General features: G+C 37.8%; 3 protein-coding genes across 3 annotated transcripts in view; 1 reads left to right on the forward strand and 2 right to left on the reverse strand.

Annotated features, from left to right (window-relative positions):
• Nucleotides 1-6,663: 6,663 nt before the first annotated feature.
• LOC128648088 (store-operated calcium entry-associated regulatory factor) lies at nt 6,664-32,945 on the reverse strand. The gene is made up of 6 exons (XM_053700755.1): nt 32,724-32,945; nt 25,110-25,288; nt 23,797-24,208; nt 21,219-21,378; nt 18,459-18,580; nt 6,664-6,868 (listed from the first exon to the last, which is right to left on the reverse strand). The coding sequence occupies exons 1-6, from the start codon at nt 32,809-32,811 to the stop codon at nt 6,843-6,845; spliced, it is 987 nt and encodes a 328-aa protein (XP_053556730.1). The 5' UTR covers nt 32,812-32,945; the 3' UTR covers nt 6,664-6,842.
• Nucleotides 32,946-33,185: 240 nt separating this feature from the next.
• Nucleotides 33,186-90,578, forward strand: LOC128649811 (leptin receptor overlapping transcript-like 1). Its single transcript, XM_053703287.1, has 4 exons — nt 33,186-33,369; nt 60,267-60,342; nt 80,761-80,947; nt 82,315-90,578. The coding sequence occupies exons 1-4, from the start codon at nt 33,354-33,356 to the stop codon at nt 82,429-82,431; spliced, it is 396 nt and encodes a 131-aa protein (XP_053559262.1). The 5' UTR covers nt 33,186-33,353; the 3' UTR covers nt 82,432-90,578.
• Nucleotides 90,579-99,840: 9,262 nt separating this feature from the next.
• Nucleotides 99,841-144,179, reverse strand: part of LOC128648089 (neuronal acetylcholine receptor subunit beta-3-like) — a 68,117-nt gene continuing 23,778 nt past the window's right edge. Inside the window, exons 3-6 of the mRNA XM_053700756.1 lie at nt 136,488-136,532; nt 123,816-123,925; nt 112,387-113,269; nt 99,841-100,594 (exon numbers count right to left, since the gene is read on the reverse strand). Of these exons, the coding sequence (XP_053556731.1) occupies nt 100,457-100,594; nt 112,387-113,269; nt 123,816-123,925; nt 136,488-136,532 (1,176 nt within the window). The 3' untranslated portion in view covers nt 99,841-100,456. The remainder of the gene's footprint in view (nt 100,595-112,386; nt 113,270-123,815; nt 123,926-136,487; nt 136,533-144,179) is intronic.

Below are 144,179 nucleotides of genomic sequence, written 5' to 3' on the forward strand. Positions count from 1 at the left end.
TCTACCGCTAACAGACAGGTGTCCGAGAGGGGCTATGGTGGGGTACCCTGTCTGTTTTGCCAAAAATGGGATATTACAGCTAACATCCTTTGGATATTTCTAACAGAAGTACGAGATTTTATGAAGACCATTTGATCTTCTCCGATAATTTGTCCCATTAATGTGGCTTAGCGGTCTGCTAGAATCTTGGTATACAGTTTGTAGTCGCTATTCAATAGTGAGATGGGCCTATAGGAGGAGGGTAGGGTCAGATCTCGGTCAGGTTTGGGGATAACACATATGTGGGCCACAGTAAAGGAATTGCTGGGAGTAGCAGATCCTCTCAGGTAGTCAGTGAATAAGTTGGCCAACATTGGGGAAATTTCTGGTTTAAGGGATTTATAGTACTCGATAGATATCTTGTCTGGCCCTGCCGCCTTGCCTGACTTAGAGAATTAAATCGCTCTAGATACTTCCAGTAGTAGAATTGGGGTATTCAAAAAATGACGGTGGTCATCATTTAACTTGGGGACTGTTTCCCCAGAAGCGTTGTTGATCTCTAGCTGTCGGCTGGCTTTTATAAAGGGATTCGGACAGGATAGTTGCAGTGTCAAACTGTAGACCGGAGGGGGATTGGATCGCGGTGATTATAGATTTTGGTGTGATTTTTTTACCTACCCTGGCTAAAAGCTTTCCTGTTTTAGTGCTGTGTCTATAGAAATGGCCTTGCCTATGCGCGTGGAAGAGAGCATCATGCTGTTGCAGAAAGGAATCCCTCTCTTGTTTTATGTTGTAGTAGTTCTGTCTATTAGTCCTGGATGGGGATTGCAAATAGGTGTTGTAGGCATCCGTTAACTTATTAAAAAATTGAGATGAGTTATGAAGTAGTGTCTTATTGTATTGAGCTGCGTAAGAAGTGACCTGGTCCCTCATAACCGCCTTGGAGGCATGCCAAAATAGATCCATATTTTCTCTATGCTGTGCATTATTAGTTATATAGTCAGTCCATTGGGATTGGAGGTATTTCTGAAAATCGGTGTTATGTGATAGGTATGTAGGGTATCTCCAACTTTTTTTTCGGGTGGTCTTGGGGAGTGGGTAGGAGCAGTAACCAAATGGGGGCGTTATCTGATATAGTCACAGCAGTAATCCCAATTTTCTGGATTTCAACAGTCAAATGGGGGGAGACTAGAAAATAATCTAACCGAGACAGGGTGTGATGTGCTTTGGATAAGCAGGTATAGTCATGAACCAGTGGGTAGCGGGTACGCAATATGTGTGTGCCATTGTGTTTGGGGGTCAAAGAGGCTTGTGAAATAGTATAGTGTGTATTAAAAGGATGGGGGGGTTATAAGTTGTTGTCATGGTCCGATGTAAATAAGTGTCTGTTTCTCAGTCTGTGAGAAGTCAAGAGGTTCTATTTAGGTGGGTATGTTGAGGAGGTAGCTAAACGTACAGTTGAGGTCAACACCAGGGGTTCTTAGGAGAATTTGCGGAGGAGTGGCCACAGGCAAAATGATTGCTCTCTGAAAATATTAAGAGAAGTAATGTAAAATAACAGACAAAAAATAAAAAAATATACAAACAAGCAAATAACAAATAGCAATATATCTAAAGATATAGCGTTACGTGTAACAGCAAGCTGCCAGCATGGCATGACAGCGCTGCCATGGGAGGTCACAAGCAAGATAGCCATCTTAAGGGTATATGTTATAGTCATCCGTCTTTTTTCTTTTGCTTAGTGTCCAGGTAAGATTGTAGTGCCTGAGGGGAGAGAAAGAATTTGGGCCCGTGGACTGTATGGAGCCTAAGCTTCGCTGGATAAAGAAGTGAGACCTGTCTGCCTTGGGTGTACAGTTGGCTGCATAGTGGGGCAAAGTCCTTTCTCCTCTTCGCCACCTCTCCTGAGAAGTCCTGAAATATAAGTAGCTTATTGCCTTCATATGATAAGTCCTTTTTCAGTCTATAAGCGCGGAGAAGCGCTAGTTTTTCTTGATAGTAAAGTAGTTTGAAGATGACTTGTTGCGGTTTAGGGTTTAAGGGCCTGTTAGTGTTTTCCAGTTCCATCCTATGGGCTCGTTCGAGATCCAAAGGTAAGGTGTCCTTGTTCATGTCTAGCAATCCATAGATTTTTGCGCCGTGATCTGTTTTCTAGATCGTCTATCTTCTCCTGCATCTGAATATTTTGTCTCACCAGGCGAGAGACTGTGATGGCTGATTCAGTTTGGCGGTCCTCTACATCAGAGATTATCTGCTCCCATGGCGCAGTTTCTTATCTGTTTGTTTTGACCGTGCAGAAGAGAGTTTCTTAAAGTATTTGTCCACCTTCATATGACAGTGGGTGAATTGGAGCATCTCTAGCAGCTGTGTATCAGACGGGAAAAAAAAATCTTCACTGGAGAAGAGTTTAGGTCACATATGAAGTAGAAAAAGAGCTTTATGTCACTAGGTGTCACTGCGGCCCAGGTTTCACGGAATGTATGAAAAAGTTGATAAATTCAATAGCACACATGCTTATTCTCGTAAATAAAAGTTGGAAATAACTCTGTGTGGTAATCCTTATTGTAGAACTTATAGCTTGGCTGGGAAGCAGTGTATGTTAGATATATTAGAGGTTTCCAGCCTTAAGTATGTATATGAGCTAACAAAGCCCCAGGCTGTGATGAATAGCTGTACTGCTGCTTATTTCCTCAGCAGACTGCCAGACGTCCAGAGTACTTTACCCCTGTGTCGATGTGGTGCTCAGGCCGGTCTAATAATCCATGCTGGGCTGGTGGTCCGGCTTGCTGTTACTGTCACCGGGATGTGCTCTGAGCGCCAGCAAAGACTTGCTGCTGTTCGGTAGCTCCGCTCAACAGAAGTCATTGAGAGCTTTTCTTTTTTTTTTTTATTTCTTTTGTAACTTTTAAACTGTGTAAAAAAAATGGAAACTATTTTTTTTTTGCTTTCTATCATGTGAGCTAATTTAAAGTGCAAGGTACAGCAGTCAAAAAGCCAGCAAAGTCACAGATTTGTGAAAGTGCACTGCTTCTCCCATAGGATGCAACAACACAAGCGTACCGAAATGGTAGCAACCAATACTGTATAAAGATGCAGTGGTTTACTAAATGGCTTCTGTAATAGGTTAAAAAAGAAAACAGCTATATTAAAAAAAAAAAAAAAAAAAAAAGCTGGTAAGGAGCCCCACTGGTGTCACAGTTAAAAAAATAATTTTAACGTTCCCACCATGTTATACACCGTGAGCATGGTGTATTATATTATTTTTAGAATTTAACCATTTTGTGTGCATTCAACAATCATTATGGTGTGCGCACAAAATAATCACTCTTCATGATAATTATATTGTGGGCACTAAATAATTAAACCGTGAGCACAATATAACTGATTATGGTCGCAGTTTCGGTTTACATAGGCACCATGTGACCGCTAGCCAATTACTTATGTTAAGTACCCGCCCCATCCAGAGGTCACATGGTACCTAATTGACAAGACACAGAGGCAGGTAAGTAATCTGTCATGTAGGCGGGTAATTTTTCTTGGTGCCAGACCCACTTCCACCAGTTGGCAAAGTTTACTGTGTATTATACCAGAAAGCTGCAGACATATTTAAACAGTTAGATTGTGCATACAGAAGAACTATTTTGTGTGCATGATGTAACTGCATTTTCCGGACCTATATTTTTTTTGTGTGCATGCCTTAATAATTGTTGCGTGCGCACAAAATAGTTAAATCGTATGAACAATTTAAAACACAGTGCTAACAAAGTACTACATTGTGTACACAGTGTAAAAAATCATGAGAACGTTTGCAAACTTTTTTTTTTTTTTTTTAAAGACACTCACATTTTTTTTTTTCACTTTGGCACCGGCCTGGTTTGTTGGAAGGGTAGAGTAGCAACCAATCTTCCTTAGTTGTACCCAGCAGTTTGATTCCCTTTTAACAAAGGACCTCTTATCTGGCCTTGTTTATAGTGCAGGTCTTGCCGATATCGGCAAGGCCACGTTATATTTACATGCCTCTGGAAGTGAACCATGCAGTAGTAGCGCAGCTATGCTGCCGTCGGCAAAGCTGAGCTAGTAAACTCCTTAACGACCGTGCGAAGTACAGGGTACATTGGTTGTTAAAGTTTTAAAGGGGAGAACATTTTATAGTACAACATACCATTCATATAAGTTATTATAAAAACCACAATAAAATAACACTTTTTTTCCCCAAACCTTTATTAACCAAGTAAACAAACATTGTAAAATACAGTAGCTCTGCACACTTCAAACCCTTAAAAACTCTTGTAGTTGCAATCTACAGATTTACATCTTCTAAACAGTGTGGCTACCAAATCATTTTAATAATATACTAATAATATTTTATATTATTGCGCTAAGTTGTCAGTATCTAAATACATTACAATTCTGTTCTCCATTTTCTCTAACAAAATCAACACTACAATTTGTACCAAAGCATTTTGGTATTGCAAGAATAAACCTCTATTGTTACAGAAACACACATTTTAGAAATGTGATCACATTTACAGAGGAAATGAACAAGAGTCGTGCAATTTATACCTCCAAACTATTTACAAGTAAATATAGGGTATTGTTTTGGCATGACATTAAGGGGCACCAAACCTATAACATAAAAAGTCCCTGCTTGCATAATATAAACCACTGGTTTTCAAACCTGTCCTCAGAACTCCCTAACAGGCAGGATTTTGAGAATATCTGAACTAGAGCACAGGTGAAATAATCAGCTAATTAGTAAACATGGTTATTTTACCTGCTCTCACTAGTATAGTTTATGCAGCGGAACAGTCAACACCTTGCAATTATAAGACATTTAGGTTGTGTTGATATACTATGTTTGTACGAAGGGCATTGTTTTGTAGTCCTTATCTGTTAAAGCCAATTGTGGACAGATGGGTATCAGAGTTAGCCCCAATAAATCTGCAGGGTGCATTTTAAGTTCAGAGGAATAGAAACTCAACAACTATATTGCAACATTGTTTTTTGCTGTGCAGTGTTTACCCCATGGTCAAATTTCTGGCTGCACTGCCTAGCAGATTCTGCTTACTGCTCGGCTAGTAATCAACAAAGTAACCTGTAGAGATCTGCTCCCACAACACTACAGAAAGGACACTCACTGGGATAAATGAGGGGGTAATCATGGAGGGTTTATACATGGCTGCTGACGTCTATTGTGCACTCACATTTTCTGGGGGGGGGGGGGACACTGCAATGCATAGACTAAACCTTTTATATTAAAATCTCTTCTTAAAGTTGCTTCCCAAGGCTAGCATTAAAACATTTCATTTTTTTTAATAAAACATTTCATTTTTTTTTTAACAGGTTCTCTTTTTTTACAGTTTGTCTGACTTATGGTTTGAACCCATTTTATGGAATTAAAATTGCACTCCTGGGACACTCATTAGCAGAGGCTCAATACATAGGAAAATAAATTAAATTTGTTAAAAAATAAAATACACATTTTCATTGTTTACCCTTGAATATAACTTTAAATAATCTGTAATTAAATAATGCGTTACTGCGAGTATAACTATTTTACGTAATGTCATAAGTTATCATTGAATTAGAGAAACACAAGCAAATGAGCTACATAGCTAAAGTCCTATAAGCGGCAAAATTATAAATTACAATAGAAAATATCATTCACAAACTGATTTTATGCACATTTTTTTTTCATTTCTGTGAATAGGAGTCCAGTTAAATGTTAAAAGGTTTGTGGGAATGTAAAAACGTTCATACAACTAAATGCATACTCTGTTGCACATTAAATATTTACAAAGTAAAAGTCATATATCAAACAATTTTATTTTCTCCTTTTATATAGCAGCTAAGCACTCACAAGGTTCGCGCTCAGGAAACTCGTCCACCCAGCATCACGGAGAACAGGCAGCATCTGCTGCCCGCATTTAACATTGCACAAGCAATTGTGCAGCCGCTGCCCGCTGCTTTCACAGCATGTCAATCATTCTGATCGGATCCAAATGATTTAACTCTGCTTCTCTTGACGTGGCAGAGAAGCTAAATCTTAAAACTGCAGCTACTTAAAGGGGCAGTAAACTTACATACTAATGTTATATAATTCTGCACATAGTGCAGAAATATATAACATTAGTTTACCGCCACATTTATACTTTCAATTATTTCAGACAAAATTTTATGTAAAACCCTCCTTTTACCAGAACGCCGCTCTTTGCTCTACTGAGTGGGTCTGGTTTTTCCACAGTGCATCCGGCAACACTGTCTAATCACTGTGACTAGACAGTGTTGCCGGATGCGCTGTGGAAAAACCAGACCCGCTCAGTAGAGCAAAGAGAGGCGTTCTGGTAAAAGGAGAGTTTTACATATAATTTCTCTGAAATAAATGAAAGTATAAATGTGCCGGTAAACTAATATAACATTAGTATGTAAGTTTACTGCCTCTTTAACTAGGGTTTCAGGTCCCCTCTTGCAAGCCTGAAACGCTAAGGCCCAAAAGCTGCTTCTGCAGGTTAATAAATGGGGCCAAATTATTTAAAATAAATCAAGGTTTCTATATTTTTTTTATATATATCTCTGATATAAATGTACACACATACCCACACACAAATATTTCCAGGCTATTATAATAGTGCAGCAAACAATTATAACCACAAAACCTAAAAGAGAAAAAAAACGATTTCAGTATCTCAGTAAACACACTCTGTATTACTTATGTATGTTAATTAATCTGAATAAAAGAAAACGGATGCGAAGGGCCTGTGATTCATTGTAGCCCTTATTCAAATTTTCATGCTAATCTGGAATAGAAAGAGGTTTCTGTTCTTGTGGTTCCATTGTCCAGTTTCATTCCCACTTTAGATATTCTATCTTCTTTTTGTACCTCCAAAGCCTGGGGAAGCAAAGCATACATTATTAGACATTTCCTTACACTCTCCTGCATAAGTTGTGCACAGGTGAACTTAGTACACAGCTTCCTCATCAGCGCATGAATAGTTAAAGTGATGGTAAATCCGATTGGTTAACAAACGCTAGGATTTGCCATCACTAAAAATAAAGTTGGGTTTAAGTGATCAATTATTTAATAAAAAAAAGGGTGCTAAGCGCTCTTCTACCAATGAGGTGACGTTTGAAACCTCTAAACCAATAGCTGTGTGTGTCATCTGACAGTGTTCTGTATGCTAGCACGGCTATTGGTTTAGAGGTGCAAACGTCACCTCATTGGTAGAAGAGCGTTGTGCCGTGGGGTGAGTTTAGCATCCTTTTTCTAATAACTGATCACTTTGTTAAACGCTTGGATTTACCATTACTTTAAAAGGGACACTAAAACCAAAATTAAAAACTTTAAAAAGATTCATAAACCATGCAACTAAAAAAAAAAAAAAAAAAAAAAAGTTTTAATTTACTTCCATTATCAAAATGAGCACTATGTGCATTGTTATAAAGCAACCTGTATAGGGAACATTAACATACAACAGCTTCAGCCACTATGTGGTAAAACTGTATGGTAAACTATACATTGCTATATAGCTAGAAGCAGATTTTAAAAAGGGACAGTAATAGCCAAATTAAATGTAAATGGATTGGCTAGAGTATGACAACTTTCCAATTTACTTCCGATATAAATTTTGCTCAGTTCTCTTGGTATTCTTTGTAAAAGAGTAATTATAGGTGAGCTCAGGAGAGTGCACGTGTCTTAAAAGGGACATGAAACTCAGAGTTTTTCTCTCATGATTCAGATAGAGAATACTATTTTAAAAAAAATCTCCAATTTACTTCTATTATCAAATTTGCTTCATTCTCATGTTATTCTTTTTTGGAGATATCTAGGTAGGTAGCATGCACATGTCTGGAGCACTACAAAGCGGGAAATAGTGCTGCCATCTAGTGCTCTTGCTAATGTATAACATTGTTGCAAAACTGCTGTGCACATGTGCACGCTCTTGAGCTTACCTTCCTGTTTTTCAACGAAAGTTAAGAAAACGAAGAAAAGTAGATAATAGAAGTAAATTGGAAAGTTGTTTAAAATGTATATGTTTTATCTGAATCATGATTTTATGTCCCTTTAAGCCACCTAGCAGCAGTGTTTGCAACGTTGTTTAAAGCAATGTTATATAGTTGCAAACACTGCTGCCAAAGACTGGTAACAACACGTGCACGCTCCTGAGCTTCTATCAGCCTACCTTGCTTTACTCCCAACAAAGGATATCAAGAGAAAACAAAACAAAATTTGACCATATAAGTAAATTGGAGAGTTGTTTAAAATCACACGCTCTATCTGAATCAGGAAAGTTTCATTTTGACTTTACTGTCCCTTTAATAAAGAAGGGTGAATACAATATAAAGAGTGCTGTGGGTATTCCCTGCTGTCACACAGCACTACCTGCTGCTGCATCTCTCTACAGGTTGCTTGTGCAACATTGCTACACACACTCTTGCAAACACATAGTGCTCAATACTCATGCATGTTCCAGTGCCTACCTCAGTATGCCCTAATGGAAAGGAGCCAGCTTTCAACCAAAGGGACACATTAACCACACTAATAGTCATAATGCATATTTATACTTTATAGGATTTCTAAATGTTGTAAATATAGATGATCAGTGATAACCAATGAAGATCAACCAAACACCCCTAACATGTAGGAAAGGTAAGCAGTGGTTTAATAAAATATCAGTTACCTTTGTGGTTTTATTTCTTCCCTCCCCTCTCTGGACGGAGTCCAATGTATCATTTTTTTTTAATTGTAGCTCTTTTATTTGTGATTCTGACTAGCGTTTCATTTGTTAAAGGGATAGTCTACCCAGAATTGTTATTGTTTAAAACGATAGATAATCCCTTTATTACCCATTCCCCAGCTTTGCACAACCAACATTGTTATAGTAATATACTTTATAACCTTTAAAGGGGCAGTAAACCTAAACAATAATGTTATATAATTCTGCACATAGTGCAGAACTATATAACATTAATTTAGTGCCAACTTTATACTTCAAAGTATTTGAAAGATGTTTAACGCCAAAGTAGAAATTTGTAGAATGCCGCTCCTGGCTCTACTGAGCTACATTGGTAGCGGGAGCGAGCTACATTGAGTTTAATGGCGCGATCGGGCTGTCTGTGACTAGACAACGTGCCACGATGCGCTTCTGAAAAGACCAGACCTGCTCAGTAGAGCCAGGAGCGGCAGTCTACAAATTTCTACTTTGATAATAAAAATCTTTCAAATACTTTGAAGTATAAAGTTGGCACTAAATTAATGTTATATAATTCTGCACTATGTGCAGAATTCTATAACATTATTGTTTAGGTTTACTGCCCCTTTAAACCTCTAAATTTCTGCCTGTTTCAAAGGCTCTATTGACAGCTTCTTATCAAATGCTTTTTTATTTTTTTCACAACAGGGGAGTGCTAGTTAATGTGGGCCATATAGATAACATTGCGCTCACGCCTGTGGCAGACACTGCACTAATAGGATAAAATGCAAGTCAATAGATAATAAATAAAAATTCATGTGATCAGGGGTCTGTCAGAAGAGACTTAGATATAGTAATCACAGAGGTAAAAAGTGTATTAATATAACTGTGTTGGTTATGCAAAACTGGGGAATAGGTAATAAAGGCATTATCTATATTTTTAAATAAAAAATTTTTTGGAGTAGACTGTCCCTTTAATGATTTGCAAACTATCGGCTAGATTACGAGTTTTGCGTTATGAGTAAAAAAGCAGCGTTAAGCCTCATAACGCTGCTTTTTTACTACTGCTGCTATTACGAGTCTTGTAGGTGCAGATGTCCCGCTCACTACTGCAAATTAACTTACGCAAACTACCTATTAACCCCTAAACTGAGGCCCTCCCGCATCGCAAGCACTAAAATAAAATTATTGACCCCTAATCTGCCGCTCCCGACATCGCCGCCACCATAATAAACATATTAACCCCTAAACCGCCACACTCCTGCCTCGCAAACAACTTAAATATTATTAACCCCTAATCTGCCGCCCCTAACATTGTGCCACCTACCTACATTTATTAACCCCTAATCTGCCGCCCCCAACGTCGCCGTCACTATACTAGATGTATTAACCCCTAAACCTAAGTCTAACCCTAACACCCACTAAATTAAATATAATTAAAATAAATCTAACTAAAAATTCCTATCATTAACTAAATAATTCCTATTTAAAACTAAATACTTACCTGTAAAATAAACCCTAAGCTAGCTACAATAAAACTAATAGTTACATTGTATCTTGCTAAGGTTTTATTTTTATTTCACAGGCAAGTTTGTATTTATTTTAACTAGGTAGAATAGTTACTAAATAGTTATTAACTATTTACTAACTACCTAGCCAAAATAAATACAAATTTACCTGTAAAATAAAACCTAACCTAAGTTACACTAACACCTAACCTTACAGTACAATTAAATAAATTACCTAAATTAAATACAATTAACTAAATTAAATACAATTACCTAAATTACAAAAACAAAACACTAAATTACACAAAATAAAAAACAAATTACAAGATATTTAAACTAACTACACCTAATCTAATAGCCCTATCAAAATAAAAAAATCCCCCGCAAAATAAAAAAAACCCTAGCCTAAACTACCAATAGCCCTTAAAAGGGCCTTTTGCGGGGCATTTTTCCAAAGAAATCAACTCTTTTACCTGAAAAAAAATACAAACAGCCTCCCAACAGTAATACCCACCACCCACACAACCAACCCCCCAAATAAAACTCTAACTAAAAAAACCTAAGCTCCCCATTGCCCTGAAAAGGGCATTTGGATAGGCATTGCCCTTAAAAGGGCATTTAGCTCTATTGCGGCCAAAACCCCTAATCTAAAAATAAAACCCACCCAATACACCCTTAAAAAATCCTAACACTAACCCCCTGAAGATCCACTTACAGTTTTGAAGACCGGACATCCATCCAATATTATTAACACATATTTATGCTGCAAAAAAATTTGCCTGTATGCTTTTAAATTTTTAAATAAAGTTGGAATCTTAGTCACACAATATGGCCATATTCTGCTAAGCCAGTCACCACTTACAAGGTGTCCCAAAATAGACTGGTCCTAACACTAATCAGTTTAGCTTTGCTGGGCTGAATCATTCAATTCTAATATTCAAATACAGATGTTCAAATACAGTGTTAGGACCAGTCTACTTTGGGACACCTTGGAAGTGGTGACTGGCTTAGCAGAATATGGCCATATCCTGTGACTAAGATCCCAAATTTATTTAAAAATGTAAAAGCATACAGGCAAAACATTTTGCAGCATAAATATATGTTAATAATATTGCGTGACAATGATCCCAATTTTATTTTAACAATTTTAAGAATATTTAGCAAGCAAAAATATTTTTGCAGCATATATAAATATGTTATAAATATGTGGACTTAAGTGTTTGTATGTGCGCCAATACTTATTGTGGTTTCGAAAGAATTAGTACCCTTTCAGTTTGTTTTTTTTAGGAAAAACACACAAATTTTCTCTGAACTAAGTAAAAATTGACAAAAGTTTTTGGTATCCCCCATTCTTTATTTCAAATGGAATAGAACAGAAACTTTTGATTTATGACTTCACATATTACTTTAAACAGTAAAACAAATGAGAATGACACAGAGAAAAATGTTGCTAGTCTTAACCTAATATTTTGTAGCACAGCCTTAAGAGATAACTGCAATCAAGTGCTTTCTGTAGCTCTAAATAAGAGTTTCAGCTCTTTCCAGACATGTTTAATGGGATTTAGATCTGGACTCAGAAGGTCACTTTTTTTTTAGTTTTTTTGTTTGTTCTTTATCCTGCTGGAGGACCCATGACCTGCGACTAAGACACAGTTTTCTGACACTAGACAGTACATTTAGATCCAGAATGCCTTGGTAGTCTTCTGATTTCATTGTGTCCTGCACAGATTCTACGCACCCAGTACCAGAGGCAGCTAAGCAACCCCAAGACATCACTGAGTCTCCACAATGTTTTACGGTAGAGATGGTGTTTTTTACAGAAGGAAAAACAAAGCTTTCAAAGAAAACATGTTGCGATTTTCCAAAAAATCTCGACTTTTGTATCTTCTGTCCAAAGGACATTCTCCCAGAAGGCTTGTGGCTTGTCAACATGCATTCTGGCAAACTCAAGTCAAGTTTTTTTTTTTTTGCGTTTCTCTACCGTGGAGCCCATTTTCACAGCGATGATTAAGCTAGAGCAGTGGTTTTCAAACCTGTCCTCAGGCCTCCCGAAGAGGCCAGATTTTCAGGATATCTGAACTGGAGCACAGGTGAAATAATCATCTGAATAGTAAACCTAGTTATTACCCTGCTTCTCACCCAAGGTAATCCTGAAAATCTGGCCTGTTAGGGAGGACCGAGGACAGGTTTGAAAAACCCCTGAGCTAGAGCATGCTATTTTAAAAATCTTTCCAATTTACTTTTTCTTAACAAAAACACCCTTTATGTGTTTTGCAAATAAGCAGACAGCAGTCATATAGAAACGTATTAAAAGGGACATGAAATTCCGCAAATTTCAGAAGGAGCATTCATTTTTAAACAACTTTCCAATTTACTTCTAATATCAAATATGCTTCATTTGCTTGGTATCCTTTGTTGATGGAGTAGTAATGCACTACTGGGAGCTACCTGAAAATATTGCGCAAGTCAATAACAAGAGACAGATATATGCAGCCACCAATAAACAGCTAGTTCGCTACCTAGATATGCTTTTCAACAAAGTATACCAAGAGAACAATGTCAAATTAGATTATAGAAGTAATATTGCATGCTCTATCCAAATCATGAACGTTTTCATGTAGCTCTCAAGATTTCTCAAGGTCCTGCTATAGAGGAAAAGCCCTGTTTGCTGCCAACATCAACACTGATTCCTCCAAGTTATCATGTGGTGTCTTTGCAACGTATCTGAGCACAGATAAACCCTTGCAGCTGCGTCACATTAAGTGGGAAGTATAAGAACCTTAATGTTATCAAAACACATCCACCAGTTAAAAAGAGCAGCGATAATGGCACAGACGTCAGTTGTAGGCGAGCTGAAGGGTGCAGTGACCTGTAATGACATGCAGTGTGCCGCAGCTTCTCTGACAATGCTCCATCAGCTGGAAATACCAATGGCCTATGTGCTTATCGCTTAAGAATGACAAAAATGTCAGAGTCACAAAATATATGAATGCACTTTTTAATCTGTATTATCGGGGGGTAAACAGCAGCACACAACTGGCCCTTTAACATAATCTGAGCATCTATAGTTCTAACATTACAAACCTAAAATTTACCGTTTTCATTTCCATTAGATCCACATAAAAGAGGTTGGTTTTTTTTAACGTATTACAGATTTTTTTATTCTTGAAAATAGACAATTTCTCTTTTTATTTCAGTCTTCCCAACCAATAAAAGTTGTGGCAGCTGTCTCTATCAGCTAATAAAGAATGAATACTGCATCATACATATATTTTCTGATTTTTTTATGGCAGAATAATATTTAATGCTCAATTTTTCTTTCATATTCAACATACCTTTAATAACATATTTGATATTAAAATAACAGAAAAAAATATATAAGTTCTTACAGAGCAAACAAGTTACATAAAATGTCATGCTAATAGCAAATACTTTACTCAGATAAAATCATTAAAATTCTGTCTTGTTTAAGTTTTCATTGAGGGACATTAAACTAATTTTATTTTTATTGTGCATATGAAAGATTATGAACAAATAGATCTTTTAGGCCTGTGCATTTGTAGATTTCGTATGCCTCTGCTCCTGACAGCTTTACCCAGCTCTCCCGTGACTTAGTTGGAGAGAGAGAGCGAAGAGAGAGCGAAGAGAGAGAGAGGAAGAGAGAGAGAGAGAGAGAGAGAGAGAGGAAGAGAGAGAGAGAGAGAGAGAGAGAGAGGAAGAGAGAGAGAGAGAGAGAGAGGAAGAGAGAGAGAGAGAGAGAGAGGAAGAGAGAGAGAGAGAGAGAGAGAGAGTGGAAGAGAGAGAGAGAGAGAGAGAGTGGAAGAGAGAGAGAGAGAGAGAGAGTGGAAGAGAGAGAGAGAGAGAGAGAGAGAGAGAGAGAGAGAGAGAGTGGAAGAGAGAGAGAGAGAGTGGAAGAGAGAGAGAGAGAGAGAGGAAGAGAGAGAGAGAGAGTGGAAAGAGAGAGAGAGAGAGGAAGAGAGAGAGAGAGAGAGGAAGAGAGAGAGAGTGGAAGAGAGAGAGAGTGGAAAGAGAGAGAGAGAGAGTGGAAAGAGAGAGAGAGAGTGGAAAGAGAGAGAGAGAGTGGAAAGAGAGAGAGAGAGTGGAAAGAGAGAGAGAGAGTGGAAAGAGAGAGAGAGAGTGGAAAGAGAGAGAGAGAGTGGAAAGAGAGAGAGAGTGGAAAGAGAGAGAGAGAGTGGAAAGAGAGAGAGAGAGTGGAAAGAGAGAGAGAGAGTGGAAAGAGAGAGAGAGAGTGGAAAGAGAGAGAGAGAGTGGAAAGAGAGAGAGAGAGTGGAAAGAGAGAGAGAGAGTGGAAAGAGAGAGAGAGAGTGGAAAGAGAGAGAGAGAGTGGAAAGAGTGAGAGAGAGTGGAAAGAGAGAGAGAGAGTGGAAAGAGAGAGAGAGAGTGGAAAGAGAGAGAGAGAGTGGAAAGAGAGAGAGAGAGTGGAAAGAGAGAGAGAGAGTGGAAAGAGAGAGAGAGAGTGGAAAGAGAGAGAGAGAGAGAGTGAGTGGAAAGAGAGAGAGAGTGAGAGTGAGTGGAAAGAGAGAGAGAGTGAGAGTGAGTGAAAAGAGAGAGAGAGTGTGTGAGAGTGAGAGTGAGAGTGAGAGTGAGAGTGAGAGTGAGAGTGAGAGTGAGAGTGAGAGTGAGAGTGAGAGAGAGAGAGAGAGAGAGAGAGAGAGAGAGAGAGAGAGAGAGAGAGAGAGAGAGAGAGAGAGAGAGAGAGAGAGAGAGAGAGAGAGAGAGAGAGAGAGAGAGAGAGAGAGAATGAATTGAGCTGGCATTCTATTGGCTGTTCCAATCAGCCAATAGAATGCAAGTTCAATCCTATTGGCTGGTTGCTTCAGCCAAAAGGATTTTTTCAACCTTAATTCCGATAGGCTGATAGAATTCTTCAGCCAATCGGAATCTAAGGGACGCCATTTAAAGGAACCTTCATTCAGCAAGAAGACGTTGATTGAAGAGGATGCTCTGCAACGGATGTCTTGAAGATGGAGCCGCTCCGCGTCGGAAGGATGAAGATAGAGGATGCCGTCTGGGTGAAGACTTCTGCCCTTCTGGAGGACCACTTCTGCCGGCTTCCTTGAGGACATCTTGCCGCTTGGATGAAGACTTCTCCCGGTAAGTGGATCTTCGGGGGTTAGTGTTAGGATTTTTTAAGGGTGTATTGGGTGGGTTTTATTTTTAGGTTAGGGCTTTGGGCCGCAATAGAGCTAAATGCCCTTTTAAGGGCAATGCCCATCCAAATGCCCTTTTCAGGGCAATGGGGAGCTTAGTTTTTTTTAGTTAGGGTTTTATTTGGGGGGTTGGTTGTGTGGGTGGTGGGTTTTACTGTTGGGGGGTTGTTTGTATTTTTTTTTTTTTTACAGGTAAAAGAGCTGATTTCTTTGGGGCAATGCCCTGCAAAAGGCCCTTTTAAGGGCTATTGGAAGTTTAGTTTAGGCTAGGTTTTTTTTTAATTTTGGGTGGGCTTTTTTATTTTGATAGGGCTATTAGATTTGGTGTAATTAATTTAAAGATCTTGTAATTTGTTTTTTATTTTCTGTAATTTAGTGTTTGTTTGTTTTTTGTAATTTAGCTAATTGTTTTGAATTTAGTTAAATGTTTTGAATTTAGTTAATTATATTTAATTTAGGGAATTTAGTTAATTGTAGGGTTAGGTTAGGTGTTAGTGTAACTTAGGTTAGGTTTTATTTTACAGGTCAATTTGTATTTATTTTAGCTAGGTAGTTATTAAATAGTTAATAACTATTTAGTAACTATTCTACCTAGTTAAAATAAACACAAACTTGCCTGTAAAATAAAAATAAAAATAAACCCTAAGCTAGCTACAATGTAACTATTAGTTATATTGAAGCTACTTTAGGGTTTATTTTATAGGTAAGTATTTAGTTTTAAATAGGAATAATTTAGGTAATAATTGTAGGTTTTATTTAGATTTATTTGAATTATATTTAAGTTAGGGGGTGTTAGGGTAAGATTTAGGAGTTAATAAATATAATATAGTGGCGGCGACGTTGGGGGCAGCAGATTAGGGGTTAATAAATGTAGGTAGGTAGCGGCGATGTTAGGGACGGCAGATGAGGGGTTAATAATATTTAACTAATGTTTGTGAGACGGGAGTGCGGCGGTTTAGGGGTTAATATGTTTATTCTAGTGGCGGCGATGTCGGGAGCAGCAGATTAGGGGTTAATAAATTTATTTTAGTGTTTGCGATGCGGGAGGGCCTCGGTTTAGGGGTTAATAGGTAGTTTATGAGTGTTAGTGTACTTTTTAGCACGTTAGTTAGGAGTTTTATGCTACGGCTTTGTAGCGCAAATCTCATAACTACTGACTTTAAAATGCGGTACGAATCTTGACGGGATAGGCTGTACCGCTCACTTTTTGTCCTCCCAGGACAAGCTCGTAATACCGGCGCTATGGAAGTCCCATTGAAAAAAAGACTACACGCAAATTGCGCAAGTTGATTTGTGGTAAGGCCAAAAAAGTGTGCGGTGACCCCTAAATCTGCAAGACCCGTAATACCAGCTGTAGTAAAAAAGCAGCGTTATAAAGCTTAACGCTGCTTTTTTACTCATAACGCAAGACTCGTAATCTAGCCGAATGTTACCAAACGGATAATAACACTACCTGCTCAATCAATTCACTTTTTTTAAGTGCATTTTTTTTTTTAAAGGACCGCTTAATACAGTAGAATTGCATAATCAATAAATGTATAATAGACAATGCAAAATCACTTCCTAATGCATCATGTGACAACCCATCAGCCAATCAAATATATATATCCTGTGAATCTTAGACACGGGCAGTAGGAGCTGGTGCTTCAAAAAGTGTACATATAAAAAGATTGCGCATATTTAGATAATGGATGTGAATTGAAAAGTTGGTTAAAATTGTGTGCTCTATCTGAATTGTGAGTGTTTAAAGGGAAAGTCTAGTCCAAAATAAACTTTCATGATTCAGATAGGGCATGTCATTTTAAACAATTTTATAAATTTACTTTTATCACCAGTTTTGCTTTGTTCTCTTGGTATTCTTAGTTGAAAACTAAACCTAGGAGGTTCATATGCTAATTTCTAAGCCCTTGAAGGCCGCCTCTTCTCTCAGGGCATTTGACAGTTTTTCACCACTAGAGGGTGTTAGTTCATGTGTGTCATATAGATAATGCTGCTCACACACGTGAAGTTCCAGGGAGCCATCACTGGTTGGCTAAAATGCAAGTCTGTCAAAAGAACTGAAATAAGGAGGCAGTTTGCAGAGGCTTAGATACAAAAGTATATTTATATAATTGTGTTGGTTATGCAAAACTGGGGAATGGATAATAAAGGGATTATCTATCTTTTAAAACATTACAAATTCTGGTGTAGAATGTCCCTTTATTTTTTACTTAAAGGGACACTAAACCCACATTTTTTCTTTCATGATTCAGATAGAGAATACAATTTTAAAACAACTTTCCAATTTACTTCAATTATCTAATTTGCTTAATTTTTCAGATATCCTTTGTTGAAGAAAGAGCAATGCACATATGAGAGCCAATCACATGAGGCATCTACGTGCAGCAACCAATCAGCAGCTACTGAGCCTATCTAGATATGCTTTTCAGCAAAGAATATCAAGAGAACGAAGCAAATTATATAATAGAAGTAAATTAGAAAGTTGTTTAAAACGGCATGCTCTTTCTAAATCATGAAAGAAAAAAATTGGGTTTAATTTCCCTTAAAAGTTTATTGAGCAGGTAGTATTAGTATCAATATTATTTATTTACAAAGCGTCAAGTACAACGGTGATGCAATACAATATAAAACACCGGAGAAACAGGAGGTGGGGACTGCAATGGTGAGAATAACCCAACAAACACACATGCCTTCTATTCTGATAATTCTCCTGCTCTAAACCTTAATAATTCATAAATACATAACTCTGGTTAATGCTCACATCAGCCATTAGCATCACTATACACTATAAAAAGGAATCAATCAACACCAGAGACAGTTCAACCTGAAATGTAATTGTCAAAAAAACGAAAAAGCCATTTTGTTTGTTGATAATCCTGCTCATTTTGTTTTTGGATTATGAAATCTGGAGATTAATGAGGGAGATCGGAAGATCTATATTTCTATTTTTTTTTGGGAGGTAAAAATTAATTGATGCAAACTCCTAAAATTTATAGAACGCTGAGAAATGTAGTGAATCGTCTCCATAGAAACTGAAAAGGTTTGTTTCACTCAAAAGATGAATCACAGCAAGTGAATATTTACCTATATTCACTAATGAATATCCTTACCTGAAGCTGTCCTCACTCCTGAGCTTGTCGGAGCACTGAATGGCTGCGAGTTTCCATGCATGGCGCCTGAATATGAAGGACTGCTCCAAGTGTTGTAAAAGGGTGACTGGTAAGGTTGGGCCCTATATGGAAGAAATGAAAAGGTGTCACATTAAGATGAAATTAACCCCTTCGGTACCGGGAATTTCAGAGAAAAACTTGCCAAAAAGTACTGGAGAATTTTTAGCATTTTTGCTATCACTCAATGTTTGTTTTTTAATTTACCTATCAAAACTAAATATTTGTTTATAGTAGACAACTCAAGATATTGATCTAGTCCCATTTTGGAATATTTCATACCACTCTTTTGCTGCCAACTGCAATAATATGAAGAAAAAAAAAAAACTTTTACAAACTTTGGGTTTCTTACTGAAATTATTTACACACAACTTGAGCAGTCATAAGACAAATTGTTGTTAACCCCTTCCTGCCGTGACTCATTTGTCTACATCCCATATAGGAAGAGGCTATGGTTTCAGGACAGATAAACGGTTAAGACATTCAATGCTGTCCTAACGGCGCTAAAGCTCTGCGCTGTTAAGACGGCATAGAATGTCCCAACGGCAGGAAGGGATTAAAGCTTCACTGGGATCTCCTTTGTTCAGAAATAGACATGCATGGCTTTGCCTTTACTTTTTGGTAATTAAAAGGTCACGAATTGCAGCTGCGCACCACACTTCTATTATTCCCGGCAGTAAAGTTGTTAATCAAGTAGCTTGTAAGGTTAATTTTAGCAGTAGTGTAGAGATTACCCTCCTACCTGCCACCTCCCACCCCCTGATACCTACCTGATCCCTTCCAAACAGCTCTCTGGGCACAACTACAGTATGCCAGTTACTGCGCACCATATTGTTTATCTTCCTGTGCCTGCAGCTCTTCAAAGCTGTCTTCTTATTTCAACTCTTCACAAGTGCCAGTATGAAAATGCTCCGCATTTTCATACTGGTTGCCGCCATCTTGGCACTCACACATTTTTGTACTGGGACAAAAATGGTGAACATTCACAGGTCACATATTAAAAGCTGTTCCGTGCACAATAGAGAGCAGAAGCTTTACATTTTGTTTTTTTAAAACACACAGTTTAAAAAAAACCCACTTACATAAAATAAAAAACCCTAAGAAATAATAAAGAGCAATGCAGTTGTTTCAAAGAAAATGTGTGCGCACAGTGCATAATACTATTTGTAAAAACAACGCCAATTATCTGTGAATGTGCATAGCGCATGATACCACTAGTCAAAAAGATAACAAGTGAATGCTCAAAACTTCCGTCACTGGTTGCGAGAATACTTAAAGGGACACTAAAGTCAAAATAAAAATTTTCATGATTGGGAAAGATCCTGCACTTTTAAGAAACTTTCCAATTTACTTCTATTACCAAATTTTGCACAGTTTTTTATATTCACACTTTCTGAGACACCAGCTCCTACAGAGCATTTGCACAAGTTCACAGGGTATATGTATACTAGTCTGTGATTGGCTGATGGCTGTCACATGATACAGGGGGCCGGCAAATGGGGTAAATAAATACATTTGTCAGAACAAAATTTTTTTTTACTGTTTATTTGAAATTCAGAGTAAGTAGTATTGCACTGTCTTTTTATTATGCATTTTTTAATTAAGCAATTCTACTGTATTTGGTGGTCTTTTCAGCTACCTGATGGCGGCATCCAGTATGAAGATATGGAGCTTCACTAACCGACACCAGTAAGGGGCTAAAATAACAGAATGATTTTGAAAAGAACTGGAGGCACAAGAGGAAAAATAGGATGGTGAGTTCTACCTATGCTATAGTCGTTATGCCCAGCAGTTTAATATCCCTTTAAAAAAAATGTTTTAAAATGTAACTGTCATTTTGTTTGCACAATTTACATCCCCCCCAATCAAGAACATTTCAGGCATACATCTCTTGAAAAGCCTGGTGAAATACACAATCCTGGCCCCCAATTAAGCAATCTTTAGTTAGGGGGGTTTCTCACACCCCCAGATCCTCTGTTCTGTAGCGTAGCAGCCCAATCCCTCCCTGTCCCTTTAAATTATATTTTCCATAGCATAGGGCTCTCCCACTCCATCTTTCCCTCCCGCCTCCCCTGCTGGGCCGCCCACCCACACCTCCCGCCGGCACCAGCAGAAGATTGTTACAGGCGGTGACACAGTGTCACCATCTGTAATGATCAGGCATCTGACCTCATATGGAGCCGGAGCACCGATCGCACTCCGGCTCCATATGAGGCAGATACCTGAAGCTTCAGGAGCTCCAGATATCGGCTGTAACTTAACAGCTGAGAGTGCTGGAGCTTCCTGAAGCGAGGACATATATATATACGTCCTGCAGTACGATAGGCAAAGTACTGCAGGACATATATATACGTCCATTTGGGTTAAGGGGTTAACCGTAAACGAGAACATGTGTAAACATTTAAAAATTCTCAACAATTGTGTTGTATAACGGACCAAGATGTGTTTATAAGCCTAAATATATAAATGGTTTAGATTTCTTACTGCAGTTGTAGAACAGAATAGCCCTACCTCGAAATAAACAGACAGAAATCGAGGGGGTGGGGAATTCTGGAAGACCCAGTCTAGACTTATGATAACATAAAAATGTGGACCCCTTTAAAATGTCCCTTTAATGATTTTTGCAGCCATGAAGTTATCAGTATCAGAGGTCTATAGCAGTTCTATGTGTACATTTAGCTTCATACACTAACAATTGCTTACCTTCGATTACCAAACAAATATCCCAACATTCCTCCTGTTCCCAAACCGGTCCAGAAACCAGGCCCTTGGCTTGCTTGACCACCAAACGCAGAATTGCCAGCAAATCCACTAAAGCCAGAATTACTGCCAAACCCAGAGTTTCCAAAACCTGCTGATGATCCTGAATGAAAATACATAGAAAAACAAATTATATATATATAAAAAATACAAAAAGAAAGAATATGAACTAAGAAAAAAAAAATCCACAAATAAATAGACAATATAGGCCAAAAAAGTCAAACACAAAAATAACCTTATCCTGATAGATTTTAGTGTTTTGTCAGCCATTTAGAAGATCTGCAGAAAGCTTTTTCGTTTCACTCCACTCTCTACTGCAAGACCTCCCACTTTCTGCCAAGAGTTTGCCTCTCCTTCTTGCACATCTCTCATCAATCATTTTCCTTTACATTCATCATTCTATCCATCATTTTGTTTTGCTTATTCTTTTCTCCCTCTTTCCCTGCTCTCTTTCTTTCCTTCCTCTTTGCCATTCTTTCTACAGTCATTCCCTCAATACTACGGTGATTGCAATTTTCTGTTACCAAGGACAACTAACATGATATAACTGCAATATTTTAACATCTGTATTTATCTTTTTACTTTGTGTGATACCATTTGATACTGATAAATAATTTTCCAGTAGCTAATCTTAACTCGTAAATACAGACTGTTAAAGGGCCATTAAAAAGTCATTTTCTTTTATATATGCATAGTATATAATCATCAATTACACAATAAATTGCAAACAATTTACATTCAAAAATAAAAATTTTAAAATAATTAAACTGTAATTTTATTAGCAAAAATTGCCCTGTTTTGCAGTCAAGAGACACACACCTTGAAAAGCCTACAGCAAGTCTCATCTTTGCTGTGGCTTTTTAAGGACAGATATAAACTTTTGCACTAATCAAGCTATCACTGTGTAGCGTGTAGCAGTATAAGTGTTATGATGTCTGCAGGATGCATTGCACCTTTTCTGGAGGCATAAAAAAAAAAAAATAATAACAAAAATGTTCAGGAGCAAACGGCCGGCAACGTACATGGTACCTTAAGTCCGTGTTTAACTGTCTAAATTACATAAAAACATGTGTGTGATTTAAAGGGATAGTCAACTCCAAAAAATGTATAGTTTTAAAAGATAGATAATCCCTTTATTACCCATTCCCAGTTTTGCATAACCATTGCCAACACGGTTATATTAATAAACTTTTCACGTCTGTGATTATCTTGTATCTAAGATTCTTTTGACAGCCCCCTGATCACATGGCTATTTATTTATTTATTATCTATTGACTTGCATTTTAGCCAATTAGTGCAGTGTCATCTACAACCCATGACAGTGAGCAAAGTGTTGTTATCTCTATGGCACACATGAGTGAGCAGTGTCTTGATGTGAAAAGCTAATAAAAAAAAAAAAGCATGTGATAAGAGGCCGTCTGTAGTGGCTTTAAAAAGGCAGAAATTTAGAGGTTTAAATGTTATAAATTATATTAATATAACAAAGTTGGTTGTGCAAAGCTGGGGAATGGGTGGTAAAGGAGTTATCTATCTTTTTAAACAATAACAATTTTGGTGTTGACTGTCCCTTTAAAGGGACATAAAACCCAAAAATGTTCTTTCATGATTGAGGTAGATTATACATTTTTAAACAACTTTCCAATTTACTTCAATTTTGCTTCACTCTCTTGGCATCTTTTATGGAAGAAGCAGCAATGCGCTCCTGGCAGCGATCTGAACATATTTGTAAGCCAAAGAAAATCGGCATACAAGTTCACCAATCAGCAGCTAGCTCCAAGCTACTTAGCCTATCTAGATATGCTTTTTAACAAAAGAAACCAAGGGAATGAACCAAATTAGATAATATAAGTAAATTGGAAAGTTTTTTTAAAATTGTATGCTCTATCTGAATCATCAAAGAAAAATTGTGTGTGTCATGTCCCTTTAAGGAAGGGTTTGTATGCAATAATGTAAATTCACAATTTGCAGCAACATTTAACAACTATTTAAATGTGTACTGTTTATAAAAAAAATTTTTTATTAAGGGTACTATGATTTAGATTTTTACATCGTACATTAAATATTTTAAAATGCTTAGGGTATGGAGTACTTTCCAGTATGAATGCATCTCGCCATCACATACAGAAATGTAATTTATGCCCTATAGTGAGATACGCGGCTTACAGTGTAAAATATGCCTTTAGATCATCTCATCGTGGACTTCATAGCACTGGCGGATTCTTTTAGTTCATTTAGCCTAAGAGCTTTAAATCATTGGGCCCTTTATGAGCCATTAGATTTGTGTGGGAATTTCTTTCACATATTTTAAAACTAAATAATTCTTCAGATACACACTCTTTTCCGTTGGCACCAAAATATTCTTAATAATGGCACTGTATGCTGATTAAAGCACTGTCTCTGATGTTATTTTCCTCTTCTACATTATTCTAGCTAAGTGATGAGTATGATTAAACTGATAACTTGCAACAGTCAATCTATTTTTTAACTTTATTACTAAATTCTATATAGCGACAATTTATACCTGTAAAGTCTGATTTGAAGCCAGGTGGGGGAGGGGCGTTAGGCGGGCTTTGAAAGCCCTGCCCATTGTCATCAGAGTGAGGCTGCTGTCCCATGCTTGGCCCATTTAGGAACAGCTTGTAAACTCCATATGCCAGCAACAAGATTACCACAAAGACAATAACACCGCTAGAATCAGAGGAGCTTTGGCTGTTCCAACCTTTGGACTGACTTTGGAAAAAGCCAGAACCAAAACCAGTGTTGCTGTTCCCATCCTGAGATCTCTTCCTTCCTTGATCCGTGAGCTCAAGGGTGTACTCCAGCCCACAAGAGCCACGGAGAATATAGGGGTCTTCAGGGTAATCAAATCCTTCACAGCTTACTTCCACTTTACCAAAACGGTACGAGTTTTCCATGTCCAATTTGCATTCCCACTGAACAAATAACAAAAAATAAGAGTTTTAAAAAAAATAATAATGCACATATTCATATAATAGGAGGAGTAAGGTACTCTCACTGTAGACCGTAAATAGATTACAAGTCACTGAGACAGATAAGCAAGGAAGCAGGCTAAGTGTCTTTAAAAACACCAAGGAAGCATATTAGTATTACTATTATCTTAATTTATAGTGTACCAACAGAATCTATACAGGGGGGCAATAAGTAGAAACAGGGCATAGAAAAGCAGACTGAGACAGAAGGATTAAAAGCTAACAATCTATGTTGTAGTTGCAGACAAAAGGCAGTTAGTTATGAACAATAGAGTATTTTCTTACAGTTATTAGCCAAAAAGAAATGTTAAATACTTACACAATTATATACACACACACACACATACATGCATACAGGGGTACAAAGGTGGAACAATATCACTATGGCTTATTAATCAGGGGTTAAAAACTACTTGCCGAGTGTGTTAAAGATAGGAAAAAGTCAAATTCCTAAGTCATCCGTGACTAGTGGACCACTCAAAATTTCAAGCGAAATAAACACACACCCCCACAGGGGTGGGAAGGATGCCACACACATAAATATGTATTTGAACGTGTCTTGACATGGCCAAGTAAGCTTATAAACTGTGGTCAAGATACGGCACAAAAACTTTTCAGGTAACTTTGATGGATAGTGTATACATAAAAAAAAAAAAATCCCCTCTATACATACACACACACCTATCTATATATTTTATTAATTAAGAGGCTTTTACCACTGAAACACAACATTGGAATGTGTCTACAGTAAAGCTCTTGTATGTGTGCATTCAATTTGCTGATCATGGCATATCACCTTAAAAAAAAAACAAAATACAACACAGTGGTAGCTTAGCATGATCACCTGGACATCAATGCCATCCCATCCTCTGTTATAACACTGCACGACTTGTGGCACCACTGCACTGCACCCAGCGCTTCCTCCGATACATTTCATCTGTGGGATCGGAGCACTGCGGCGGGCATTAGTATATCTGTCAGCATAAAGTGTGAGTGCCTGGATATCCCTCAGCAACACTCGTTCTACAGAAAATGTTAGAAAGAAACAATATACAGTTACGGTTTTGAAGAGACCTGTTATTTTATTAGCAATACATTTTATTCAGCCTATAGCAGATGTTTTCAACCAGCGTGAATGTCATAACGGTATGTCTGTACATCTCCAAAAGTGCCAAAGCCAAAAGTATAGCCTATCTTGAAGTACAACTCTATAGGCCAGGCATCCTCAAACTTGGCCCTCCAGAGGTTTTGGAACTACATTTCCCATGATGCTCAGCCAGCATATCAGCATCCAAAACCTCTGGAGGGCCAAGTTTTAAGATGTCTGCTTAGCCCATCAGATCACTAAATAATTGTTTGGCTCAATTAACTGTTGCAAGCACTACAACAACATTACAAACCTCACAATTTATTTAAAGTGACATAAAACATTGCTTGACCCATGCTCTCTGTAGAGCTCAAAGCTAATTTAATAACCTAAGATTTGTTTTGCAAAATGCTGCAATTTGCCTAGACCAGTTACAAACTACAATGTGATTAATTATAGCAATAAACAAAATAACAACTAGCCCTAAGTGGACTCCTTCAGCAAAGGATACCAAGAGAATGAAGAAAATGGGATAATAGAAGAAAACTGGAAAGTCGCTTAAAATTGTATGCTGTCTAAATCATGACAGAAACATTTTGGGTTTCATGTACCTTTATGTTACAACTTATTAAAGGGACATTAAACACTTTGAGATGGTAATATAAAATGATAAATTGTATATATAAAACAACTCTGCAATATATTTATTTTGTCCTCTTTGCCTGTAATTCCATTCCGAAATTGTGAGCTTTTCAGTTCCTGTTAGAAATGGAAGTGCAGAACACTGTTAAATCCAGCACAACCATTGGCTGCACACTCTAGTGACCTATTTATAACTGTCCCTAATTGGCCACAGCAGAGAAGGTAACACAAGTTACAACATGGCAGCTCCCAGTGTTTTATAGACACTAAAACTTTACACTTATTTTGTTACTTTTTAAACAACTAATGAAACTTTAAAAAATACATCTACATGTTAGTCATGGACTAATCTTTTCTTTGAATGCATCATTCTATCTAGCATGTATTTAGTGTTTAATGTCCCTTTAAAGTGTTTTATATTAACAAAAATTAAAAATTACTTAAAGGGTAAATATTTGTGGCTGATAAATTTGATTTAAGAGTTTGTCATAAGAGTGCTACTATTAATATGAAGGAGCAGCAATGCACTAATGATTTTTAACTGAACTCATGGGTGAGCCAATCACAATTATATATATATAGCCACCAATCAGCAGCTAGAACCTAGGTTCTCTGCTGCTCCTGAGCTTGCCTAGAAAAATCCTTCAGCAAAGGATAACAAAATAAGAAAACAAATGAAATAATACAAGTAAATTGAAAAGTTGTTTGCTCTGTCTAAATCATGAAAGAAAATTTTTGGGTTTCATGTCCATTTAACCCCTTAATGACCACAGCACTTTTCCATTTTCTGTCCATTTGGGACCAAGGCTATTTTTACATTTTTGCGGTGTTTGTGTTTAGCTGTAATTTTCCTCTTACTCATTTACTGTACCCACACATATTATATACCGTTTTTCTCGCCATTAAATGGACTTTCTAAAGATACCATTATTTTCATCATATCTTATCATTTACTAAAAAAAAAAATATAAAATAGGAGGAAAAAATGGAAAAAACACACTTTTTCTAACTTTGACCCCCAAAATCTGTTACACATCTACAACCACCAAAAAACACCCATGCTAAATAGTTTCTAAATTTTGTCCAGAGTTTAGAAATACCCAATGTTTACATGTTATTTTGCTTTTTTTGCAAGTTATAGGACCATAAATATAAGTAGCACTTTGCTATTTCCAAACCACTTTTTTTCAAAATTAGCGCTAGTTACATTAGAACACTGATATCTTCCAGGAATCCCTGAATATCCATTGACATGTATATATTTTTTTTTAGAAGACACCCCAAAGTATTCATCTAGGCCCATTTTGGTATATTTCATGCCACCATTTCACCACCAAATGCGATCAAATAAAAAAAATTGTTCACTTTTTCACAATTTTTTTCACAAACTTTAGGTTTCTCACTGAAATTATTTACAAACAGCTTGTGCAATTATGGCATAAATGGTTGTAAATTTTTCTCTGGGATCCCCTTTGTTCAGAAATAGCAGACATATATGGCTTTGACGTTGTTTTTTGGTAATTAGAAGGCCGCTAAATGCCACTGCGCACCACGCGTGTATTATGCCCAGCAGGGAAGGGGTTAATAAGGGAGCATGTAGGGAGCTTTTTGGGGTAATTTTAGCTTTAGTGTAGTGTAGTAGACAACCCAAAGTATTGATCTAGGCCCATTTTGGTATATTTCATGCCACCATTTCACCGTCAAATGCGATCAAATAAAGAAAAACGTTACATTTTTCAAAATGTTAGATTTCTCACTGAAATCATTTACAAACATTTTGTGCAATTATGGCACAAATGGTTGTAAATGCTTCTCTGGGGTCCCCTTTGTTCAGAAATAGCAGACATATATGGATTTGGTATTGCTTTTTGGTAATTAGAAGGCCGCTAAATGCCACTGCGCACAACACGTGAATTATGCCCAGCAGTGAAGGGGTTAATTAGGTAGCTTGTAGGGAGTTTGCAGGGTTAATTTTAGCTTTAGTGTAGAGATCAGCTTCCCACCTGACACATCAGACCCCCTGATCCCTCCCAAAGAGCTCTCTTTCCTCCCCCACCCCAAAAATTGTCCCCGCCATCTTAAGTACTGGCAGAAAGTCTGCCAGTACTAAAATAAAAGGTATCTTTTTTTTTATATAGCATATTTACATATGCTGCTGTGTAAGATCCCCCCCTTAGCCCCCAAACTCCCTGATCCCCCCCAAAACAGCTCTGTAACCCTCCCCCTCTGCCTTATTGGGGGCCATCTTGGGTACTGGCAGCTGTCTGCCAGTACCCAGTTTGCATATAAAAATTGGGTTTTTTTTGTTTTGTTTTTTTCTGCAGTGTAGCTTCCCCCCCCCCAAGACTAATCCCCCACCCCCTCCCAGATCCCTTAGATGAATTTTATCAGGGATTTTATCCCTCCTTTCTCCCCATAATAAAAAACAGTTTCTGTAGTGTAAGTGGTTCCCACCCGCTCCCTCCCCGTGCACGCGCCCGCCCGCCACCCCCCGTGCGCGCCCCCGGCGATACCGCCCCGATCCCGCCCCCCTCTCTGACTAAGAAGCCATCGATGGCCGCCCACCCACCTCAGCTCCCACCCACCAACGAATGCGGCCATCGATGTCCGGTGCAGAGAGGGCCACAGAGTGGCTCTCTCTGCACCGGAGGGGTAAAATTTTTTATTGCAGGATGCCTCAATATCGAGGCATCCTGCAATAACCGGAAAACAGCTGGAAGCGATCAGGATCGCTTCCAGCTGCTTTCCAAACCGAGGACGTGCAGGGTACGTCCTTGGTCGTTAAGTGACTTTTTTAAGAGGACGTACCCTGCACGTCCTCGGTCATTAAGGGGTTAATGTCCTGTATAGTGCATTATAAAATAATAATAATAATGTAATTTCCTGATGTACTGAAGTCTATAAACATCTAAATTTTGCATACAATATGTAGTACGATATAAAAATGTTTGAATATACCTACATAAACACACACAAAATGAACTAAACACCAGGTGCTTGATAACATAATTGCTTCAGAGCAACCAATTTTCTGTGTCCCTTGATGCATTTGATGGTAACCAACGTCAGTTAAAAGTGAGAGGTACTAATGGGAATTCAGTTTTTACTATCCCTTGACACCAATCATTTAGCTGATTTCCAAGCTGAAAAAGCAAATGAGGTGTGTTTTTGTTTCTTCCTTGTTTTGTTCATTGCACCATATTAAAACTAAAGACAAGTAACAGTGTGCAATCCCTATTTAATTAAAGGATCATAATAGTCGACATATTACAGGCTCAGTGAAACTATAGCTGATCCAATCAGCAGCGCTAGTTCCACATCCGAGTCGTGTGACTAGCGCTGCTGATTGGATCAGTGTTGGTTTCTGCTCAGGACCAGTGGTGCTCTGTGGGCTCCGGAGCAGTACTTCTAATGTGTGTTTAGCACCTTTGCAGGGGTTAAAGGGATACTAAACCCAATTTTTTTCTCTCTCATGATTCAGATAGAGCATGAGATTTTAAGCAACTTTCTAATTTACTCCTATTATCAATTTTTCTTTGTTCTCATGCTATCTTGATTTGAAAAAGCAGTATTGTAAGCTTTAGAGCCGGACCATTTTTTGTTCAGCACCTGGGTAGCACTTGCTGATTTGTGGCAAACCAATCATCAAGCGCTACCCAGGTGCTGAACTAAAAATGGGCCGGCTCCTAACCTTTCATTACTACTTTTTCAAATCAAGATAACACGAGAACAAAGAAAAATTGATAATAGGAGTAAATTAGAAAGTTGCTTAAAATTGCATGCTCTATCTGAATCATGAAAGAAAAAAAAATTGGGGTTAGTATCCCTTTAAACACACAATAGTGCAGTGTTGATAGTCATAAAAATTACATGCTTAAACAAGCTTGTCTTTTTTTTGTGTGTCTATTATGGCCCTTTATTTAGAACTCACAGAATGTTTTTAATTTCCCTTTCAAATCTTACTACTTTTTTTCTAGAGTGGAAAAATAGAATCAAATGTAAAGCTGAGCTTTCATGGAGTTACAGTTTGATCCGTAGAAAAATAAGAATGCTGCAAATAAATAAAATACAAGGCACCATATGGAATGCATGGAAATTCAGAAAGGAACGTTAATTAAATAAATGGGAGATGTAATTGTGTATTCAAAGCAAAGATTGGCCTGGGAATATGTAGGTGCAATTTTTAGAATTATTAGTTGTTTAAATACTGACAACATAAGTGTAAATGAGTTTTTTTTCTTCTGTACTTTAGTCTCTAAAATGTAACTGGCGAAACCTGGGTTTCTGTTATCCAATCTCTTCTGCTGAGGGCAATTAAAAGGGACATAAAACACAATTTTTCTCTTTCATCATTCAGATAGAACATACAATTTTAAACAACTTTCCAATATACTTCAGTTATAATTTTTATTTGTTTTCTTGTTATCCTATGTTGAAAAGCAGTAAAGTAAGCTTAGGAGTGTGCACGTGTCTGCAGCTCTATATGGCAGCAGTTTTGTAACAATGTTATACATTAGCAGGAGCACTATTTCCTGTCATGTAGTGCTTCAGGCATGTGCATGCTACCTACCTAGGTATCCCTTCAACAAAGAATAACATGAGAACAAAGCAAATTTGATAATAGAAGTAAATTGGAAACTTTTTAAAAATGGTATTCTCTATCTGAATAATGAAAGAATTTTTTTGGGGGGGTTTAATGTCCCTTTAAGGATTGATAAAGGGCCAGATTATGCGTGGAGAGCTAGTTTGCATTCGCAAGTTAACTAGTCAAAGGCTTTTTGCATGCATCAGGTAGCGCACGTATTACAAGTTGAAAGTAAAAAAGTTTTCACATGAGCGCTAACCCAAAAAGTCTGAATGTCGTGACAGTGTTATTGTATTCTGCCGAAGACTTTGATGGAGCACGAAAAGTGGAAAACAAAACTAACACCCTTACTTGAGAGCAAACCTGATCTCATTTAACGCGCTAACCCGCCATAAAATATGTCACATTCTAATGTTCTTCACATAACATAATTTCTATACAATTTACTCCTTAACATCTTAAAGGTTTTTACACAGAAAATTAATTAAGTATATGTGGATCTATACATGAGTAACAAACATAGACCATACATAAACAATTAGTGATGTTGTGCTTTTTCCTGCGCAGCCCAAGAAAGCGAGGAGATATATAGAATAAAGCAAACACTTTTTTTTTCACTAGACATGTGCATTGAGATTTTTCATCCCTAAACGAATGCCGAAGATGGCAGCTACTTTCGGCAATTTTCAGAACCATATTTATTTTTGTGAAAGTGCAACACACTAAGATATGTGCAAATCTGGATCTTAGTGTGTTGGAATTTAAAAAGAATTATGCGGCTCTGAAAATTGCCAAATGTAGCCGCCATCTTCGATATTTGTTTAGTGCAGAAAAGTTTGAATGCACGTTTAAATGTTCTCTAATTATTTAACCCTTTAACAACATGGATGTACCATGTACGTTGAGTGTCCTTAAGGGACCGGATTTCCAGCCCTGTAATAATGCTGGTCTTGCCAAAAACAGCGAAATGCACTATTACTATATGCCTCACTCCAGGAGGCAATCAGAAATAGCATGGTTTTACGGCTGTTGTTGAGAGCCACATTGTTTAACCCCTTAGAGTAAATCCCGTACAGGGTACTTCAGATGTCATTAAGGGGTTAATATATATATATTCACATTTTAACTAACTGTAATACTGTTTTGGTGCTGTAATACTTTCTTTACCCTCAGTGAGTGTAGTCTGATGTTGTTAAACATGACCCTATTAAATCTAAAACGTGAAAAAGAAAAGTAAAAAATGTTGGTCTGCAAGAGATTACTTTTTTTGTGGAGATTTCTAAGATGATCTGTGGGAGTATAACACTGAGTGGTATGATGCCTGTGTTCTATGTCTGTACCTAGTTATTAAAGGGACATACAACCCCAAATGTGTCTTTCATGATTCAGATATATAGAGCATGCAATTTTAAACAACTTTCCAATTTACTTCTGTTATCAAATTTTCTTGATTCTTTTTGTATCCTTTGTTGATAAAATAGCAATGCACTACTAAATAAAAAAAACAACCAGATTACAATGTGAAAATAAAAAATGATATACCCAAAACTATAAAATATATATTGCTTAAAGGGACACTAAACCCAAAAAAGTATTTCATGATTCAGCTAGAGAATACAATTTTAAACAACATTCCAATTTACTTGTATTATCTAATTTGCTTTATTCTTTAGATATCATTTGTTGAAGAAATAGCAATGCACATGGGTGAGCCAATCACACGAGGCATCTATGTGCAGCCACCAATCAGCAGCTACTGAGCCTATCTAGATATGCTTTTCAGCAAACAATATCAAGAGAATGAAGCAAATTAGATAATAGAAGTAAATTACAAAGTTGTTTAAAATGTCATGCTCTTTCTAAATCACGAAAGAAAACAATTGGGTTTCATGTCCCTTTAATAATAATAATAATAATAATGATGATGATGATGATTTGCAGAGGTGGAAAACTCAATTATATCGTACTTCTGGCTCCTTTATAGAAATATAATGTATGGCCTAACAATCATACATGATTCCTAGAATAATATAACTGGCACATTTTTTTCGTTGTATATGGCTGATAAACTGTCTCTTTGTATATATAAATCAAACTGTGTAAAAATAACAAAACTATTCGGTTTTTAGAACCTATATTCTCACCATGTTGATTCCAGCACAGCCCGTATGGCAGAAGCAGGTACAGGTTGGCCACAAGAGCCAGGAGTGATAATGTCCCCTTTCCTGCCATATCCACCGTGTGTAGTAAACTTCTCAGAATCTTCAAACAACTTACGACAGAGATTCTCACTTGGAACTCACTAAACCGAATAACCAGTTGCCCCAATATAGGTGCACTTTACTACCGCATTTCCTCTAGTTTCATCAGGTTTATTATTGTGATTCCTCTTCCTATGATCTGTTGAGAGACCATTGGCTGAGAGTAGAGAGAGAGGCGGGGCAATGACGTCAACTCACTCCCAATGTCTGCCTGGTGTTTTATTATTAAAGTTTGTTTATACAAGGGGAAGAAAAAAATAGAGGAAGTAATGAAGGGTAAATGTTCATCCGGCGGAAGTGGTTTGAGCAGAGTTGTCATCGGTGCAGAGAAAGGATTTGTTTACATGTTATAGGGGTTATATAGAGCTCCCAATGTTTCTTGTCATGTATTGTATACTTTTCTGAGTATAGTTACAGAAACAATAATTGATACGCTCAAATACCTATTTTCACTTTTATACATTGTCTGTGTACAGCGATAGAACATAATTATATTGCAGAAGCCGAGAGACCATGGCTGGCATCAAAGGTAACACACCCACTAGACGTGTAGTACTAGAACAACTTGTGTATATATATATATATATATATTTTTCCGTTACAAAAATAATAACCTGAATACATATTATTAGAACTATATTGCCAACATATTTATTATTTTATATAAATGTAAAGCAAACTGTATTGCGCAGATGTGTATATGTTTTTGTGTTATTAATTTATGTAAATATAATAAGCTTATTTTATTTATTATATTATTATATCTGGAACATGGATGGGTAAAGTATGGTAACTAAACAGTGAACACAAATGAAAGTGATGAGCCATATTTATCAAGTGCAAGGAGAATTCTCCTCAGCTCACCTTTAGAGAATAGCATCTGTGTGCTCAAATTTATCAAAAACGTATTTGTTTTTTTGCGCTGCTCCATAGGAGAGCTGAGGAGATGTCAAAATACATTTCCCCAGTTTCCCCAGATGGATTAGTAGCTGTGTCTTATTTGTCAATGAAAGTAAGCTACTATTCTTCATGTAAATGGTATATGACCCAATAGCATTATTTTTACACCCCCACTAGGAGCTTTGTTAACGCCCCTCTTCAACAAACTGTCATATTTTCATTATTATGTGCATCTATTTTTGCTTCTTTTATATATTTTTGCACCCCAATATTCTTTTTTGTGCTTCAATATAGATTATTTTTGCACTTTGTTGAGCTCTTTTTTTTTTCTAACATTGTTTCTACAATTGAACTGGTAAAGAGCAGATTTCTAAAGCAGTTCTCCACAGTAGTTATGGAGAACTGTCCATCCGCTATAGGAGAAAATAAATTATAAATTTGTAACTAGTTGAATTAATGAGGCGTACTAAATATGAGTAAAACAATCAAATTTAACCCTTTTTTGGTGCACCTGTGCACATTTTTAGGAGCAAATATAGGAGAATAACAATGATAAATCTTGGTTTTGATTGTATATGCTCATGTGCTAGAATATTTTACTACAACATTACTGCGTGCATTTAAATTTGTGTTTAACCCTTGCAATGGGGCTAAACTCAGTTATTTCTGCAGCAGCAATTCATTTCTGCTTCTGAACTGGACAGTCTGGTAAGCTGAAAAGGGGAAGCATATGAGAATGGCAGCTCAATAGCAAAAAGGGATAGGACAGTCAAAATTAAACTTTCATTATTCATACAGAGCGTATTAATTTTTTGACCCCTTTAAATTCATCTTTATTTCAAATTGATTTTATTTTCTTGTCATCCTGTGTTGAAAAATAATATATACATATCCAATACTTCTGGAAGCACGCTGGTGATTGGTTGCTACACATGTCTTTTGTCATTGGCTCACCCAATATGTTCAGCTAGCTCCCAGTAGTGCATTTCTGTCCTGGAGCTGACTTTAACTATGTGTTTCATTCATTCGTAGGAGTTAACACTATTATTTACAATCAATCATGCAATAATAAAATGCTCTAATATGCTCAAGTATTTTCTTTTTACACTTTTATATCCCTTTAAGATTTTTTTCATAGAGGCATGTTGTAGTGCCTTAGGAAAATGCATTTAGCGCATAAGAGCATTTTACTATCACATTGTTATGTCTTTTTAAGAAAATTACAGCAGATCAGTTTTCTTTGATTGTGACTGATTAATCAAGTCTGTTATTTCATAATTTTTTGGAAGAGATGTTGCAGTATTTTGTTTGTTCGTGATTCACTCTTAATATTTAAAACCTTTACTTAATTGTCTGTTAACCTGTGTTCTGTTTTCTGGGATTTAATTTCTTGTTAAAATACATTTTAAAAGTAAAGGGATCTGTATGTAAACGTTTTATATGGCCAAAATATATTCAATATGGCAACTTAGTAAAAGCTGGATCTTTCTTAATTAAAGAGTAAAAACCCAGATCTATGATCATTTCGTATAGATAAATCTTGTATGTTTTCCCATATTAATGCCATATTCACTAAAAAAAAAACAACCAGAAAACCTAACATGCCTAAATTCTGCCATATACAGTTGTGCTCAAAAATTTGCATGCCCTTGGAGAATTGGTAATATATATATATACTGTATGTACCTTTTTTTTAAAGAAAAAATGAGTGGGCAGGCAAAACACCTTTCTATTCTTATGATATTCATATTCAACTATAGGCCATAACAGAATGGCACAATCCTAAAACAAAACATGGCAACAAATGAAAAAAAATAATAATGATATGACCCTTTTTAAAAAGTCTGCATACCGTTAGTTCATAATACTCTGTATTGCCTCTTTTAGCATCAACAGCGTGCAGTCTTTTGTAATAGTTGTCTGAGGTCCTGAATTCTTGCAGGTGGTATAGCTGCCCATTCATCTTGGCAAAATGTAAAGTCTTTGGTCATCTTGCATGAAACGCATGTTTGAGATCTCCCCAGAGTGACTCGATGATATTAAGGTCAGGAGACTGTGATGGCCTCTCCAGAACCTTTACCTTTTTCTGTTGTAACCACTGGAGGGTCAACTTGGCCTTGTGCTTAGGGTCATTGTCATGCTGGAAAGTCCAAGTGCGTCCCATGCGCAGATTTAGTGCAGAAGAATGCAAACTATTTGCTAGTATTTTCTGATAACATGCTCCAATTTTCACAAAATTCACCGTGCCTTTAGAGCTCACCATCCCCCCCCAAAAAAACATCAGTGAGCCATCACCATGCTTCGCTATAGGCCTTGTTGACCACTCTCCAAGCACAGTGACCATAAAGCTTTATTTTTGTCTTGTCACTCAAAATTACAATGTGCCAGAAGCTGTGAGGCATGTCAAGGTATTATTGGGCATATTGTAACCGGGCTTTTTTGTGGCATTGGCGCAGTAAAGGCTTCTTTCTGGCAATTCGACCATGCAGCTAATTTTTGAGCAAGTATCGTCGTATTGTGCTCCTTGAAACAACCATACCGTCTTTTTCCAGAGCAACCTGTATTTCTCCTGAGGTTATCTGTGGGTTTTTCTTTGTATCCTGAACAAGTCTTATGACAGTTGTGGCTGAAATCTTTCTTAGTCTAACTGGCCTTGTCTTGGTATCAAGAGTTCCCCGAATTTTCCAATTCTTAAAGGGACACTGAACCCAAATGTTTTCTTTCATGATTCAGATAGAGCATGCCATTTTAAGAAACTTTCTAATTTACTCCTATTATCATTTTTTCTTAGTTCTCTTGCTATCTTTATTGTAAAAGCAGGAATGTAAATCTTAGCAGCCAGCCCACTTTATGTTCAGCCCCATGGATTGCGCTTGCTTATTGGAGGCTTACATTTACCCACCAATAAGCTAGCATAACCCAGGTTCTCAACCAAAAATAGTCCAGCTCCTATGCATCATATTCCTGCTTTTTAGATAAAGATAATAAGAGAATGAAGAAACATTGATAATAGGAGTAAATTAGAAAGTTGCTTTAAATTGCATGCTCTATCTGAATCGTGAAAGAAAAAAATTGGGTTTAGTGTCCCTTTAATACGTGATTGAACAGTACTGACTGGCATTTTCATGGCTTTGGATATCTTTTTATATTATTTTCCTTTTTTATAAAGTTCCAATACCTTGTTAGGCAGGTCTTTTGCCAGTTCTGCTCCCCATGGATCAGTATCTAGCCTGCTCAGTGCTACGTGAGAGCAAACAAACTCCCCAATTCTTTTTATTGAGGAACATAGGGTATCAATACAAGAAAATATGTACCAGCAAGAGCATAACGGTACAATAAGTTGACTAACAACTAGCCAGTAGAGAATAAAAGCATTTGCAATACATAGGAATAGCATTACCAGCAGGGAATGTATTCTTGACATAATATATTGGGAGATGGGTTACGTAAGAGTATTACAGTTTTATCATATTTTTTTTTTATGTATAACAAAACCAAACATAATGTAACATAAATAAAAGAATAAACTGAAAGCTAAAACCAAAACAACTACAAATGTGCACCTTGATATTCGTTAATATTAGGAACTAGAAGTGGAGATATTCCTGCAGTTAGAAATACGAAAATAGAAAGTATGTAGCTATCAAGGAGGGTAATAATAATGTAATATATAGCCTAAGGACGATAACTGATGTCTATGTAGTCATACATAAAAGGGGGACTATTGAATGTCTGCTGGCTATTATTTGAAGTTAGATATAACTCTTTAAGATCTAAATTAAGTTGACTTTTGATATACGATATATTTGTTACCATTTAATAATGTATTGGTCAATAGGAAGAATGACTAAATGTGAATTCAAGAAGTTAATGAGGGATCTAACTAAGCAGCTTGCTTGGTTAATCAGGTGCTCTGATGTATTAAATATCTAAGATCTATACCCTAAAGGAATATACATTTTAAGACAAAATAGATCCCTCTGTAAAAATTACCCTCCTTATATAGATACATGATACAGACATTATCTAATAAACAATTACATGAATATTGAGGATGCTGTTCCAAAGTTTAAATGATAGACATAATCTCCACTTTGTGTTGCATCTTGGTACTCTTACATAGTTAGGGTTTGAAAATCATATAGTCCCTAAGCTAAGGAAATATGATGGTGCAGAGTGACCAGAACAAAACCTGACAAACAATAAAAATAAAAGATTATTAACACCCTATATAAGTATGCCAGAGTATAATCCGGAAGTGAGATGCAATACTACAGTAACCACTAGAGGTCCTCATAGATTAATGATCTGTTCATTTTGTAATGAGTTGGAATGTAGATACCCATATTTTTCTCTTTCCAGTTATATCTGACAGAATAAATATTCTTGCTAGAGGGAAGATCAATAAAGATCTTAGCAAGAGTAGATAAATCTTATCTGATCTACATATAAGAGTTAAAAGCGTGAACAATCCTAGGATTTTCCAGTCACTGTAGCACAAACAATTTTGTTCAGCCACATATTATTTAAAATAACAATATAATATAGTACGTAGCACACTTGACAAGGCTGCCCTTCTCAAAGATCCCATAAGAAATTCATAAATGCCATATAAGGTGAAATCTATCATTGTTAATGAACAGCTTCTCTGGATTAGTTAGGGACTAATAGAGAAAAAGCCGATGTATATGCTTAAGAGAGCAACATATTACAGATAAGAAAAATAACAAAACAATTAGTGGCTTAATTATGATACACTTCACAGTAAACAAACGCATTTGTGGCTTTATATCCTTCTTTCTTTACTTTTTCTCTCCCCTCTCTCTCAATAATGGGCAAAACAACTCATATAGTGCTGTAAGAGTATAAACAAAAGAAAACAGGTGTGTTACAAACATGTTTGCTTGTGATATACATTTCACAGGTCAATAATATGTGCTGTACACAGTTAAATCAGCACACAAGCCTAGCAGTATTATGCAATGAAATATATATTCATTGAGGAAACTAGCAATCCAGTACTCCGACTTGCACGCTACATGTAGTTGTAGTTGTGCAGCGTTCCAGCAGGTCCCTGTTTTTGAGCTGTAGGTACTGTTTGTGTAGCAGATTCAATGGCGTGTTGAACTCTCTCAGTGCTTCCAGATCACATGCATAAGAAGATTCTGTTCTCTGATACACTTGGAATGAGAAAAACAAGAAAAAAAGAAAACTAATATCAACAGAACAGGTTCACACATAAGCTAGTCTCAGTTTGAAGTCATTGATGACTAAGATGCAGAGTTTGTAAGTTTTTCAGACGGGTAACGATATGCTTTCCCAAGTTAGCTTATACTGCCATGGTGTATATTATCATCCCACACCGATTTTCGGTAGGTCAAGCTAGCCTGCTAAGCCTAAGCCGACATGTGTATGATAAAAAATGGTTGTGGTGCCGAGGTATAGTAGGACATTAACAATATATGTACAGGAACGAATAAGAAGTGTGGCAAGGCTTGCGGAACCATTTTCTCTAATGTTCACACTGCATGTGAAGACATGGTCAGCTTCCGTAGAACTGTATTATATTATGGGGTATATGTTCCAGTATCTATCAGTGCTGCTACTGGAGCATACGAACATAGTGGTGTCAATACAGAAGTAGGATATGGTAGACGGCAATCTTTCTTTGGCAGCGCCATTTCAAAGTATAGAATGTCTGGTTCTAGGAGAGCCCCATCCGTATCCTGCCTTTATTGTAAGTCCTCCTGAGGCACTATCAGGCTGATAGAAGGTACTCTGAAATGATTTGTTTCACAAAGCGCTCGCATTTCTTTAAGAAGTTCCACCATCGTTGCTGTTAGGGACTCAAACAGTGGTGTGAAAACATCCATGAGGCAAAAAGTAACGTGCTCCATCTCATGTAACCTTGAGTTGAACACACAATTCTGAAGCCTAGTGGCTTGACTATACTTACATGACTTCTCGGTAGCCAAGAGTTGGAGAATCTTGATCCTGGGAGTTTCCCGGGCACATTTATTGCCAAGGGAGATCTGGATGGCTTAGGTTTCAGCCACAATCTATCTTATAAATGTATAGCAAACACAGAGCAGTGAAGTGCAGTGGCCATCATGGTGGGCCGCCCACCGGAAGTCCGAGAGCTAACAAACTCATTGACTATTTATACACAGACACTAATTGAAATTTAAAAAGCCACAGATTTGGGAAATTAACCTTTATTGCCATTTTATCCTGTTTTTGTCACCTTGTGTGTCTGTAACAAGGCCAAACATTTATGAGTAGGTTAACTTTTGATCAGGGCCAGTTGGGCGATTTTTCTTATCATTATGATTTAAAAAGTAGTCAAACAACTATGTGATAATAAATGGCTTCATATGATCACTATCCTTAAATAAGACTTTTTTTTTTTTTTGCATGATCACTCATATTTTCAAAATCAATGCCAAAATGTCATGATTTCTGCCAGGGTATGGAAACTTTTGAGCACAACTGTACATCATAGACTTATGGACCATACTGTGGTTCTTTGGGACTTATGGCAAGTTTACATGTGTAGATAGTCTGAACTACACTTAAATGGGCATTAACCCCTTTGTAAGAAAAGAGGAGAGGCTGAATGTGTTCTAGTCTAACAAAGTGCAGCAAAAGGGACCACAAAAAGTATCTAGGGGATGCTCTCTTGACACAAAAACAACGGTGGTATTTTAAATGTGAAAGTCCATACAAACAAACATATGTCTAAATAAAGGCAGCCCTTTGATGCAAAGGTGGTCAGCCTACCAAGGAAATAAGGCTCTAAAAAATACAAAAAGCAAAGGCGCCAAATAGCGTGATACAGTAAAAATAATACAAAATGTTAATAAGGTTATAGCTGTTGAACTCACAAAATAATAGCACCAGTGTGAGTAAATAATAAAATAAGGTTTATTGTTAAAACAAATATAACGCGTTTCTCAGCCTCCAAACAAGGACTGTTTCATCAGGCTCAATACAGTATACTACTAACACTTGCTATATATACCCTAGTGTAGTCATTATCAGGTAAAAGAACACCTGTGGGGCTAATGCAAAACCTGCCCCCTTAATTAGTAGTCATGGTAATCATGCATACACAATACAAAACACGTTGGACAAGTTTTTCTTAAAATCATAATAAAAAACATTAAGAGTTTATATAAAATGGTTGAGCATAAAAAAATCCTAAATTAGAGATCTTGTCAGATATCATTATTGAACTAAAAACAAAAACATCAAAGGTTTTATATTTGAACCTAACATTTAAAAAATAATAATATAATAATATATAGATGAACCACGCTTTCTTTTTAAATAAGCATCAGCATTGATCCTTGGCATACTGCTCATTGAGTGACTTACCCTTATTATAAAAAAAGTTGATCGGACACTGAAGTAATAGAATATGTCTAATATTCTCCAGATCAAAACATCTCTATTGGCAACCGTATATCGGTCTGTTTGTAAAAGCTCATACGAGCATACTATCCCACACAATTTGATCATGGAAGGGAACTGCTGAGGCCGTGTGACAAATCAAGAAAGGGGGGAGTGTATGTAGCCAAATGACGTGTGAGTGGTGAGATGACTTACTCGATCACACGCCTTATAGGGGTGTATTATTGGAGCATAAAGGATAACGCACATAACCATATATAACAAAGTATATTCAATCTCAAATGAATAGTTATACATAAGTAAAAAAAGATGATAAAATGACTGACCATAAAGAAGTGTGTCTTCTATGATACTGTGATAAAACTATGAAGTGGCATTGTTGGGATGGGATGTGATCTAAAATGATGTTGGGTATAAGGGAGGGGGCGTGTAAAATCCAACAGAATTGATATTATAAATGTGAAATGTGATAACCAGTGGTGAAAATCATGCAAATACAACAGAATAAGCATTATGATTGTGTGTGATTGGTGATGTAATGATAGATTAGATCATGTACATGGGTTATATAGATAGTGAATGTGGATGGTGATATGTGAGGAGTAAGCTGTGTAATCATGTTGTATTGGGACACTAAAATAAGGATAGATTTAACTGGCATCCTCACAGTGCTAAGCATGGTGTGAAGTGTGTGGTATAATGACCTATGTGATATAATAACCGTGAGGGGGATACAATGGTGACTAATCATGTCATATAGTGATATTTGGTGTGTGTGGTAAAAGAATATACTAGGAGTGGTGTAAGTACTAGTCGCAAAATACAAATCAAAACATAGGGATATGTGTTAAGCAAAGGCTGTATGTGAATTGATACAATGTTTGGAAACATTTATGCTTGGTGGAGTGATTCTTAATATTACGATGATGTTCCCCCATCTTCTTCTGACCTGTCTACAGGTACGTCCTACATATTGGACACAACAGTTACAATGTAAAAGGTATATCACAAAAGTGGATTCACATGTCAAATGACTCTGGATAGGGAAAACTTTTCCTGTAACTGTTGATCTAAAAGAATCCACTCCATGTGCAATATATTTACACATTACACATCTCTTTTTATAGCACTTGGGCACTGCTTTCTTGTTATAAATTAAATTTCTGTGTTTCCCTATTATATTTGTCCCTGACCACCTTGCTGGGGGCTAGTTTACTTTTCAGGGTTGGCGCTCTCCTGAAGACCACCCGTGGTTTGGGACCTATAATATTTTTTAACAAGGGGTCATTGCGTAAAATTGGCCAATGTTTGGAACGGATTTTCTTTATTTCCCAATGGTTACTACTAAAACCTGTAATAAAAAGAGGTGTAGTATTCTCTTTAAATTTGTTAGGGGTTTTTTTACTTTGAAAAATAGAGATTTCTATTATCCTGTCTCGCTTTTAAAAAATCTTTTTGAACGAGGATTTCAGGATAACCCTTTTCCCTAAAATGCTCTATTAAAATCTGTGCTTGGTTGTCATAATCCAGTAGGGTGGTGCAATTTATCCTAATCCTCCTAAACTGTCCATAGGTGTAAACAACTATTGCAGTCTACTGTTTTGAAGTGTGTTTTAGAAATTGCACCATCATCAGAGAACATCAAATCCAAATCCGGTTCCCAATAGAAAAATTTTGATCTAGAGAATATTACATATTCTATCACTTCAGTGTCCGATTAACTTTTTTATAATATAAGGTCACTCAATGAGTGGTATGCCAAGGATCAATGCCGATGCTTATTTAAAAAGTAAGCATGGTTAATCTATATTTTCCCCTGCATATTGTACCTGCATTTTGTTTGCCTCTGTGTTTATGGAATGAGCATTCAATCCATGAGTATTACAATTTTGTTTTTTCAATGTTAGGTTCAAATATGACCTTTTGATGTTTGTTTTTAGTTCCATAATGATATTGACAATATCTTTTTAACCAATTTATGAATTTTTTTATGCTTAACCATTTTATATATACTCTTAATGGTTTTTTATTATGATTTTAAGAAAAGGCTTGTCCAATGTGTTTTGTATTGTGTATGTATGATTACCATGACTACTAATTAAGGGGGCAGGTTTTTCATTAGCCCCACAGGTGTTCTTTTACCCGATAATGATTACACTAGGGTATATATAGCAGGTATATATAGCAAGTGTTAGCAGTATACTGTATTAAGCCTGATGAAACAGCCCTTGTTTGGAGACTGAGAAACTTTTTGTTTTAACAATAAACCTTATTTTATCATCTACTCACTTGCATTCTATACCTGCTTTATTTGGGACTTTTTGGAGAGTATCCTGCCATCGTTCTTGGGTTACAGTCATCTAGGCGGCTGTGAAGCTCCAGCTTGCTTTTATTACACATGATGGTGCTCCATTTTTGTAAGTACACACCCCCCTTCCACAAACCATTCTCTATTTTTTTTGTGTACTGTGCCATGGTGGTGTCTGCTTTTATATTAGAAGTCTTCTATTCCTCCATTGGAGATATTTAGCTGGGCAACTACGAGGATCCAGCACGTTGATACTGCCCCACACTGGTGCTATTATTTTGTGATTTCAACAGCTATAACCTTATTAACATTTTGTATTATTTTTACTGGATCACGCTATTTGGCGCCTTTTTGTATTTTTTATTAACCCCTTTGTGCCTGCATGAAGTGTTTAACATCGGAATTGTAGTTACGGAGATTTATAAAATATATATCAGTGGTCGATAAATCTGTTTAACCTTAAGTTGCCAGTAAGAATATTTAGGAGCCAAACAGTGGTACATGTATATAAATTTATGGAGAATATCCCCAAAAAGTTAGGAGCCAGGGGTTAAAATGTAGGAGCCGGTGGCTCCCTGGCTACTGGGTTTGTTGAGCCCTGATAGATAACTCCACCAAACGGGTCCTGCTTCCTCCCTGCCGACTGCAGCTATGTAGCTGGCAAGTGACCACAGCCTGTAGCCACCCCTGATGCCCGACAGCACCAGTATTCAGGGTCCCACCGTGTGGCAGACTCCGGCTACCCCAACTAGGTAGCTCTGCCAGACAAGGGGCTGCTATGTAGCGGAGAAGAATTGATTTAGCAGGAGCCCACCCAAATAACTAGACAACTATCCTTTAGGTGGAACAAAGAACTCATTTTATTGTGTAAAACACATCTTTTTGTACAGAATGTTATCATGATAAAAGCTTGACCCATCCCACAATTTTCCCGCCACTCCATACAGTCCGGCGCCTGCCATAGCAGCCACAGAGACCCAGGACACAGGGGTGGTGGTTTCGGGGTGATCCCGGGGGAGGGTGTCAGGGTTTTTTCCCTGTTGTGTTTGCCATGTGCTGCTGGCAGCCATTTTACTCACCTCTCTTCCTGACTATGGTGCATTGTGGGGGATACTGCTCTATTCCTGCACTTCCTTTTATGGCCATACTGGTGTGCATCATCCATGTGAGACAGGATGCAGCCTCAGAATTGTGATTTCATCACTTATTATTTAAAGGGCCTCTGTTCAGTATGCTTTGCCTTTGCGTTGTCTCAGACCTGTTTGTGAGAGTTCCTGTGTATTACCTGGCTGCCTGACGTCCTTCCTGATCCCTGACTTGTTCCTGACTCTGCTGTTCTCCTTGTTCCTGATTCCGGCTTGTCTGACTACTCGCTTTGGCTCCTGACTCGGCTCGTCTGACTACCAGCTCTGGTTTTGATTCCTGGCTTATTTGTTTTGTGGACTTTTATTTTTTGCTATTAATAAAGGTGTGATTATTTTTGCACGTCTCGTCTCAGTCTGATTCCTTGCACCCTGACAGAGTGGCAGCACTTCCAGGGTGGCGCTTGAAAGCTCTCGGTCCCCAGATGCCACAGTCCAAAAAGCGGCGTGATTTGTTACTGGGGACTGGAGTTACAGCCCAGTAAAGATAGGGGGTTAGGGGTGTCCTAAACCCCCAGTTCCCAAAGGAGTTCTCAGGCAATCACCCCACCTCTTGTCCTCCCTAGGGGCTACCAATCCCCAAAAGAGCGGAACTCTGGGGCAAAAGGTCGCAGGAGCTACCAGGGGCAAATTTAGCAGGTGTCCAGCATGATGTGGCCATCACTGAAGGGTTTTTCCGGTCAGAGATCAACTCTTCTCTGACAAAGTATACACAGCAGAAACCACATATATCACAACTCTAATGTGCTAATTTCCTATGCAAATATTTACATTGATTTAATTTTAGTTTTTTATCTCCCCCCCCCATAATTTTAATGAATTTTGGTTTAACCTTAAAAATAGCTTTATCAATGCATCAACCAGAAATCTATCTCCTACTGATGAGTTCCAAATAGAAAGAAACAGGCTGTCTAGGAGTGATTTCTAATTTGCTGCTATAATCCTGTTAAAAGTATAGCTGTGTTAAAACAGTATTTTTGAAGCAAAAAAACTGAGAATTTGCATATCTAATTTGCATAGCTTACCCAGAATTCTCTTGTGCATTGGTAACATTGTATATGAGTTATTTCTGGGGGAAAAGCAAGCAGGGATTCTTGTCTAGATGTACTTATTTCCTATGCAAATATTTATATTTATATATATATATATATATATATATATATATATATATATATATATATATATATATATATATATATATATATATATACATACACACACACGCCTTGCATGTAATTTCACATTTTTCATAAGCAGACAAAATGTCTGTTCTTAGTTTATAAAAACAGTGGGTGGTTAATTGGCCTTTTGGTAAATGCCTTTCATCTATGCACCAATGTATACCATTTCTAGCCACAGTGCTTCTTGTGTGCAATTGCATGTGGGTGTGGCAAATCCCAATTGTCCTTGTGGCTAGCTAAATTCCCATTCATGAGTTCATTCTTGTTGACAACATACAATAGGGTGCTTCCTGAGCTCCTTTCTGACATGACTGATTCATTTTCCTCTGGTAATTTTAATATAGACAGTCTAGATGGGCATTTAGAATCAGATAGAAGTCTTTGGAGCATGGAAAAGGGAGTCTTTTGAAAACACCTTGTGGCATATAATCTCAGCAAATGGTGTGGTGGAAAGTGTATTAATGAACTCTATCATAGAAATCAATTCTATTTATGTATAGAGAGATATAATTCCCCCACAAATTATCTAACAGTACAGTGTAAACATGTAGAGGCAAGATAAATACATTGCTCAAAAATCACACATTTAACATAGTGCAAAGTTTAAAAAACGAAAAAGCAGCGGCTTCTGTCTTCTATATAGCCTGTACTCTAAATCTTGTTCCTAAAATCGTGTTTTGTTTTTTTAAATAATCAACTTACTTTAAATAAATATACTATTTTTACAGTATAATACATACATACATACAACAAACTATGTACACATGTACAATATACACACAATCCCGCAGCTCATATAGGTTTATTATTGAGGTTTTTATTTCTTTTACAAGATATACCGAGTCCACGGGTTTCATCCTTTACTTGTGGGATATAATCCTCCTGCTAACAGTAAGTGGCAAAGCGCACCACAGCAGAGCTGCTATGTAGCTCCTCCCTTAACTCCTCCCCCCAGTCATTCTCTTTGCCTCTGCTAGTAATCGGAAGGGTAAAGTGATAGTGGTGATAAAATGATAGTTTTAATTTCTTCAATCAAGAGTTTGTTATTTTTAAATGGTACCGGTGAGTTCTATTTCTCTCAGGCAGCATTGGAAGAAGATTGCTGCCTTGAGATTGATGATCTTAGCAGACGTAACTAAGATCCATGTTGGTTCCCACAGTGTGCTGAGGAATGCTAGAGAAATCTTCAGTGTGAGGAACAGTTTTCATGCTACAAGCAGCATTGAGGTATGTTCAGTCATTTTTTTCTGAGGAGACTGTGATATATCAGAACTGGCTGACATAGTTCCCATAGAGGGAAGGGGTAAGCAGTAATTCTGTGGAAAAATAGGCTATTACTGTAATCCTGGGCATTATTTTGTTTTCAAGACTAATGCAACTTTATATGTTATGGTGAGACTCTGGGCAGCCTAACGATTTTATTATCAATCTAAAATGGGTGGCTGGTTGTTATACTTTTCCTCTAAAGAGGATCCACACGGCTAGTACTTTATTTTTTATACCCACATGGCTTATGTTTGACCGCTTTACTGCGGTTGTTTAGGCTCAGCTTATTCCGGAGAGTATGGGCGGGGCCTAATTTCGAGTTTCTTCACATACAAACTGTAATTTTCAGCTCCGGTTGTGCCCAAACTGACTCCTGGTTTTCCGGAGTGATTTTGAGGCTTGATTAAGATCCCTGGGGTGCAGGGGATTATAAAGTTTTCTAATAAACGTTGTTGTTTTTATTGATAACTCCGAGGGTTAATTGCTCTTTACTGTGGGGTGCAACATCTGACTGCATTATAGGGCAGGTTTATCTTAAAATTGGACATATGTGAACACTTTTAAGCTGTTTTGCAAAATTGTGCGCTTTTTATTTTCTTAAAGGCGCAGTACCGTTTTTAAAAAAAAATTGTGTTATCTCACTAAATAGTGTTTAACGACTTTGTGATGTTTACATAGCCTGTTCAACACTGAGGAAGTTCAATGTTCTATGTGTTTAGAAGCCATTGTGGAACCCCTTCTTACATTGTGCCCTTCTTGTACTGAAAGGGCCTTACACTGTAAAGAACATATTTTATGCAATGAAAGTGTGTCTAAGGATGATTCTCAGTCTGAAGAGAATCAGGATACGCCATCTAATTCTCCCCAAGTGTCTCAACCTTTAACGCTCACTCAAGCGACGCCAAGTACTTCTAGTGCGTCTAATTCTTTTACTTTGCAAGATATGGCTGCAGTGATGTCTACTACCCTTACAGAGGTACTATCTAAACTGCCAGGTTTGCAGGGTAAATGCAGTAGGTCAGGTATTAATGTAAATACTGAAACCTCTGATGCCTTAGTGGCTATTTCCAATGCACCCTCACAATGCTCTGATTTGGGGGTTAGGGATTTTATGTCTGAGGGAGAATTTTCAGAGTGAGGAAATTTATTACCTCAGACAGATTCGGACGTCACGTCCTTTAAATTTAAACTGGAACACCAATTTATGACCACTGTGGACTTGAAGGATGCGTACCTTCACATTCCTATCCACAAGGATCATCATCAATTCCTAAGATTTGCCTTTCAGGACAAACATTATCAGTTTGTGGCCCTTCCCTTCGGGTTGGCCACAGCTCCCAGGATCTTCACAAAGGTTCTAGGGTCCCTTCTAGCGGTTCTCAGGCCGCGAGGCATAGCGGTGGCGCCTTATCTGGACGATATCTTGATCCAGGCGTCAACCTATCATCTGTCCAAATCTCACACGGACATTGTGTTGTCATTTCTAAGAACTCTCGGTTGGAAAGTGAATGTAGAAAAAAGTTCACTGGTTCCACAGACAAGAGTTCCATTCCTGGGAACTCTGATAGACTCGGTAAACAGGAAAATATTTCTGACAGAAGTCAGAAAATCAAAGATTCTAAATACTTGCCGAGCTCTGCAGTCCATTCATCCGGCCATCAGTGGCTCAGTGTATGGAAGTCATCGGACTAATGGTAGCAGCAATGGATATCATCCCGTTTGCTCGCTTTCATCTCAGACCACTACAACTGTGCATGCTCAGTCAGTGGAATGGGGATTATGCGAATTTATCTCCTCAGATAAATCTGGACCAAGAGAACAGAGACTTTCTTTCGGTTGTTACAGGACAATCTGTCCCAAGGGATGTGCTTCTGCAGGCCATCTTGGGTAATAGTAACGACGGACGCCAGTCTCCTGGGCTGGATGTAGTCTGGAATTCCCTGAAGGCTCAGGGTGTGTGGACTCAGGTGGAGTCTCAATTGCCAATCACTATTCTGGAACTGAGAGCGATATTCAACGCGCTGCTGGCGTGGCCTCCGTTGGCTTCGGACAAATTCATAAGATTCCAGTCGGACAATATCACGACTGTGGCATATATCAATCATCAGGGGGGAACAAGGAGTTCTCTAGCGATGATAGAAGTATCAAAGATATATTCGATGGGCGGAGGTTAACTCTTGCCATCTGTCTGCGATCTCTATCCCAGGAGTAGAAAACTGGGAAGCGGATTTTCTAAGTCGTCAGACTTTTCATCCGGGGGAGTGGGAGGTGTTTGCAACCTTGATTCATCAATGGGGCACATCTGATCTGATGGCATCTCGACAGAATGCCAAACTTCCACGTTACTGGTCCAGGTCAAGGGATCCCCAGGCTGTACTGATAGATGCTCTAGCGGTACCTTGGTCGTTCAACCTGGCTTATGTGTTTCCACCTTTTTCCTCTCCTTCCTCGTGTGATTGCCAGAATCAAACAGGAGAGGGCTTCAGTAATTTTAATAGCGCCTGCGTGGCCACGCAGGACCTGGTATGCAGGTCTAGTGGACAAGTCGTCGTCTCTGTCACCGTGGAGACTGCCATTGAGAAAGGACCTTTTCATTCAAGGTCCTTTCCAAAATCCAAATCTAACTTCTCTGCAGCTGACTGCTTGGAGATTGAACGCTTGATTTTATCTAAGCGGGGTTTCTCTGAGCCGGTCATTGATACTCTGATTCAGGCTCGCAAGCCGGTTACTAGTAACATTTACCATAAGATATGGCGTAAATATCTTTAGTGATGTGAATCCAAGGGTTACTCATGGAGTAAGATTAGGATTTTGTCTTTTCTCCAAGAAGGATTGGCGAAGGGATTATCAGATAGTTCCTTGAAGGGACAATTTTCTGCTTTGTCAATTTTGCTTCACAAGCGTCTGGCAGATGTCCCAGATGTTCAGGCATTTTGTCAGGCTTTAATCAGAATCAAGCCTGTGTTTAAAATAATTGCTCCGCCATGGAGCTTGAATTTAGTTCTCAAGGTTCTTCAAGGGGTTCCGTTTGAACCCATGCATTCCATAGATATTAAACTGTTATCTTGGAAAGTTTTGTTTTTAGTAGCTATTTCTTCGGCCCGAAGAATTTCTGAGCTGTCTGCATTGCAATGTGATTCCCCTTATCTTATATTCCATTCTGATAAGGTGTTTTTGTGTACTGAACCTGGATTTCTTCCTAAGGTTGTTTCAAATAAGAATATTAATCAGGAAATTGTGGTTCCTTCCTTGTGTCCTAATCCTTCCGCTAAGAAGGAACGTTTGTTACATAATTTGGATGTGGTTCGCTCTTTAAAATTTTATTTACAAGCGACCAAGGATTTCCGTCAAACATCTTCCCTGTTTGTTGTTTATTCTGGGAAGCGTAGGGGTCAAAAAGCTACGGCTACCTCTCTCTCTTTTTGGCTGAGAAGCATCATTTGCCTGACATATGAGACTGCTGGACAGCAGCCCCCTGAAAAGCTTACGGCTCATTCCACTAGAGCTGTGGCTTCCACTTGGGCTTTTAAAAACGATGCTTCTGTTGAACAGATTTGTAAGGCTGCGACTTGGTCCTCCCTTCATACTTTTTCCAAATTTTCCAAATTTGATACTTTTGCTTCTTCTGAGGCTATTTTTGGGAGAAAGGTGCTTCAAGCAATGGTGCCTTCCGTTTAGGTTCCTGTCTTGTCCCTCCCTTTCATCCGTGTCCTAAAGCTTTGGTATTGGTATCCCACAAGTAAAGGATGAAACCCGTGGACTCTGTATATCTTGTAAAAGAAAAGGAAATGTATGCTTACCTGATAAATTAATTTCTTTTACGATATACTGAGTCCATGGCCCACCATGTCATTTTGAGACAGGATTTATTTCTCCTGTTAAGTGTGGTCAGTCCACGGGTCATCATTACTTCTGGGATATTAACTCCTCCCCAACAGGAAGTGCAAGAGGATCACCCAGCAGAGCTGCTATATAGCTCCTCCCCTCTACGTCACACCCTGTCATTCTCTTGCACCCAACTAATAGATAGGATGTGTGAGAGGACTGTGGTGATTATACTTAGTTTTATACCTTCAATCAAAAGTTTGTTATTTTAAAACAACACCGGAGTGTGTTGTTCCTTCTCAGGTAGAATTTGAAGAAGAATCTACCTGAGTTTTTGTATGATTTTAGCCGGCGTAGTTAAGATCATCTTGCTGTTCTCGGCCATCTGAGGAGTAAGGTAAACTTCAGATCAGGGGACAGCGGGCAGGTTAACCTGCAAAGAGGTATGTAGCAGCATATTATTTTCTGAGAATGGAATTGACTGAGAAAATACTGCCATACCGATATAATATAAGCTCAGCCTTAAATGCAGTAGTAGCAACTGGTATCAGGCTGTCATGTATGTATATTTACACTTCAGTATTCTGGGGAATGGCACTTCACTGGGATAATACTGTATGCATAAGACTTTAGCCTAACTTGCAGTGGGAACGACTAGCAACAGGCTTTCTAATGACATTTCATTTATTTGATGTTAAACGTTTTTGCTGACATGTTAAAATCGTTTAATTATCTGAGGTACTGGGTGAAAAATTGTTTTGGGCACTGTTTTTTTCCACTTGGCGGTCGTTTTATTTAATTTAAGACAGTTTACTGATCTCCCTCACTGTTGTGTGTGAGGGGGAGGGGCCTATTTTGGCGCTTTTGCTACGCATCAGAAAATTCAGTCAGAAGTCTGTTTTCTTCCCTGCATGATCCGGTTCGTCTCTACAGAACTCAGGGGTCTTCAAAAGTTAGTTTGAGGGAGGTAATCACTCACAGCAGACCTGTGAGATTGTGCTTTGACTGTGATAAAAAAACGTTTATTTTCTGTACATTTTTTCTGCTATTCAGGGTTAGTTATCCATTGTTAATGGGGGCAATCCTTTGCTAAAATTGTGTTTTACCGGAAAGAATTTGATGTAATAGTTTCTCCGGTTTATTATTACTCAACTGTCATAACTTTTTTTCTGTGCTTCTTAAAGGCACAGTACGTTTTTCATATTATTTGTAAATTACTTTGAAAAGTATTTCCAAGTTGCTAGTTTAATTGCTAGTGTGTTAAACATGTCTGACTCAGAGGAATATCTCTGTGCTATATGTGCTAAAGCCAAAGCCCAATAGAAATTTATGTACTAATTGCATTGATGCTACTTTAAATAAAAGTGAATCTGTACAAATTGAACATCTTTCACCAAACAACGAGGGGAGAGTTATGCCGACTAACTCGCCTCACGTGTCAGTACCTGCATCTCCCGCTCGGGAGGTGCGTGATATTGTAGCGCCGAGTACATCAGGGCGGCCATTACAAATCACATTACAGGATATGGCTAATGTTATGACTGAAGTTTTGTCTAAATTACCAGAACTTAGAGGTAAGCGAGATCACTCTGGGGTGAGAACAGAGTGCGCTGGTAATATTAGGGCCATGTCAGATACTGCGTCACAATTTGCAGAACATGAGGACGGAGAGCTTCATTCTGCGGGTTACGGATCTGATCCAAATAAACTGGATTCAGACATTTCAAATTTTAAGTTTAAGCTGGAAAACCTCCGTGTATTACTAGGGGAGGTGTTAGCGGCTCTGAATGATTGTTACACAGTTGCAATACCAGAGAAAATGTGTAGGTTGGATAAATATTTTGCGGTACCGTCGAGTACTGACGTTTTTCCAATACCTAAGAGACTTACTGAAATTGTTACTAAGGAGTGGGATAGACCCGGTGTGCCTTTCTCACCCCCTCCTATATTCAGAAAGATGTTTCCAATAGACGCCACCACACGGGACTTATGGGACTTATGGCAAACGGTCCCTAAGGTGGAGGGAGCAGTTTCTACTTTAGCTAAGCGTACCACTATCCCGGTGGAGGATAGCTGCGCCTTTTCAGATCCAATGGATAAAAAGTTAGAGGGTTACCTTAAGAAAATGTTTGTTGAACAAGGTTTTATATTGCAACCCCTTGCATGCATTGCGCCTGTCACGGCTGCAGCATCATTTTGGTTTGAGTCTCTGGAAGAGACCCTTGAATCAGCTCCATTAGATGAGATTACACACAAGCTTAAAACCCTTAAGCTAGCTAATTCATTTATTTCTGATGCCGTAGTACATTTAACTAAGCTTACGGCTAAGAATTCCGGATTCGCCATTCAGGCGCGCAGAGCGCTGTGGCTAAAATCCTGGTCAGCTGATGTTACTTCTAAATCTAAATTACTTAACATACCTTTCAAAGGGCAGACCTTATTCGGGCCCGGTTTGAAAGAAATTATCGCTGACATTACAGGAGGTAAAGGCCATGCCCTGCCTCAAGACAGAGCCAAACCTAGGGCTAGACAGTCTAATTTTCGTGCCTTTCGTAACTTCAAGGCAGGAGCAGCATCAACTTCCTCTGCACCAAAACAGGAAGGAGCTGTTGCTCGCTACAGACAAGGCTGGAAACCTAACCAGTCCTGGAACAAGGGCAAGCAGGCCAGAAAACCTACTGCTGCCCCTAAGACAGCATGAAGTGAGGGCCCCCGATCCGGGAACGGATCTAGTGGGGGGCAGACTTTCTCTCTTCGCCCAGGCTTGGGCAAGAGATGTCCAGGATCCCTGGGCGTTAGAGATCATATCTCAGGGATATCTTCTGGACTTCAAAGCCTCTCCCCCAAAAGGGAGATTTCATCTTTCAAGGTTGTCAACAAACCAGATAAAGAAAGAGGCGTTTCTACGCTGTGTACAAGATCTTTTACTAATGGGAGTGATCCATCCGGTTCCGCGGTCGGAACACGGACAAGGGTTTTACTCAAATCTGTTTGTGGTTCCCAAGAAAGAAGGAACCTTCAGACCAATCTTGGATTTAAAGATCCTAAACAAATTCCTAAGAGTTCCATCGTTCAAAATGGAAACTATTCGGACAATCTTACCCATGATCCAAAAGGGTCAGTACATGACCACAGTGGATTTAAAGGATGCCTACCTTCATATACCGATTCACAAAGATCATTACCGGTATCTAAGGTTTGCCTTCCTAGACAGGCATTACCAGTTTGTAGCTCTTCCATTCGGGTTGGCTACGGCTCCAAGAATCTTCACAAAGGTTCTGGGCTCTCTTCTGGCGGTACTAAGACCGCGAGGAATTTCGGTGGCTCCGTACCTAGACGACATTCTGATACAAGCGTCAAGCTTTCAAACTGCCAGGTCTCATACAGAGTTAGTACTGGCATTTCTAAGGTCGCATGGGTGGAAGGTGAACGAAGAGAAGAGTTCTCTCTTACCACTCACAAGGGTTCCCTTCTTGGGGACTCTTATAGATTCTGTAGAAATGAAGATCTACCTGACAGAAGACAGGTTAACAAAGCTTCAAAATGCTTGCCGTGTCCTTCATTCCATTCAACACCCGTCAGTGGCTCAATGCATGGAGGTAATCGGCTTAATGGTAGCGGCAATGGACATAGTACCCTTTGCACGCCTACATCTCAGACCGCTGCAATTGTGCATGCTAAGTCAGTGGAATGGGGATTACTCAGATTTGTCCCCTACTCTGAATCTGGATCAAGGGACCAGAAAATCTCTTCTATGGTGGCTTTCTCGGCCACATCTGTCCAGGGGGATGCCATTCAGCAGACCAGATTGGACAATTGTAACAACAGACGCCAGCCTACTAGGTTGGGGCGCTGTCTGGAATTCCCTGAAGGCTCAGGGTTCATGGACTCAGGAGGAGAGTCTCCTTCCAATAAACATTCTGGAATTGAGAGCAGTTCTCAATGCCCTTCTGGCTTGGCCTCAGTTAACAACTCGGGGGTTCATCAGGTTTCAGTCGGACAACATCACGACTGTAGCTTACATCAACCATCAAGGAGGGACAAGAAGCTCCCTAGCGATGATGGAAGTATCAAAGATAATTCGCTGGGCAGAGTCTCACTCTTGCCACCTGTCAGCGATCCACATTCCTGGAGTGGAGAACTGGGAGGCGGATTTCCTAAGTCGTCAGACTTTTCATCCGGGGGAGTGGGAACTTCATCCGGAGATCTTTGCCCAAATACTTCGACTTTGGGGCAAACCAGAGATGGATCTCATGGCGTCTCGCCAGAACGCCAAGCTTCCTTGTTACGGGTCCAGGGACCCGGGAGCAGTCCTGGTAGATGCTTTGACAGCACCTTGGACCTTCGGGATGGCCTATGTGTTTCCACCCTTCCCGATGCTTCCTCGATTGATTGCCAGGATCAAACAGGAGAGAGCATCGGTGATTCTGATAGCGCCTGCGTGGCCACGCAGGACCTGGTATGCAGATCTAGTGGACATGTCATCCTGTCCACCCTGGTCTCTGCCTCTGAGACAGGACCTTCTGATCCAGGGTCCCTTCAAACATCAAAATCTAATTTCTCTGAAGCTGACTGCTTGGAAATTGAACGCTTGATTTTATCAAAACGTGGTTTTTCTGAGTCAGTAATTGATACCTTAATACAGGCTAGGAAGCCTGTTACCAGAAAGATTTACCATAAAATATGGCGTAAATACTTATATTGGTGTGAGTCCAAAAGTTACTCATGGAGTAAGGTTAGGATTCCTAGGATCTTGTCTTTTCTACAAGAAGGTTTAGAAAAGGGTTTATCCGCTAGTTCCTTAAAGGGACAGATTTCAGCTCTGTCCATTCTTTTACACAAACGTCTGTCAGAGGTTCCAGACGTTCAGGCTTTTTGTCAGGCTTTGGCCAGGATTAAGCCTGTGTTTAAAACTGTTGCTCCACCATGGAGTTTGAACTTAGTTCTTAATGTTTTACAGGGTGTTCCGTTTGAACCCCTTCATTCCATTGATATCAAATTGTTATCTTGGAAAGTTCTGTTTTTAATGGCTATTTCCTCGGCTCGAAGAGTCTCTGAGTTATCTGCCTTACATTGTGATTCTCCTTATCTGATTTTTCATTCAGACAAGGTAGTTCTGCGTACTAAACCTGGGTTCTTACCTAAGGTGGTCACTAACAGGAATATCAATCAAGAGATTGTTGTTCCATCTTTGTGTCCTAATCCTTCTTCGAAGAAGGAACGTCTTCTACACAATCTAGATGTAGTCCGTGCCCTGAAATTTTATCTACAGGCAACTAAGGATTTTCGACAAACGTCTTCCCTGTTTGTCGTTTATTCTGGTCAGAGGAGAGGTCAAAAAGCTTCTGCTACCTCTCTCTCTTTTTGGCTTCGTAGCATAATACGTTTAGCTTATGAGACTGCTGGACAGCAGCCTCCTGAAAGAATTACAGCCCATTCTACTAGAACTGTGGCTTCCACTTGGGCCTTTAAGAATGAGGCTTCTGTTGAACAGATTTGCAAGGCTGCAACTTGGTCTTCTCTTCATACTTTTTCCAAATTTTACAAATTTGACACTTTTGCTTCTTCGGAGGCTGTTTTTGGGAGAAAGGTTCTTCAGGCAGTGGTTCCTTCCGTATAAAGAGCCTGCCTGTCCCTCCCGTCATCCGTGTACTTTAGCTTTGGTATTGGTATCCCAGAAGTAATGATGACCCGTGGACTGACCACACTTAACAGGAGAAAACATAATTTATGCTTACCTGATAAATTCCTTTCTCCTGTAGTGTGGTCAGTCCACGGCCCGCCCCGGTTTTTATGGCAGGTCTAAATTTTTAAATAATACTCCAGTCACCACTGCACCCTTTGGCTTCTCCTTTCTCGTTGGTTCTCGGTCGAATGACTGGGTGTGACGTAGAGGGGAGGAGCTATATAGCAGCTCTGCTGGGTGATCCTCTTGCACTTCCTGTTGGGGAGGAGTTAATATCCCAGAAGTAATGATGACCCGTGGACTGACCACACTACAGGAGAAAGGAATTTATCAGGTAAGCATAAATTATGTTTTTTTATAAACTTTAGTCACCTCTGCACCTTGTTAGTTCTTTCCCTTTCTCTTACTATACCTTCGGTCGAATGACTGGGGGGAGGAGTTAAGGGAGGAGCTATATAGCAGCTCTGCTGTGGTGCTCTTTGCCACTTCCTGTTAGCAGGAGGATTATATCCCACAAGTAAAGGATGAAACCCGTGGACTCGGTATATCGTAAAAGAAATTAATTTATCAGGTAAGCATAAATTTCCTTTTTTTGTCTGTACATAGCGTATATACAGGCGTTCCTAGGGAGTTTGAGTGTTCCTTGGGAGTAGCCAGTATTTTAATAGGTAAACATCATCTGGAACTTCTAACGCTCTGAACAGTATCCTCCAGCTTAGGTGAACTTTTTTTTTCCCTTTTTTTCACATACCTGTCTCTGCACCTTTTCAGTGGCAAGATTAGCAATTGTTAAAAAGAAAAAAATCAGCTGAATGTACTGAATCCATTATTTCAACTCTTACTAAACAGAAAGGAAACATGCTTTAAAAATATGTTCCCTCCACACTGCCGAGATCTGCGTTCACTGGAGCTGAACGACGAAATGCTGGCGAGATTAAAATAAGCATTTCTCAAGTATTTGAAGATCCAAACATAGTACCAGAGCCCCAATGAGTATTTGAGGTGCTTTAAACTTAAAAGTAACACCACACACACATGCTGCTGACTTGACCAGTTTTAAGGTAGCTGTACTTGGTACAGTTGTAAGCTCTCAAAATGAAGAAAATAAAAATGTATCCACCCTTAGCCCTAGGATGCAGCAATACAGGACTTCACTTCATATGAGGAGTTTGTGAGGTACAAACTTACATTTTATGCTTGGAGCAAAACATTACACCAGATGGTTTATAATGAAAGTAGAAATATGCAACTCTCATCTAAATCTAATCTTGTGGAGGTGCTGAGGTTTTGTCCACCTTTCAATTTTTCTGTCATTTTCCCCCCACAAAAAACGTGTTTTATGGCCCATAAGTTTAAATTTCTGAAAGGTTTATGCCTGGTATTATAATTTGGTCAGCAAAACATCTAGAATATTAATTTACAGCAATACCTGCAAGACTTTTCCTAACTTTAGTGTTTTTTGTTTTGTTGAGGATTTGGATAATCCAGGGACTGATAAACTTGATAGGAACCAGAAAACTGTACTTAATACATAAATAATAGGCAAAGGTGGAAAAAATGAACTATGGTTTAGTGGTCAAAAATGTACTAGTCGACTCAATGCTAGATATAGGAAAACGCCCACATTCTTCCTTCTGTGCTGGAATTTCTTATAGGGATACTAAACCCAATTTTTTTTCTTTCATGGTTAAGCTAATAAATGCTATTTTAAGAAACTTTATTTACTCCCATTATCAAGTTTTCTTCGTTCTCTTGCTATCTTTATTTGAAAAAAAGCAAAAATATAAGCTTAAGAGAAGGCCCATTTTTGGTTCAGCACTTGCTAATTGGTGTGCTACATTTAGCCACCAATTAGAAAGCGCTACCCAGGTACTGAACCAAAAATGGGCCGTCTTAAGCTTACGTTCCTGACTTTTAAAATAAAGATAGCAAGAGAACAAAGAAAAATTGATAATAGGAGTAAATTATTAAGTTGCTTAAAATTGCATGCTCTATCTGAATCATGAAAGAAAAAAAAATAGGTTTAGTATCCCTTCAAAAGCCTGAGATGATTGGAAATCTTTAGCCCTGAGTATTTATATACTGTCTGTATTACTATTATTATCATTTAAAAGGGAAAAAAATGATTAGACATTCTGAAGTGATCCCCAGTCCAAACAAAGCTATTTTATTTATTTAAATTTTTTTTTTTTTAATTTTATTTATTGGGGGAAGGGAAAGCCAAATGATGCAACAGTTTTGTCTTAAAGGGACATATAGCCAAAATTCTTTCATGATATTTTAAACAACTTTTGATTTTACTTTGCGTTGAATACATCCTAGTGAGCCAATGGCAAGAGGCATCTATGTGCAGCTACCAGTCAGCTGCTAGCTCCCAGTAGTGCATTGCTGCTCCTGATCCTACCTAGGTATTCTTTTCAACAAATGATACCAAGAGAATAAAGAAAATTATATAATAGACGTAAACTGGAAAATTATTGAAAATTGCATGCTGTATCTGAATCCTGAAAAAATAAAACTTGAGTTTCGTGTTCCTTAAACGAAAGGATATTCTCATGGACAGAGTAAAAATGTTCCTTTAGCCTACTGTGTCACTTGGGAAGCTACATAAAAGGAAATATTTTCTGTAGAACGTTGGGTTAAAATGACTATGGGTAAGCGAATCAGCTGATTTGTCTGGTGATTAGCTGCTGATTAGGTTTACAGAGTTTTAGAATCTTTTACATTCAATGTAAAGAAGTGCATTACATGCTGCAGAGTAACAGGCACACTTAAGATTTTATTTAATTAGTTTGTCTGAGTGTCTAAATCTGGATTAATCCTATGGAAGGAACTAAAATGGAAAATTGTGGTAAGATTATTATTTTATTTTTTTATAAATAATATAAATGCTAATCTAGTTTTGATGTCGTCGTCCCCCCTCCCCATATACTTTATTTAGCATTTCCAGTACACTAAGGACATTTTTTTTTTTCCAAATGGAAATCCTATACTGAGAGAGAGAAAAACAAAAATGGTATTATATTTATTATACCGGCTGCATTTTCAGGTATATTTGTGCTTTGAAACCACAGTCTATTGAAATGGGTCGAGCTTGCAGGTAAAATGAGATCTCATTATGTTATCACTTTGTGTACACACACTTGCTTCCTTATCTTGTGTATGTTTGTAAACCAAACCCCAATACTTAGAGAGACCATGGAAAATGTTGATTTTATTAGTTATCTCTTCTATCCCCCACTGGGAGTGTATTTTCTTCTGCTGGTTGTGTTTAAATTTAGTATTAAGCATCAGAGGGGTTACTTCATAAGGTTTGTAGTATGATCCTTAGAAAATATGTTTTACTCATGTTGATTCCTGCAGTTGTATATGAATATATGGCAGTCTATTCTAATTAAGCTTTATAGTAGCAGGTTTATTTCTTATGCCAGAAACAAGTGGATGCAATCTTCAGTAAATGGCTGTTTTTCCTATGTTATAGATATTAAAGCATTCACCACAGGTTTATGTAACTGCTATTGAAGCAATTAGTATAAATCAATTAGTATACATTTAAAGGGTTCTATAGCTATTTGGTGCTGCCAGGACGTGCAGTGTACAGAGCTGTTGGGAAAAAAAGATATCTTTATATGTCAGGAACATTAAAGAAAACCTAAAGATGCACTTCTCATTATTATATATTTTTTATTTTGTCGTTTTATACAGCTTTAATCAGCCTTTCTTTTGGGGGAGCAATCGGTCTGATGTTCCTAATGCTTGGATGTGCTTTGCCGCAATACAAGTAAGATTTTAAGATAAAGTTATACTTTATTGTAGCTTATTCCTCTTTATGCAGTTGTACATTTTCTTGAGCGTAAAATTTGAGTTTACATTTTTTTTACTACTAAAGTGTATTGAAGATTTTCTTGCACGAATGCAACTATGATATTAAAGGGACATTAAACCGAATTTTTTTTTTCATGATTCAGATAGAACATACAATTTTAATGAACTTTCCAATTTACTTTTATTATCACATTTTCTTAGTTTTCTTGTTATCCTTTGTTGAAAAGCAGGGAGGTAATCTCAGGAGCATGCATGTGTCTGCAGCAGTTTTGCTACAATGTTATACATTAGCAAGATCACTAGATGGCAGCACTATTTCCTGTCATGTTGTGCTTCAGGCATGTGCATGCTACCTATCTAGATATCTCTTCAACAAAGAATAACTTGAGAACTACGCACATTTGATAAAAGAAGTCAATTGGAAGCTTTTTAAAATTGTATTCTCTATCTTAATCATGGAAGAACATTTTTGGGGTTTCATGTCTATTTAAAGGAACCTAATCTATGTACTACAACAATGTTGCCGTCCTCTTTAAAGTAAAATGACAGTGAATGTATGGGTTTCAAGAGCTGCATACTTTATTAAACAACATTGTAAACCAATTAAACAATTACCTGCACGCAAAAGAAACCCAGTCTAGTGACCAGATTTAAAATATATATATATAGGAGACATGCACAGTGTTAAAATATTAACTTTAAAGGGACGTACCCAAGAAAAAATTATTTCATGATTCAGATAGAACATACAATTTTAAACAACTTTCCAATTTATTTCTATTATCACATTTTCTTTGTTTTCTTATTATCCCATGTTGAAAAGCAGGAATATAAGTTCAGGAGTGTGCACATGTGTGCAGCACTATGTGGCAGAAGTTTTACAACAATTTTATTTATTAGTAAGAGCACTAGATGGCAATACTATTTCCTACAAATTTGATAACAGAAGTAAATTGTATTTCTTTCCTAAGATATTGTGAGTCCACAACGTCATCATTTACTGTTGGGAATATCACTCCTGGCCAGCAGGAGGAGGAAAAGAGCACCACAGCCAAGCTGTTAAGTATCACTCCCTTCCCACAAACCACAGTCATTCTCTTTGCCTTGGTGCATGGAGGAGGTGATGTTTTGGTATCTGAAGAAAATTGGATTTGCCTTCGCTTCAAGCAAGATTTTAGCTAATTTTGAAAGCCATAGTAGGTTTACTCTGTTCTTACCTTTTTCAAAGAATTGGGTCTAGCCGTAGTACATGTTAATCTCTTCAGTAGGGTAGTGGTGGCTTTAAAGCAGTTAGGGACTTGTGAGGTGGGCCTCGCTGCTTTTCCTAACATTTTGATGACCTAGTATAGAAAGCCAGAGTAGGGTTACTCTGTTCTTTCTTTTTTTCCACAGGTCTCTGTGAGGAGTGGCTTCCTTTCATGCCGGGTGGGCTGTCCTTCTGCCGGACAGCTAGATGTGCAGGTAAGTGCCATTTTTTTATCTTTTGGAAAAGAGAGACTGGCAATGAAGGGTAAAGAAGGTGATGTTCTGCACTTATTTTGGGACTGTAATCCTGGGTTCAGGATTTATACAGGCAGTGAGCAGGCACTTTGATCATGTGACTCTGGAGACTGGTAATAATTCCTTGTAAGGAGTTAATATTCTTTTAGTGGCTCAGGGGTTAATTTTATTGCAAGGGTAAGACCTCTGGTGCTTAGTGTACTTTATAAGCTGTGGATCGCTAGGTTTGCAGAATATGTCCGTGCTGGAAAAACTTTTACTTATGGTTGCCTTGAGCCATCCCTGACGTATTAGGAGGCGGCTCTCCTTCACTGAGGCGTTTTTTCCGGCTAGAAGCGCGCGCTTTCACTATTGTGGTACAGCTTCTCAGCCGATCACATGACTTCTTAGTTTCGTTTCATTTCATACGGAGACCGGAGCTGTCTCGATCAGAGGAAAATACTCTTGTTGGATCGCAGAGTCAGTTCCGTTGTGCAGGAGGGGCAGGTAGCCACCTCAGCTATTTCGCTGAGGTGTTAGAGGTATTCTAGACCTGAAGTGTCTAAACAAGTTTCTCAGAGTACCGTCCTTCAAGATGGAAACTATCTGTTCCTTTAGTGCAAGAGGGTCACTTCATGATGACCATAGACCTGAAGGATGCGTATCTTCATGTTCCCATTCACAGGGATCATCACAAATTTCTAAAATTTGCTTTTCTGGACAAACACTTTGTGGCTCTTTCGTTTGGTCTTGCCACAGCTCCCAGAATTTTCTCAAAGTTTCTTGGGGCTCTCTTGGCAGTGATTCGGTCTCGGGTTATTGCAGTGGCACCCTACCTGGATGATATATTGGTTCAGACGCCATCTTTTTAACAAGCAAAATCTCACACAGAGATGATCTTGTCTTTTCTACGTTCCCACGGATGGAAGGTGAATCTAGAAAAGAGTTCCCTTGTTCCAGCTACAAGGGTAGTTTTCTTAGAGACCATAATATAGATTCCCCATCAATGAAAATATGAGAGTGCTTCAGTTATGCATGCTCAGACAATGGAACGGGGACCATGCGGATCTGTCTCAGAGGATAGATCTGGATCAGGCGACAAGAGTCTCCTTCCGTGGTGGCTTTCTCAGGAACATCTGTCTCAGGGCACATGCTTTTGGAGACCTTCCTGGGTGATTGTGACCACAGACGCCGGGCTGGGGAGCAGTCTGGGACTCGTTAAAGGTGCAGGGACTATGGTCTCGGGAGGAGTCTGCTCTCTCCATAAACATCTTGGAGTTGAGAGCAATTTTCAATGCTCTGATGGCTTGGCCTCAGTTGTCCTTAGCCCGGTTTATCTGGTTCCAGTCAGACAACATAACCTCAGTGACTTACATCAACCACCAGGGAGGAACTCCTGAGTTTCTTAGCCATGGAGGTGGCTCGGATTATTCAGTGGGCGGAAGCTCACAATTGCTGTCTATTTGCCATCCACATTCCAGGAGTGGACAACTGGGAAGCGGATTTCCTGAGCAGACAGACTTTTCATCCTGGGGAGTGGGCACTCCATCCGGAGGTTTTCTCCTGCTTAACCCTCAAATGGGGGGGGGGGGGGTGCCGGAGCTGTTTCTGATGGGGTTTTGGCCGAACGCCAAGCTTCCAAGGTACGGTTCAAGGTCAAGAGATCCATAGGCCACTCTGATAGATGCTCTGGCGGTTCCTTGGGATTTCATTCTTGCATACCTATTTCCTCTGTTTACTCTCCTCCCACAAGTCATTGTGCTTGTATCAAGCAGGAGAGAGCATTGGAAATTCTAATAGCCCCTGTGTGGCCTCGCAGGATCTGGTATGCAGAACTAGCGGAGATGTCGTCTCTCCCGCATTAGACACTGCCTCTGAGGAAGGACCTTCTAATTCAGGGTCCCTTCCTTCACCCGAATCTCATTTCTCTGAAGCTGACTGCTTGGAGTTTGAATGCTTAGTTCTGTCTAAGGTGTCAATTTATCAAGCTCCGTACGGAGCTTGATGCTCCTTGTTTCCGGTGAGCCTTCAGGCTCGCCGGAAACAGAAGTTATGAAGCAGCGGTCTAAAGACCGCTGCTCCATAACCTCTCTGCCTGCTCTGAGGCAGCAGACAGAAATCAACCCGATCGAATATGATCGGGTTGATTGACACCCCCTGCTAGCGGCCGATTGGCCATGAATCTGCAGGGGGCGGTATTGCACCAGCAGTTCACAAGAACTGCTGATGCAATGATAAATGCCAACAGCGTATGCTGTCAGCATTTATCAATGTGCAGCGGACATGATACGCTACATCGTATCATGTCCGCTCGCACTATAATAAATTGACCCCCTTGAGTCGGTCATTGAGACCATGATTCAGGTTCGCAAGCCTGTTATTAGAAAGATTTACCATAAGATATGGCGTAAATATCTTTATTGGTGTAAATCCAATGGCTACTCTTAGAGTAGGGTAAGGATTCCTAGGATTTTGTCCTTTCTCCAGGAAGGTCTCGAGAAGGGTTTGTCAGTCAGTACTCTGAAGGGTCAGATTTCTGCATTATCTATTTTGTTACACAAACGTCTGACAGATTTGCCAGCTGTTCAAGCCTTTGTTCAGGCTGTGGTCAGAATCAGGCCCATGTTTAAACCTGTTGTTCCTCCTTGAAACCTTAACCTTGTTCTTAAAGTTTTGCAGCAGGCTCCGTTTGAGCCATTGCATTCCATAGATATTAAGTTATCTTGGAAGGTTTTGTTTTTTATTGATATCTCTTCTGCTCTGAGTGTCTTGGAACTCTCGACTTTGAAGTGTGATTTGCCTTATCTTAGCTTTCATGCTGATAAGGCGGTTCATCATACTAAGTTGGGTTTCCTTCCTAAAGTGGTTTCGGATAGAAATATTATTGAGGAAATTGTTGTTCCTTCGCTATGTCCTAATCCTCCTCCTCATAAGGAACGTTTGTTGCACAACTTGGACGTTGTGCGTGCTTCAAAATTTTATCTACAGACGACTAAGGATTTTTTTGTTTGTTTCTTTGGGAAACGTAGAGGTCAGAAAGCTACTGCTACTTCTCTTTCTCTCTGGTTGAGAAGTATAATTAGTTTTTCTTATGAAACCTCCTGAGAGAATTACAGCTCATTCCACGAGAGCCGTCTCCTCTTCTTGGGCTTTTAAAAATGAAGCTTTTGTGGAACAGATTTGCAAGGCTGCAACTTGGTCCTCTGCATACTTTTTACAAGTTTTACAAATTTGATACTTTTGCCTCGGCTGAGGCTTTTTTTGGGAGAAAGGTTCTTAAAGTTGGTGGTACCTTCTGTTTAGGTCTACCTGTCTTGTCCCTCCCTAGTAATCTGTGTCCTCTAGCTTGGGTATTGGTTCCCAACAGTAAATGATGATGTCGTGGACTCACCATATCTTAGGAAAGAAAACAAAATGTATGCTTACCTGATAAATTTATTTCTGGATATGGCGAGTCCACAACCCCACCCTTTATTTTATAAACCTCAGGCACCTCTACACCTTGTTGCTCCTTTTTCTCCATTTCCCTTAGGTCGAATGACTGGGGTTTGTGGAAAGGGGAGTGATCCTTAAAGGGACAGTCTACACCAGAATGTTTATTGTTTTAAAAGATAGATAATCCCTTTATTACCCATTCCCCAGTTTTGCATAACCAACACAGTTATATTAATATACTTTTAACCTCTGTGATTATCTTGCATCTAAGCCTCTGCAAACTACCCCTTTATTTCAGTTCTTTTGACAGACTTGCAGTTTAGCCAATCAGTGCCTGATCCCAGATAACTTCACGTGCACGAGCACAGTGTTATCTATATGAAATACATGAACTAATGCCCTCTAGTGGTGAAAAACTGTTAAAATGCATTCTGAAAAGAGGTGGCCCTCAAGGTCTAAGAAATTAGCATATGAACCTCCTAGGTTAAGCTTTCAACTAAGAATACCAAGAGAACAAAGCAAAATTGGTGATAAAAGTAAATTGGAAAATTGTTTAAAATTACATGCTCTATCTAAATCATGAAAGTTTATTTTGGCCTAGACTGTCCCTTTAACAGCGCGGCTGTGGTGCTCTTTGCCGCCTCCTGCTGGCCAGGAGTGATATACCCAACAGTAAATGATGACGTTGTGGACTCATCATATCCGGAAATAAATAAATTTATCAGGGAAGTATGTTTTTATTTTATTTTTAAATTGTATTATATATCTGAATTATGAAAGAATTTTTTTTGGGTTTCATGCTTCTTTAAACTTTTTACATTTCTTCCATTTCCCTGCCCACATTACAACTATAGCAAATCAGACTCGTGTATATATATGTGTATGTATGTATATATATATATATATATATATGTGTGTATGTGTATATATGTATGTATGTATGTATATATATATATATATATATATATATATATATATATATAACAACAATGGAGTTCCACTAAAATTCAACACCCCTGCAAATGCTGTAGCTGTTCATATGAATGAGACTGTCAGTGCGCTTTCAAATATGGGTTTCCCCTTGTATGCACTGTTCAATGACTGGCTAGGCGTTAATGCACTCCCTCTTAGTCCATCACTATGTGATCTCTCAGTGTCCCATGTTATCCCAGAGTCACCGTTCAGATAAATCACATATAAAAGTCTCGTAGATAACACACATACGATGCACACCAAGTATTTGAACAAAGAAGTGGGAGTTAGCATCTATTTGTCAGACGCAAACTACAGGAAAACTGCACCTCCTAGTGTGATCTCTTGGACGTGTATGTCTCTTCGCGGGATCCACAGACTTGGGGCACACTCGTAGCGTGCTGTGCAGAGGACGGTATATTCCAACCCTTCCCTTTTCTCTCTCTCACTCCATAGGCCGCAGCGCGTCGTGGATTCAACCGCTAGGGAAATCCGGATCGGGGGTGTGTCACTTCACTAGCCAATCGCCAACCTTCTTCCTTTGTCAGTGTGTATAGGCCCATTTTTAGAACAGCCAGGGAGCCCAGTCAGCTTGGCGAGTCCTGGTAAATAGATATTAGAATATGAACCGGGGCATTTAACTCCTTAAGGACTGGGCAATTCAGACAAAAACTTTTTTTCTATCAAAACTATATATATATTTTTTTATTATTATTATTATTATTTTTTAATAAACAACCCAAAGTATTAATCTAGGCCCATTTTGGTATATTTCACCGCCAAATGCGATCAAATTAAAAAAAAAAGTGTGTTCACTTTCTTCTATAAAGGTAAGACGAGTCCACTGATTCATCCTTACTTGTGGGATATTATCCTTCCTAACAGGAAGTGGCAAAGAGCACCACAGCAGAGCTGTCTATATAGCTCCTCCCTTAGCTCCACCCCCCAGTCATTCTCTTTGCCTACTCTAAGTACTAGGAAGAGTAAAGTGAAAGAGGTGATAAAATATTAGTTTTTAATTTCTTCAAGCAAGAGTTTGTTATTTTAAATGGTACCGGTGTGTACTATTTACTCTCAGGCAGCAGATGGATGAAGACTGCTGCCTGGAGGATGATGATCTTAGCATTTGTAACTAAGGTCCATTGCTGTTCCCACAAAGGCTGAGGAGTACAGGAAACTTCAGTGTGAGGAACGTTTTCATGCTATGCAGCAGTGAGGTATGTTCAGTCATATTTTTCTGGAGAGACTGTGTATTTCATAAAGGCTGACATTATACCCAGGAGGGTAAGGGTAAGCAGTAATCCTAGAGATAAAAGAAGGGCATTACTTAGCTTGCATATGGGGCCAATTCTAATATGGTTGACACTGAATTAGCAAATGTTGGGAGTGCTTTAACGTTTTTGTGGGCAATAACGTTTTTGGGCAACCTTTATTGAGGGTACACATGGCTTAACTTTTGGGTCTCAGAACCCACATGGCTAGTTATAACCGCTCTGGTGCGGTTCTTTAAGGCTGAGGAGACATCGAGTGAGATGGGCGGGGTCTATTTTCGCGCCTCAGATGCGCAGTTAATTTCAGCAGCAAGCAGCAATCTCTCACTCTTGAGGGCCCTGCTGTATGTTTTGGGCCAAATCAAGGATTTTACCCCACATTTTCGATCTCTGAGGGCAGGTAGGGCTACAGCAGGGCTGTTGCAAGGTGCTAGGAGTGTTTTTTCCCGGATCTGGGCCTATTTTCGCATATTAAGGGTAAAAAAAAATTTGTGGCGCAATCTTAACTATCTATATTGTGTCTACATACAAAATTTTGAAAAATTTGGTGCATGTTTAGGCTGTTTTGCAGTACCGTTTTTTAAGATTGTTATTTTTTTCATGCTTGTTTGTAGTCATTACTAGCCTGTTCAACATGTCTGACATTGAGGAAAGTCAATGTTCAATATGTTTAGAAGCCATTGTGGAACCTCCACTTAGAATTTGTCCCTCATGCACTGAAAGGTCAATAAATTGTAAAGAACATATTTTAGCTACTAAAAGTTTGTCGCAGGATGATTCTCAGTAAGAAGAGAATCAGGTTTTGCCATCTAATTCTCCCCAAGTGTCACAACCGTTAACACCCGCACAAGCGACGCCAAGTTCTTCTAGTGCGTCTAATTCTTTCACCCTGCAAGATATGGCTGCAGTTATGAATACTACCCTCACAGAGGTTTTATCTAAGCTGCCTGGGTTGCAGGGGAAGCGCAGTAGGTCTGGGGTGAGAACAAACGCTGAGCCCTCTGACGCTTTATTAGCCATATCCGATGTACCCTCACAATATTCTGAAGTGAGGGATTTGCTAGCTGAGGGAGAGATTTCTGATTCAGGAAATATGTTCCCTCAGACAGATTCATATATGACGGCTTTTAAATTTAAACTAGAACACCTCCGCTTATTGCTCAGGGAGGTTTTAGCGACTCTGGATGATTGTGACCCTATTGTAGTTCCAGAGAAATTGTGTAAAATGGACAGATTCTTAGAGGTTCCTGTCTACACTGATGTTTTTCCGGTCCCTAAGAGGATTTCGGAAATTGTTACTAAGGAGTGGGATAGACCAGGTATTCCGTTCGCTCCCCCTCCTACTTTCAAGAAAATGTTTCCCATATCTGACGCCGTGCGGGACTCGTGGCAGACGGTCCCTAAGGTGGAGGGAGCTATTTCTACCCTGGCTAAGCGTACAACTATACCTATCGAGGACAGTTGTGCTTTCAAAGATCCTATGGATAAAAAATGAGAGGGTCTTCTGAAGAAAATATTTGTTCACCAAGGTTTTCTTCTCCAACCTATAGCGTGCATTGTTCCTGTAACTACTGCAGCGTCCTTTTGGTTCGAGGCTCTGGAAGAGGCTCCTCAGGTTGAGACCCCATTCGATGATATTCTGGATAGAATTAGGGCTCTCAAGCTAGTAGGGCTGTCAAAAATAATCGTCACACCGATGCATCACGATGCAGCAGTGAACGATTCTGCATCGATGCAGTGAAGGCTCTTAATCGATTCCGGGTCAGTGACGTCATGGGCAGGGGATTCGGTATGTGAGGAAATGAGTCTTGTACTGTCAGTTTCCTGTTTTACTCATTGCTCCGTTTTTAAACTTCACTGTTGTTATGGAGCCACAATATAAGCCTTTCCAAGCCGCCTCCTCCCCTGTATGTCAGTTCGTTTATTTTTTTTATTGCAAGTACTGGGAGTTTGGTTTGCCCTCCCTTCACTGACTGCTGCTTTATTTAATACTATTGGTATTGGTAGTACTAGCAGTCAGTGCCTATCACTGTTCTACGTAGTGCAATATCGTGCTCGTCAGAGAGAGACTCTCGGTAGCCAGTGTCACAGGAATTCATATAATCCCTCTGAATTAGCTGCTGATAACGTAGAACAGTGATAGGCACTGACTGCTAGTACTACCAATACCAATAGTATTAAATAAAGCAGCAGTCAGTGAAGGGAGGGCAAACCAAACTCCCAGTACTTGCAATAAAAAAAATAAACGAACTGACAGGTGACATAGAACAGGCAACTCCCAGATAGGCACCATTAACCCCATACATGCCAGGCGAGTCTGACAGGGAACTCCTGTGATTCAGGACTTCCTGTGCACACTGCGCAGATATCTGACCCAGAGAGCATTACCAATAGACCTCCTCTCACATGTTCCGGTCAGGAATTTTTATGACACCTATCCTAAAGAGCCGACAGCAGCCTCATGTAAACAGTGAATCTTTTCTTGTATTATCGATTCACTGTTTACTGTTGCGGTCTCTGCTGCATGTTTCCTCTCTGTCAGATCCCTAGCCCAAACGAGCATTTGAGGGTTGCTGTAAAACTTTTGACTTACTGTATCTAATAGAAACCCTCAAATGCTCGTTTGGGCTAGGGATCTGACAGAGAGGAAACATGCAGCAGAGACCGCAACAGTAAACAGTGAATCTATAATACAAGAAAAGATTCACTGTTTACATGAGGCTGCTGTCGGCTCTTTAGGATAGGTGTCATAAAAATTCCTGACCGGAACATGTGAGAGGAGGTCTATTGGTAATGCTCTCTGGGTCAGGTTTCAGATGTCTGCATGTACTCCGTGAGAATGTTTGAGTGAGTACACTGCTGCTGGTTATATTTTCCTTTGTAAAATAAATCTACAGATACATTTCTGTGCATATTGTAGTATTATGTTTATAAGTGCTCTTCCATCTTACACAGTTGTTTAAAAGATTATTATATATATATATATATATATATATATATATATATATATATATATATATATATATATATGTGTATGTGTATGTGTATGTGTGTATATATATATATATATATATATACACATACATACACACACACACATATATAATATATATATATATATATATATATATATATATATATATAAAATATGGAATAGAACAAGATCATGAAAATCATGGGCAGTAATCGTGATGCATCGCGATGCATCGTAGAATCGAATCGTATCGAATCGTTACAATGATAATCGTAATCGAATCGTGAGACAAGTGAAGATGCGCAGCTCTACAAGCTAGCTAATTCTTTCATTACAGATGCCGCTTTTCAATTGGCTAAATTAGCGGCGAAGAATTCAGGTTTTGTCATTTTAGCGCGTAGAGCGTTATGGCTTAAATCCTGGTCTGCTGATGTGTCATCAAAAGCTAAGCTTTTAGTCATCCCTTTCAAGGGTAAGACCCTATTCGGGCCTGAACTGAAAGAGATCATCTCAGACATCACTGGAGGGAAAGGCCATGCCCTTCCTCAGAATAAGACGAATAAGATGAGGACCAAACAAAATAATTTTCGTTCCTTTCGGAACTTCAAAGGTGGTCCCTCTTCCCCTGCTGCAAAGCAAGAGGGGAATTTTGCTCAATCCAAGTCAGTCTGAAGACCTATATACCATGGGAGTGATCTGCCCAGTTCCGAAAAACAAAACAGGGGCAGGGGTTCTACTCCAATCTGTTTGTGGTTCCCAAAAAAGAGGGAACCTTCAAACCAATTTTGGATCTCAAGATCCTAAACAAATTCCTCAGAGTCCCATCCTTCAAGATGGAGACCATTCAGATTATTTTGCCAATGATCCAGGAGGGTCAATATATGACCACCGTTGACTTAAAGGATGCGTATCTACACATTCCTATCCACAAAGATCATCACCAGTTCCTCAGGTTCGCCTTTCTGGACAAACATTACAAGTGTGTGGCTCTTCCCTTCGGGTTGGCCACAGCTCCCAGAATTTTCATGAAGGTGCTAGGGTCCCTTCTGGCGGTTCTAAAGCCGCGGGGCATAGCTGTGGCGCCTTATCTGGACGATATCTTAATCCAGGCGTCAACTTTCCAACTAGCCAAGTCTCACACGGGCATCGTGGTGGCTTTTCTAAAATCTCACGGGTGGAAGGTGAACATACAAAAGAGTTCACTTATCCCTCTCACAAGTGTTCCTTTCCTGGGAACTCTGATAGATTCAGTGGACATTAAATTTTTTCTGACGGAGGTCAGGAAATCAAAAATTCTATCCATCTGCCGAGCTCTTCATTCCATTCCTCGCCCGTCAGTAGCTCAGTGTATGGAGGTAATCTGCTTAATGGTAGCAGCAATGGACATAGTTCAGTTTGCTCGCTTGCATCTCAGACCACTGCAATTTTGCATGATCAAACAATAGAATGGGGATTATGCAGATTTATCTCCTCAGATAAATCTGGACCAAGAGACCAGAGACTCTCTCTTCTTTTGTGGTTGTCACAGGATCATCTGTCCAAGGGAATGTGTTTCCGTAGGCCAGCGTGGGTCATAGTGACGAAGGACGCCAGCCTATTGGGCTGGGGTGCAGTCTGGAATTCCCTGAAAGCACAGGGATTGTGGACTCAGGAGGAGGCTCTCCTCCCAATAAATATTCTAGAACTGAGATCGATATTCAACGCGCTTCAGGCGTGGCCTCAGCTGGCGTCGGCCAGATTTATAAGATTCCAGTCGGACAATAAACAAAGAGTTCTCTAGCGATGATAGAGGTTACCAAAATAATTCGATGGGCAGAGACTCACTCTTGCCATCTATGAGCAATCTATATCCCAGGAGTGGAGAACTGGGAAGCGGATTTTCTAAGTCGTCAGACTTTTCATCGTCGGGAGTGGGAACTCCATCCGGAGGTGTTTGCACAATTGATTCAGCAATGGGGCACACCAGAATTGGATCTGATGGCGTCTCGTCAGAACGCCAAACTTCCTTGTTACGGGTCCAGGTCAAGGGATCCTTAAAGGGACAGATATCTGATTTATCAATTCTACTGCACAAACGTCTGGCAGATATTGCAGACGTTCAGTCGTTCTGTCAGGCTTTAGTTAGAGTCAAGCCTGTGTTTAGACCTGTTGCTCCGCGATGGAGTTTGAATTTAGTTCTTAAAGTTCTTCAAGGGGTTCCGTTTGAACCTATGCATTCCATAGATATTAAGCTTCTATCTTGGAAAGTTCTGTTTTTAGTTGGTATCTCTTCGGCTCGAAGAGTTTCTGAACCCATCTGCATTGCAATGCGATTCGCCTTATCTCGTTTTCCATGCTGATAAGGCGGTTTTTGCGTACCAAACCTGGATTCCTTCCTAAGGTTGTTACTAATAGGAATATTAATCAGGAAATTGTTGTTCCTTCTCTGTGCCCTAATCCTTCCTCTCAGAAGGAGCGTCTGTTGCACAACTTGGATGTGGTTCGTGCTTTAAAGTTTTACTTGCACGCGACCAAAGATTTCCGTCAAACATCTTCTTTGTTTGTTGTTTGTTCTGGAAAACGTAGAGGTCAAAAAGCTACGGCTACCTCTCTTGCCTTTTGGCTGAAAAGCATCATCCGTTTGGCATACGAGACTGCTGGACAGCAGCCTCCTGAAAGAATTACAGCTCATTCTACTAGAGCGGTGGCTTCCACATGGGCTTTTAAAAATGATGCTTCTGTTGAACAGATTTGTAAGGCTGCGACTTGGTCTTCGCTTCATACCTTTTACAAATTTTACAAATTTGATACCTTTGCTTCTTCGGAAGCTATTTTTGGGAGAAAAGTTCTTCAAGCAGTGGTGCCTTCTGTTTAACCATCTGTCTTGTCCCTCCCGTTCATCCGTGTCCTGTAGCTTTGGTATTGTTTCCCACAAGTAAGGATGAATCCGTGGACTCATCTTACCTTTATAGAAGAAAAGTAAATTTATGCATACCTGATAAATTGATTTCTTCTATGGTAAGACGAGTCCACGGCCTGCCCTGTCACTTTAAGACAGATTATATTATTTTTGGGGGGGTTTAAAGTCGGTCACCTCTGCACCTTGTAGTTTCTCCTTTTTTTTTCCTGTACCTTCGGTTGAATGACTGGGGGGTGGAGCTAAGGGAGGAGCTATATAGACAGCTCTGCTGTGGTGCTCTTTGCCACTTCCTGTTAGGAAGGATAATATCCCACAAGTAAGGATGAATCAGTGGACTCGTCTTACCATAGAAGAAATCAATTTATCAGGTAAGCATAAATTTACTTTTTTCACAATTTTAGGTTTCCCACTGAAATTATTTACAAACAGCTTGTGCAATTATGGCACAAATGGTTGTAAATGCTTCTCTGGGATCCCCTTTGTTCAGAAATAGCAGACATATATGGCTTTGGCATTGCTTTTTAGTAATTAGAAGGCCGCTAACTGCCGCTGCGCACCACACTTGTATTATGCCCAGCAGTGACGGGGTTAATTAGGTAGCTTGTAGGGTTAATTTTAGCTTTAGGGTAGAGATCAGCCTCCCACCTTACACATTTCACCCCTGATCCCTCCCTGACACCCTTCAAACAGCTCTATTCCCTCCCCACCTTTCAATTGTCACCGCCATCTTAAAAGGACATGAAATGCAAATTTTTTCTTTCATGATTTAGAAAGAGCATGCAATTTTAAACAACTTTCTAATGTACTTCTGTTAGCTAATTTGCTTCATTTTCTTGCTATCCTTTGCTGAAAAGCATATCTAGATAGACTCAGTAGCTGCTGATTGATGGCTGCACATAGATGCCTTGTGTGATTGGCTCACCCATGTGCATTGCTATTTCTTCTTAAAAACACGATGAGTCCACGGATCATCTTCATTACTTAAGGGATATTCACCTCCTGGTCAGCAGAAGGAGGCAAAGAGAACCACAGCAGAGCTGTTAAATAGCTCCTCCCTTCCCTCCCACTCCAGTCATTCTCTTTGTCTACGTTAGTGATAGGAAGCGGTAAAGTGAGGTGTTAGAAAAGATTCTTCAATCAATAGTTTATTATTTTTAAAGTAGTGCCAGAGAGTGCTGCTTTGTTCTAAGGTGTAGCCTAGTCCATATCAGTCTCTACAGTAGAGCTTTTGGTGGCTTTAGAGCAATGGGAACTTGTGGGACATAATTCTCACTGCGCCTCCCATATTTTGATGCTGCCCTTCTCCTGGAAATCCTGAGAGATTCTAACTCAGGCTTTTCTCTTTGTTCACAGGTCCATGGGAGGGATAGGACCTCTTAAACCTGGAATCTGCCTTGCTGCCGGGCAGCATATGAGGTAAGTGCTGACTTTTTTTCTGGGGGAGTTGGAAAGTCTCAGAAATAAAGGAGGACACTTAATTTATTTTGTACATAAGCCTCATTATTCTTTTATAGTTTCCCCTTAGACATAGGGGGCATTTGGGCAGCTTTGCAGCAGGCACTGGGGGTTAATGTTAAATGGACTCTCAGAGAAAGGAGATTTTTTATTTATTTGTTCATGGGACAGGCCTCATGTATCGCATAGTCTCCCCTTAGGCATGGGGGACTCTGGGCAGAGTTATAGCAAGCTCCGGGGCTTAAAAACAATGAAGTCTCAGAGATAGGAGACACTTTATTTATTTGTACTTGGGTTGCAGCTGGCCCTGGGACTTATCGGGCAGCATTGCAACAGACACTGGGGCATTTTTGTGTTATTTTTATTACGGTGGTTCTACATCTCCTGGCGGGTTTGTAACTTGAGAGCCGACCGGGAGATTTTTTTAGCCACGTCCACGATGGGCGTAGAGTATTTACCCGCCATTTTTTCCTCGGTTATGCAAAGTCTTGTTCTACGTATGCGAATATCTCTGCTGCACATATTCTCCTGGAGAGATTCACTACGTAGCTTCTCTGGAGTTCGGTTTGAGCAATGTAGCAGAGTTTTAACTCAATCCTACACAGAGGGCATAGGCACCTCAGCAGAGGGCTGCTGAGGTGTGGGGATGTTTTTCTACGTTCCTTCCTAAGCCTATTATTACTAAATAATCCTTAGGCGTTTTTCACAGTAAAAAAGTTACAGCTTTATTATTTAAAGAGATAGTAACGTTTTTAGTTTTTTCTGCATCCCTAATAAAGATGGTTAAATTGTTTTCATTTTCAGGTTAAATATGAACCTAGAGGGCTTACAAGTACCTCTTGCTTATTATGATTTAATACTAATGTGGAACCACCAATCCTATTTTCTGTTCCTCAGGATTTGAGCGAATTTTCAGTTTTATTCTGAGCCAGCATTTTCTAATAAAGATGCTATTCAGGATTCTCAAGACAATGATCTAATATATATATATATATATATATATATATATATATATATATATATATATATATATATATATATATATATATATATATATATATATATATATTTGTTCTTAAGACGTCCCAGAGTTTACCGCCCCTACATGCAGTGCCCTGCGCTTCCTCTCCAGCTCCCGCTGGAAGTTGAAAGTTTAAAGAGTCCTACTCCTTCTAAGGCCTTTGCTGGTTAGGACTCTGTTGATATTAGTCAGTCTATGCACAAAGTTCTCTTATTGTGTCCCACAAAACTTTTATGGACCACAGGCAGTGCCCTGCTGTTCCTTTCACGCTCCACCCGTAGTTACTCTGCATTATATGTTCTTCCTACGTGGAGTAAAACATTACTAGAGGATTTATTTTCGATCATTTAAAGGATTGATGCAATAGTGCTGTTCCGAATGGTCCTTCCCTGTTACCTGAGAAAGGAAGATTCTTCTGGATTATCTGAGACAGAAATCTCAGACTCGGATAAATAATATCTTTATTTGATTCTGAGGTTGTTTTTTTCTTTAAGTGTTTAGCTTGAACACCTACTGCTACTCTGGACGACTCCGACACTACCGGGGTAATCTATCCTAGTGCGTCCAGTAAGTTATGAGGAATGGGGGAGACCGCATTCCCTATATTTGAAGAGATGTTCCTCATAGTCGACCTAGCTAAGGAGGCTGGGCAAACATTCTCTAGGGTGAAAGGAGTACATTCTAGTTTAGTTACGAGAACTACTATACCCTTAGAGGATAATCAAGTTTTTTTCAAGAGTTCTTTTCACAAATATTAGAAAGGGGATATACACCTGGGCTTACAAGGCAACCAGCTGTGTTCCTTGCTACCGTCACTAGTGCGACGGCTTATTGTTTTGATACATTCTTATAAAAGCTTTCTAGTTGGCTAATCCCTCATATTTTATTTCAATCTGGGAGCATAAATTCAGGTTTTTCTATCCCAGCTTGCAGAGTCTTATGGTTAGAGCCTTGCTCTACGACTCTATGCTCTACGTCTAAGCTTTTAGCGACTCCTTACAAGGGGAAGGCCTTGTTGGGACCTGGCTTGATGGAAATAATCTCTTTTGAAATTCAAAGAATTTCAACAACAAAAAAAAATCAAGATAAGCTACTGTTGCATCAAAGACAGCATGAAGGACATGCCCCAGATCCAGGATCGGATCTTGTAGGGGGAAGACTTTCCGTCTTTGTTCAAACTTGGGTTCGAGATGTTCAGGATCCCTGGGCACTACAAGAGAGTGTTCCACGGACACAGTTTGGAGTTCAAGAGTTTTCCTCCCGGAGACAGGTTTCTGCTTTTAGGATCATCTGCAGATCAGACGAAAGGAGAGGCGTTCTTACACTGAGTAGGAGACCTCTCAGACCTGGGAGTGGTTTTTTTTTCACTTGGATTTCGTATCCCAATCGGGTTGTGGTTCCCATAGAACCTTCAGACCATGTCGATCTTTATGGTCTATAATATAAAAAAAAAAATTTTTTTTTTAGTGTACCGTCCTTCAAGATGGTAACTAATCGTTCCATTCTCCCCTGGATCCAAGAGGGGTCAGTTTATGACAATAGTTGATTTAGAGGATGCGTATCTTCATGTGCCATTCACAAGAATCACAAGTTCTAGGGTTTGCCTTCTGGGTAAACACTTCCGGTTTGTGGCTCTTCCTTTCGGTTTTGCCACAGATTTCAGAGTTCTCACAGTGCCCTATCTGGACGACATCTTAGTCCAGGCTCCATCTTTTTAGTGAGTCAGATTTAACATGGACATGGTGGTACCCTTCCCACAATATTTTGGGGGGAGGTACAATTGGAAGAGAGTTCCTTTGTCCCATGCACAGGGTGTCTTTCTGGGACACATAATAGATTTCATATCAATCAAGAGTTTTCGATACTTGTCATTTAGTCCACTCCTCGACCTTTAGGGGCTCTGTGCATGGAAATTATCGGGCTGATGGCGACATTGGACCTCATCCCGTTTGCTCAGTTCCATTTCAATGCAGTTTCGCATGCTCAGGCACGGGATCAGAGATTATACAGATTTGTCTCCTCGAATACTACTAAGGAGTAGGAGACATTGTATTTTATTCAATGGGATTGTCTCTGGTTCATATCTCCCAGGGAACCTGCTTTCGCAGACCATCTTGGGTGCTTGGGATAACGGCAGCCTTCTGGGGTGGGGAGCGGTTTGGGGCTCCCTAAGGGCTCAGGGGATATGGTCTCAGACTGAGTCTCTTTTGCCCGTAATCATTCTGGAACTGGGAGCGATCTACAATGCTCGCCTGGCCTCAGCTAGCTTCGGTTCAGTTTATCAGGTTCCAGTCGGTCAACATAACGTCAGTGGCCTACATCAATCATCAGGGAGGAACAAGGAGTTCCTTGGCGATGACAGAGGTCTCCAAGATAATTCAGTGGGCGGAGACCCATTTTTCTTGTCTGTCGGCAATTCTTATCCCAGGGGTGGTCAACTGGGAAGCGGATTTTCTGAGCAGACAGACTTTTCTTCCGGAAATTCATCCGGATGTGTTCTCCAGTCTGATCCTCAAGTGGGGTCAGCCGGAGTTGAATCTTATGGCATCCAGGCAGAATGCCAAACTTCCGAGGTACGGGTCAATATCCAGGGATCCTCAGGCGGCACTGAGAGATGCCCTGGCGGCCCCTTGGTCCTTCAGTCTAGCATATCTGTTTCATCAGTTTGCTCTCCCTCCTCGGGTGATTTCCCGGATCAAACAGGAAAGGGCTTCAGTGATTCTCATTGCAGCGGCCTGGCCTCGCAGGATCTGGTATGCAGACCCGGTGGAGATGTCGTCTATACCTCCTTGGAAGCTTCCGTTTCGAAAGGACCTGTTGATTCAGGGACCCTTCCTTCATCCAAATCTAGATTTTCTTAAGCTGACTGCTTGGAGATTGTTCAGTTGATTCTAACCAAGCGAGGTCTTTCTGTTTCGGTCATAGAGATTATGATTCAGGCTCATTAGCCTGTCGCTAGAAGGTTTTATCTCAAGATTTGGCGTGGATACCTTTTATTGGTTTCAATCCTAGGGCTACTGCTGGAGTAGAGTTAGGATTCCTAGGATTTTGGCTTTCTCCAGAAAGGATTGGAGAAAGAATTATTAACAAGATCTTTTAAAGGGTCAAATTTCAGCGTTTAGCTGATGTCACTGATGGAAGGTTTTATTTCTGGTAGTGATTTCTTCTGCTCGCAGGGTGTCTGAGCTTGCAGCATTACAGTGTGAGCCTACTTACCTTATTTTTCATGCTGATAAGGTTGTCTTACGTACATAATTTGGACGTAGTAAGTGTTTTAAAGTTTTACTTAGACGACTAAGACTTTCGCCAGTCTTCCTCTTTCTTTGTGGTGTTTTCAGGCAAACGTAGGGGACAGAAAGCTACGTCTGTTTCTCTAGGACTATTGCTTCCTCATGAACATTAAAAAATGAAGCTTCTGTGGAACAAATTTGCAAGGCTGCAACTTGGTCCTCTCCACACTTTTACAAAGTTTTACAAATTTGATACTTTTGCCTCAGCTGAGGCTGTTTTTTTTTTTTTTTTAGGAGAAAGGTTCTTCATGCAGTGGTGCCTTCCGTTTAGGTATCCTGTCTTGTCCCTCCCGTATCATCCGTATACTCTAGCTTGGGTATTGGATCCCATAAGTAATGAAGATGATCCGTGGACTCATCGTGTCTTTAAGAAGAAAAGGAAATTTATGCTTTCCTGATAAATGTATTTCTTCTTAGACACGATGAGTCCACGGCCCGCCCTGTCTTTTTAAGACAGAATGTTGATTATTGTAAACTTCAGTCACCTCTGCACCTTGGCTTTTCCTTTCTCTTCCTAACTTCGGTCGAATGACTGGAGTGGGAAGGAAGGGAGGAGCTATTTAACAGCTCTGCTGTGGTGCTCTTTGCCTCTTCCTGCTGACCAGGAGGTGAATATCCCATAAGTAATGAAGATGATCCGTAGACTCATTGTGTCTAAGAAGAAATAAATTTATCACGTAAGCATAAATTTCCTTTTCTTTAACAAAGAATAAAGCAAATTAGATAATAGAAGTAAATTGAAATGTTGTTTAAAATTGTATTCTCTATCTGAATCATGAAAGAAATATTTTGAGTTTAGTGGCCCTTTAAGTACTGGCAGAAAGTCTTTTTAATATTTGCTGCAGTGTAGGTTCCCCCCTCTACCTATTTGCCACCATCTTAGGTACTGGCAGCTGTCTGCCAGTACCCAGTTTGCTGCAAAATTGCCAATTTCAAAATAAAATAAAAAAAGTCCCGTTTTTTTTCTGTAGTGTAGCTGCCCCCCCTCAGTACACTACCCCTTCCCAGATCCTTTTCTGTTAACGGATCCCACATGGGATCCCCCTCAATGATGCAGTTTTTGGTGTGTTTTTTTCCGTCCCTGTAGCGTGGCCGAGTGGTCCCACCCACTCCTGCCCTCCTCCAGCGATGGGCCGCCCACCCGCCTCCCTCCTTACCCTCCCACCCACCAACGATCGCAAGATCGCGGCAGAGAGAAGCCCAAGACTGCAGCGACGTACAATGTACGTTGCTGGTCCTTAAGAGCATAACGACCAGCGTTGTACAGGGTACGGCGCTGGTCGTTAAGGGGTTAAGTGTGCATGTAAAAGACTAAGCACAGTTTTATAACAGATGTGAATTGAAAGTTTGTTTGTTTGTTTGTTTTTATTATTATTTGCTTGCTCTATCTGAATCATGAATGAAAAATGTGACTTTAGTGTCCGTTTTAACTCAATATGGTAACAAAGTAGCCACACTCGCTGTCTTTCAAATAGAATTGTGTTTATTCACACAACAGTAATGTTTCGGGGAGCACAGTCCCCTTCATCAGACTAGTCTGTAAACTTATATGTATTTTCTCTTTCTCTTCTGTTTTAGCATCTACTGGCCGCTGTTTGTCCTGTTCTTTTATATCCTTTCACCTATTCCGTACTGTATAGCGAAGAGAGTGGTTGATGAATCTGATGCTGCAAGTAATGCCTGCAAGGAGCTAGCTATATTTCTCACAACTGGTATAGTTGTTTCTGCGTTTGGTCTGCCTATTGTGTTTGCTCGAGCAGTTTTGGTGAGTGGAATATATTATATTATGTTTTAGGGATTAGTTATAGTATTTCCCAAACTGTTTCAGCCTTTCTAAATCATGTATTTAAATTTATTTAAGAGACTTTTTTTTCTTTTTTTTTTTTTTTAAATCTATATTAACTCTGAATTATAAAAGAGTGTTAGATTTATTTTTTTTTCTGGCAATTTTCAAAATTGACTTCAATTTGCCAGCCCCCTATACCATGTGACACCCATCATCAAATCACAGAATCACACACATATACATTTTGAACTCTTGCACATGCTCAGTAGGAGCTGGAGCCCCAGAGAGTGTGCATATAAAAATGATGCACAATTTGATAACAGAACTAAATTGAAAAGTCTCTTGAATCTGAATGCTCAATTTGATTTGTGAACGTTTAATTTTGACTTTAGTGTCCCTTTAAAGGGATATTTAAACCCAAATGAAATTCCTCATAAATGTTTAAGTATAGTAATATATGTGGTGTTGTTTTTTTCCTTCTGCCTCCATAGAAGCTGGAATGCATCCTGCATGATTCACAACCCTGACTCTGTTAAATGCTACAAAGCAATTGCTTGATCATTGCTAAAGCTATTTTATCTGTCCCTAACTGGCCACAGGACATCCTGGGGCTGCTAAACAGTGCAAATTTTGTTTTTTAAAAACAAACAAACAAACAAAAAAAACAATATAAATGCTTTTAAAGACATTTATTTTATATAAATCTTTTTCAATGCAGCATTTTTTAAAATTTATTTTACATATAAAAAGTAAAACTACAGAAGCAATACATTATGCAGAATGACACATTAACTAGCGCGCTCTATCTGTCAAAAACTGTCAAAATGCACTGTGATAAGAGGCGGCTTTTAAGGTCTTAGTATTTATCATATGAGCCTATCTAGGTTTAGTTTTCAACAAAGAATACCAAGAGAACAAAGCACATTTGATGGTGAAAGTAAATTGAAAAGTTGTTTCAAATGGCATGCCCTATCTTAACCATGAAAGTTTAATTTTGACTACACCGTCCCTTTTAGATTTTAATGATTAAATTATTTGTGTATTAGCCCTACATTAGTATATACAAAGCAACATATAAAGTACATTTCAAGAAGTAAATTATTCTTACAATTATATGCGAAAGACAACATAATAGTATGTTTATTCATTTTCTGTAAACAAATTACATTGGCATTTATATGGGTTGTTGTTGATGCAGGTTGGAGAACTGCAATATGTTCCCTCAATCTTCTAGTTCATGTATCTAATACAGTATATCAGAATACTCCATATTTATCAAATATTACAATCATTGCAATATATTATCTCTGTCTGTCTAATCCAATTTTATTTAATTTTTTTTGCAGATTCAGTGGGGTGCATGTGCCCTGGTACTCACAGGAAATGCTGTCATTTTTTCCACCATTTTAGGATTTTTCCTAGTTTTTGGAAGCAATGATGACTTCAGTTGGCAGCAATGGTGAATGGCTTGTTAGCCCTTGTAGAACTTGCTCCACAGCGACCATCCATTCAGCCAACAAAGCCATCCTCGTTCTGGTTGAACCAAGCGGGAAGTAGCATGTGGAATTTTAATCACACCTTATCGCCATGCTTTTCGTCATGGGCATTCAGAATGGCTTACCAGGAAAGCTCTTTTACCAAGAAAACATACTTCTTCCTTTTTTATTTTATTTTTATACACGTCGTATTGGGTACTTTATACAGTTATGTTAAAAAGAAATGTTCCTCTAGTCTGTTTCTCAACTATATTGTTCTTTTGCAACACTGGCCACTAATACCCATGCTGTGAAACTACTCCTTGTGCTGGGTATGTTTTCTATCCCGTTTTATTTAAAGCATTATAAAGTCTATCCCATTGCCTCTGTCCGAAAAAATGCATGTGCCCTCACTTTGCTACTGTACAGAAATTTAGAAACATTAGAGTTTGTAGTTTCATTGTGTCTATTATATTGAGGAAACAATGTACACTACTGGAACGTGTTTAAATTTAAAGGGATAGTGTACTGTAAACCTCCCCCCCCCCTTCAATTTGTTCACAGTAATCTCTTTTACCTGCTAGAGTGTATTAAATTGATTGCAAATATTTTTTAGATTTTTTTTTTTGCCTGTTATTGTATCCCTACCTATACTGACAAAAATCCAGTACTTAAATATTGGCCTGGAAAAGCTGTTTAAAGATAACAGGAAAAGAAATTACACTCCCAGTAGGGGGTATGAGAATTAAGTACTAAAATGTACATTTACAATTATTCTCTTAATGTATACAGCTATAAGGTGGCTTTGTGTGTTTGTACAAACAGCGATAAGGGAAGGACAATTTATTTCATTGTAAGATCAGTCCATTTTAATAGGTTTTGGCTTCATAGATTAAAGTTCATATTCAAAAATAAAGGAACAATTCCCAATACATTTTATTCTCTTCAGCTGGTAAAACAAGTCATTGGAATCCAGTTTTACAGTGCACTGTCCCTTTAATTAAATAAGGTAAGGGGGGTGCATTTAATACTTTTGTATTGTGTAAGTTGAAAACCGTTGTTAGCATTAAAATAAGATATTTAAAAAGATAACGGTTGACAAAATAATCAGCTTCTGGGCATTACAAAGGTGCAACCTCATTTGTAGACAAGCTGTAGAGGTCAGTTGTGTTAAAATATGTGGTTTTAATCTCTTGTCTTCATGACTTCCCAAGAGGCCAGGATTTTAAGATCTCTTCTCTTCCGTTCAAATTAAGTTACAGCTTGTGCTCAAGTAGAAATACCCTCTCATTCTCGTGATATCTAAAAAAAAAATAGAACTGACAAATACCATTTTTTTGTTGTTTTGTTATGATGATTTAGCCTGATATGGGCCAATATGTCTACCAAGGAAAGAGTCAAGTTCTAGTGAAGACGTCACATGACTTATCTCGACAACATGATGAATATATTGTTATTTATTTGCACTTGACTTGTTTAAACTATGTTTTTTTATTTTGTTTATGCCATAAGGATGCAGTTCAGGTAGCCCTCAGTTTACGCCGGGGTTAGGTTCCAGAAGCAATGGTTGTAAATCAAAACCGTTGTATATTGAAACCCAGTTTATAATGTAAGTCAATGGGAAGTGAGGGAGTTCGGTTCCAGGCCCCTCTCAAAATTATTATACGTAACACATAATACATTATTTTTAAAGCTTTTAAAATGAAGATTTTAAATGCTAAACAGCATTATAAACCTAATAAAATAATCACACAACACAGACTTCACTTGCATTTTTCTGCAAACAGTTCTTTCTATGCATTCCTATCTGGACTGATTTATAGACAGGAAGATCTTGTTCCTTTGAAATCTGCTTGATAGCTCAGCTCTGGTTAACTGATTAATTTCAGCTTGCTTGGCTTAACTGTAACACAAGTGGACAGCTCCACCTACTGGCTATTTTAATGAATGCACTGCTTCTCAATGCTTTTTCAATAGCAGTCACATGACTTGAAAAAAAAGGTTATTATTCTGAAACGGTGCAAATTGAACCGTTGTTAACCGAGGGCCACCTGTACTGACTAGCTTGTATGATATGATATTCATAGGTCTTCTTAACTTAGGGTATGGCAAAAGCAGGACTCATTCGACTTTCTATACATTTAAGAGTGGCTTTGATTTTTGCGATATTCCCCCTATAAGTTCATTTGAGAGCATAGAAAACCCAATGCTGCAATAATGGCCCTGAGCAAATACTTATGGCTGTTTTTTTATTTTTATATTTGCTATATTGTCAGTTGAATGTCGGCTTTGTACATTTTCTTTTGCACACTAAAGGTTAAATGATATGATGTTAATACTCCCAGATACTACTGCTACATTTAACCCCATTAAAATTGATATGGTCAATGTGATCTAAAAGCCTCCTTATAGCTATAATGGGAACCAGGGCAGCTATATATGAATATATGCTCCTCATCCAGATTTGTCAGATACCTTACCACCTGGGCTATCTCCTTCATTAAGAGATACACATATGGCTGTCTCCAGACCACTTCACTTTAGCCCTTATACTATAGTACTATACCGCCATCCCAACACCAAACCTCCCCCCCCCCCCCAGAGATTTCTCTTACAAGGTAAGCATAGGAAAATGCATGCCTTGAAAACCACATCTAGACTTTTCTTCATTTCCTCCCAAACACCCCTTCAACTAAAGATAATTTATTAGAGGTCTTTCTCTTCTACTTGGGGACAACAATTAGCTAGCTGTTTTATTATCTGGTATGGGGATATATAAATCTATAATCGTTCAAAAAATAACTTAAAAAAATAAGGCTCTGTACTGTTTGTTCAGTATTTACATACCGAATATGATATATTGAGACATTTCTATGGTTCAATTTATTATGCTGTTCTACAACGACCCTTACAGAACACTGCATCTTGTATTATGTATGTTACTTTGTAACATTTGTCCATTGTGATATATGTTCAGCCTACAAATTGTATTATTCTGAATATCTATATTTCTTTATTGCCTTTAATAAAAATTATATCAAAGGAAAAAAAACAAAAAAGGTATGGCAAATATACTAGTACCTAGATGAAACTGATTTCTACAATTAAACCTCACTTTAAAACCCCTTAAATACCCTAAACTACTATAGCTTAATATCCCCTAGACAAATGCAATTAGCTTTACTACAGCTGAAACAAAACGCGTCCATATTAATAAACGGTTTAATATAAAATAAACCCATTTCTGTTCTACTGTTTAATGAAAACAAAATATTTCTATTAAATATGTATCAAACGTTTCAACAAATAAATGTAACATGATGCATCAAAAAAAGTTAAAACTCTCTTCTACGTTAGCTTGTTAATTTCAATTTATTTGGTACAAGTATATCTATATCTATTGGTACAAGTAGTTCAGTGTTTTTGGCAGCCATGTGGCATTATGGAGGAGCAGGATAGCGGCAGTGTAATACTTTGCAATATTATGACGTTTTCTGTTAATTATAAATATTACATACGCTTACTTAAAGGACCAGTCAGTACTGTAGATTTGCATAATCAACAAATGCAAGATAACAAGACAATGCAATAGCACTTAGTCTGAACTTCAAATGAATAGTAGATTTTTTTTTTCTGACAATTTTAAAAGTTATGTCTATTTCCACTCCCCCTGTACCATGTGACAGCCATCAGCCAATCACAAATGCATACACTTACCATGTGACAGCCATCAGCCAATCACACATGCATACACGTTTTATTCTGTGAATTCTTACACATGCTCAGTAGGAGCTGGTGACTCAAAAAGTTTAAATATAGAAAGACTGCACAGATTGTTAATGGAAGTAAATTGGAAAGTAAATTTGCATGCTCTATCTATCTGAATAATGAAAGTTTAATTTTGACTTGAGTGTCCCTTTTTAAATTGATTTAATGATTATTTGTGCAACCAACATTTAAAAAAATATTGGCAGCTAATTGTGGGTTAATACTGGCTTAAATTTTACCTGGGTGGTCAGTAAAATCAGCTGGATGGTGTGCCCATAAAATTAGTCAATGGAAGGGCACTGTAGTTATTTACTGTTGGTGGGTCAAGGTCAGGCTGGTAGCAAAGCCACTACTAGGCTAGCAAGTTTTGCGGGCCCAATGTTCAGTGGTGGAGAAAAATAATCTGTTTATTTTACTGAGTGTTATATTGTAAAGTAAGTGTATCTCCTTTACATAAAGCATAGTGGGGAAATCCCCTTAAAGGGACAGTTTACTCAAAACAAATCTCTCCTTTAATTTGTTTCCAATGATCCACTTTACCTGCTGGAGTGTATTAAATTGTTTACAAGTATTTCCATTAACCTTATATTGACATTTGAATTAGTTTATTTAGTCTGTGGTATCCCCACCTATTCTAAAAGTTTTTGGACTCGAGGCCAAGCTGTGTTACCCAGCCAGTAGAAGAAATTACACTCCCAGTGGGTTATAGAAAAGATAAGGTAATAAAATGTTAATTTTCCATTGTTCTCTCCAAGTATTGGTGATTGGTTTATGGACAGATATAAGATAAAGAAGCAGGAATATGTACACAATGTGATAAAGTAATGAGATCTGATTATACCTACAAGCTCGTCCCATTTTATTAGGTTGTGGTTTCAAAATACAAAATCGGCTAATTCATATAAACAAACCTTAAAAAAGCAAATCTCATACATTTTGTACTCTGCAGCTGGTAACAAAAAAAATAATAATTGGAAACACATTAAGGGGAAAACAATTTTAAAGTATAGTGTCCCTTTAATGAGATACATTGTTCCCAATCCCAAGGTAAAATTGTCCCTGAGAGGTCTTGTAATACTTGACAATGCATTTATAGAATCTCTCCAGATCAGAGAGCTTTAGAGAATTGGACCCCTGGTCTCTTCCGAAACAAGTATTACAAGTAGATAAGAAAAATAACTTTATATTAAGCATCACCTTCCCTTTGTGACACTTTTGAGACAAATAAAAACTTTGTATTATAAAAAAATGTTTTACCCCATTAGCGCATCGTTTTCGTATTATTATTGTGGATGGAGTATCAACCTTTGTAATATCTCTGCAGTGCAGCCCATCAGGATATCAGTTTGCAGCAGAGACATACTGAACTCTAGCAATGCTATTAATCTTCACTTAGAAGCTAGGGTTAGGTGCTGTATTTAGAAGTTATAGTAACCCCTTTGAATACGAGAGAGGGCAGCAATACAGTTGCATATGTGTGTAGAATCGACGACCACGTTATTTCATTTTTACTAATAATGTTTACATCAGAACTTTGTTCCGATGTGAACACTATTATCCCTCCACAAAGAGGTTAAAGGAATATTTTTCATTTATTTTTCACCTTCATTATCTCACATGCAGAGCTTACCGCTTGAATGCTGTGAGGGATACATTGTATTTAGAAACGGTGTATTGCAGCCCTATTTGATGGCCTAGATAAAAAGTGCATTCCCACAAACCCACAATGTTTATTTAGTGAAATTCCAGCCTTTTACTGAATATCTGTTTTGTTTGTCACATGCATCCATTAAGGTTTAAGGTCTATTTGATGGCTGTTTGCCACCCTTATAAGACGGTTGACTTACATTGAATTGATAAATAAACCTAAAGGTAAAGCATTAAGTATATTGGAACAGCAGTCATTACATTTAATCCATTATACACTGTATTAAATATCGCATAGTCTCTATAGCTACAATATAAAATGTGTGTTACATTTCTACCCACTAGGTATTTAGTAGTGGAGCAAAAAATGTCCTTATTGAAAAATAAATAACACATTTTTGGCATCTCTTGTTAATAGGTGAGATATTTGTGTTTAAAACTTTTATTCCTGTCATACTATAGTTTCTTATATATGGTAGTAGCATGAAAAGTGAAGCAGTCTTCACGTTTCTGATGTTTTATTTTTTATTTTTATATATATATAATAATTGTTAGGGATGATTTTTTTTGTAGATCAGTATAGAGCCATTGATAGTCTCTTAGTATATTCAGCATAAATACGTGTTTGTTGTTTTTTTAGTTGCTTAGTATTGATATTGGGATACACTTAAATAATGGTGTGTGTGTGTATATATATGTGTGTGTGTATGGGTATATATATATAATATAGAATTTAAGTGTATCCCAATATCGATACTAAGCAACTAAAACACACACACACATATATATATATATATATATATATATATATATATAAATGTAGAAAGAAAAAAGCCATATGCTGTCTTAAATAAAACGTCCAGTTTATTGGTCAATCTTAAAAGTATTGACAGTACTCAAACGAAAAAGTCTATATATATATATATATTATTCATGAGCCTCCCTCTGACTATGAGTGCCGCTATTTTGGAACGTAGGTTTTTAGAACAAGTATCTGAAGGAAAGTTGCTGCCCATGTACTAACCACGTCACTACTGGAATGCAATGAAATCTAGATTTCAGCATCTTGGCACCCACAACAAGAGAAAGGCAGGTAATAACCGCAATACTATACAGTACTTATAAAATGTATTTGGTATTTAATTCCCCTTTAAAACCTAAACTGTAATTGGCCTTTGATGAATATAGTTTGTCTTTTATTTATTTTTTAATTAAATTTAAAGCAAAGATTGTGCAACAGGACAGTCGCATTGGTATGTTGTGTAGACTTACAGTATGTCGATCATAAACTCTGTTGATATTGAAAGGTCTTTACTTATACACATTATGTCTGTAATATTACCTATTTATATACATGCACTTCTTAAATTTTCTGTTTTTATTTTTCGTCACTTTAAACCATTAATACATTAATGGAATCATAGCTTTATTTAAAAAAATAAAGTGTCATATACATTTCTAGAGATTTATATGGGATCTCGCAAGCAAAAACATTTAAACACTGCATTAGTATGTTTGTCCTGAAAAAAAGAGGCTGCATTTAAGCTGATGGAAAATGAGAATGTTAGTAAAAAGAAAAAAAGTTGGTTTCTGGAATCTTTTTATATATTTTTTTTTATTAAGAAAGCTAAGATTTTGAGGACTTTAACTGACAGTTACAGTAATATATATATTGTTTTTTTGGGGGTGTTTATCATCATTGTAATTTGTAAGTATTCTTAAATTGTTAATAACTTTATACATTGCACAGGTATTTGAATGTTTAGTTCAGATGGGGCTGGATACTATGTTAAATGTGCATCATCATAAATTAACACCCTGTTGTTTATCTGGTAATATATATTTAATTTGTTTCTTGTGCACATGAGTTTGTGTGGTGTTTTTTTTTTTTTTTTTTTTTCTTGTTTTTTTTTTTAAATAGAACAATTATCTATTACTTTTTTAAAATGCAATTCCTATGCTAGGCAACACCTATTATAAGATCACTTGCTTCAGACAGATAATTAAAGGGACATTAAACACTAAATAAACCATTGGTAGAATGGTGTATTCAGAGCAAATATTAGCCTGAGAATAATATATACATGTATTTTTATTTAAATAACGTAAGTTTTTACAATTTTGAAAAAACAAGAGTAACATTCTTTTGGTCATAAAGCAGTGGCTGCTGCCATATTGTAACTTAGGTTTTTTTTTTCTGCTAAGACCAATTAGAGACCATTTAGATGGCCTACTAGAGTGTGCAACCAATGACAGTGTGGATTACATTTTTGTCTGCACTTGCACTTTTAACAGGAATTTGGGAAGCCCACAATATTCAGAATTAAATTACAAGAAAAGGGAACAAAATAAATAATGAAAGTATATTGCAAAGTTGTTTTACTACATACAATTAAACATGTTTTATTATTTCAGTGTTTAATGTCCCTTTTAATGTATTATTCTGTTTTACTTGAATGTATTGGAATTGGCCTGAACATTCTCATTTCGCAGGATTTTGTTTTTGTTTTTAAATGTCTTTATCCCTAGAGTGCACACACAGTAGTCACACAACAATGAAAAAGCTTCAATAACAGCCTCCTAAACAGAATTAAGAAACTTCAAAAGGTCATATAAGCAAAAATAGGCTACAATCTGTATGTTAATCAAGTGGCACCAATTTAAGGTATAACCCCATATTATAACACACAAAAACAAAAATAAATAATAAAATTAATTAGCCAAGTTGTGTTTTTTTTGACATCTTACCTCTGCTGTGAATAAAAAAAAAATTAAACTGAGCATTGGTAAGTCACTAACATTAAGGGCAAGATTTATGATGAGGCGAATGCCCCGACCGGTTGCTGCCTCACTTATTTGAGCCTGCAACTGATATATATGAAGCAGCTGACTGACAAGCCCTACATTCATGCAATTGGTTGCGTAAGGTTAGGGGGGCAGCATTGCACGAGCGGTCCGTCATCCAATGATAAATATGGGGAAGATATCCACCTCACAATTTGCATTAAAGTGTGGACAGGTTCACAACTTGTGAATCCTGTCTGCTCGCAAATTGCTAAATCTTGCCCTAAGTATGGCTGCAAATTTGTGTTGAGAAAAAAAAACAAATTGTTTCAAATTTATTAGATTTTTTTTTTTTTTTTTTTTAAAGGTTAATTAAAAATGTATCCAATTGCTATGTGCTTATTTAACTAATAGTGTCCTAGGGCTCCATGTCAATTCATCCATCATTGTAGACGCGGATAAACTCGCCGTTACTCGCCGCGGGCGAAATGGTGTCCGCTGTCGCTATGTACTAATAATCCCCCAAAAAATAGACACGTCTAGCCCGCTGCGAGCAGTGGCGGAATATTGATAAATTTGACGCCTCCCTCGCCGCGACTATTTTGTGCAGTATGCAGCAAACCAATATAATTTTTGCAACTTTCTCAAGTGCATACTGCATAGCACCACCAGAACGATCAAGATATCAAAACCGCATTTTCAAACCGCATGTACATGAGTACCCTCCATCTCCTAATAGAAGATATAAAAATAATTATAAAGATTGACAACAATACAAATTTAAAATATACAGATTACTCTTTAATTACAGTCAACAAATTGGGCGCAATTTATGTACATGGAAATGAGAGACAAATTAGACGCCAATTATGCATGGAAATGAGAGACAAATTAGACGCCAGTTATCCTTACCTAGAAGCCATCCTTCAGGCATATTTCCGTCCGAAATGAACAATGTAAGTACAAGGCTGATATTACTGCCTTTTTTATATATGTCTAGACTGGCGTTAAGAGTGACTTTCCTATTGTTTTGTACCTTGCCCGCCACCTAAAAGGTGGCGAGGCAAAAATAACGAGGTGGGAGCGGAAATTGTCGCGAGCGGACAAATAGATTTTTTAGTACATTCGTTTTTGGCGAGTTGGTGGTCAAATGTGTGTAATTACAGTGAAAAATGGAGAGGTAGCGAGGTTTGGCGGATAAGTACGCCCGCAATTTTAAAGATGCGAGTTTGAACATAGTTGACGACTTTGTACATATCAGTTTGCGAGTTTTGACGCAAGATTTGTTGCGGGTAGCTCGCTGACTGCTTAGTACATGGAGCCCCTAATCTCTTTTAAGGTTTATTCGCTAAGACATTTTATTTTATGCAGGTCCATGATGCTGGTTCATTATTTTGATATGCTGAAACCTTGCTTGTAATAAATGTTGTGGAAGGTTAATTTTTTGGCCATGTAACAGAAGTTCGTGTGCATTTCCTATCTATTTCTGTATTTTCTTTTTATTATTTCTTCCTTTCATAATGGTCTCTTTGACCAAAAAACAAACAAACAATATAGACTGATGTATTTAAAATAGTTGTCAAGTGTGATGTTTTATTATCTGGCTAAGATGTTAATGACAAAGCTAAATTCCAATCTATAATAGTTCTATTCTCATGCCAAAAAGTCATCATGGTAGCACTCGTAATATAAATGTATTATAAATACACCATTGTTTCTTCCAGTTTGCTAAGCATCCTGCCTGAGACATTTATGTTGGTAAGCACCCATGCATTCACCTTGCTTACTGTTATATACATAAATAAAACACTGACTGTTCTTAAACTTTTACTAATTCATGTAAGAAGTTATTGTCTACTACACTGATTTTCAAACCTGTTCTCAAGCCTCCCTAACAGGCCAGATTGTGTGGATATCTGAACTAGAGCACAGGTCAAATATTCATCTGAGTAGTAAACATGGTTATTAACCTGCACGCACCAAAGGTAATCCTGAAAATCTGTCCTGTTAGGGACTAGTAGAACCAGTGGACTAGTACTTTTCCCCCCAAAAAATGCAATTTAAAGTGACACGAAACCCAAAATGTTTCTTTGATGATTCAGATAGAACATACAATTTTAAACAACATTTTAATTTACTTCTATTTTGCTTCATTCTTTAGATATCTTTTGTTGAAGAAATAGCAATGCACATGGGTGAGCCAATCACACGAGGCATCTATGTACAGCCACCAATCAGCAGCTAATGAGCCTATTTAGATATGCTTTTCAACAAAGGATATCAGGAGAATTAAACAAATAAGAAAATAGAAGTAAATTGTAAAATTGTTTAAAAATGCATGCTCTTTCTAATTCATGAAAGAAAAAACTTGGGTTTCATGTCCCTTTAAGTTGGTTTGATTGGTTTCTTCCCTTAAATTCTCATGTACGCTGAGGACTTTTATGTTTGAATTTGCCTATAATGCTGTTATTTTCTTCTGAATTTTGACATTTTTGAGATGATCGTAATTGGACCTGCAAGCTAATTAACTGTAGCGCTAGCAGTGGGTTTTCTATTTTTTCTCTTTTTGTCATTCTTTATTTGTATATAATATGCACAATCGTTCCATACTAAACCACAAAACAGGCACTTACTGAGATTTTCGTTTTATAAGTCGCCCAATTTCCCTTTTCATATAATCCGTTAATAGTACTATTGTAGAGTATTCATAACTGTTTTGTGTGTAACATTATAGAGTTGCCCAATATTTATTCAAAAAATAGAAATGACAAAGTAGAATAAACAGTTTAAACATATATAGTGAATGCACATTTTTAAAGACTATATATTTATTAAATATATATTGTGGGTTTAACCTACATAAACATTACTGGTATAACATAATTTATCTTCTTTAAAGTGAATGTAAATTTTGAAGATAAAGTGCCCGTTTTTTAAAAAATTCGATTAAAAACAGGGGCACTTTAATTCAGCAAAATTTACATTTCACTTGTGTTGTGAAAATACCTTTTTAATCTTGACAGCCGCTGCATCGCCTGTCGCAAAGCTTCTTCCTGGGTCTAAAACGAGGAATCCGGCTTCCTCCAATCACGGCGTTGTATCAGACACTGATTCCCTCGGGGGGGAAAGCCGTGATTGGAGGATGACCGATCCGTTATTTCTGACGTAGGAAGAGGCTTGCGACGACCGGGGGAAGCTGGAGCGGCTGTCAAGATTAAAAGGTAAGTATTTTCACAACACGAGTAAAATGTAAAATCAAGCAAGGGATCCTCAGGGCTATGTAGGTTTCATTTTTGCATTCATGAGAAGTTGTATTTTCTGTGTAAGATAGAAATCTATAGAACAGTTTCTTCAATGTTTGTGTTTTCAATAACCCAAACTGACATATCTTCACATTTTTTGTTGAACAGTGAAGTAGATGTGGCAGATTATTTATTCCAAAGGACTAACTGAATTTATTTTAAAATAGATTATACGTTTTTTGGGATAGAAAAAGAAGTTGTTGCTGTATTGGTCCCACAGATTTTATCTACATCTGAAAAAAACCTGTGAGGTCTTGATAGCTTATTGAATAAAAAAAAAACTTGATTTTGTTGGTCCAGGAAAAGGTATCACAATCTACTAAAGGAAGTCTTTGGAAGTGATACATGAAAAGTCCAAATTAAACGTGTGTTATTCACATAGACCGTGCAGTTTTAAACATCTTTTCAATTTCTTTTTATTATCTAACCAAGCTTTGTTTTCTTGGTATCCTTTGTTGAAAAGCATAATTGGGTAGCTTCATAAGCAGCAACATACTATTGGGAGCGATCCGGTGATTGGTGGCTGCACATATATGCCTCATGTCATTGATTTATCAGATGTGTTCAGCTAGCTCCCAGCAATGCATTGCTGCCCCTTCACAAAGGATTCCAAAAGCAAGTTTCAATAAGCAAGTTTGATAATAGAAGGTAAATGGAAACTTGTTATCTGAATCATGTAAGAACATTTTTGGATTTCACGTCCCTTTTTGTTTACTGTGCATGTAATATACTTGTTTATATACATGCTGTCTAGAGCAGACATCCGCAAACTTGGCCCTCTAGAGGTTTTGGAACTACATTTCCCATGATGCTCAGCCAGCATATAGGCATAAATTAGACAGCCAAATAGCTAGCATAGGCAGTGTGCAGCATTTAAAAAACCTAGAGTACAGATATGGGGGGTCTTGCCTCACTAGGGAGCTTAGGACAAATCACAATTTATACACAAAAACATGGTGTTTAATGTCCTATTGACTATTCATAGGTTCTTGGAAAGGCTTAAAGGGACACTGAACCCAAATTCAGATAGAGCATGACATTTTAAGCAACTTTCTAATTTACTCCTATTATCGCATTTTCTTCATTCTCTTGGTATCTTTATTTGAAATCCAAGAATGTAAGTTTAGATGCCAGACCCTTTTTGGTGAACAACCTGGGCTGTTCTTGCTGATTGGTGGATAAATTCATCCACCAATAAAAAAGTGCTGTCTAAAGCCTGAACCAATAAAAAGCTTAGATGCCTTTTTCAAATAAAGATAGCAAGAGAACGAAGAAAAATTGATAAGAGGAGTAAATTAGAAAGTTGCTTAAAATTGCATGCTCTATCTGAATCACAAAAGAAAACATTTGGGTTCAGTGTCCCTTTAAATGGACATGAAACACATTTTTTATTTTGTGATTCAGATAGAGCATACAGTTTTATTCAACTTTCCAATTTCTATAATCAAATTTGCTTTATTCTCTTAATATCCTTCTGAAATAGCAAAAATGCACTACTGGGAGCTAGCTGAACACATATGTAAGCTAATGACAAGAGGTATATATGTGCAGCTGTCAATCAGCTAGCTCCCAGTAATGCATTGCTTTTTCTGAGCCTACCAATCTATGTCTTTCAACATTGCATACCAAGAAAACAAAGCAAATTTAGTAACATAAGTAAATTGGAAATTTGTTTAAAATTGCAAGCTCTATCTGAATCAGGAAAGTTTAGTGTTGGCTGTACTATCCCTTTTATATGCAGACCTTATCTTAAAAAAAAATTGTCATACACTGTTGTAAACAATAGTAAAGAGTTTTTGCAATAAATATTTTAATTTAGATTATTTCTTTGGCGGCAAAATATGTTTATCCCCTTAAGGACCAGCGACGTACCCTGTATGTTGCTGGCCTTTTTTTGGGACTTGATTGTTTTATAGCGCGGTCTTGCCACCAGTGTTGAGACTGCTCTATTCCACAAAGCCTGCTGGAGGGAGGGCATTAATAGCGTGTTCTTGCTAGACTTGTGCTATTATGTCCTGAAAAAACCCTTAACGACCAGTGACATACAGGGTACATTGTGGTCATTAAGGGGTTAAAAATATTCACTTGTGTTCCAACATTGGCCAGCATCTTCTTCTCATTCAACCATGTCTGCTACTGAGTAACCTCAAGACTAGAACAATTCATAAGCTGTTTTTAACTAGGCACCTTATATCATTTAACGTCCAGCATTATTTCTGTTTTAATGTGTTTATTCTTGTAAATATGGCAATTGCACACTTGTGGATTTCCTGTAATAGACAACCACAATGTTTTCATGTATTATGCACTGAAATGCTGTTGTCTTTCTCTGTACAAAAATTACAAAAAAAAATACATTTTTGAAAAAAATAAAACTTTTAAGTATGACAAATGATAAAGAGTCTGAATGTTTTTATTTGATTTTCTCGTAAATTAACTAAAAATTATACAAAATAATTTTATTAAGCAATTTATCTTGTATCTCTTAAACATAAAAGGGCAAAAAGAAAATGATCTGTGATCTATACAAGTAATAGTGCAATAATAAAATGCTCCCCTACATATTTAAAGTTCCCTCCAGAGCAGCAGTGCACGTCTGGTAGCTAGTTGAACACATTGGGTGAGCTAATGACAAGCATATGTGCATAGCCACCAATCACTAGCTAGCTTCCAGTAGTGCATTGCTCCAGAGCATATCTGGGTATGCTTTTCAAAAAAGGTTACCAAGAGAACAAAGTACATTTGATAGTAAAACTAAAATGCATGCTCTATCTGAACCATGAAATTTTCATTTTGACTTTCATGTCTCGCTTAAAGGGATATTAAACAATATTCCTTTAGTAAAAACAAATATGTTATATCAAAATAAACCTAAAAAGAAACCTGTAAATAAATAATACTAATCGGCAAACAATTTACTTTTTTCTTACAAAATTAGCACTTTTTCAGTGTAGCCACTGGCCTAAGGGAGATGAGAGCTGACATATTGCTAACTTAAATTCTGACTCTTCTGAGCATGTGCGAAACTGATTACCTGTTTATCTAGTATTCGGTTATAGTAAACCAGCTCATGTTACTCTAAACATTTTATGACATCACGCTAGATACAGACCCCTTGTAGGGCTGTGAGAGGAAGTAATGTACCCTGCACAAAAGAAGTTTAAAAATAAGAAAAATAACCCCTTAAGGACACAGCTTCAGTTTGCTCAATTGTTTCATGACGGAATAATCCCGTCATTGGTCCTTAAAGTGAGAAATAAAAGGTAAAATTGTTTTAAAATGATGAATAATACATATTGCAATTATTTATATTAGTTATAAGCCACTACTCGGCGTACCCTGTGGATGTACTTACGTCTAACCTTCTGCCTCATGCTGTGGTCCTTGCTGTCAGCTTCCTTTACTATATGAAGGCAGATCGCTGATGCAGACCCTATACTAAGGTAAAAATTAAAAAAAAAAATCTATAAAGTGGGTACTGGCAGAAAGCTGCTAGTATCTAAGATGGTGGCACCTATTTAGAGGGGATCAGGGAGCTGGGTTCCCTACAATACAGAAATAAAGAAAATACTATCCCTAAACTGCATATTGACAGACTGTCTGCCAGTACCTAAGATGGTGGTGACCAGTGGGGTGTGAGGGAAGTAAGAGCTGTTTGGGACGAATCAAGTAGGGATTAGGGGGTGTTAGGTGGGAGGGTAATCTCTACACTACAGCTAAAATTAACATTGCAAGCTACCTGATTAACCCCTGCCAGGAATATAAGAAGTGTGTTGCGCAGCTGTAATTAGTGGTCTTCTAATTACCAAAAAACAATGGCAAAGTGATGCATGTCTGCTATTTCTGAACTAAGGAAATACCAGAGAAGCTTTTACAACCGTTTGTGCTATGATTGCACAAGTGGTATGTAAATAATTTCTGTGAGAATCCAAGAGTTTGTGAAAAATTTTACTTATTTTTTTTTATATGATCGCATTTGGTAGCAAAACAATGGCACAAAATATACCAAAGTGGGCCTAGATCAATACATTGGGTTGTCTACTAAAAAAATATATATAGCTTTGATAGGTAACTTTTCTGTTTAAATGGAGTGATGGCAAAAATGATCAAAAATGTTTGGTTCTTTGGCCAAGTATTTCTCTAAAATTTCAGGTCCTTATGGGGTTAGGCTGTCTTATATTAAATTATTCCACATTATAGATACAGCCTGGTGTTCATTACATTACATAGAGTTTGGTAAGGCAAAACCCCTTGGCTTTATTTTTTTAAGTATAATTGATTTTGTTCCTCAATTTGTATTTCCCTCTTCCAGGATTGCTCCCTTGAGTAAAAATGTTATACTAACACTGATTCAACCAAAATTATGGTACATCTAATAGCTCTTGTATCGTGGTGATTATTTAGGTAAAAAATAACTGACGTGTTTTTAAATGCTGTTATATCTAACTTAAATATATTTACATGTCATAATACAGCTTATACATGCAACCTAATGGTAGTTTTTATATTTATAAGAATTTTTTATACATAGCGCCATTATATAGTACAGTACTGTAATCCCTAGGTAATGGATGTTTTAAAATAAATATAGACTTGCATTTTAGATGACAAAAACCATACCAAAGATGAAGACAGATATGATTGTGACTTACGACTTACTCCGATGAGTGTGTAATGCCAGTACCTTCACTTGTGAGACACTCCATCACTGCGAGCGAGAGTGTAAGAAGCAGCGGTCATTAGCTATTGCAGGAAGGAGGCTTGCATGTGCACACCTGCCCCGCAAGGGCTCCGGATAAGCTTGCACTTTTTTGTACATGGAGCCCAAGTTACCCATTTGTGTGTCTCTGATGTTGACAGAGCAGATACGATAAGGAAATCCTAGGTTTCAGCATGGAAGCACCAATTACTTTCTAAAAACCTAAAAATTTACACTTAAATATCTAAAAAATATAGTTGAGAATGCGTATTATCATTTTGCAAGCTAACCGTTGATTAGTAGTATTTTAGTAATTTATGGCCATTTAAAACCAAATAAACATTCACATTAGAAGTAATAATTTAACATACTCTGAGAAAATTTTTTTAGCCAAAAATGGAAAACTTTAAAGATAACTTTGATATTCATAAAGTTTATATGCAAAAAATATTATGGAATAAAAATATATTTAGCAGCTGTTATCTGTTATCTGAATGAATATTATGGAATAAAAATATATTTAGCAGCTGTTATCTGAATGAACAAATGTGACACATAAAAAAAAAAAGTTTTTATTTACTTTGTGATACAAAATTAAAATGCACATTTATTACAGTTCATGTTGAATTCAAACGATAACAATGATATGGTGAAGTAAGCAGATATTTGGATGTTATATGTTTTTGTGGAGACTGATTTCCAGTAAAGTTGGGCCCTCAATATCTGAGGGATTGTTTTTGAATAATACTGTCAGAATTTTTTTTTAATGTTTTATATTCATCATTTAAATGTTATGCTCAATATTCAAAACGTGAAGCTGTGAGTGGTGTGCAATAATAATCAATATTTAAAAATAATTATCAGTGTTGCGTATCGAGAGATTATGTGCAAAATAACAATCGTATGTGCTTTTTAAAGGGACACAAAACCCCCACATTTTTCTTTCATAATTCAGATACAGGACACAATTGTAAACAATTCTCCAATTTACTTATATTATAAAAAATTACTTCTTTCTTATATGAGAATACCTAGGTAGATAGCTTGCACGTATCTGAAACACTATAGGGCAGCAGTTCTGTAAGAATGCTTTTGAGCACCAGATAGCAACAGTATTTACAGAATTTATGACATTATTAAAGGGACAGTTAACACCAGAAATGTTGTTGTTTAAAAAGATAGATAATCCCTCTATTACCAATTCCCTAGTTTTACATAACTAACACAGTTATAATACACTTTTACCTCTGTGATTACCTTCTATCTAAGCCTCTGCAAACTGCCCCCTTATCTTAGTTCTTTCGACAGACTTGCATTTTTGACAATCAGTGCTTGCTTCTAGGTAACTCAATGTTATCTATATGGCATACGTGAACTAATGCCCTCTAGTGGTGAAAAACTGTCAAAATGCCTTTAGATAAAAAGCGGCCTTCAAGGTCTAAGAAATTAGCATATTAGCCTACCTAGGTTTAGCTTTCAACTAAGAATACCAAGAGAACAAAGCAAAACTGGTGATAAAAGTAAATTGGAAAGTTGCTTAAAATTACATGCCCTATCTGAACCATGAAAATATATTTTGGACTTGACTGTCCCTTTAAAAGCATTCTTGCAAAACTGCTGCTGTAGATTGTTCCAAACATGTGCACGCGCCTAAACCAACCTACCTGCTTTTCAACAAAGGATACCAAGAGGATGAAGAAAATGTAATAATAACAGTTTTAAAAAAAAAAAAATGTATTTGTACATTGTATCTGAATTATGAAAGAACCATTCTGGGTTTTATGTTCCTTTAAGTGTTTCTTGAAGCCCAGGTTTAAACATAGCTGCTGTTTACCCACATCCTTAGAGCAGGGGTAAATATCAGAACTGATCCTGTAATAGACACTGTCAGAAACAGCCAAAGGAAAATGCGATCCAGAACTTGAGCAACAAATTTCCAGTCTTGCACCACCTGAATAGAGGGGGGAAAAAAGTTATTCTTTTTGTATTTAAAAACTATTTTGTGCATACAATATTCATTTAGTAGTTGTTGTGGATAAAGTGACATTAAACACTAAATACATTTCATATACCTCCTTCAAACTATGGGTGCCACCATTTTTGACAAATGTAAACAAATCAGCACTGGAATGCACTATAGGGGAGGCGGGGAATAACCTCAATACTATGCTTATAAAATGTATATAGTTTTAAATAACCCTTTAAAAGCACATGATGGGTAGAAAAAAAAAGCTACTCTAAAATGTAACTATATATATATATATATATGTAAATCACTAAACATGTTCTACAGATTATGCAAAATACCACCTGGCATGATAACTACATATGGGTTACTATGAATGTAACCTCTCTATACTCCATAGTTGATCATAAAAAGGGATTAGAAGCAGTCAAATGAAAATTTTCTGATGATCAGAAATTAGAACCCAAACATCAAGATTTTATAATCCGAGCCATAGATTTTATTTTACATCATAATTTCTTCTGGTTCAATGATAGATTCTTTTTTGCAGACTTGTGGAACAGCCATGGTCACCAGGTTTGCACCAAGTTATGGCAATATATATATGGACTTTAATAATATCAAAGTTCAAATTCTAAAATACATAACAATCCAACCCCTTAGGGTGCCTACTCACAGAATAGACCTTTAAACAATATGAGGTATGTCAGCGTATGTAAGGGTTGAGTCTCCCCGACTCTCAAAGTGTCAGTGCTTGTAGCGTCTCTCAGTATTCGGTTCAAGTATACCGTCACTCATCGAGGAATAGCCGTTCCTTAAACTTGCTCTTTTCACAAAAGCTAGTAGTTCATTGGACATAACTCAGATAGTGCTCAGTTTGTGCTCCTTCCCACAGCGTGGAACAAGCTGACAGCGTTCAGTAGCATAAGGTGGGCTTACGCATTTCTTGGATATCTCTGCTTCGTCAGAAGCCTCTGACGAAACTGAGATATCCGAGAAATGCGTAAGGCCATGCCCACCTCCAAAACCTACACCATCACACACAAGAATCCCAAAAAGCAGTTTACCTCCAAACTATATGATCTGATACTTGAAGCACAAAACCAAAACATCATCTCTAAAGATGAATTTGATTTTCTATTTAAAGAGGAGTCTAAAACTCTCATTTTTTATTTTTTATCTAAAGTCCATAAGCATGCCACAAGACCCCCAGGTCGGCCTATCATTAGTGAAATTGATTCCCTCACATCAAATTTATCAGCCTTTATAGATTTCCTCCTCCAACCATATGCACAAAAAGCAAAATCACACTTAAAAGACACTAAACATGTTCTACAGATTATGCAAAATACCACCTGGCATGATAACTACATATGGGTTACTATGAATGTAACCTCTCTATACTCCATAGTTGATCATAAAAAGGGATTAGAAGCAGTCAAATGAAAATTTTCTGATGATCAGAAATTAGAACCCAAACATCTAGATTTTATAATCCGAGCCATAGATTTTATTTTACATCATAATTTCTTCTGGTTCAATGATAGATTCTTTTTGCAGACTTGTGGAACAGCCATGGTCACCAGGTTTGCACCAAGTTATGGCAATATATATATGGACTTTTTTGAACACACTCATGTATGGCAAAATGAGGAATTTGGTGCAGACTTGGTGTCCTGGCATAGATACATCAATGTGTAATATGTATATGGAAAGGGGGAGAGGGAAAATTGCTACAATTTGTAAACAATCTCAATGAAAATAATCAGTCCATAATTTCAACCCCTGAACATCATAGTCATGAAATTAACTTTCTAGACTTAACTTTATATATCATTGATAACGTGGTACATAGTAAAACATTCTTTAAAAAATGTGATACAAACATATACATGAAATATGATAGTTGCCACCATCCTAATTGGTTAAAGGCAGTACCAAAAGGCCAATTTTTAAAGATCCGGAGGAATTATAGTAAGCTAGAAGAATATGACAAACAGTCCAATATCCTCAAATAAAGATTTATACAGAAAGGATATAACAATATGATCTTAGAGGAGGAGAGAAAAGAAATAAAAAACAGAAAGAGATTTGAACTTCAAACAAAAATTAGCACCCTCAATGATTAAAGGGTTAGCTCCAAACTCCCTCACAAATTAGTAACTTAACAGGTTTCTATACATGTGGAAAATGTAAGGGTTGCAACTACACAAAAAGAACTCAAAAAACATCTAGTTCCACTGTTACTGGAAAAAAAAATGAAATAAAAGATGTTATTACATGTAAAACTAAGAATGTTATATATCTATTGCAGTGTGGATGCCAATGTTTGGGTCAAACGTCTAGATTTTTAAAGACTAGGATCATGGAACATGTTAACAAAATAGAAAAAGAACACGATGACCAGTTATTACACTGTAATAATTTTTTCAAAAAAGACACATGTGGATAGAAATAGAAAGAGTTAAAGTTCACTGGAGAGGTGGAGATATAGCGAGACAACTAGATCAAAGAGAACTGAGATGGATACATACCCTTAAAACATTTGCCCATCGGGGTCTTAATAAAGATACTATGATTGCTGCCATTCTATAAAATTAACATTCCTTTTATATACAAATCTGATGTAAAATTAAATATACACAGGATTCTTGGTGATAAAGAAAGATGCGTATTCATAGTTGCTGTACTTTTAATTTGTGATACCTCACGATATAATGTGAAATATGCATCTAGTTACATGCCTAAGAAAACTCAAACAGTAGTATGCTGTGTTCTTACAAATGTGGATGTGTTATGGGGTAATGACTCTATAATCTAACCACTTTTTACCATATACCGTAGACGGATAATTGAGACTCTAATGATGTGGATGTTAGACCTCCGCTATTGTTTATAACATAAGGGCAACTTTCACAACTTATTCACGCTATAAAGCTATGGTTATCATATTGTTCATCAGAACCGTATTAATCACACTTTTCTTTTCTTCATCTGTTATCCAGTTCATATCGGCATACAAAGCTGATAATAAATCTAAATGTTTTCTGATTGGACAAAAACAACATACAACAGCAAACAAACGCGGACCTGTTTGGAAACTGACATAGAAAGAACGGCTTGAAAGGGAACTACAACAGCCCATTGCTGTTGTAGTTCCCTAATGTTCCAGCGGTGAGAGATTGGTTAAAGAGATGAGATAGGGTAGGGATTAGTGAAGCAGAGAGAGAGGGAAGAAGTCGTGAAGGAATAGGGTCAAGTGGGCAGGTTGTAAGATGAGCCAAGGATAGGAGTACAGAGACTTCTTCCAGGAGGGAAGTAGCATAGAGTTTTGTTAATAGAAGGGGTGGGTAGGATTGCTGGGTTTGAAGGGTGTGAGGTACAGATATCTTTTCTAATGGTGTCAATTTTATTTTTGAAGTGATCAGCAATAATCTGAGCAGTCAGGTTGGTAGTGGGCGGGGGTGTAGGCGGACGTCGAAGGGCGTTAAAGGTTGAGAACAGCTTTCTGGGGTTGGATGCATGAGATGACACAAGGGAGGAGAAAAAGACTTTATAATGCCGGAAATCAGCACAGGTGCGTGATTTCCTCCACTGCAGTTTAGCAGCCGTGAACATCACTGAAGATATCTGGTCTGTTTGGTGTGCCACGGTTGCAGTTGAGTGATTGCTGTACGATGAACAGTGGAGGGTGTAGCTTTGTCAAGTGTTGATTTTAGTGCCGAATTATACTGTAATGCAACGAGGTTTGAGCAAGAGAGGGATGAAATGTCAGAGAGCAGAGGATTCAGTTGAGTAGAAAAGTGAGATCCAAGTCATTTAAATTCCTGTAAGGTAGCAGTTTCTTGGGGGCTTGCAAATATGTAGCAGGTAGAGTAAGAGAGAAAGTTAGTAGATGGTCAATGATGACTGCACATGTTTCCTTGCAGGTAACCATGGTTAAAAGAGTAAGAACAATGACTTCAAGCACCACCCTCCTTTTAAAGCTTCTAGTCTATTCTAACTTAATCAGCATGACAGAGTGGTCTCAAGCCTTGTCCTCGACAACACTGACACCTGTGTGTGTTAACGAGAGAATCACTGACATGATGTCAGCTGGTCCTTTTGTGGCAGGGCTGAAATGCAGTGGGAATGTTTTTTTGGGGATTAAGTTAATTTTCATGGCAAAGAGGGACTTTGCAATTGAAAAGAGAGATTCTGATCTGATCACTCTTCATAACATTCTGGAGTATATGCAAATATTCATCATAAAAACTGAGGCAGCAGACTTTGTGAAAATTAATATTTGTGTCATTCTTAAAAATTTTGGCCAGGACTGTATAGGTGACTGGGCGCAGGTGGTAGGTGGGGGCCACACAATGGCACCCCAAAAGCTAAGCCTTAAGTCCTACCTTTGATCCCACCATGCATGTTTTTCACAGCTTTGCAGTCACTTTATCCCCTTGGTTGCCAGTACACACATATGCGGTAGTGATTTGACCCCCCCTTGACTACACACACACACCAAGCAATGATTTAACACCCCCATGGCTGCCTGTAATACATGTAATAGAAAATACACATTGCAATATTTGTAATGCATGGAGGCATAGGAGGCCCTTAACATTTACCTGACACTTAGGGGACTTTAAAAATAATGGGCATTTAAGTATGCAGTATTTTTGTATACATTTTTATCAGACATCCTGCTAAAATACCGGAGTGTCCGGCTTAATACTCGACATTTGTCAACCCTAAGTGCAAGAAACTCCTGTAGCTTTTAGCAAACAAAGTACAGTATTGTAGCCTACACTGAAAGCTACAGATCCGCAACAGCCAATAGTGGAGACTCTCTGTGGGAATCAAGCAGCCTATAACTACAGTATTGCCAGAAGCTGAGGTTGGTCGGAAAAAGCCAGTAATTACAAGAGTGCATGGACCCAGTACAACATATCCCACTAGGTCTTGCCAGTGTTGTGTTATCTGTACCTTTACAAATGCATATGCAACTGATTCCTTTACTGACTAACCTTCAGCTTCCAGACATGAAGCTTGGAGAGACCCAAAGTATTTTTCTAATTTAACTATGAAAATTCCTTTAAAGAGGAGAAATGTTGTCCTCTTGTGGCAATCATGAAGAGGACAGAGGCCTGAAGTATGCGGGCCATCCAGGTGAGGTTTATGACCTGCAGCATGCTCCATATTTAGAGCATCAACTTAAGACACCCTCTCATCTGGAGACTTTTTGCCAGCATTACAAAATAGTAGAAGACACACCTGAGTGGAGCAAGTACAATTACCAGACTAGAGTGAGCATGGTATTTCATCATGAATCCATTCCAGTAGCGGATATCATTTTCTGTCTGAAATGTGAAGTCCTTAGCGGGCCTAAGAAGATCTACAATGGAGATTATTGAAATGGAGGTTATTTGTTTGAAGTCAAGCTTTTTTTGGGCGGATAATATAAGAATCCATCTGCCAAACTACTTTTACATTGTTAACTGTCATGATACACCTATGAGGTGTAGTGGATGCCTGGAATCTCAACTTTGCAAAGTTAACCTGAATTGTTTGTTTTTGTGTGTGTGTGTGTGTGTGTAACATTCTGTGTTTGTTTCTAGCCCTCTTTGTCTATGCCTCTGCAAGATGTGAAATTATTTGATCAAAACAACCTCTGCTGTACATGCAGCTTGATTTGAAGTCTGCTTTTGGGGACTCTAACAGAAAAGGAGCATGGGCTATAGGAATTCCATCTTTAGACCAAGGAAAGGACTTAAACTCAGTGATCTAACTAAGGTTTCATAAACTGGTCATGTGAGCAAGGGAGGCTGGCTTTTGCTAGACAAAGGAAAAAGCTCAGGTATATAGCTGAATGTGAGCCTCAGATTCAGTTAGAACTTCAGTGGATTTTATTTGAGTGACATCAGAAAACACTTAAGATTTTCCCACTTGCCTACTGTAAGAATATTAGTGATATTTGTAAGTTTAACTTCTGTGTTTTGTGTAAACCCCATTTTATTACAAGAACTGTATTTTGCATTTGCCTATTTGGCTTTTTGTATGTCCTTTGTTTTATGTAATTTGGCAGTGTCTAACATTAACTTGTCTTTTTGTCATTAAAATATCAATGATCTAATTCTGAATTCACAAACTCCTAGTTAATTGTGTGGGTTATTGGTACATTTTCAGCATTTTCTTTTTGAGTATTACTGGAAACTTATTGGGTGGTGGCAGTGTAGTTTATCTGGGATGGTGCAGGTAGGATTTGGGGGTTTATTTGGTCACTTTATGCAATTGTAGAAGTATTGGGATAATGTGGCTAGAGGCTGGGTGCCATTAACCCCTTCATGTACACACTCTACCGTCACAGTGACATCTATCGGCCCAGCTGTGACTGTGGGTAATGTTCGAGGTTGATGCTATTATTGTGGGCAGCCAAAATGTTGCTTTACATGTGGTTCCAAAGGGAATTTTTCTTCAGCCTGTGATAAAATCAAATGCAGGAATTTGGTCATCAGTAAATGCTCCAGCACCATTGTTTAGAATTTGTGTTATATTCCCAATCTTTTATATATAATAAGTGTCCAGAGGCTGAGCATAATCAGAATTTTGAAGAGGAAAACTCATTTCAGTTTGGCAACATACTGGAGCCTCATGAATGTGGCAAGATATTGGAAAAGATGGACAGCATATTCATTTCAAATTGTGAAGCCAAGAGGTCCCAAAGGCAAGAGATTTGAAGCCTGGAAGTGGAAGTCTGGAGCTTAAAGATAGTTTCTAGCCCATTGACAAATCATGGGGTGACCATGTATAGGAGGCAGAGGCAACTTCTGATAGTTTTGGGACTAGTACTTTGGAAACAACACTTTTTTGGAAATGCATAATTTCCAAGAATCTGCGTTGGTAACACCAGTGTCTTCACAGTACGATTCTAGTGGGGTGAATTCCCCATATACTGGAAATCAAGAGATGGACTGTGTCTAGATGGACTGTGTCTAGATGGTATAAGACCCGAAGAGTCTGTACGCGTTGTAGCGCCCCCTGTGCGGACTTATTTCACTGTTTTTGGTCCTGCCCAAAGATTGCTCAGTTTTGGGCGAAAAATTTTTATTGGATGAAAGTAACTCTCAAGGTAGATTATGAGATCCAACCATTGGAAATATTCTTTCTGGCTCAAAACGCTCAGCAAGGGATTAAATTATTTAATATAATCTTATTATTGGGTCGTATCTTAATACTAAGATCCTGGAAGGCCAAAACTGCTCCCACCCTGAAAGAGTTAAAAAAAAGCACTAGTTACCCAAGTTATTTCAGAACAATATAATCTACAAAACTCAACTGATGTCCGTCTTGCAGTGTTTTTTAGACATTGGAAGACATTTATTTTTTTAGCTCTTCTAGCTCTAATTTTTTTTTTCTTCTCTCTTTTTCTTTTTTCTTTTCTCTCCCTTTCTTTCTTTTCTTTATCCACTATAAAGAATCAACCTTGCAAGCCAGGGCAAACAAGGTGTTGTTAATGTACCCTAAAAAAAGTGAAGGAATGAAGATTTTTTGACCGGGTGTTGGTTTACTGATTCTGTTGGGTATGATATGATTAGGCGTTACTGCAAAATGGTTGTAAAGGGAAAAGAAAGAAAAAGCAAAATTTCTTTTTCTGTATGCATTGTTTTGGAATATTAAGTGTTATGTATGTATTATGTTTTGTTGAAATTTTTTTTTTCCTTTTGTGAAAAAATTAATAAAATAAAAATATATATTAAAAAGAGATGGACTGTGATATAGGATACAGGACAGGATTTTTTTTTTACAAAAGTTCAACCTTTTTTTGCATACTTCAATGCATATACTTAGTCTATATACTGTGTACTTTTGCACATGCTCAATTGGAGCAGAAGCCTCAGAAAGTGTACATATAAAAAGACTGAGCCAGTTTTTACAATGAAAGTATATTGGAAAGTTTTTTAAACTGCATGCTTTATCTGAATTATGAAACTTTAATTTTGTCCTCAATTGTTCCTTTTTTTCAAAACAATGTCAAAAGAGTTTGTAGCGCTCAATATTTTCATTATTTGATTTTTTATTATTTCAGATGTGCAAGAAAATGAGAATATTTCCCAGAAGTCATTTTACTGAGCAGTTCTTTAGGTAATTTCAATTCTGACCCATTTGAGAGATTAGGGTGGGGGTGAAATGTAGGGAGATGTTTAGAGATAAAGGGGGATGTACAATGTTTGCAGTTAGGATAATAAATTCAGCTATTAGAGTAACTGTAGGTTGTCATGGTTACATGGTTATGGTTAGTAGTAGTGAGGGTATTGGAACGCTGAGGTTAGGTCAATTTGGGTTGTAGTGAGAATCAGGTAACCTTCCGTTAGGGTTAAACTGTGTTGGGGTTAATTCAATTGCAGATCATCTTCTTTTTTTTTAACCTCCACATTGATTTTTGTCAATGTTGCTACAAACAAAAATGAATTGGGAGCACTGCAAATTGCTTTATACAGGGCTAGATTACAAGTGAAGAACTAATTTATTGCACACCCGCAAACGGTAAATTCTCCCACACAATAAATAACCAGTCATTACAAGTGGCTTGTTATTGCTACCGTGAGCTTGCGGTCAGAACTATGTTTAATTTTTAAAAAATGCCCCAATTGGCCCCGAAATTAAGTGTGTAGTGTCTTGCATAAAATAAAAACTATTAGTATTTTTTTTTCATGTTATTTTTAAATGGCACTAGGCAGTTTTGGGGGGCTAAAGTGTGCAGGTTGCAAGAAAAACAATGGCACAGAAAAGTGATTTTACATTGCAGTCTATAGGGGCTGTGTGTTCCCAGTAAATATATATATGTATATGAATATAAATCCAAGTGATACAGTGTGTGCACTCTCACCGCCAAACTTCAACTGCCAGGGTGCTTTAGCCAGGTATATAAAAGTTCAAAAGAAAAAAGCACTCACTGGACTTCAGTCATCAGTGACAATCCTCTTTATTATGTTAGTTTCGGGACACAAACGTGATGTCCCTTCTTATGACAAACACCAAGTGAAAACAGAAAACATTTATAGGCCTGTATAACCCTACCCTTGTGGGCTACCAATCAAAAAGAGCCGTGTGCATAAAAATAACAGAGTCGTGTGCAGACTATATGTGCCGACTCAATAGTAGAAAATGTATTATGTGTATGGAGAACAAAATAAAGTTAACCTAATATCAATGTGAATGTACTCTTAAAAATCAATGTGAGAAGTTAATAAGGGGTATACATCAACTCAGTCCGGGCGATCAGAGTACAATCATGTTGCTGTAAAATTAACAATATCATAACGGCTATCTGTGTTCTGTCCACATGGCTATGACAACAATCATATCCATAGGCTTCCGAGTGTCACACCTCCACACCCGATTCACAATAAGATAGTGACTTAAGATCAAGCCACGCCTCCCGCTCGGACCGGTCCATCCATCAAAGTCGAGGAAAATCAGTTGATCACTTGAGACATCATATATACAAATACCACGTAACCCTCCTGATAAACATCCATCGATGTGACAGAGCACCTCCTGTGTAGCTTACTATTGGCGATCACTCAAATTCAAAGAGACACAATCAGGAGGAATGCGCCCAACCAGGGGGGCTCTTTTTGATTGGTAGCCCACAAGGGGAGGGTTATACAGGCCTATAAATGTTTTCTGTTTTCACTTGGTGTTTGTCAGAAGAAGGGACGTTTGTGTCCCGCAACATCACATAATAAAGAGGATTGTCACTGATGACTGAAGTCCAGTGAGTGCTTTTTTTCTTTTGAACTATTGTATTTGAATATATATATATTTATTTATTTATGTGTTAATATGTGTATAAACACATATTAACACATAAATATATATGTATATAAGTATATACAACTATATTTATATTTGCTCCCCTTCGCTGCGCTAGTTCTCATGCCATGTTTCACTACTGCTACTTGGGATTTGTCACTTTGTTACTGTCATACAGATATTTGTTAGCAGTTTTACTCTCAATTAGCTATTGATATCAACAGTAATGTGGCTCTGTCTCAATAGCTAGTTAACCCTTTAACTGCCGTTCCTGGAATATTAGATGTTGCTCCCATTTAAACCCCACTGTAGGTCATTTTAGTGAGAAATCCACATTTATTAGATATTTTTTTTTCGGCAGAATCAAACTATACCATCATTTTATGTATATATCAAGATGTGAGAAATCTACAGAAAAGAAAACTGTGAAAATTGCATATTTCACATATTCACTTACTTTTTTACAGCCTGCATTGTGAATAATTACTCAACATCTTCAATAAATATTTGAAAAGTAAAACTTGATTTATTCATTTAGTTAGATTGTGTTTGTCTATAATTGTGACTTAGATTGACATCACACAACATTTTATAAATAGTCAATCCAGAAGGAACCAAAGTGTTTACAAACGTTTTCTTGCAACTGGACCAATGTTCCTCAAATATTTTCTGTTGGCCTACTTGGCATATATTTAAAATTTAAGTGGCACCCCCCATATTCCATTATTGAAATAGAATGGTTAAATCAAGGATAATACTGAGAATTTAGAAGTAATGTTATGCCATATGTGTAACTAATCCTTACAATATTAAGAATTTCTGCTACAATAAGTCACTGTGGGCAATTTTGTTTCTTTTTACGTCTGCTCTCTGAGTTCTGTGACCCCGGGCCGAAAATAATTAAATTTCCTCATCTAAATGATTGCCATCTCCTAAAATATTATCTCATGGTGATGTTTATCATAAGAAACCATTATACCGCCTGCAAGAGAAACTTAAAAAAAAAAAAATATATATATAAACAATGATGATAATAGGTGCATTTGCATGCTGTATTACTGAATCTGCATGTTGCAAAACTCAAAATGTATAGATTCAAAGTTTTCTTTCCAGAAAAAAGCATTATTTAAACATGTCAAAATATTTTTGAATTAAATTAACCCTTTAATGACAGGGTTAACTTGTCTACATCGGAACAACGTTCCGATGTAGACAAATTGAATCTTGCGATCATGCCCGTGATTGCAAGATTTCAATGATGGGATCGGGTCAGGGGGGCGTCCCTATCAAGCTAGGCACGCCCTCCAGACCGCGATCCCATCCAGGAAGCGCCGTTGGCTTCAGAAAAGCCAAACGGCTCGGACGTTCTATTCCATCCTAACGGCGCTAAAGCCTGGGAGAATAGAGCGCTGCAACAGCGATAAAAGGTTAAGTTAAAGCTAATTGTTTTGATTGTGAAGTTGACAGGAAGTGCAGATGGGCCTTAAGATCACTTGCTGATTGGTGGACAGTAGAAATGTGCAAAACTTTGGGATTCTTTTTGTGGCCCATTCTGACACTGGATTTATTAGAAAATAGTGCAACAGCAACACACAAAATCCGACATGCCAGAATGAGCCAAAAGCCAACATTTTTGGAATTTGTTTTAGTAACAAAAAAAATCCTATTTTGCACATATTTAGTGGAAATTGACTCACACATAAAAACATTTTTTCTCAGTACAGCAACTACAGGAACATCCGTTTTAGATAAAACAAAAATCTGTATTACATTTTAAAATGGCCTCTTTTAGATGCAATAAAGTGTCCCTTTAATCTCCACATTTCTCATGTTAAAAACACTTACTACTATAACTCTATAACCATATTAAATTCAGCTTGCACTTTATATAATCCCCCAAAATATTGCTATAAACTCATCCATGTTATGTATCATAAACCCATCCATCTTTGAAAATATTAATGTGTATGTAGACCTACCTTTCTAATAAAATGCTCCTTTTTTACATGAGTTGATATATATTTAATAGAATCAGATGCTTTCTCCAAGAATGCAATCAATAATTTTTCCCCGTCGTTTGCGTGTATCAGTTTTCGTTTGCTGGATACTTTTGTTTTCGCTTGTTGGGTACTAGTCTCTGAATTCAAGAAGGAAAAACGATCAACTTGGCCTTTCATACAGAGCAGTTTAGGAAGTTTTTGTAAGAAAAGTCCTTTCACCCAGGGAGCCATTGGATGATATGTGGCGGAGGAACGATGATGAACATTAATGACAAATACGGTAACAATAATAGATAAGGTTACAAATATCATGATAAATAAGAGGTACTCTCCGATTAGTGGAATTACCTTAGAAGATGATGGGATTATTTCTTCAATAACAAGTAAGAAAACTGTAAGTGAAACCAGGACAGATGTGGACAATGACAACTTTTCTCCTTCATCAGATGGCAAGTAAAACACAAGAACAGTCAAGAAAGATAGCCCAAGGCAAGGAACTATAAGGAAAAGCGTATAAAACAACGGAAGACGTCTCAAGACAAAAGAATATGTGATATGTGGATAGGAGTAAATGCCATCTTTTCTCATTCCTTTCTGTCCTGTAGCGTTTAAAATGTCCCATTCTCCATTATCAAAGAAATCTTTCCTGTCTACATTTGCATCCAGAAGAATGAGGTCAACCATATTCCCATCATAAGTCCACGATCCAAATTTCATTGAACAGTTCTGACGATCAAATGGAAAAAAAGTTACATCCATTGTACAGGAACTTTTATAGCTCGCTGGTGGAGTCCATATCACGGTACCATCATATCTTATTATGGCTTTAGTCATAAGGGATCCTTCAAAACGCCCATCTGCACTGAAACACAAGTAACACTTTCAGACCATCATACAATAATAGGATTTTTTTTTAGAGGTAATATCTGGCTTTTGCTTTGCTAAACAAAGTTTTTTTTTTTTAAAGGAACCAAAAAAGTAAAGAAGTAGATACTTATATGTATAAATAGATATAAAAAAGAAGGACACAGGCATCACTTGCAGTGAAAAGATTATCAGTATAATTTTATTTAAACCTCATAAAACACCGGTGAGACCAAACTTCGTCTATTACTATAAAACATGTTAAAAAAACACTATGGGAAATACAGTACTGTATTATTAATGCTATATGGCACAAAAGGTACAGTTCAATGTCACATAAAACGGTTAAATCAAAGCTCAGTGAGAGCACTTAAAGTGCCGAACCACTTTAGAGAAAGAAGCATGGCCTCTAAGGGGTCAATTTATCAAGCTCCGTACGGAGCTTGATGCCCCATGTTTCTGGCGAACCTTCAGGCTCGCCGGAAACAGAAGTTATGTAGCAGCAGTCTAAAGACTGTATGATGTTAAAGCATCATACAAGTCAATATGAAAAAATAAAGGGACGCTATAACATTCAAAGAGCAGCTAAATTAATCTAGATAGTGTTTTTTGGTGTTTGGCGCATCAGAATTGTAAATGTTGACATTTATTGATAGTAGAATTTTGAATTTTTTTTATTAGAAAATGAAAATGCAAACTGAATTTGTTATCCAACTTACTATAAAAATTACTTTAACAGCTATCACGGGAGTATAATCTTTTTTTTGTAGAAATTATGTGTCCCTTTGTTGTATCTCTGTACATTTTAAAATATATTACAGTAAATCTATCTATCTATCTATATATATATATAAATAATTGTATTTTTTTTTTTTTTTTTTAAAGAAAAAAGGATGTTGAATACATTTTGTTTTCATGCTCATGATTAGAATAATGTCCTAATTATCTAATGAGTAATCTGTTCCAAGGTATCAGTTATGAAAATCTGAGGTACAAAAAAATCTAGAAAAGAAAATATACCTTTCCGGTTAGTTTTGATATCAGTTTAAAGATCTTTAACTTAAATGTTTTTCATGTTAAAAAAAAAGTATAATTTCTGTTCTTTTGTATACATTATATAATTTTTTTTTTTTTTTTTAGTTTAATTCCCAAACTGCTAAATAAGCTAAATGGCACAGGATTCCCAGGCTGTGACTTTCTTGATGTTGACCTTGAGTGCCTCTAATGACCAATAAAAAATGTAATAATCCAGTTAGCGGAAAAATAAGTTTAAGAAAACAATCAGCACATAAAGCCAAATAATAAAAAGGCAAAAAGGTTTGTTATATTACTGACTCAATACATAATACACAATTAAATACAATGGGGTCGATATATTAAGCTCCATATAAAAACCGCTGATCCATAACTTGTCCGCCTGCTCTGTGGCCGCGGACAGAAATCAACTTGATCGGGTTGATTGACACCCCCCGCTAGCGGCCGTTTGCCCGTGAATCTGCAGGGGGCGGTATTGCACCAGCAGTTCACAAGAACTGCTGGTGCAATGATAAATGCCGACAGCGTATGCTGTTGGCATTTATCCATGTGCAGCGGACATGATGCGCTACATTGTATCATGTCTGTTCACACTATGATTAATCTACCCCAATGTATTGGGTAGATAAGAATTCATTCTTATTAATATACTGAAGTACTAAAAGGATTAAAAAAATAACCACCTTACACATAAAAATATGTTATATAAATGTAATACAAAGAAACAATGTCCATCTTCGCAACAGGGCCCACCTCCATCTGTTTTATTATTATTATTATTCTAATTATTTATTTAGTCTGTTTTATATATCTGTATTTTTAATTTTTTATACACTTGCCTGTGTACTCAGCCTTACAGAATTTGGTGGCACTGGTGGGTCATGTTTTAGGATCATTCCTCTTGTCAACAATGACTCATTTTGATAATTCTTTGCAAGCAAAATTCTAATAAACTCTTTAATATATGCACCAATGGTTCCTCTAAAGATTTGTCAAACAGCAACAGTATAAATAAATGAAATATATTGGAAATAATCCAAGCTCACAGGTCTTCAGAGGATTACAAATAATAACACGATTTTAAGTAGAATATTTTCCGGAAAAAAAGGGAATGTTATACCTGAAACAGTAAAATACCTTAAAGTGATACTAAACCCAATTTTTCTTTCTTTCATTATTCGGTTTAGCATGCAATTTTAAGCAACTTTCTAATTTACTCCTATTATCATGTTTTCTTTGTTCTCTTGGTATCTTTATTTGAAAAAGCAGGAATGAAAGTTTTGGAGACTGCCTATTTTTAACTCAGCACCCTGGATAGCGGGTAGCACAGGTGCTGAACCTAAAATGGGCCGGCTCCAAAGCTTTCATTCCTGCTATTTCAAATAAAGATACCAAGAGAACAAAGAAAATTGATAATAGAAGTAAATTTGAAAGTTGCTTAAAATTGCCTGCTCTATCTGAATCATGAAAGAAAAAAAATAGTTTTTAGTATCCCTTTAAAGAGATATGAAACCCAATTTTTTTCTTTCATGATTCAGATAGAGCATGCAATTTAAAGCAACTTTCTAATTTACTCCCAGGTGCTGAACCAAAAATGATCTGGCTCCTAAACTTACATTCCTGCTTTTTAAAAGAAATATACTAAGAGAACGAAAAAAAATTGATAATATGCGTAAATAAGAAAGTTGCTTAAAATTGCATACTCTATCTGAATCACAAAAGAAAAAAAAACATAATTTATGCTTACCTGATAAATTCCTTTCTTCTGTAGTGTGATCAGTCCACGGGTCATCATTACTTGTGGGATATTAACTGCTCCCCTACAGGAAGTGCAAGAGGATTCACCCAGCAGAGTTGCTATATAGCTCCTCCCCTCTACGTCACCTCCAGTCATTCGACCAAGGACCAACGAGAAAGGAGAAGCCAAGGGTGTAGTGGTGACTGGAGTATAATTTAAAAAATATTTACCTGCCTTAAAAAACAGGGCGGGCCGTGGACTGATCACACTACAGAAGAAAGGAATTTATCAGGTAAGCATAAATTATGTTTTCTTCTGTTAAGTGTGATCAGTCCACGGGTCATCATTACTTGTGGGATACCAATACCAAAGCAAAAGTACACGGATGACGGGAGGGATAGGCAGGCTCTTTATACAGAAGGAACCACTGCCTGAAGAACCTTTCTCCCAAAAATAGCCTCCGAGGAAGCAAAAGTGTCAAATATGTAAAATTTGGAAAAAGTATGAAGCGAAGACCAAGTTGCAGCCTTGCAAATCTGTTCAACAGAGGCCTCATTCTTAAAGGCCCAAGTGGAAGCCACAGCTCTAGTGGAATGAGCTGTAATTCTTTCAGGAGGCTGCTGTCCAGCAGTCTCATAAGCTAAACGAATTATGCTACGAAGCCAAAAAGAGAGAGAGGTAGCAGAAGCTTTTTGACCTCTCCTCTGACCAGAGTAAACGACAAACAGGGAAGACGTTTGTCGAAAATCTTTAGTTGCCTGTAAATAAAATTTAAGGGCACGAACTACATCCAGATTGTGCAAAAGACGTTCCTTCCTCGAAGAAGGATTTGGGCACAAGGATGGAACAACAATCTCCTGATTGATATTCCTGTTAGTGACTACCTTAGGTAAGAACCCAGGCTTAGTACGCAGAACTACCTTATCCGAGTGAAAAATCAAATAAGGAGAATCACAATGTAAGGCTGATAACTCAGAGACTCTTCGAGCCGAGGAAATAGCCATTAAAAATAGAACTTTCCAAGATAACAACTTTATATCAATGGAATGAAGGGGTTCAAACGGAACACCCTGTAAAACGTTAAGAACAAGGTTTAAACTCCATGGTGGAGCCACAGCTTTAAACACAGGTTTAATCCTGGCCAAAGCCTGACAAAAAGCCTGAACGTCTGGAACTTCTGACAGACGCTTGTGTAACAGAATGGACAGAGCTGAGATCTGTCCCTTTAAGGAACTAGCGGATAACCCCTTTTCTAAACCTTCTTGTAGAAAAGACAATATCCTAGGAATCCTAACCTTACTCCAAGAGTAACCTTTGGATTCGCACCAATATAGGTATTTACGCCATATTTTATGGTAAATCTTTCTAGTGACAGGCTTCCTAGCCTGTATTAAGGTATCAATAACTGACTCAGAAAAACCACGCTTTGATAAGATCAAGCGTTCAATTTCCAAGCAGTCAGCTTCAGAGAAGTTAGATTTTGATGTTTGAAAGGACCCTGAATCAGAAGGTCCTGTTTCAGAGGTAACGACCAAGGTGGACAGAATGACATGTCCACCAGATCTGTATACCAAGTCCTGCGTGGCCATGCAGGCGCTATTAGAATCACTGATGCTTTCTCCTGTTTGATTCTGGCAATCAATCGAGGAAGCATCGGGAAAGGTGGAAACACATAAGCCATCCTGAAGGTCCATGGTGCTGTCAAGGCATCTATCAGGACCGCTCCCGGATCCCTGGATCTGGACCCGTAGCGCGGAAGCTTGGCGTTCTGTCGAGACGCCATGAGATCTATCTCTGGTTTGCCCCAACGTGGAAGTATTTGGGCAAAGACCTCTGGATGAAGTTCCCACTCTCCCGGATGAAAAGTCTGACGACTTAAGAAATCCGCCTCCCAGTTCTCCACTCCCGGGATGTGGATTGCAGACAGGTGGCAAGAGTGAGACTCTGCCCAGTGAATTATCTTCGATACTTCCATCATTGCTAGGGAGCTTCTTGTCCCTCCCTGATGGTTGATATAAGCTACAGTCGTGATGTTGTCCGACTGGAACCTGATGAACCCCCGAGTTGCTAACTGGGGCCAAGCCAGAAGAGCATTGAGGACTGCTCTCAATTCCAGAATGTTTATTGGAAGAAGACTCTCCTCCTGATTCCATAGTCCCTGAGCCTTCAGAGAATTCCAGACAGCGCCCCAACCTAGTAGGCTGGCGTCTGTTGTTACAATTGACCAGTCTGGCCTGCTGAATGGCATTCCCCTGGACAGATGTGGCCGATAAAGCCACCATAGAAGAGAATTTCTGGTCTCTTGAATGGAATGAAGGACACGGCATGCATTTTGAAGTTTTGTTAACCTGTCCTCTGTCAGGTAAATCTTCATTTCTACAGAATCTATCAGAGTCCCCAGGAAGGGAACTCTTGTGAGTGGAAAGAGAGAACTTTTCTCTTCGTTCACTTTCCATCCATGCGACCTTAGAAATGCCAGTACTATCTCTGTATGAGATTTGGCAGTTTGAAAGCTTGAAGCTTGTATCAGTATGTCGTCTAAGTACGGAGCTACTGAAATTCCTCGCGGTCTTAGTACTGCCAGAAGAGTGCCCAGAACCTTTGTGAAGATTCTTGGAGCCGTAGCCAGTCCGAATGGAAGAGCTACAAACTGGTAATGCCTGTCTAAAAAGGCAAACCTTAGATACCGGTAATGACTTCTGTGAATCGGTATGTGAAGGTAAGCATCCTTTAAATCCACTGTGGTCAAGTACTGACCCTCTTGGATCATGGGCAAAATTGTTCGAATAGTTTCCTTCTTGAACGATGGAACTCTTAGGAATTTGTTTAGGATCTTTAAATCCAAGATTGGCCTGAAGGTTCCCTCTTTTTGGGAACTACAAACAGATTTGAGTAAAACCCTTGTCCTTGTTCCAACCGCGGAACTGGATGGATCACTCCCATTAATAAAAGATCTTGTACGCAGCGTAGAAACGCTTCCTTCTTTGTTAGGTTTGTTGACAACCTTGACAGATGAAATCTCCCTCTTGGGGGAGAGGATTTGAAGTCCAGAAGGTATCCCTGAGATATGATCTCTAACGCCCAGGGATCCTGAACATCTCTTGCCCAAGCCTGGGCAAAGAGGGAAAGTCTGCCCCCCACTAGATCCGGTCCCGGATCGGGGGCCCTCAATTCATGCTGTCTTAGGGGCAGCAGCAGGTTTTCTGGCCTGTTTGCCCCTGTTCCAGGACTGGTTAGGTTTCCAGCCTTGTCTGTAGCGAGCAACAGCTCCTTCCTGTTTTGGTGCAGAGGAAGTTGATGCTGCTTCTGCTTTGAAATTACGAAAGGAACGAAAATTGGACTGTCTAGCCTTGGCTTTGGCCTTGTCCTGAGGCAGGGCATGACCTTTACCTCCTGTAATGTCATCAATAATCTCTTTCAAGCCGGGCCCGAATAAGGTCTGCCCTTTGAAAGGAATATTAAGCAATTTAGATTTAGACGTAACATCAGCTGACCAGGATTTTAGCCACAGAGCTCTGCGTGCCTGAATGGCGAATCCTGAATTTTTAGCCGCAAGTTTAGTTAAATGTACTACGGCATCTGAAATAAATGAATTAGCTAACTTAAGGAATTTAAGTTTGTGTGTGATGTCATCTAGTGTGGATGATTGAAGTGTCTCTTCCAGAGACTCAAACCAAAATGCTGCTGCAGCCGTGACAGGCGCAATACATGCAAGAGGTTGCAATATAAACCCTTGTTGAACAAACATTTTCTTAAGGTAACCCTCTAATTTTTTATCCATTGGATCTGAAAAAGCACAGCTATCCTCCACTGGGATAGTGGTACGCTTAGCTAAAGTAGAAACTGCTCCCTCCACCTTAGGGACCATTTGCCATAAGTCCCGTGTGGCGGCGTCTATTGGAAACATTTTTCTGAATATAGGAGGGGGTGAGAAAGGCACACCGGGTCTATCCCACTCCTTAGTAACAATGTCAGTAAGTCTCTTAGGTATAGGAAAAACGTCAGTACTCGTCGGTACCGCAAAATATTTATCCAACCTACACATTTTTTCTGGGATTGCAACTGTGTTACAATCATTCAGAGCCGCTAATACCTCCCCTAGTAACACACGGAGGTTCTCAAGCTTAAATTTAAAATTTGAAATGTCTGAGTCCAGTTTATTTGGATCAGAACCGTCACCCACAGAATGAAGCTCTCCGTCTTCACGTTCTGCAAACTGTGACGCAGTATCAGACATGGCCCTTGCATTATCAGCGCACTCTGTTCTCATCCCAGAGTGATCACGTTTACCTCTTAGTTCTGGTAGTTTAGCCAAAACTTCAGTCATAACAGTAGCCATATCTTGTAATGTGATTTGTAATGGCCGCCCAGATGCACTCGGCGCTACAATATCACGCACCTCCTGAGCGGGAGATGCAGGTACTGACACGTGAGGCGAGTTAGTCGGCATAACTCTCCCCTCGTTGTTTGGTGAAATATGTTCAATTTGTACAGATTGACTATTTTTTAAAGTAGCATCAATACATTTAGTACATAAATTTCTATTGGGCTCCACTTTGGCATTAACACATATAGCACAGAGATATTCCTCTGAATCAGACATGTTTAACACACTAGCAAATAAACAGCAACTTGGAAATACTTTTCAAAGTAATTTACAAATAATATGAAAACGAACTGTGCCTTTAAGAAGCACAGAAAATATTATAACAGATAAAATAATTAAGTTATAGCATCAATCTTTGTCAGAATATACAGTTTTAGCAAAGGATTGTTCCCCTCAGCAAATGATAACTAACCCAGGCAGCAGAAAAAAATACACAAATAAACGTTTTTTATATCACAGTCAATACAATCAGCACAGCTCTGCTGTGAATGATTACTTCCCTCAAAAAAGACTCTTGAGATCCCTGAACTCTGTAGAGATGAACCGGATCATGCAGGAAGAAAATGAACCTCTGACTGAGTTTTTCTGATGCATAGTGAAAGCACCAAAATGGCCCCTCCCCCACACACATAACAGTGAGAGGGATCAGTGAACTGCTCTAATTTAAATCAAAACTATTGCCAAGTGGAAAAAAAGTGCCCAAAACATTTTTTCACCCAGTACCTTAGAGAAAAAAACGTTTTTACATGCCAGCAAAAAAACGTTTTACCTCAATAATTAATTGTCATTTAAAACCTATTGCAAGTCCCTGCAAAATAGGTTAAGTCTATGTATACAGTTTAAAAGCCAGAGAAGTACCATTTCCCAGAAAACTGAAGTGTAAAATATACATACATGACAGCCTGATATCAGCTACATCTACTGCATTCAAGGCTGAGTTTACATTATAACGGTATGGCAGGATTTTCTCATCAATTCCATGTCAGAAAATAATAAACTGCTACATACCTCTTTGCAGATTAATCTGCCTGCTGTCCCCTGATCTGAAGTTTACCTCTCCTCAGATGGCCGAGAAACAGCAATATGATCTTAACTATTCCGGCTAAAATCATAGAAAAACTCAGGTAGATTCTTCTTCAAATTCTACCAGAGAAGGAATAACACACTCCGGTGCTATTATAAAATAACAAACTTTTGATTGAAGATATAAAAACTAAATATATCACCATAGTCCTCTCACACATCCTATCTAGTCGTTGGGTGCAAGAGAATGACTGGGGGTGACGTAGAGGGGAGGAGCTATATAGCAACTCTGCTGGGTGAATCCTCTTGCACTTCCTGTAGGGGAGCAGTTAATATCCCACAAGTAATGATGACCCGTGGACTGATCACACTTAACAGAAGAAATGAGGGTTTCATATCCCTTTAAGTGCAATTTTTTCAGCACCCCGGCTACTAGTTATTAATATTTTAGAAAGCATAATACCATTATAACAAAGCTAACAATAGTTCCATATATTGCAGGATTGTCAAGGATTATGAACTCTGCCTGCTGGCTCACCCGCAGTTTCCCTTATCAGGGAAAATCCAGAGCAAAACCAAACACTGCCCTGGCACCTGCCCACTACACACCCAGGCTCCCCCCAACAGTCCCAGGATTGTCTGAACCTGCGTACAGCATACTATTGGCCACATCCCTCCTGTCCACCTATAAACCACTGCTGAGCCCCCTAGCACAAACCCCTCCCCTCTCTTCCCTGCCCCAGAATCAAGGAAATGTTTGTTATAGAATATAAAGGAACTGCCCTGTTCAGCCCACTCACCATGGCAGCAAGGCTCATTTAAGTATGCTTTTGTACTTTTTGCTACAATTTTAACTTAAAATAAAAAAAATCTGATGTACTTTAAATAAGAATATTACTGCATTATTTTAATATTTTCAATACACATTTTTAATGCAAAAATGTATTATGTAATTCAGACAGCGCATACAATTTTATAAAAGTTCCCAATTTATTTATATTATCAAATTTTAATTTGTTCCAATTGTATTCTTTGTTGAAGAGATACCTGCCATCTAGTGCTTTTGCTAATGGATAACATTCTTGCAAAACTGCTGCCATATAGTGTGCCAGACACGTGCACGCTCCTGAGCTCCTGTCACTTTACAACAAAAGATACCAACAGAATGAAGAAAATGATTTGATAATAGAAGTAAAGTAGAAAGTTTTTTTTTTTAAATGACATGCTTTGTCAGAATCATGAAAGAAAACTTTTGGGTTTAATTTCCCTTAATACCATTTGTAAAGTACTTTGTGCTTTCAATGCAATTTTTAAATGGCTTTTTTTTTTTTATTGGGAACAAAGTGTAATGTATGTCTTTCCTTCTCATAAAGAAATATAGGGTACACCCTTTAGCAAAGTAAGTAGTTTTATTTAAAGGGGCATGAAACACTTTTTTCATGATTCAGATAGAGCAAACACATTTCTATTTTTAGTTCTATTATCTGATATGCTTCGTTATCTTGTTATCTTTTATTAAAAAGAATACCTAGGTATGCCCAGGAACAGCAATGCTTTACTGTGAGTTAGCTCCTGAATGGTGGCTGCACATATCTACCTTTTTACTGTGTCTCACTCAATATGTTCAGTAATCTCCCAGTAGTGCATTGCTGCTCCTTCAACAAAGAATACCAAGAACATGAAGCAAATTTGATTATATAAGTCAATTGGAAAGTTGTTTAAAATTGTATCTTTTATCTGAATCATAAATTAAAAATTTTGGTTTTAATGTCCCTTTAACAGATCATAAGGAATGCACCAGATTTTTCTTGTTAAAAAACAAGTGTGAACGCCTAAATAAATGGATTGCATAAATTTAATAAACTTAGAAGTTACAGTACATAGTAACCTTATAATACAGTAGTCTATATTCATTCAAAGGGGCCGATTTATCAAGTGTCGGGTGGGCATGATCCGCTATAGCGGATCATATCCGCCCGACATCGATAAATGCCGACAGCATACGCTGTCGGCATTTATCATTGCACAAGCATTTCTTGTGAAATGTTTGTGCAATACCACCCTGATTGGCTGCTAGCAGGGGGTGTCAATCATTCTGATCTTATCCGATCGAGATGATTGCTATCCGCTACCTCAACGGTGGCGGAGCAAAATTGATAATAGAAGTAAATTGGAAAGTTATTTAAACTCGTATGCTCTATCTGAATCATGAATGAAAAATGTTGGCTTTCATTAATTAAATAGATTACAATACCTAAAGTTCACAACAATAACTATTTCTATAAGATTTTTTTCAGTATTTACAATATCATATTTCCATATATGAGACTAATGATGAATTAGAGATAAAGTAATCCTTACTTTTCAAAAAGAACAATGTCAGGAAGCCACAGTGTTTCAGACGGAACCCTGATGTAGGTAATTCCACCGTAATCTTTAGGATTCCATTTCAACTTAAAGTCCACCCATTCCTGCGATATAAATTAGAATAAAAGAAATCATTCGTGTGTCATCGTACACTTTTTTTTCTACACATAATTAAGCATTTTTTGTGGCATTCAAATAGTGATTTATGGCCCTTTTTAAGGACTTGGATTCCTGTTCAACCCAGTTTTTTAAAATAGTTTTTATTTGGTTTTCCAAATCAAATCAATATTACAAAACATTAATGTCAATGTACATATCATTACAAATGTATTTGTTGATACAGACATTTGTCACTGATCATGAAATGTATAAGGTGATCGCACATATATACAAAATGAAAAGTATGGCAAATAATCTATATACCACATCAAATTGGTGACAAAGAATACCGTTCTCAGGCAGCATCTATGTTACAAGTAATGTCAGGACATCAAATGATAAGAAGAGAGAGAGAAAAAAAGGGGGAGGGGATGAGGGAAAGAGAAAGGCGGGGAAGGAGGGGATACCTCTTAAGATTTCAGAAAGGACTAAGTGGCCAATTTATCAAATGCCGGACGGACATGATTTGCTGTAGCGAATCATCTCCGCCTGGTATCGCTAAATGTCTACAGCATACGCTGTCTGCATTTAACATTGCACAAGCATTTCACCAGAAATGCAATGCCGCCCCCTGCACATTTACTAGCAGGGGGTGTCAATCATCCCGATCGTATATGATCGGGATGATTGCGGTCTGCCACCTCAGAGGTGGAGGACGAGTTAAGGAGCTGCTTCTTAACTCTTGTTTCCGGTGATCCGGAAACATCAGGGGTAGAATGCAGCATCCACTGCTTGGTAAATCTACCCCTTAGAGTCTAGGAACCTAGTAGTTAAGTTATCGATGCAACCAATCATCCCATATAGACCCATCCCATATAGACCAGTAAGTTTCCATCTGACCAAATGTATTTTAAAATATATTTCCATTGTGACCATGTAATCTACTATTGCACTTATCTCTGTCAGGGATACCATCCTCTAGGACATATAACAGAGTGCTCGAGGGGGACAGAGTTGAGGTAAAGTGTAGAGAGTCTAGCAGTAATTCAATCTCTTCCCATAGCGGGGATAGTTTCGGGCAGGCTCACCATATATGCAAATCAGATCCTATGGCGCCGCAGGTACGCCAACAATTTAATCTCTAGAGACTTTTGATAAGACAGCATAAGCATATATATACTAGCTAATATGCCTGCCCAGAGGGCAGTCTATTTATTTTTTAAGCTACAGATTTACAAAAAATAAAAAAAGCTAAGATTACAGAAAAAAACAAGTTGCATTATCCAAAATAAAAAATAAATATTCCTAATCTAATACCCCTTTAAAAAAAAAAAAAAAAAAAAAAAAGCAAATGAGGAAACTCACTTAGGTAAAATCTAACTCTTCTGTTATAATGTTAAAAAGTAAAATAAAAGATAAGAAAGCTAACATTTACTGGTTTCTTGATATATATATAAAACAAGAAACCAGAAAATGTGTTTTATCTTTTATTTTACAATAGTATGTATAATAGACAAGGACTGCCTTAGAGTATTGCTGTAGCTGATACACCTCCTTGCTTCCTATACATATAATCAGAAATTTGTGACACAGGCTTTTAATAATCAAAGACTGTGTAATGTGTAAAAATTATGTGCACACTGCACAGTAACTGCCTACATAATGTTAACTCATTATGCAGTCTTTCATTACTAAAAACCTGTCTCACAAATAACTGAACTTATGTGCCACAGTTTAATCAGCAACAAATGCATCCCTCCCTTTTCCTCTCCCTCCCTCCTCTCTACTTTTTTCCTACCTACCTTCTCTCCTCCTCATTTACTTTGGAAAACCCATTACAAATTATAAAAAAAAAAGTTATGTTACAGTCACCCTGACCAATATAATATATACATATATATATATATATATATATATATATATATATATATATATATATATATATATATATATATATATATTATGGCTAAAAACTGGGGGCGGGCGGCAGCACAATTTTAAATGCCTAGGGTAGCTGAAAACATAAATACGCCACTGTGTGGGATTTTATATATATATATATATATATATATATATATTAAAATTATGGGGGGAGATAAAAAACTGATATTAAAATCCTCCATGTCTCAAAATTAAATCAATGTAAATATTTGCATAGGAAATTAGTACATCTAGGCAATTATCCCCGCTTGCTTTTCCCCAGAAATTCTTAATATACAATGTTTCCAATGCACAAGAGAATTGTGGGTAAGGTATGCAAATTAGATATGCAAATTCTCAGTTTTTTTGCTTCAAAAATACTGTTTTGACACAGCGATCCTTTTAAACAGGATTATGACAGCAAACCAGAAATCACTAACTAGATAAGCCTGTTTCGTTCTTTTTGGAACTCATCAGTAGGAGATAGAGTTCTGGTTGCTGCATTGGAAAAACTATTTTCATGGTTAAACCAAAATTCATTAAAATTATGGGGGGAGATAAAAAACTGAAATTAAAATCCTCCATGTCTCAAAATTAAATCAATGTAAATATTTGCATAGGAAATTAGTACATCTAGGCAAGTATCCCCGCTTGCTTTTCCCCAGAAATTCTTAATATACAATGTTTCCAATGCACAAGAAAATTGTGGGTAAGATATGCAAATAAGATATGCAAATTCTCAGTTTTTTTGCTTCAAAAATACTGTTTTGACACAGCGATCCTTTTAAACAGGATTATGACAGCAAACCAGAAATCACTCACTAGACAAGCCTGTTTCGTTCTTTTTGGAACTCATCCGTAGGAGATAGATTTCTGGTTGCTGCATTGGAAAAGCTATTTTCATGGTTAAACCAAAATTCATTAAAATTATGGGGGGAGATAAAAAACTGAAATTAAAATCCTCCATGTCTCAAAATTAAATCAATGTAAATATTTGCATAATTTTAATGAATTTTGGTTTAACCATGAAAATAGCTTTCGAAATGCAGCAACCAGAAATCTGTCTCCTACTGATGAGTTCCAAAAAGAACGAAACAGGCTTGTCTAGTGAGTGATTTCTGGTTTGCTGTCATAATCCTGTTTAAAATGATCGCTGTGTCAAAACAGTATTTTTGAAGCAAAAAAACTGAGAATTTGCATATCTAATTTGCATATCTTACCCACAATTCTCTTGTGCATTGGAAACATTGTATATTAAGAATTTCTGGGGAAAAGCAAGCGGGGATACTTGCCTAGATGTACTAATTTCCTATGCAAATATTTACATTGATTTATATATATATATATATATATATATATATATATATATACACACACTCCTTCTCCCCCCTCCCTCCCTTTTTATCTATACCCCCTCCCTTTCTCTCTATTTATCACATATAGTGCTTCTCGGGTGTATTATAGTCAGCACCTCACCAATGTTTGCCCTCACCGCACGTCACTGCCAAGCACTGGCAGAACTCCAAAGAACCTGTGACCTTTGTGATCCTGGAAGTCCTGCCACGGTTTTGTGAACACTGCCCAAATAGTTAAATATACCCAAAAAGTGTGTGGACTGAGTAAGGCAGTTTGCATTTTGGGTCCTGTGTAAAAAGTATACAGTTTGAAACCTGGACATGTGGTAACACTCAGGGGGCTGTCGGGGGGGGGGGGGGGGAGAGGCAATAGTCCCATGGCCCCTCCCCCTTGATCCGCCACTGCTCACAAGCAAGTAAAACTTTTTATTCAGCACATAGACATCTGATTCTCAAAAATACTGTTATAGGTTTTATAATTACCTCTTTTACACAAAGACAACAAAGGGAAAAAAATGTTTTTGATGTACCTTTAAAAAAAAAAAAAAAAATCTGGAGCGTCACACAGGCTCCAATGCTATGTGTATGCTGTTCTAGCTTATGCAGTTTAGTAAATATACCTTAGGACAGTTTGTGAAGCATTATGGGTTAGATTACAAGTGGAGCGCAAAATGATGCTCCCGCTCAAGCGATCACATTGCTAGAAGGAGGCTTTTTGTGTCTCGGGTTGCACTTGTATTATGAGGTGAAAGTAAGTAAGTTGAACTTAAAAAAAACTAACACCCATACTCGTGCACTCACCTGAGCGCATTTATTCAAGTGAGCTAAACCCCACATGAATTATGAATATTTCCCCTTCCAATGTTTTTTTGGTAAAATTAATATATATATATATATATATATATATATATACACATGAATATATATAGATAAACTGTTAAACCCATTATTAAATATTAATATTGAATACAAATTATTTTTCATTTTTTTAGGTATTTGACTGCAACGGGCTCCAATGTACATATATATATATATATATATATATATATATATTTAACATCAGTGACCGAAACCGAACTGTCAAAGTACCTTTGATCCATCAAGCTATGATTCTAGTATCAAGACTTATATGCGTCTGGTCTCACAAGACCTTATGGAGACTAACAACTGAGATAACACAATAACTTGTCTAATGATGAGAGAGAAGCAATAAAATTACTTGCAGTAGACCCTAACATTGTGATTAGGACTACTGATAAAGGAGAAGCGGTAGCAGTCATGAACTATCAAAACTACCGGGGAGAAATATTACAGCAACTGAATGATGTTGCAACATACTAGCGCCTTGATGGGGATCCTACTAGGACTTTTTCAAGACATTATTGTGGATGCTATTAATAAAGGGAGGAGCCTGGGATGGATTAAAGATTAGACATCAGGTTATTTAAAAATCAACCATCCAATTTTCCCGATACACAAACACAGCAGTGAGCCACCTGGCCGTCCCATTGTCTCTGCTAGATGGTTGTTAACATCTAGGCTAGCAGTTTTTGTGGATCACTTTTTGCAGCTGTGTGCGAGACACATGCAATTCTTTTTGAGGGACTCATCACAAATGATGTTGAATACACTTATGATTGAGGACAATTGGCTACTGGTTATGGCTGATGTATACAGCTTGTACACTATTATACCACATGAGGATGGGAAACAGTGTGTGTCTGAAACTTTAAATCGGCATACATTTGTGGCTCTTCCAGCTGCATTTCTCATTGACTTGTTGGATTTAGGTTTAAGGCTTAATTACTTGAGATTTGAAACTTCCTTTTACCAAAAAAATGTAATTGACTGCAATAGGGTCAAACGTGGCCCCATCACTTGCTAATTTATTTATGGAACACTATGAGAACACAATAATGTGTGTGTATCAGAAATCAGAGGGTTGTCTTCTACCGTCGGTACATTGACAACTTGTTTATAATTTAGGATGGCACCACTCAGGAGCTTTTGGATTGGTTTGACCATCTTAATTCTCTATATAGTACAGTAAAGTTAAAATGCAATACAATCGGAAGTCAAATTACTTTTTAGACTTGAGAATATTCAAACACTGTAGAAAATTAGTAACAACATTATACCAAAAGCTTATGGATACAAATTCTCTCTTATTACTGAGGGCTATCCCTACAGCACAACTTTAACATGTTATCAGAAATAATAGTGAAAATGAAGAAATACAAGACCAGCTTGAACAACTTAAACTTATTCAACAGAGTAGCAACATGTGTAAAAATCCAAATATGGGAAATAGGAACACAGATGATGCCAATCTTAAAAGACTGACTTTCACTACGATGTATTGTCCAGATATAAGGCTAATAGGGCAGAGTTTGTGCCAACATTGGCACATCATACAGAGTGCCTCCACACTACCATTCAATGATTGGCAACCCCGTAGTGTTGGATTCAAGCGGAATTCAAGTTTAAGGGATCTGTTAATGTTGACCTCTCCATCACACTGCTACAAAAAGACAACCTGGCTGCAAAGTTCCAAAACTGGTTCTTTTCAGTGCACTCGCTGCACCACTTGTAACTCTATGACACTGGGATCCACGTTTAGTTATCCATTTAAAAACAATAAATACACCATCAGGTATTTCTTAACATGTAAAACAAAATATGTAGTGTATCTACTTAGCTGCAGATGTGGCAAGTTTTATGTTGGCAAGACATCAAATGATGCAAAGATATGCATGGCCAATCACAGATCATCGTGCAACCATCAATGCTAAGACAAGTGATCAACCTGTTGCTATGCACTTTATGGAAGCCGGACATAGTGTTAGTGATGTACGGTTCGTGCTAATTGATCATGTGCCGCCCTTGAAATGTGGGGGTGGAAGGAACAAGATCCTGCTACAGATTGAGGCAAGATGGATACAGCTTTTTAGTATACTTCAACCTAAAGGCTTAAACACTATAGACTGGCATTGTTTTCTTTGAGAATGATGATCTAATGGCTTCATAATTTATATTGAGATCATAAGAATCATGGGTTTATTTGTAGAAGCATCTGCACATACAAATAGACAAAGTGGTGTTAAGTGTTTTGATTTTTTTGGATATTTATACATGTTATAGTATTTGGTTGCTATTGGATTAGTTGGATTTATTACTAATTTTAGTTAGCACATTATAGTCAGCACAAGAAACTTCTGTTCTTGTTAGATTTTTTAGTATTGAGGCTACATTTATACTGAATAATTATAATAGTCATGAAATGCTGCTTAGTTAAAACCATATGCGCCAAAAGGTACACCCCCTAGCTGGTCTTTACTTGGCTGCTAAATTAGGTATATATTAGATAGTAATCATAAACTAATAGATACTTTGTACACTATTATGTATTTGTAAATATGTATTTACAATAAAAAGGACACTATCCTGTAAGTGAAGAACATTTAAATGTTAAATATGTACAGTACATATACAGTAAAACACAAATATTTAAATACATATGTACACATATATATGCAAACATACTCATATTTAGACATGTGCATGTATGCAATTATATGTTAAAGCATGTAGAAAGGGGAAGTGCCGCTACCATAGAACTTCCGCATGTAGTGAGCGAGTGGCGGATAAACGGACCAGACCAAACCAGGTATGGGAGTGTGTGGAGCCAACAAAAAGCGGTGGACGACCACACATAGTCAAGTGAACAAAAAAATAGAAGGCTACCAAGCAACAGTTAAAAAATCCTTGATTCTTTATTCCAGTAAAAAAGAAATATACAAACACGCCAAAAGGAAGGTTCCAGCTATCTTATATATTTTGCGCCACAAAGCGCTTACTCATAGATGCTAAATGTTATAGCATGCCTTTTTTATATAACACTTGAAAACTCATATCTTTTGAGCCCTTATAACTTCTTAAAGCAGTATTTTTAAAATTTTTTATCAGTGTTATTTATCAGTGTTATTATAAGTGTAACTGTTCTTTATAATGTAATTTTGATGTTTTTTGTGCAACTTTTTAGTCTTGCGTAACAGTTAACCAGAGCTCTGAAGTAGTGCTAACCCGACGTGCATTAAATTCAATTGCACTCAAGCAATTGCATTTACTTTGAACTCAAAATATGCACACTATTTCCGACGTGCGTAAAAGAACCTGGAAAATACCCCTTACCACTTTTGCACAACACTTAGCACACCAGGTGTAATCTAGCCCTATATGGGTAATATGAAAAACACACTATAGAATATTAACAACAATTCTAACATGGCTCTTAAATGATGAAGTATTTAGCACCAGAACTTGACCAGACGTCATCAAAGTAAATCACTCATATGTGATTTATTTTTGGAGCAATAAATGTATCACTTTACTTTAAAATCCCATTGGCTTCAGACAAGCTCCTTAATGACCTTATTTATTGGCCTGGTATTTTTATCCACAGAAGGGCCTTTTAGAAAAGTCCTTTGGGAAACCACATCAATAGACCAATAAATTAGGAGTCTAAATATAGATCTGTGTTGGTGATTATTTTATGAAGTGCTATTCTGGTACCAGACCCTGTATTGTGTGTAACTGTAACTCTTAATAGTGTGTACTTTAAACCACTACTAGCTCACATCTTTTGGGTTTTAATCTTGCAGGTAGTAAAATACATTTAAAATGTACTTCAATCAATGAGAGTTGCAATATATATATATATATATATATATATATATATATATATATATATATATATATATATATATATATATATATATATATATATAATTAATAAATAAATGTAGCTTGAAGTATACATTAACGGAGTAATAATGAAAACCTAGCTTCATATATAATTATATCCTGTTCAAAATGACCCATCAGTAAGGTAAAATATAATCTAAATTGATTTTACAATCTAAATTTTTATTATCACTTGCAATTATTCAATTATTAAAGGGATATTAGACCCCACAATGTTTCTTCCATGACAATAATCAGATGTTAGAAAAGAATATTTAATTCATCTGAAATACGTAAAACCAAAGAAGTGTATATGACAAATAAAATATTTGACAAAATATGGGTAAACAATGTTGTGGCCACCACTATAAAACTAATTTGATCCAAGAAAATACATATACAATACACATAAAAACAAGCTGCAGTTTAAAATGTAATCGAACACGATTAATAAGTGAAATTATAGCATAACTGTGACTCAAAACCGTTAAAATTAAGAAGTGTTGAGGTTTGTATATTCTATTTTAGTAATTCTATATTACCGTTCCATACATAGGCAGGATGGAACTAAACACTAGGATGGAAATAAAAAATAGAGGACTGATTTAAATCTAATATCAGCCGCTTCTAGTGCTTAGATACTTAAATAAGGTTAATATAAATTAATAAAATACAATGTTGCTAATAGGCAGAGTGGTGGACAAAAGCTTTATACAATGTATATAATTCATTTAGGACAGTCAGAAAGCCTTCTCTGCTGAATTGCAGTATATGTAATTATACTCCAAGTGGTAAAATAGTCTAGATGGATAAGTAGCTGACCGGTCAGTAATTCAATGTTAGTTTCAAAACTTGCTAGCCTTACCGGACCGACTTGCCTGCTTTGGATCTCCTTGTTGTGGGTTTTCAGCCTTTTTCCCAGCTTCTTCACTGACTGTGCTGCATGGGGGGGTCACATGACCTGTAGCCAATCGGATGGTCATAACAGGATTTGGCTCCAAATTTGAAAAAACGGGTGTGATCTTGCGCATCTTGATAAAGGCATTAAACTGCTAAAACGCATAGAAGGAAGACTTGTTGTTCAGTAGGATTACTGAATAGGAATACACAGTGATACTACAACACCCGCCAAATCCTGTTATGACCATCCGATTAGCTACAGGTCACATGACCCCCTGCAGCACAGTCAGCGAAGAAGCTGGGAATAGGCTGAAAACCCACAACAAGGAGATCCACAGCAGGTAAGTGTGACTGCGTTTTTGGACTACACCACATACCACTACGGAAGTCTGGTCTGCTACTTATCCACCTAGACTCTTTTACCACTTGGAGTATAATTACATATACTGCGATTCAGCAGAGAAGGCTTTCTGACTGTCCTAAAAGAATTATATACATTGTATAAAGCTTTTGTTCACCACTCTGCCTATTAGCAACATTGTATTTTATTAATTTATATTAACCTTATTTAAGTATCTAAGCACTAGAAGCGGCTGATATTAGATTTAAAATCAGTCCTCTGTTTTTTATTTCCATCCTAGTGTCCTGCCTATGTATGGAACGGTAATATAGAATTACTAAAATAGAATATACCGACCTCAACACTTCTTAATTTTAACGTTTTTGAGTCACAGAGTTATGCTATAATTTCACTTATTAATCGTGTTCGATTACATTTTAAACTGCAGCTCGTTTTTATGTGTATTGTATATGTATTTTCTTGGACTAAATTTGTTTTATAGTTGCGGCCACTACATTTTTTACGCATATTCTCTGACAATTATTTTATTTGTCATATACACTTCTCTGGTTTTACGTATTTCATATGAATTAAATATTCTTTTCTATACATCTGATTTTTCACTATATGATTATTGCCAATTAACATCCTCCAGCTCCCACCAAAGCGCCACTCAATTCAGCCCCTTTTTCTTTGCTACCATATACAACCATGTGTGAGAGAATCACGGTTTACCTCCTGAGTGTGCTTAGAGGATAAGATAGGAGTTGCAGATAAACTTGTTTTGTTTTTTGTAATTTTTTCCTCCATGATTTAGATAAAGTATGCAATGTTAGAAAACTTTCTAATTTACTTCTCTTATAAATGTTTATTTGTTCTATGGGTATTTTGTTGAAAGCAGGGACATATGCTTAGGAGCCGGCCCATTTCTGAAACACCATATGGCAACAGTTTTGCAAGATCACTAGATGGCAGCACTATTTCCTGCCATATAGTGCTCCAGATGCCTACCTAGGTATCTCTTCAACACAGATTATCATGGGAACAAAGCAAATTTGTTAATAGAAGTAAATTGGAAACTTTATAAAAATGGTTTGTTCTATCTGAATCACAAAAGAAAATGTTTGGGTTTCATATCCCTTTAGCATTAGATAGATAGATCAAGAACAAGGGGTCATGATATCAAGCTGAAGGGTAGTAGATTCAGGAGTAATTTGAGGAAACACTTCTTTACAGAAAGGGTGATTAATTTATAGGGGCCGATTTATCATCGGTCTGTCCGTCATGATCCGCACAACGGATCCTGTCCGACAGGCATTGATGAATGCCGACAGCTTTATCATTGCACAAGTAGTTCTTGTGAACTGCTTGTGGAATGCCACCCCCTGCAGATTTGCGGCCAATCGGCCGCTAGCAGGGGGTGTCAATCAGCCCGATCATATAGGATCGGGCGGATTGATGTCCGCAGCCTCAGAGCAGACAGACCAGTTATGGAGCAGCGGTCTTAAGACCGCTTCTTCGTAACTGCTGTTTCCGGCGAGCCTGAAGGAACAGGGGCATCAAGCTCCATTCAGAGCTTGATAATTCAGCCTCACAGAATAAACTTCCACAAGAGGTAGTGATGACAAACACTGTGGGGGACTTTAAGAATGCCTGGGATAAACATAAGGCTGCCCTACAAACTAGTTAAGTTTATACTTTTAGAAAATCGTGGGGAGACTTGCTGGGCTTATGGCACTTATCTGCTGTCAATATTTATGTTTCTATGATAGATGATAGATAGGCAGAGTGATCTAGTAATATCATTTTATTCAGCTATCATTTTGTAAAATTATATTTTCAGTATCCAAATATCCTTTTTCAATAGCAGCATTAGATTTAGAATATACAATAAATGTGCACTAAAATCACAAAAAAATCCAAGTATAAATAATAAAATAATGATACCGTGAGATATATATCACAATCTATGAATTATATAATATCAAAGGAAATGTCTGTATGATATCAAAGTATTTAAATAGGGTGGAAATATCACTACTCATGTGAAACAGAGCTATAACTAGCTCTGTCTGATGCGCACACCTATGTTTATACTGATAGGTACACAGTATCCCAGGGTAGAAACTTCTAAAATATTTATTATAAAACCTACATAAAAATGACCAATAATAAGTGCTGTATGGTATTTTCAGGGGTACAGATGTAATACAGTTTTCAGTCACTGTCCAGAGCTATCTTTTTTACTGATTGGTAATGGATTAAATAAAGTAAGAAACACTGCTCCAGTAACCGATATTTCCAAAAGGATAGGCTGTAGCTCCGCCAACGACGTTAAAGGGACATTAAACACTTTGAAATGGTAATATAAAATGATAAAAAATATATTTAAAAATAACTCTGCAATATACTTTCATTTATTTTGTCACCTTTTCCTGTAATTCTATCTGAAATTGTGAGCTTTTCAGTTCCTTTTAAAAATGGAACTGCACAACACTTATATTACACACAGTGACCTATTTATAACTGTCCCTAATTGGCCATGGTAGAGAGAACAACCTAAGTTACAACATGGCAGCTCCCATTGTTTTATAGACATGAAAACTTTACACTTATTTTGTCAATATTTAAACAACTTATGAAACTTTAAAAATACATATACTTGTTATTCTCAGACTAATCTTTTCTTTGAATGCATCATTCTATCTAGTATTTATTTAGGGCTAGATTACAAGTGGAATGGTAAATTATCGCGTGCGATAATTAACCAACCATTACAAGTGACTGGTTAGTGCTACCGCAAGCTTGTATATACTCATATCAACACATAAATGTATATAATCATATACATATATATTTATATTTGCTGCCATCGCTGCATTACTTACCCCCTTTTCTGCGCTTAGGTTCTGTGCCGTCTCTGACGGCATCAAAACGAGTCTCCCATTAGAGCCTATGGAAGCGTACTCTCATGAGCGCAATTCCCAGCAATGTGAACGCGAGCTCGCATTCGCATTGATGACAACTTGTAATAGCAGCGCACATTAGCACAAATATTGCTTTCCCTATTACTGTCATCACTGCACGCGATGAAATAGCGCAACATATATTTCACTGAATCACATTTTTATTAGTATTACTAGATATAGAATAGATATTTGAATGAAGAAAGTGGTTGTAAATAATTGCTACATTAAAATGATGCATTTGTCTGGTGTACAGTCGTTTGCTTCTGATTTGGCATGTACCATCATTATTCAGTAGATTATACTTGTCTGCATTGTATTTATTTGTTATGTTTGTGTTTACCTGTCTTAGCCAAACGTTTGTCGTCATCAACTGTTTTTTTTCATCCTTAGAAAAAAAGAGAAATGGTAGACTGAATAAATTTCTATTTTAATAAACCACGGTTTTGTAATTCCTTCATAATCTAGGTCAGCATAATGCAACAAATATGTCTAAATTTTACTATTATTTTGAAATCGTAAATAAATTCCTGTATTCAATACAAAATTATTAACAATACAAATGACTCTAAAATGGGTATTTTCCAATCTATACAGTGACATTTTTGTCTGGTTAACGTGGTATAATGAACCATTTTCAAAGTCATTTAACCTATCAGAAAATCCTTTTTATTTTTTCAAAAGACTTCACTTTAACTATTGTATACATATAGGATTGGCAAGTGTCTAGTATTTAGCTGTACAGGCCTGTATTTCACCAGGTTGTCCAGTAAAATGTATACAAAAATAATGGACACGTAATTGTCATTGTGTTTTTAAACTGAGAACCAAAGGGGTGTAAAAACATTGCCCTATGTGTGCTACAGGTAGTCATGGTGAAAAATATTTATGGTGAGGTCAAGGGAGGGGCCACTGAGTGAGAACTCCAAGTCACCCAGAAATCATCCAGTATTTTTGTGGAAGACAGCTGGCAACCTTAAAGGAACAGTAAAATCTTAGACATTCGTGATTCAAATAGAGAATACAATTTTAAACAACTTTACAATTTACTTCTATTATTTAATGTTTTCTTATCTTGCTGTCCTTTGTTGAAGGGCTTATCTAGGTAAACTCATGAGCGGAAAAGCACCTGGCTGATAGCTCCTGATTGGTGTCTGCATATCTAGGACTTTTTTCATTGGCTCTACCCATGTGTTCAGTTTGAAACCAGTAGTGCATTGCTGCTCCGTCAACAACCTTCCATACATATCAAGAGAATGAACCAAATCTGATAACAGAAGTAAACTGGAAAGATGTATAAAATTGTATGTTCTACCTAAATCATGAAAGAACATTTCTGGGTTTCATGTCCCTTTAAATACTTACATCTGAAACAATTCACAAACCCTATTCAATGTTTCTGTTAACACTATTCCAAATGGACCCATGACCCAATCCAAAGTATATAATAATGTTATGCTAATGTATATGGCAGTAAAGTTTGTAATATTGTATACTTAATTATACAGTGTACACTATATCGCCAAAAAGTATGTGAACACCTGACCATCACACCTACATGAGCTAGTTGGACATCCCATTCCAAAACTATGGCCATTAATATGAAGTTAGCTCCCCATTGTGGCTATAACAGCCACAACTCTTCTGGGAAAGTTTTCCACAGGATTTTGAAGTGAGGTCAGAGACTATTTTTTCTTTCATGATTCAGATAGAGCATGCAATTTTAAACAACTTTCTAACTTACTTCTATTATCAATTTTTCTTTGTTCTCTTGGGTCTTTTGTTGAAAAGCAGGGACATAAGTTTAGGAGCCGGCCCATTTCTGGAGCACTATATGGCAACAGTTTTGCAAGAAAGTTATCCATTTGCAAGAGCACTAGATAGGAGCACTAGTTCCTGTCATGTAATGCTCCAATTACCTACCTAGGTATCTCTTCAACACAGAATATCATGGGAACAAATAAAAGTTGATAATAGAAGTAAATTGGAAACGTATATATATATATGAAGTTGGCTCCTCATTGTGGCTATAACAGCCACAACTCTTCTTGGAAAGTTTTCCACAGGATTTTGAAGTGTGTCTATGGGAATTTGTGTCCATTCAACCAAAGAGCATTCATGAGGTCAGACACTGATGTTGGATGAGAAGATCTTGCTTGAAATCAGCGTTCCAACTCATACTAAAGGTGTTCAATGGGATCGAGGTCAGAGCTCTAAGCAGGGCACTCTTCTTCATAGACCTCACTTTGTGCACAGGGGCACAGTTATGCTTGAACAGGAAAGGGTCTTTCCCAAAGTGTAGCAGCAAAGGTGCAAGCACCCACTTGCTTAAAAAGTCTTTGTATTCTGTAGTATTAAGATGACCCTTCACTGGAATAAAGGGGCCTAGCCCAAACCATGAAAAAATGGCCCCAGACCATTATCCCTCCTCCACCATACTTTACAGTAGGCACTATGCATTCTAGTAGGTAGCATTTTTTCCACTACAACACAGTCTAGTGGTAGTGTGCTTTAAACCACTTCAGAAGATGCTTGGCATTGCGCATGTTGATGTGACGCTTGTGTACAACTGTTTGGTCATTGAAACCCATTGTGTGCTATGCACTTCAGCACTCGGCACCCGCATTCTTTGATCTTTTGTGGTCTACTACTATATTCCTGGGCTGTTGTTGCCCCTATATGTTTCCAATTCACAATGATATCACTTAAGGCTGTGACACACTGCAAGCGATGCGGCGCGAGGCGATGCAGCTGCTTCGCACCGCGTTGCATCGCTTCTGAAGTTCAATTATTTCATCTCTGAGTGCTCAGCTACGCGACCTGACACAGCAGAGTGCTCAGAGATGAAAAGGCAAGACACACTGAGCGCGCACAGCTGCATTTACACGCTGCGCACCGCTCCGCTTGCAGTGTGTCACAGCCTTTACAGATGAACATGGCAAATCTAGTAGGGCAGAAATTTCACAAACTGACTTGTGGCAAAGGTGGCATCCTATAACAGTGCTAAGTTTCAAGTCACTGGGCTCTTCAGTAAGATCCATTGTACTGCCAATGTTTATATATGGCGATTTCATGGCTGTGTGCTGTATTTTATGCACCTGTTAGCAATGGGTATGTCTGAAACACATGACCTCAATAATTAGTAGAGGTGTTCACATACTTTTGGCCATATATTGTAATGTACATTTAAAAACATTTTTTACTTGTGAGTTCAAACCCTGTTAATGGGTTAAACACATAGGCAAAAGCTCATGTTTCCTTCAGAAAATTACGGCTGATGATTGGCTCAATTGCACATATGTCCACATTGTTTGACCGGCACTTATACTTATCATGTGGCACAGGAGTTATTGGGTGCACACATTTTCCTATATGTTTAACATAATAGCAGTGATTAAATACCTAGGTAACAGGGGATTTGTGAAAAAGCAATCTCATATAAAACTGAGCAGTTTATTTATTAAATTACAAGTATCTTTAAATTGATATTTTTTTGTATTTTTTTTATTATTAATAAACTTAAACATTTGTTTTTGGAGGTGACACACAAATATTACAAAAAGCAGCGAAGTATGGAAACTTTTACATTAATGATAAGAGAATTTAAATTGATGAAATTAGAAACAGCATATAATCATAATAAGATAGGACATGATCTATGATAAATAACATGATATAAAATGCATTTGAATATAATTAAAAATAGAATAATAGTGTGGTTTGTTACTGAAATGTAGGCCGCCATCAGAGGGTGAAAGGGGTGACTCCTGTCAGGGGCCCACTAGGCCAGGGGCCCCCATGAGGCAAACACAACTATTATTTTTTTATTTTGGCAGCCACCAGAGGGCGCTACAGCAGAGTGCTTTTGAGCGCGGGAAATGTCATTACAAGGAGTAAAGAATTAGCATTTGAGAGGATTTCTGAGTGTGCACTAAACCACTATGCACAGTGTGAGACAGACTTGACACTGTTTGTACAGTGTGTGCTTGATTCAGACGGCAGATCACTTTCATTTGCAGAGGAGATAGGACTTACTTAGAAAATGTTTTTTATTTCTTTGTGCAATTTCGGATTGTAACTTTCGTGTGGTAGTCGTTGTATAGTGGAGCTATGGGTCCATAAAAACACAATTTTTTTTGTATTATGCAGCAGTGTATTTATGTTTTATTGACAGTTCTGTAGAAATTCTATATTTAAAACCATGCAGAAATGTTTCCTCCTCAATACACAAATGGTTGGTGCCCTTTTGGCAGATATGATTTTTTATATATATGCAAGGACTTTCCAGATGCCAGGAGGCATTTTATTTAAGATTTTTATATCTGCATAAACTGGTATAGTCTCAGGACAAGATTGCTCAGTGTTTGAAATGAGACAGGTTAAATTAACACTGTTCAGTTTACACTACAGCTGACTTAATTATGAAATACATACAAACAAGTCTAAATCCTGCATTTAACCAGATCTAATGGTATGAGGCTGAGACTGAGTACCACAGCTGATGGTTCCACCAAGACCATATACAGGGAGTGCAGAATTATTAGGCAAGTTGTATTTTTGAGGATTAATTTTATTATTGAACAACAACCATGTTCTCAATGAACCCAAAAAACTCATTAATATCAAAGCTGAATATTTTTGGAACTAGTTTTTAGTTTGTTTTTAGTTTTAGCTATTTTAGGGGGATATCTGTGTGTGCAGGTGACTATTACTGTGCATAATTATTAGGCAACTTAACAAAAAACAAATATATACCCATTTCAATTATTTATTTTTACCAGTGAAACCAATATAACATCTCAACATTCACAAATATACATTTCTGACATTCAAAAACAAAACAAAAACAAATCAGTGACCAATATAGCCACCTTTCTTTGCAAGGACACTCAAAAGCCTGCCATCCAAGGATTCTGTCAGTGTTTTGATCTGTTCACCATCAACATTGCGTGCAGCAGCAACCACAGCCTCCCAGACACTGTTCAGAGAGGTGTACTGTTTTCCCTCCTTGTAAATCTCACATTTGATGATGGACCACAGGTTCTCAATGGGGTTCAGATCAGGTGAACAAGGAGGCCATGTCATTAGATTTTCTTCTTTTATACCCTTTCTTGCCAGCCACGCTGTGGAGTACTTGGACGCGTGTGATGGAGCATTGTCCTGCATGAAAATCATGTTTTTCTTGAAGGATGCAGACTTCTTCCTGTACCACTGCTTGAAGAAGGTGTCTTCCAGAAACTGGCAGTAGGACTGGGAGTTGAGCTTGACTCCATCCTCAACCCGAAAAGGCCCCACAAGCTCATCTTTGATGATACCAGCCCAAACCAGTACTCCACCTCCACCTTGCTGGCGTCTGAGTCGGACTGGAGCTCTCTGCCCTTTACCAATCCAGCCACGGGCCCATCCATCTGGCCCATCAAGACTCACTCTCATTTCATCAGTCCATAAAACCTTAGAAAAATCAGTCTTGAGATATTTCTTGGCCCAGTCTTGACGTTTCAGCTTGTGTGTCTTGTTCAGTGGTGGTCGTCTTTCAGCCTTTCTTACCTTGGCCATGTCTCTGAGTATTGCACACCTTGTGCTTTTGGGCACTCCAGTGATGTTGCAGCTCTGAAATATGGCCAAACTGGTGGCAAGTAGCATCTTGGCAGCTGCACGCTTGACTTTTCTCAGTTCATGGGCAGTTATTTTGCGCCTTGGTTTTTCCACACGCTTCTTGCGACCCTGTTGACTATTTTGAATGAAACGCTTGATTGTTCGATGATCACGCTTCAGAAGCTTTGCAATTTTAAGAGTGCTGCATCCCTCTGCAAGATATCTCACTATTTTTGACTTTTCTGAGCCTGTCAAGTCCTTCTTTTGACCCATTTTGCCAAAGGAAAGGAAGTTGCCTAATAATTATGCACACCTGATATAGGGTGTTGATGTCCTTAGACCACACCCCTTCTCATTACAGAGATGCACATCACCTAATATGCTTAATTGGTAGTAGGCTTTCGAGCCTATACAGCTTGGAGTAAGACAACATGCATAAAGAGGATGATGTGGTCAAAATACTAATTTGCCTAATAATTCTGCACTCCCTGTACAGCATGAGTACAGCATTTTCAAAATCCATAAGTACAGCTGACAGATGGGAACATTTGTACACCATATTTGAAGTGGTGCTCTTGGTTTGGGAAAATGGGGGGGGGGGGGGGGGCCCGAAACATATGTCAACCTTTCAAAAGTAGTTTTCTTCATCTACCCATTCTGACAGATCAATAATGTACAATTTTGAATTCACAGAAGTATTTTTGTTTGCACATTTACAAATATGATTCTTTAAAAAGTGATCTCTTAATTTCTGAATTTTTTTTTTTTATCATGCATGTCACACACTGTTGATTTAGGGGATGGCAATATGCAGGAATTTTACCTCCTGTGAGTGTTTCTGTGAGTGTTGAGTTTATGTCTTTGTGCTTTTGTTGGTGTCTCTATGAGTGTGTACGTATTTTTTTTTCTGTGGGTCTCTGTGAGGGTGTGTGCGTATGTCTGTGCATTTTCTGTGGGTGTCTCTGTGAGGATGTGTGTGTCTGTGTATTTTCTGTGGATGCCTCTGTGAGGGTGGGTGTGTATATCTTTGTGTGTTTTCTGTGGATGTCTCTGTGAGGGTGTGTGCGTATGTCTTTGTGCATTTTCTGTGGATGTCTCTGTGAGAGTGTGTGTGTATGTATGTATTTGTGCATTTTCTGTGGGTGGCTGTGAGGGTGTGTGTATGTATGTCTGTGTATTTTCTGTGGATGCCTCTGTGAGGGTGGGTGTGTATGTCTTTGTGTGTATGTCTCTGTGAGGGTATGTGCATATGTCTTTGTGCATTTTTATGGGTGTCTCTGTGAGTGTGTGTGTGTGTGTGTGTATGTATGTCTGTGTGTTTTCTGTAAATGTCTCTGTGATGGGTGTGCATATGTCTGTGTGTTTTCCGTGTATGTCTCTGTGAGGGTATGTGCATATGTCTTTGTGCATTTTCTATGGGTGTCTCTGAGTGTGTGTGTGTGTGTGTGTATGTCTGTGTGTTTTCTGTGTATGTCTCTGTTTGGGTATGTGCATATGTCTTTGTGCATTTTCTATGGGTGTCTCTGTGAGGGTGTGTGTGTGTATGTGTGTGTGTGTGTGTGTGTATGTCTGTGTGTTTTCTGTGGATGTTTCTGTGAGGGTGTGTGTATGTATGTATTTGTGCATTTTCTGCGGGTGTCTGTGAGGGTGTGTGTATGTATGTCTGTGTGTTTTCTGTGAATGTCTCTGTGAGGGTGTGTGTATATGTCTGTGTGTTTTCTGAGTATGTCTCTGTGAGGGTATGTGCGTATGTCTTTGTGCATTTTCTATGGGTGTCTCTGTGAGTGAGTGTGTGTGTGTATGTCTGTGTTTTCTGTGAATGTCTCTGTGAGGGTGTGTTCATATGTCTGTGTATGTCTCTGTGAGGGTATGTGCATATGTCTTTATGCATTTTCTATGGGTGTCTCTGTGAGTGTGTGTGTGTGTGTGTGTGTATGGCTGTGTGTTTTCTGTGAATGTCTCTGTGAGGGTGTGTGCATATGTGTGTGTGTTTTCTGTGTATGTCTCTGTGAGGGTATGTGCATATGTCTTTGTGCATTTTATATGGGTGTCTCTGTGAGTGTGTGTATGTCTGGTCTGTGTGTTTTCTGTGTATGTCTCTGTGAGTGTATGTGCATATGTCCTTGTGCATTTTCTATGGGTGTCTCTGTGAGGGTGTGTGTGTGTGTATGTCTGTGTGTTTTCTGTTGATGTCTCTGTGAGGGTGTGTGCATATGTCTGTGTGTTTTCTGTGGGTGTTTCTGTGATGGTGTGTGCATATGTCTGTGCATTTTCTGTGGGTGTCTCTGTAAGTGCTGAATGTCTGTGTGGGTGTATGAGTGTGTTTGTGTGTTTCTTTGTGTGCCTGCTAAAGTGTCTATATTTGAATCCTTATGTGTGAGTGTGTTGCTACCTTTACAACATTTCCATGTTTGACTACACTAATACATACTACATATGT

The sequence above is a fragment of the Bombina bombina genome, chromosome 2 (assembly GCF_027579735.1).
Source record: "Bombina bombina isolate aBomBom1 chromosome 2, aBomBom1.pri, whole genome shotgun sequence".
NCBI lineage: Eukaryota > Metazoa > Chordata > Amphibia > Anura > Bombinatoridae > Bombina > Bombina bombina.

Bases quoted from the DNA above. Each gene is read 5' to 3' on its own strand.
- LOC128648088 (XM_053700755.1), bottom strand. From the start codon at position 32,811: ATGGCAGGAAAGGGGACATTATCACTCCTGGCTCTTGTGGCCAACCTG. The intron at 25,289-32,723 runs GTGAGAATATAG...CATTTTCTGTAG, and splicing joins GCTGTGCTGGAATCAACATG to AACGAGTGTTGCTGAGGGAT. The intron at 21,379-23,796 runs GTATAAATTGTC...ATTTTCATTCAG, and splicing joins CTTCAAATCAGACTTTACAG to GATCATCAGCAGGTTTTGGA.
- LOC128649811 (XM_053703287.1), top strand. The intron at 60,343-80,760 runs GTAAGATTTTAA...CTTCTGTTTTAG, and splicing joins TGTGCTTTGCCGCAATACAA to CATCTACTGGCCGCTGTTTG. The intron at 80,948-82,314 runs GTGAGTGGAATA...TTTTTTTTGCAG, and splicing joins TGTTTGCTCGAGCAGTTTTG to ATTCAGTGGGGTGCATGTGC.